At 43.4% G+C, this 144179-nt stretch overlaps 1 protein-coding gene across 1 annotated transcript; it reads left to right on the top strand.

The window, feature by feature from the left end:
• The first annotated feature begins 41547 nt into the window (after window positions 1–41547).
• On the top strand, window positions 41548–143264 carry ATP6V0D1 (ATPase H+ transporting V0 subunit d1). Its single transcript, XM_029608802.1, has 8 exons — window positions 41548–41959; window positions 85229–85400; window positions 110526–110704; window positions 113984–114063; window positions 116872–116949; window positions 126660–126836; window positions 129343–129420; window positions 139881–143264. The coding sequence occupies exons 1-8, from the start codon at window positions 41830–41832 to the stop codon at window positions 140040–140042; spliced, it is 1056 nt and encodes a 351-aa protein (XP_029464662.1). The 5' UTR covers window positions 41548–41829; the 3' UTR covers window positions 140043–143264.
• Window positions 143265–144179: the final 915 nt, after the last annotated feature.

Below are 144179 nucleotides of genomic sequence, written 5' to 3'. Positions count from 1 at the left end.
GTGTGTAAGCAAAGAGAGCAAAAGAGCAGCTCCCCAAGAAAAGAGCAGGAGAGAAAAAGAAATGAAAACCGAATTCTATACCCATTCCTCGGGATAAACCTATGAAAACGAATAGAATAACTCCTATAGCTGAACCACTTTACAGAGATCAATATATCAGAATACTAAGATATAAGAAAAGTAGAAAGAGAGGTGGAAGAGACAACTAAGAAGTGTAGAAGAGTCCACAGCAACCTTCGTTCATACATGCATATGCAACCCTCTCTTGGTTGGAGGACTGAATTCAGGGGCCACGCAGTCCCCAGGGCCAATCTCCATGTCCCAGACCTCTCACTCTTTCTCCTCTGAAGCACAGTTAGCTACTGGGGTGCAAGGCTTCCACCAGCAGGAAGGAGGACCAGCTTCTGGGGCACTAGGCTCTTGGGGGTGGGTACCTTATACAGTCACTCACAGTCATATTTCAGATCTTACTTCATCTCCTTCTTGGCAACTACAGTCTCCATTTTCACTGGATGCAGGGCAAATAGCACCCAATCCTGTTCCCTCCCAAGCTGGGAGCAGCTCAAAAAAACAAAACAAAACCCAGCTCTCCTAAAGTCAAATCTCTCCAACCAGGATTGTCCTTCTTCCAGGTCTGTGAAGGCACTGGCAAGCAAGGCAAACCCCTCTGCAGGGGCCTACATTTGAGGGAACCATTAAAACTTCTCCTTTCCCAAAAAGCAAGCTACATCCAATCATACCTTTCTCGTGCTTGACCCTGAGTATATAGGGTGAGCCTGACCAATCCCAGTACCCTGGGGAGGGAAAAAAAAATCTTAGGGCTGGCCAAAAGTGCAACAAAGATGAAAAAAGGGAAAAACCTATTTAGTAAGGGAATGAAGCAAGCCTTACGCATACATCCTTCCACTGGAAAGTGAACCGTGGGGAGATGAGTCAGGGAGCGGTCACATTGTCTCTCTGAACCTTTGCGGTTTTGGACTCTGGGCTGAGAGAGCCTGCGGCCCAGTGCCAGAATTATTCTCTGGTTGGAGTGCACACGGATAGATGTGTTTTGTTTCTTCTGTGGTGAGGTACTAATGATGGACTCTCTCTCTCAGCCATGAAATCATGGGAGACTGGGGGGATATGACTATAGCATATTCAAATTGTGAAAACCGGCTAATAGATTTTATATTCCAACAAACAAAGCGGTCCATGTAATGCTTCCTTCCACATGAAATGCATTTGAAAGGTTTCATATACAGAGACAAATACTGCTTATGCTGTAAAAACCTGTCCCGTCCTTCCTTACCCCTCTTCCCTCTAATCCCTGAATCCCCGTCACCCCATCCCCAAACTGAACCTTAGAGAATAGATTAAAGAAAAAAAAAAAAGGTAAAAATGCTTCCAATAACTGAGCAGGTACTTTTAAAGGAAGCTGTTATTAAGAATAAATGAGCAGAAAATCACAATTTTCAGGAAACCTATAGTCATTGGTATCCCAGGATATCTGTACTAATCCATGATACCAAGTTTTAGGAGGTGCGGGCTGCCAGCAGCTAGAATTGTCTGTAGTTTAGATGTTGTCCTTTTTTTTTTTTCGCAGGTACCTTAGCAAGGTCGGAGTTTGACAGAATGGACCCAGAGGTTTCCGACGAGGACCTTACCCGTGACGCCAGCCTTCTAGACCCCAGGGTAATTCATTTATTCCAGCTGTCTCTGTACGTGTGTGGTGCCACCACAGTGCTATATCACCATAGAGGCCATACAGTGCCTGAACTCTGCTCTGTGCTGTGTTTGTACCGCAAGGCAGGAGAGAGGGACACGCCATACACTTTCTGCAGAAGCAGAGGTATTATTTGCAGGAAACGTGAGGTAACGACGCCTCTGATCGCCGGTAAGACCCCCCCCCCCCCCCCCACTCTGAATACTGTACTCATGTGGGGAGGCGGTACCTCATAGGGACATGGAAAGGATGAGAGTAGTTCAGAAAACGGCTTCTAAAGTTTTGTTGGGCCTGAGACACAAACAGTACGAAGAAAGCTTGAAAAGCTTTGAGAGGGGCTAAATTCACAGCCGCCTGCATCAGAGCAAAATCTGTAGGTGCTTTTTTTTACCAGCAGAGCGTTTTAAATGGAACGTACGTACCCCTTTGAAAATTATCCCCAAAAAACAACCTGCACAAATTTGCATCTGCTGATTTGTGTGAGTCCGTTTTCAGAGAACACACAATACAGGTAAGTGCGAAGCCCCTTCACAGCCCTGCCCTCGGGAACATCTCCCCTGCTGCAGGTAAAGGGACAGGCATAGAGGCCCTGCACGCATACTTTTTAATTTATTTTATTTAAAAACTTTTCTATACCGTCGTTAAGTTAGATAACCATCACAACAGTTTACAGAAGGGCACGATAAAGAGAAATATGGGTGCTATAGATTACAAATTAATCATGTGCCATCATAGTACGGTAACAATTTAAAATAGTAAACTAAAGGGTAGATTTTATAATTTAGCGCAAACGCGTACTTTTGTTCGCGCACCAGGCGCGAACAAGAGTACGCGGGATTTCAATAGATACGTGCGTAGCCGTGCGTATCCATTAAAATCCGGGATCGGCGCGCGCAAGGCTGCCAATTTTGGGCAGCCTGCGTGCGCCGAGCCGCGCAGCCTGCCTCCGTTCCCTCCGAGGCCGCTCCGAAATTGGAGCGGCCTCGGAGGGAATTTTCTTTCGCCCTCCCCTCACCTTCCCCTCCCTTCCCCTACCTAACCCACCCCCCCAGCCCTATCTAAACCCCCCCCTACCTTTATCGCCGGATTTACGCCTGCCGGAGGCAGACGTAAATCTGCGCGCGCCAGCGGGCTGCTGGTGCGCCATCACCCGACCCGGGGGCTGTTTTGGAGGGTGCGGCCACGCCCCCGGGCCGAAACCACGCCCGCGGCGCCTCCCCCGAAACGTCACGTCACCCGCGCCACGCCACCGAAACGCCACGTCACAACTGCCACACCCCCCGCCACGCCCCCCGGCACACCTCTCCATGCAAGCCCCGGGACTTACACGCGTCCTGGGACTTGCACGCACTGCCGAGCCTATCCAAATAGGCTCGGCGCGCGCAGGGGGGGTTTGGGGTAGGTTTTCGGGGGGTACGCGTGTATCCTACGCGCGTACCCCTTTGAAAATCTACCTCTAAGTGTGTAAGTTAATCCTGATTGTTAGGAACAAATTAGGCGGTTTGATTTTAGCATTAATATGCTTTTTGTAGGTTACTAATAACTTCTAGCTTGGTGCATCCTTATCTATCAACTATTTTTCTCCTTCTCTTTATCTTTATAAAATGCTTGTTTAAAAAGCCAGGTTTTCAGATTAGTTTTGAATAATTTCAGATTTCTCTGTAGTCTTATTTCGAGTGGCATGGTGTTCCAGAGTCGGGACCAGCCAGTGAATGCATGTTGATGGCCCTATAAGTTATTCCCGCGTAATACAGAAAGTAAAATGTGCAGGCAAGCCACACATTTTACTTTCAGAAATTAACGCCTGCCCAAAGGCTGGCGTTAATTTCTGCCGGCGCTGGGGAAGTGCACAGAAAAGCAGTAAAAACTGCTTTTCTGTGCACCCTCTGACTTAATATGGCGATATTAAGTCGGAGGCCCCAAAAGTAAAAAAAAAAAAATATTAAAAAAAAAATAAATTAAAAATTGGCCCGCGGGTCGGAAGACGGATGCTCAATTATGCCGGCGTCCATTTTCCGAACCCGTGGCTGTCAGCGGGTTTGAGAACCGACGCCGGCAAAATTGAGCATCAGCTGTCAAACTCGCTGACAGCCGCCGCTCCTGTCAAAAAGGAGGCGCTAGGGACGCGCTAGTGTCCCTAGCGCCTCCTTTTACCGCGGGCCCTAATTTGCATAGGCCATGCTCCTGAATCGCGCGCCCAGGAGAGTGGCTTTTGCGCGCACCGGGAGAGTGGGCGCTCGCCAGCTCTCCCAAGCGTTTTTCTGAATCGGCCTGACAGAGAGAAATAGATATCTCATACCTGGACAGGTACAGACAACCCACACCCCACTCCCAGACCGACAAAGAGCGAAGCAGATACTCAGACAGAAATATAGACACAGAGAGACATAGACACCTCACAGAGCCAGAAACCCAACACCCTGACAGGTACAGAGACACAGATGTTTCACACTTTGACAGAAGACAGACACACACACAGATACAGAGAGAGGAATAGACAGAACACAACCAAACACAGGCAAACAGACCACACACCCTCTGACCAAAGCACATCAGTCAACACAGAGACAGACACTCCACACCACATCCAGACACACAGGCCGCACACCATGATGGTAAGGGCTGGAAATTTTTTCAGAAAACTTAGGTGCCAGTCAAAGTTTTTTAGGAGCTAAGAAAACCTCCATCACACCCTGCCAATGTTCCTTTTTTTTTTTTCTTTTACTGTTTTCACTAAATTTTCCTAATTTTCTCTCTATTTTTGTACAATATTTTTCTTAGTTTGCTCAAGGTTTTTTATTTTTCCATGTTTGTTTACGCTTGACCTTTTATTCTCCTTTCCTCAACTGCTCCTTCTCTCCCCTGAGCATCCTCATTCCCTCTGGCCTTTGCCCATTTCCCTTCCCAAATTCTTTTCTCCTGGTGGGCAATGGCTGTGATCTCTCTCCACAGCAGAGGCGGCTCCTCTCTCTGGCCCTCTCCCTTCCTCTTGAGCTTGCAAGGCCTCCAGGGCAGGAGACTCCACAGCGTAGCCATTTCTTTCTTCCCTGATTGGGCAGCCAAGTGTGACCCCATTCAGGATTGTTTGTACCCGCCCCCCCTTCCCCCTCCTACCCGTTTGATCACCCCTGGTTTAGGCAGTGGGAATTTGTGTGCTGGTGTACCCAAGTGGTAGAAAACCCAACAGAGAGAGTCAGTCTGGGCAGACTGGATGAGCCAATTGGCTTTTATCTGCCATATACTCTATACTTTCTGTGCCTAAAACAACCATTTATGGTTTGTACTGAGTAGTCTGACACCTTTCTGACCTGTAATCCATCGTAGTTTTTGATCCATTTTCTATGTTTATGATCCAGAATCAGTAGGAAAATTCCTAATGTACTATTGTTTTTTTTCAGTGAAAACATTTACAGAGTAAGCTTGTTCTAACACGTTCAAGAACGAGACATCGCAGAAGTAAACGGGACTTTATTTAGTAGATAGGGCTTTTTTTCTTGAAATAGGTTGAGACCAGGGAGTAAGTAGAATCTCCTCTGAAAAAGATTAGTGAGATGAGTAACTGAACGAAAACCACCCACAACTAACACACAACACAAGGCTGAGGCAACAAGAGAGAATAGCTTTCTCCTCTTTCTTAAATTCCTAAAATAGAACAGTGCCACCTTGTGGCTTTAGCAATAGTTGCATTCTTTTGACTATAGTAGGCTTTAACTCTTTCACTTGTGGCTGTTATATATTTCAATATCCTTTCTCAATAGCCAAAGGGCTAGATTCATTTTACTTAATAACTTATTAAATTGTTCTCCTGGTAAAGATTTTGTGAGAGCATCTGATATCATGTTCTCTGTAGAGAAATATTGCAGGTCTATTAATCCTTTTTCCTGTGAATCTCTCAGGAAATTATGAGGTCCATATTCAGCACCACTTGCATGGCTAAGTTCGGTGCTGACTGGCCCCAAGGTAGCAGGATAACTGTTTATCTGGCTAGCCTGTGAGCAGACTGGGGCGATCTGGGGCAAAGCCAGCTAGCTGTTAGCCAGATAAACACTGATTTTCAGTGTTTATCTGGCCTAGTGGTTAGAGCAGTGTACTATGAACCAGGAGACCAGGATTCGAGTCCCGCTGTCACTCCTTGTGACTTTGGGCAAGTCACTTTACCCTCCATTGCCTCAGGTACAAAAACTTAGATTGTAAGCCCTCTAGGGATAGAGAAATACCTACAGTACCTGAATGTAAACCGGTGTGATATCTCAATTGAGATTGAATGTTGGTATATAAAAATAATAAATAAATAAAATTAAATATTGCAAGAACTGAAATGCCTTAATACAAGATACTAGGGATGTGCATTCATCTAGGACGAATTAGGCAATTTCAACTTGCTAATGTAAAAATGTTAGTGTGCCCGTTTGTTATGACCATCGGCTGCGACCGCATCTACTTACATCTTGCACTCTCCTGTCTCCTTCTCCAGGCCTGCTCGCGGCGCAGGCCAGTCTCTGCCACCGTGTTCCATGTGGCTCCTCGTGGTGGGCAAGACGCCGCCATCCTCCACGCTGCTCCTGGGCCTTACTAGGTGCGTGCGCACTACCAGACCCTCTTTTAAAGCCCCTTTGGCGGGAACCTCGGTGGCGTCTTGAATTGATGATGTCACTACATCTGAGTACTTAAGCTCCACCTTCGCCCCCAGCTAGCCGACTTGGTAACGAGTTCCACTGCTACTCATCGAGCTCCTGTCTCTGCCGTTCCTGAGGTGACGCTACCGGGATCGCTTTGGACCCTGGACCTTGCCGGGTACCCGCTCCTCGGGGGCCAGTATGTGCACTCTACGGGGACCTAGTCTCCTGGCTTCCCCCTCTCCTCGGGCTAGCCCTGCGCATTCCAGTGAGTCCTATCCTGCTGGCTCCCTGCACCTCGGGGCCGCCCTTGGAAACACCTTCACCTCTTGGGAGCTCTACCTCCGTGCTTCCCCGCTTCTCAGGGAAGTGCCTACGTCTTTCAGTGACTGCCTGCGCTGCTCTCGGGGTAGTGCCTACGACTACTCTTGGACATCCCTTGCTTCCCCGCTCCTCGGAGTGGTAACCTTGTTTCTGCTACTAGAGTCTACTGGGGCTACCCACTTTTTGGGATGCCTTACGTCATCAGCTGGAGACCTCAGCGCCATAAAACAATTGCTCTCGCATATGAAACTTGTATTAAACATGGACAAAACAGAAATAATGCTATTGGAAAGGAAATGTAGAAGTGAGAAAATTCCTCCATTCTTGTTCAAGAATAACACCAAAATACAACCAACCTCGGTCGTAAAAGACCTTGGAATAATCCTAGATTCTGAACTTAGTCTTAAAAAACACTTATCGACCAAATTGAGAGACAGTTATTTTAAATTACTTACACTGCGAAAGCTAAAACCTTTACTGAATACTAATGACTTCAGAACAATTCTGCAATCTTTGATCTTTTCGAATATTGATTATTGCAACTCTCTACTTTTAGGACCCTCATTCTGCAACCCGCTCCCTTCAGGTGCTGCAGAATGCCGCCACAAGGGTGTTGACTGGCAAAAAAAAATGTGATCATATCACACCTGTTTCAAGAGAACGCGTAGAAACACCCAGGAGGTGCACCAGGTCTTTAAGAATAAAGTTCCCTCCTGCTCCAGAGTCAATCAAGGCCAGTACTGGAAAGGAGCGTGAGTCCCAAGTTAATGTATGTTGCGTGCCCGTCCTGCGGAGGTCCGAGGGCCGGTCCCCCACCTACCTTTGGGTATCTGGCGGCAGCGGCAGCGTGGCTGAGGCCTGGTCAGACCTGCAGCTTCCGGCGCGGCATCCCCTCTGCAGGAGAGACGCTGCTGACGTCTGTTCAACCCGCACCCTCTAGGTGCACGTGCGCACAAGGCCCAGACATTTAAAGGGCCCAGCGTGGGAAAGGATGACGTCAGACGCTGCAGGTATATAACCCTGCTGGACGCCCTTCTCCCTTGCCTTGCAACAAGGTTCACTCTCTGGTGAGAGCTACTAGTTGCTGTTTCATCTATTGGCTTCCGACCCTGGCTTCTGACCACTGGCTTCCGACCCCGGCTTCTGACTACTGGCTTCCGACTACTGGCTTCAGACTCCGGCTTATTTCCAGGAGGCCTCTCCTAAGTCCAAGCGGCTCGGGTCCTCATATGTTCCTCTCGGGGGGACCGCGGGCTTCCAGTGGTGAAGTTCCAGTTGGACTCCTGGCTTTGCTCTACTGTTCTGGACCCTCTGGAACTCATCTTCCGTCACCAGCCCACAGGAGACCGCACGTAAGTCCAAGCGGCTCGGGTCCTCACGGGCTCCTCCTGGGGGGACCTCGGGCTTCCAGTGGTGAAGATCCCTCTGGTCTCCTGTTCACTGCTGCCTCCCGGCTTCGACATCCACTGTGGGTCTTCCCACAGTGAGTCTTCATCTGTCCCTGCTGGCTCAAGGGTCCACGAACCCAATAGTTTGCAAGGCCATGGACCCGGCAGACACGACCAGCTTGAAAGCCATCCCTGGAATTGCCCAGCGTCTGCATGATGAAGACCATAGAGAGACTGGCCAATCGGATTGATCATACACCCGAACTGGTACCTCCTATGCCAGTTGCCATGGCCAATTCCGGACCGGCATCGCCTATCCAGCTCCCGGCACCGTCATGGTACTCAGGGGAAGTGAAGTACTGCCGTGGATTCTTCAGTTAGTGTTTCATCCTATTCAACCTCCTGCCTTCCCAGTTTTCGACGGACCAGATTAAGACCAGTTATATCATTTCTTTGTTAGACGGTAAGCCTCTGGCCTGGGCTTCTCCGCTATGGGAGTGTAAAGATCCCTTCCTAGGGAATCTGGATCACTTTATCTCCTCCTTTCGACATATCTTCGATGAGCCCTCTCGCAGGCCGACTGCCGCCTCTGAGTTACTTCAGCTATGCCAGGGCAACCGGCCCCTGGCCGAGTATGCGGTAGAATTCCGGACTCTAGCAGCCGAGCTGAACTGGGGGGATGGCAGTCTCCATGGAATATTCCTGGAGGGCCTCTCCTCAAAACTTCAAGATGAACTGGTGGTGAGGGACCTCCCGGATGACCTGAACAACCTCATCGATTTGGCTGGTCAGGTGGACTGCCGTATCCAACACCGGTTCAGGGAAGGGAGGTCCAGCTGTAAACCCAGTAATGCTGGAACTACATTTTCCCAACCGGTACCCTCCTCTTCTGCTTCTCCAGGGAATCAAGACGTAGAGCCTATGCAGTTGGGCAGGGGCACAATCTCACAGGAAGAGAGAAGAAGACGCCGTGCTCAAGGTCTGTGCCTATATTGCGGTGGCAAGGGGCACTTCCTAGCCTGATGTGGTGAGTGGCCGGGAAGTGCCAGGACCTAGGGATCAATGGGGAGCTGACCCTAGGTAATACATGTTCTGCCTCCTCATCTACTGTACCGGTTACCCTCGTCTACCCTGGGGATACGTTTGATACGCTGGCTTTGGTTGACTCCGGAGCCGGAGGGAATTTCATTCTAGCAGACCTCGTTCAGCAGTTGCACATTGAGTTCCAACCCCGAATTCCTCCAATCCGGGTATCCTCGATTCATAGTACTCTCCTGCTGGGGAGCATTACTACCTGCACCAAGCCCTTGGTCCTCCTTACTGGTCTCCTGCACGTGAAAGAGATCTCCTTCCTTATCCTGGAGAAGTCCATGCATCCTATTATCTTGGGTTTACCCTGGCTACAGAAACATTCCCCAGTCATACAATGGGATACCCTTCAGATCGCAGCTTGGGGTCCGTCTTGTTTAAGCTCCTGTCTGACGAGTATTCCTCGTCCCAGTGTACTGCTCTTGACCACGCCCATGGCTCTCCTGCCACAGTACCAAGACTTTGAAGATGTCTTCTCTAAGGAGAAGGCTGAACTTCTCCCGGAACACCGGACCTTTGACTGTGCCATTAACCTGATCCCAGGCACGATGCCTCCCAGGGGGCGGGTTTACCCCTTGTCGCTTCCGGAAACTCGGGCCATGTCTTCATATATTCAAGAGAATTTGGACATAGTTTTCATTCGGCCCTCTAACTCCCCTGCCGGGGCCAGATTCTTCTTTGTGGCCAAGAAGAATGGGTCACTGCGTCCTTGCATCGATTACTGCGACCTCAATGCCATCACGCGACGGGGCAAGTACCCTTTGCCTTTGATTCCAGAGCTACTAGACCGGCTGCAAGGAGCGAAGCTCTTTACCAAGTTGGACCTCCGGAGTGCCTACAATTTGGTACAAATACGACCCGGTGACAAATGGAAGACCGCCTTCAATTCAAGAGATGGGCATTATGAATATTTAGTCATGCTCTTTGGCTTGTGCAACGCCCCTGCGGTCTTTCAAAACCTCATGAATAAGGTTTTGAGGGATATGTTGCATACCTCGGTTATAGTGTACCTCGACAACGTGTTGATATACTCTGATTTGCCCACGCACTGAGTACAAGTGCGGCAAGTACTACAGAAACTTCGTGACAATCATCTCTTTGCTAAGCAAGAGAAGTGCCAGTTCGCGCAAGAGTCCTTGCCATTCCTCGGATATATAGTTTCATCCACAGGCTTCCATATGGACCCTGATAAAGTGGTGGCCATCCGAGATTGGCCACAGCTGGTAGGTGTCAAAGCCCTACAACGTTTCCTGGGCTTTGCCAATTTCTATCGCCAGTTCATACCCCATTACTCCCGGATGGTAGCACCACTTATGGCCCTTACCAGGAAGGGTGCCGATGCGAAGAATTGGTCCCAGACGGCAATAGATGCTTTCCAGAAACTGAAGGAAGCCTTTCTCCTCGATGTCTCCCTCCACCATCCGAATCCTCAGCGTCAGTTCATCGTGGAAGTAGACGCCTCTGATGTGGCAGTAGGGGCTGTTCTGAGCCAATTATCCACGAAAGGCAAATCCCTAGCACGTTCCTATTATTCCCGAAAATTCTCTCTGGTGGAGAGAAATTATAATATCGGCAATAAGAAGCTCCTGGCCATTAAACTCGCCCTGGAGGAGTGGTGACAAAGGCTGGAGGGGGCCCAATACCCCGTGATCGTCCATACGGATCACAAGAATCGGGAATCCTTGTGCCGAGCCCAACGTCTCAACTCTCGGCAAGCCCAATGGTCGCTCTTCTTTAGCCTGTTCAATTTCCTCCTCCGGTACAGGCCAGCCTCCAAGAACGCCCTCTCTCGCACAGCTGAAACAGAGGATAGCCCGGATCCACCGTGTTATATTCACGATCTAGCCAAGGTCCTTCTTGCAGCTTCAGAGGTGGTTCCTATGGGTAAAACAGTCATACCCGTGTGCCTGCGCAAGAAGGTGTTGTCTTGGGTTCATGACTTCTTGACCACAGGGCATTCAGGGGTCGCATGAACTTTAGATCTGCTGACCGAACATTACTGGTGGCCTCAGGTAAAGAGAGATGTTCGCCTCTACGTCAGCTCCTGCCCGACCTGTGCTCGACAAAAGACACCGACTGGTCGCCCATGGGGGCTCCTTCAACCGTTACCTATCCCCACCCAACCCTGGACCCATTTGTCCACCGATTTCATCATGGACTTACCTGCTTCAGAAGGAAAAATGGTAATATGGGTCACGATTGATAGATTCTCGAAGATGGCCCACTTTGTCCCTCTCGCCAAATTACCCACAGCACCTGAGCTCACGAACCTCTTCACGTACCACATCTTTCGCCTTCACGGACTCCCCCTTCATATTGCTTCTGATCGGGAATCACAATTCACGGCGAAGTATTGGAAGGCACTCTGCAGGAAATTCGGGGTTCAACTGGATTTCACAACCACCTTTCACCCTCAAAGTAACAGCCAAGTGGAAAGTACAATTTGAACCTTGAAGACCTTCCTCTGAGTCTTCGTGGGAGACCTACAGAATGATTGAGTGGCCTTACTTCCGTGGGCAGAATTCTCCTACAATCACCATAGACACTCTGCTACCGGCAGGTCTCCCTTCCATATAGTTTATGGGAAACGTCTATGACCACCCCTGCCATTGCCTTTGACAGTACTGTCCCCAGCCGTACAACTCACAGCACAACAGCTACACCGCCTCTGAGGTGCTACCCGTGAGCCCCTTCTCCGCGCGGCCGACACAGCGAAGAAGTATGCCGACCGCCTATGACATCCAGGCCCCTCGTTTCTCATAAGAACATAAGAAATTGCCATGCTGGGTCAGACCAAGGGTCCATCAAGCCCAGCATCCTGTTTACAACAGAGGCCAAAACCAGGCCACAAGAACCTGGCAATTACCCAAACACTAAGAAGATCCCATGCTACTGATGCAATTAATAGCAGTGGCTATTCCCTAAGTAAAATTGATTAATAGCCATTAATGGACTTCTCCTCCAAGAACTTATCCAACCCTTTTTTGAACCCAGCTACAGTAACTGCACTAACCAAATCCTCTGGCAACAAATTCCAGAGCTTTATTGTGCGCTGAGTGAAAAAGAATTTTCTCCGATTAGTCTTAAATGTGCTACTTGCTAACTTCATGGAATGCCCCCTAGTCCTTCTATTATTCGAAAGTGAAAATAACCGAGTCACATCTACTCGTTCAAGACCTCTCATGATCTTAAAGACCTCTATCATATCCCCCCTCAGCTGTCTCTTCTCCAAGCTGAACAGCCCTAACCTCTTCAGCCTTTCCTCATAGGGAAGCTGTTCCATCCCCTTTATCATTTTGGTTGCCCTTCTCTGTACCTTCTCCATCGCAACTATATCTTTTTTGAGATGCGGCGACCAGAATTGTACACAATATTCAAGGTGTGGTCTCACCATGGAGCAATATAGAGGCATTATGACATTTTCCGTTCTATTAACCATTCCCTTCCTAATAATTCCTAACATTCTATTTGCTTTTTTGACTGCTGCAGCACACTGAGCTGACTATTTTAAAGTATTATCCACTATGATGCCTAGATCTTTTTTCTGGTTGGTAGCTCCTAATATGGAACCTAACATCATGTAACTACAGCAACGGTTATTTTTCCCTATATGCAACACCTTGCACTTGTCCACATTAAATTTCATCTGCCATTTGGATGCCCAATCTTCAAGTCTTGCAAGGTCCTCCTGCAATGTAGCACAGTCTGCTTGTGATTTAACTACTCTGAGTAATTTTGTATCATCTGCAAATTTGATAACCTCACTCGTCGTATTCCTTTCCAGATCATTTATATATATATTGAAAAGCACCGGTCCAAGTACAGATCCCTGAGGCACTCCACTGTTTACCCTTTTCCACTGAGAAAATTGACCATTTAATCCTACTCTCTGTTTCCTGTCTTTTAACCAGCTTGTAATCTACAAAAGGACATCGCCTCCTATCCCATGACTTTTTAGTTTTCGTAGAAGCCTCTCATGAGGGACTTTGTCAAATGCCTTCTGAAAATCCAAATACACTACATCTACCGGTTCACCTTTATCCACATGTTTATTAACCCCTTCAAAAAAATGAAGCAGATTTGTTAGGCAAGACTTCCCTTGGGTAAATCCATGTTGACTATGTTCCATTAAATCATGTCTTTCTATATGCTTTACAATTTTGTTCTTGAGAATAGTTTCCACTATTTTTCCCGGCACTGAAATCAGGCTCACTGGTCTATAGTTACCCGGATCGCCCCTGGAGCCTTTTTTAAATATTGGGGTTACATTGGCCACCCTCCAGTCTTCAGGTACAATGGATGATTTTAATGGTAGGTTACACATTTTAACTAATAGATTAGAAATTTCATTTTTGAGTTCCTTCAGAACCCTAGGATGCATACCATCCGGTCCAGGTGATTTGCTACTCTTTAGTTTGTCAATCTGGCCTACTACATCTTCCAGGTTCACAGTGATTTCGTTCAGTTCGTCTGACTCATCACCCCTGAAAACCATCTTCGGAACTGGTATCTCCCCAACATCCTCATTAGTAAACACGGAGGCAAAGAATTCATTTAGTCTTTCTGCAATGGCCTTATCTTCCCTAAGAGCCCCTTTAACCTCTCTGTCATCTAATGGTCCAACCGACTCCCTCACAGGTTTCTTGCTTTGGATATATTTTTAAAAGTTTTTATTATGAGTTTTTGCCTCTATGGCCAATTTCATTTCAAATTCTCTCTTCGCCTGTCTTATCAATGTTTTACACTTAGCTTGACAATGCTTATGTTTTATTCTATTTTCTTCAGATGGATCCTTCTTCCAATTTTTGAAGGATGTTTTTTTGGCTAAAATAGCCTCTTTCACCTCACCTTTTAACCATGATGGTAATCGTTTTGCCTTCCTTCCACCTTTCTTAATGCGCGGAATACATATGGACTGCGCCTCTAGGATTATATTTTTAAACAATGTCCATGCCTGTTGAACACTTTTAACCTTTGCAGCTGCACCTTTCAGTTTTTTATAGACGTGTGTCCAAAACTTGTGCCAACCCCCCGCAAAGCTAATAGCACTGCTCAAGTTAACCAGTGTGCTTGGCTGAGCGCACTGTATTTCATCGGCCTGCTGGAGATTTAAGATGATGACTCTTCTAAAAACTAAGAGACTTTGGACCATCATTGAATCTGATCCAACTACAACTACCACACAGGAAGTAAAAACTGCCTGGAATTAAAATGATCAGGATGCCATAAACACAACTGTACAGACATTAAACGCTTCACAAACAAGTTTTGTGATTAACCAGACTACAACAAAAGGCAACTGGCAAAATTTGGAACAGGCATACAGAGGATGTATCCTTGAAAAAACCCTGTACCTTAAGCGTGAGATAAATAACGTCACGTAGAAGAAAGAAGAGTCTGCCACTACATACATGCAGCATATGGAATTATTAGCTGAACCCTAGAATATCCAAATGAGGATGCAGAAGTTGCATCACTAGCAATTCAAGGACTCCATTGAACATACTATGGAGTGGCCAAAAGTTTTAACGTGTGCAATATGTCTGGACTTCAAAACAATTCCATCACACACTTCTACAAGAATAACAATGCCAGAAAAAGGATTCTTCAGATACTGAATCAGCATCTAGTGCACACAGAGTTTGGTGAATCTTCAGAGAAAATGATAGACAGAAAATAAAATGCTATCACTGCAAGAAAGGTGGATATTTTACAAGGTACTGCTATTTTGCACCCAAGGGAAATAAAAATCCTCATAATGCAAAAGGGACCAAATATTTTTCAAGCAATGAAAGGGATCAAAGAAAATATAATCAGAGAGCAAAAATAGCCTGTCATCAAATAACGACACAACCATTGGATCCATTAAGAAGCAATATGCTTTCCGTGTCTACACATTCATATAGATCAAGAGACAATTGACATCAAAGAGCTATTTTCAGTAAATTCTAGTGCCTCAGTCATTTACTGTAAGTGGATAGCATGAATTATTTGATAAAGATCCCCGCGCCTAATTTGACCAATCTTTCTACTACGAAAGAACGTTCATTCATCATTGCTGGATCCACAATATGGAACTCCTTGCCCTCTGAATTATGCCAGGAACTTTGCCACAAAAAATTTAAACAAAACCTAAAAACCTGGTTATTCAAAAAAGCATACTATTAATGAACTCAATCCTCTACTATTCATCCTAGTTTAATTCCACAGACACTCATATATTGATTTTGTTATTCTATTAATACAAAGTTATACATGGTATTGTATTCTTTCAGTTATTATGTTATATTGTAAAGCGCTATGCTGAATTAATGTTTGAATGTAAACCGACGTGATGTTACCTACGTGCCCCGGTATATAAAAATCTATAAATAAATAAATAATAAATAAATAACTACACTGCAATACAGGACTGTTCTATAACAATAGTAGCTGGCACATCCAGGGAAGCAATGGGAGTAGGAAGTATTCAACTCAAGCCATATGGAGACAGTGAATATGAAAATCTGATAGCTTGAAAATGTACCTGTATACCTGAATTAGCTGCCAATCTCATATACATTTCAAAATTAACAGATGCTGGATTGAAAGTGATTTTCGACAAAGATAGTTGCAAAGTCAAAAATGGCATGTAGGGGGAGCGTGTGAAGGAGAAGGGAGGAGGTGTTTGCCCTCCCTGTGATCGCCAGCAGCCGGACAGCCCGAGATAAATATCGCAGCAGGAGAGGTCTGAGTCGCCATCGAGTGACGTCAGACAAGGACGCCCCCACTGACTTTAAAACCTGCAGAAGGGCGGCGTTGAATGGGGAGCGTGTGAAGGAAAAGGGAGGAGGTGTTCGCCTTCCCTGTGATCGCCAGCAGCCAGACAGCCCTAGATAAATATCGCGGCAGGAGAGGTCTGAGTCGCCATCGAGTGACGTCAGACAAGGACGTCTCCACTGACTTTAAAACCTGCAGAAGGGCAGCGTTGAACGGGGAGCGTGTGAAGGAAAAGGGAGGAGGTGTTCGCCCTCCCTGTGATCGCCAGCAGCCGGACAGCCCGAGATAAAGATCGCGGCAGGAGAGGTCTGAGTCGCCATTGAGTGACGTCAGACAAGGACGCCCCCACTGACTTTAAAACCTGCAGAAGGGCGGCACCCCACTGCTGCCGGCGCGCTGCCTAAGCCGCGCGCTCCAAAGAGGCATGCGGCTTGGTCTGGCTTAGGCCGGCGAAGGCCGGAAGCCGGCGAGAAAATCAGTTTTGAAAATTGTATTTCCTTATGGGTAAGAAACGGAAGGCGAAATTCACCACCTCCTCTCCAGTGCAGCAACATCACATCGGCCTGATGGACCAGCACGTCGTCAGAGTATTGGAGACGCCACAAGAGAACAGTTCAGGAGGTATGTCATTGACATCTCTTAGTCCTGACGAAAGACCAACTTCCCCACCACAGCCGACAGCAGTAACATCTATTGAAACATCTCGAGAACTGGTAGGAGCCGCTCAGAGGGATATAGGTTTGAATCAACAAACCATATCCCATGGGACAGATAATGTTATCGTATCTGGTACTAGTGAAGTACAATTAAGGCTCCCAGTTTCTTTAGAAGGTGGCATTAGCCTGATGGTTATTCCGGACAATGTCACACTAGCTGATCTAGGTAGAATGATTTTTAAGTTGGACAATAATATAATTAAGATGAATGAATCACTTGTGACAGCTATTAATACTAATAGCAGTATGATTGATGAACAAGTGAAGAAAGTAGAGAAACAGGAGAAAGATTTGTTGGCTTTAACAAATAAGATACAATTAATCCAATCCTCAGAGAATGTGTTTATAAGGGATAGTATAATGATGCATAAAGAAATTGAACAAATAGAGAATCTTTTAAGATCTAAGAATATGAGAATAATAAATTTCCCTATAACGCGGTTGCTATCTCCATGGGAGATGTTTAAAAAATTTCTAAAAGACTTTTTATTATATCTGGATGAGGATATCCCCAGAATTTCAAAGATTTATTATTTGACAAAAAAGCCAACCAGTGTTACTGGAGGGCAAAACGAGAATGGGGAGGCCCCATCCACTCTGGGAGTGTCGACTTTCCTTGAGGAGTCACTGGATGTAATAAATAAAAGAGCAACTCTTTTTATTTCCTATATAGCGGAACAAGATAAAGAGAAATTATTTAAAATGTTCTTTAGATCTAAAGATATGATGTTTTGTGGGCACAAACTACATATATTCCCAGATGTGGCGAGGGCCACTCAGGCAAGAAGAAAGTACTTTTTGTCCTTGAAAAATCAAGTTCTTGCAGTTGGAGCCACATTTTTCCTGAAATTTCCATGTCTATGTTGTATAAATTATAGAGGTAAAAGATTTTGCTTTACAGATCCAACTCATTTAGAAACATTTCTATCAGATAAAAGTCAAGCTGAGGCGTTAAAGGATGATGGTCAAAAAAAAAATCCTATACTCCTCTCTCATTTTATTTTTCCTTTCTTTTCTGTGATTAATGATAGTGTTTTCCTCATTCTCCCCCAATTATGGTATATGTAACAACAGAAAAGATTGAAAATTATTTCTTTATAGTTTATTATGTTGATTTACATATTTTCCTGTTTCATGATGTAAGTCATTGAAAAAATGTAATAAAGTTTAAATTAAAAAAAAAATGGCAAGTAAGTTTAGTTCACGGCATCAGTTAATGCCAAGTTGTGGTACAAATGCCTTGCATATTGAACTATGACATGCTAAAATTTATGAAAGTAGGAAACTCAAAAGTATTCACTTGAAGCCAGGAGTTCTAAATGCATATAAAAATTGTATCAAAGGCAAACATTCAAGAAACAAGTCCAGCAGGTGTTTTGCAAACAATAGGCAACCATGGTCCATAAAAGAAACACAAAAACTGGGTTTTACTTGTGTAAATGCACTTTACTCTTGTAAGTGGGCTTTTGAAAGTTGCTACAATATATGCCATTGGATTGTCAATACATTTCACTTATGTTAAGTGCACTCAACACAAGTAAATGAGCTTTGAAAATTGCTACACTGGTATGTTACATTTACATACATATCTCCTTTGAAAATTCACCTGATACTGAGCAGTGTGGAAGCCCTAGTAGCTCAAAACAGGTTAGTACTAGATAACTCAAGACAGTCCTGAATAGTGACATGAAATGTGTTTCTAACTGTCTTACTTGTGAAATTCTTGTTTGTGAGTATGTTGGCTAATGGCTATTTTTGTGTTCCACATTGTGGTGGCATGCTTGAGTTCATATATGTTCTTTTGTAGTTTGCATACATAAGGGTAGATTTTCTAAATTTGCGCAATCGTGTACTTTTGTTCGCGCATCAGGTGCGAACAAAAGTACGCTGGATTTTATAAGATATGCGCGTAGCCGCGCATATCTTATAAAATCCAGGGTCGGCGCGCGCAAGGGGGTGCACATTTGTGCAACCTGCGCACGCCTAGCCCAGTGCGTGCTGCCTGTTCCCTCCGAGGCTGCTCCGATTTCGGAGCGGCCTCGGAGGGAACTTTCCTTCGCCATCCCCCCACCTTCCCCTCCCTTCCCCTACCTAACCCACCCCCCTGGCCTTATCTAAACCTCCCCCTTACCTTTGTTTCATGATTTACGCCTGCTAAAAGCAGACATAAATCTATGCGCGCCAGCGGGCTGCTGGCGTGCCTTCACCCGACCCAGGGTCTGGTCCGGAGGCCTCGACCACGCCCCCGGGCCCGCTCCCGCAACGCCGCGTCACGCCCCCGAATCGCCGCGTCATTTTAGACACGCCCCCGACAAGCCCCTTTTAGAAAGCCCCAGGACTTATGCGCGTCCCGGGGCTCTGCGCGTGCCGGCGGCCTATGCAAAATAGGCGCGCCGGCGCGCGAGAGCCCTGCGCGCGTAAATCCGGCCGGATTTACGCACGCAGGGCATTTAAAATCCGCCCCATAGTCTGGTTTTTCTGTATCTTTAAATCCTGGTGGTATTTCATGTAGATTTCTTTATTTAGTTTGCCATGTAAGAATGCTGTTTTCACATCCAGATATTTAACTTCCATTCCATTTTCCCATTGCTACCCTAAGTAATATTCTGAATGTTGTATGCTTAACTACTGTAGCAAATGTTTTCTTATAGTCCTCTCCATGGTTTTGTAAGTATCCTTTTGCAATGAGTCCTACTGGACTTTGTCCTCTGCATTATACTTAGTTTTAAATGTTTATTTACATGCAGTGGTCTTTCTCTTCAATGGTAATTCTGAATGAGTATTTAGGTTTGAGTTTCATACATGATCTCCATTTCTTCTTCTTCCACATTTATCCATTCATTGGCCTCTCTTCAGACATGTGCACCATGTCTTCCTAGAATGGCGGGTCAGATAGCTTACTGATGCTGACTTTGTAGGACAAAGAGAATGTCAGTGGAACTGCGTATGACTGAGTGCACTAAATCTTTCAAGAAACCCCTTGAAGACACATTTATTTGCCTTGGCATTCTCAGAATAGGTTGCTGACAAGCTCCCTCCACCTGTGTGTCTGTTGCAAAGACTATGTCTGCTTTTTGTTTTTATATATATTTTTTTTAGTTCCTTGAGGATTGTGCACCATGGGGTAGATTTTCAAAGGGTTACGTGCGTATCCCCCGAAAACCGACCCCTGCGCGCGCCGAGCCTATTTTGCATAGACTCGGCGGCGTACACAAGTCCCGGGACGCGCGTATGTCCCGGGGCTTTCCAAAATAGGTGGTCCGGGGGCGGCCCCGAGTGCTCCGGCACAGCACGCTGGCAGCTGGCCGGCGCGCGCAAGTTACGCCTGCCAGGGGTAATTCCTGAAAAAAAGGTAGGGGGGATTTAGATAGGGCTGGGGGGTGGGTTAGACAGGGGAAGGGAAGGAAAGGTGGGGGGATCGAAAAAAAGTTCCCTCCAAGGCCGCTCCGATTTCGGAGCGGCCTTGGATGGAATGGATAAAGCCATTGGGGCTCCCCTTGGGCTCGGCGCGCTCAAGGGGGTGCACACTTGTGCACCTTGCGCGCGCCGACCCCGGATTTTATAACATGCACGCGGCAGCGCGTGCATGTTATAAATTCGGGTGTACATTTGTGCGCATCGGGTAGCACGCACAAATGTACCCCACGCGCGTAACATTTAAAATCTGCCCCTGTATGTTTAATTGTGAGCACATCTCCTTGAAAATACTAGTCCACTGATACCTCTGCCATTCGCCCAATCAATTTCCAGGTCTCCTGGACCATCTAACACTTCAACCTGAGCCCCCACCAGTTCATCCAGACCTCCCACTCAAAAACTGCAAACACCAGACAAGTGCGATTTCACTCATACGAGTCAACTAGCAGGTATAAAAGTGTATGAAGAAGCTTGACAATGCATTTGTATATCTCTTACAAAACAGCAACTCCCACACATACCTCTGGACCTCGTGCTGAGACACCGCAGCCCACTCCTCTTTTCAACCAGTAAAATGTACATGCAAAGTAGAAAATACATGCATACTTTCTATGTTTATAAAATAGCACATGTGCAAGTACATGCTACTTACCCATGTATATGCTATGTGTACATGCAAAACCTTTTTGAAAATATAGTTCACAGGAATTTTGTCAGAGTTTTGGCGTAAAATGTGTTCTGCAAGTATATGGCTGTGTTTATTGCTTTCCCCACTATTTTTGGGTTAAATCAGAGTCTGTCAGCACACATCTGATAATTTCAGTTAGGGTCCCATTCTTCCTCTGATTTGCTCAAGTGTGTAATAGCACTGTTTGCTGATGCTCAGTTCCAGGAAATCTCAGAAAGGTCTTCAACTTCCTTCCCTGCAAACTCACCACCACTGCCAGTTTGAAGTGCGAATGGTTGCAGGGAAATCTGTGGTTTGCCACAGTCACACTGTCCTGTAATTTGTCCAATACGTCATCATTATTATTCAAGCCATATGCAACTGTGTACCTTGAGTAATCATCTATAAAAGTCATTATGTACCTGTTCCCTCTGAGACATCTTTTGTCAGCTTCTGTCTTTCTAGTTCCTTCACATTCTCTGGGTACCTGAGGCCCAGATGTCAATGCCAGGGGTGAATGCAGTCATTCTGTTGCCTATTTGCCGTGAGTTTCACTGCTCCTTTACTGTTTCCAGAAGATATATGGTGCTTATTCGCAATGATGTTAGCTACGAGTCCTTTCCCCTTGTGAACTGTACATTCATCACTTTGGAATCGGAAGGTGATCTTCCTTGCTACCATGCATTTTAAGAAATAAGAGGAACATATAGCGCCTCTTGAATGGATATGCTCCCCGTACCTTTGTGCGCCTTGTTGAAATTTAGAAGTTCTTGTCCAATTCTGCTTCCATCTACAAAGGTAGATCTTTCCAATGTTTAGGTCCAGCTGTGTGAAGAAGCTTCTGTCACTAGTCATGTTACTTCTGTTTCTGGAGTCGATGCTACAACCTTGTGATAAATTGCTTTAAAGCATCTCCTATACTGTTCTGTGGCTGTCTCATTGGTTATAATTGTAGCCTTTTGCTTGGGTGCCTCTGGATTTTGCTGGGTCATTGTTCTGCTCGCCATATATCCATCCTTCTTGCACCACAGATATGTTCTTGTTTTCTTTTTGCACACTTTGAAGAGTTTTTAAATTGGAATTCTATTCCACTTACTCTGGAATTCATTATTTGAGCTGCAATTCTATTTTGTTATAGTTGCTGTTGTCCCTCTGTCTACAAAACTATTGATTTCATAAATGCAGCATAAACAGTTCTTATGAATGCTAAAATGAGATTAGACAAGAACCTATCTATTAACTAACTTCACACTCATTTCTGCCCTATCCAATCCTGCAAGGTTCCTTTCACACTATAGGCCTGATTTTCAAAAGCATTTACATGATTAATACTGGGCTTTACATGTGTAAATATGCTTTACCCGTGTGCTTTTGAAAATATAAGCCACTGGATTTTCGGTAGGTCTTGCCTGTGTTAAATGCATTTAACACAGATAAATGGCTTTTGAAGATTGCTATGATAATATGTTACATTTACATATGGGACTCCTTTGAAAATTCATCTATACATTGTTTAGTTCCACACAGTCACCTCTAAGAGTTCCCAGCAGTTCCTCAATGTAAAATGTTTATTGTTCCACAATTGCTAGCTCTTCCTATTTATTACAAATGGCCTTTATTTCTAAAACTGCCTCATCCTCCCGTTCACTATCACATACAAACACTGCCTGTACCCAGTACAGACAATGCATGCACATTCTTGCACTCGTACCCCTTAGTCATATTCACAAAGCTCAGAAGAAAAATCACAAGCAATAATATTTAAGCGACATGCAAAACATGTACTGAAAAACATAACAAACATAACAATACGTTTTATTTGCATGTGTGTAAGTGGGAGGGAGGATGGAAGGGCGCAAAAAGTAAAAAAGATGATCCCTCTTGGAGACATATTGGATCACTGGCTCTTTTTTTTTTATGTAAGGCTGGAGAGCAGGTCATGATGGGGCTGAAATGAATGGACATTGGACAATCAGAAAGGAAGTGCAGAGCAGAATAGTAAACAGCATTATCCCATTGAGCTGGGTTTTGTATGGACTTGTGGTGATATTTAAATAATTTAGTGAGTCAATCGAATTTATCACTCCTTAAGCATGCTTCATGTACATCCTCTGCCCAGTTCCAGATGCTGCTGACATTTCAGGGCTGACTTTGCTTGCCTGAAAAGAAAGAATGTATATTTTAATGAGGGGGATAATTCATTCCATGACCAGAGCGGCTAAGTCATCCAATTCCAGGAGAGAGATTTTAGGCCAGTCCTGGATTTCTGACAAACCCATCCCGATGCATTCTACAGCACTGATTTCAATGGGCGGAATCATGGACGACCGATACCATCATGCATTAGAATGCAAGTTCAAAACCTGGACTAGCCAAAAGGTCTCCCTCCTGGAACTGGGTAACTTGGCAGCTCTGCTTGACTCAGAAAAGGTTCTGGATGAAAAACCCATTGCTCTGTGCTCATTAATGACCTCTTTGCCACTATCTGGGTACCTGATTAACCACTTTTAGAACATAGACTGCCATATAAGATATTCACTCAGGCCTTCTGAGTAAGTATATATTACCACAGTCTCCTTTCTGACCTCTAAAAGGGCCTATAAAGTTCATCTGTAGTTTTGTACTTAGCTCTAGTTTACCCTTACATCATCGTTTTAAATGTTGCCCACTTCTTGCCTAAGGAACACTCTGGGCAAGTCTGGGATCTTTACAGCATTGAGCCTGATGCGGGGCATTCTCTTCTTTCTGCTTCTTCACAGGTGTTGTCCTATCCCCTGGATCTGCAGGTACGGGATGAACGCTCACCCAGGAGGTGTGTACAACTTCTGGAGTCTTGTGTCGGACACCTGCCCTGCTGCAACCCTTGCGCCACCTGCTACTGCCGCTTCTTCAACGCCTTTTGTTACTGCAGGAAAATCAACCACAAATGTCACCAGGGGAAAAACTAGTTCTCAGCACGCTGGCAGGAACGAGGGCCTTTCTCTCTCTCTCTCTCTCTCTGCCAGCAGATCTCTGTAATATAGTTGGATTTAAAGATTGTATATTGACTTGTTTTTTGTTTTGTGTGTTTAGCCTTTTATAGTGCAAAGGACTAGTTTTAAAAAAGAAACAACATGTAGCAGTGAAAGCCTTTTGCTGCTGCTGCTGCTTTTCACTCTGATACCAAAAAAATAGGATTGTATTGTTCTTTTAAATAAAGCAAGAAACTCATTCACTTGGAGCCGCATCTTGCATTATTAATAGGGAACTGGTTTATACTCATTGCATAATCTTTTTCAGAATTTGCTTTAAAATACGATGAAAGCCACTAAAGCCTTTGGCACTACAGGTAAATAGTGAGACGGGAGTATAAGGGTTTGGAATCCTGCACCCTTACCTGTTTATAAAATGTGCAGAGTGGAACCAGAAGAGCCCAAAGACTGAAAGACGGAAATGAGCGTGATATGCCTAGTACACTGAAGATGGTGGTAAAATGGTTCCCTCTAGAAGGAGTGTCATCTGCAAAAAGACAAACCTTTCCTTCTAATCCTTCTGCAATATTACTTCCAAAGATACTGCACAGAATGAATCCCAGAACTGATCCCTGAGGCATCAAGAAGGCACCAATCACCCACTATCTCTAGAAGGAGACATTTTGTCCAGTGGATTGAAAGCACCACATAAGTAACCCCTGAAGCAGGCAGTCATGCCAAAACACCGGTGTCGGGTATTTGGTGCCTTCTTGATACCATCTGGTTGACCAGCAGGTTATTGGTTGGACCTTGTGATGATAGTAGCTGGACTGTACCATGAATGAGTGATACTGTACTAAGGTTTCATACTCATTCTACCTAAAGTACGTTGCTGACATCAGGTGATTGACATTTTTTGAAATAAGTATTGAAAATATCAGTTTTTTCAACAGTGTTCTGCTTGGACTGATTATTTTAATTTTTATTTGCAAACAAAAAATTATAAATTTATTTATTTATTTATTTATTTATTGGGTTTTATATACCGCCGTTTATCAAGATATCACGTCGGTGTACAGAGAACATATTAACATACGCCTTGGCATTATAAAACGAACGCCGTAGCTTTATACATAAAACGCATTAACTTTCTACATAGAACAAGATAGTAAGAGTTAAAAAACTATACGCCAACGAATTATATATAGAACAAATATGTAAAAATAAAATAAAATAAATACAGAGAACAACTTAATAAGGCGGGGGAGGCAATCAAGGCTATGTAAAATACACGATCAATGATAGGCTTCTATGAACAATGCTTAGAAGTTGATTTCTTTGACTAATGGTAAATGATTACATAACTCATGGCAATAGCCAACATTATGCCCATGTGGTTTGAGCATATGATTGCTTGACTGTTCTGAATATTTTTTTATAGGATACCATTAGTCATTTCTTTTGTTAATGTAGATGCTATTATAACATAGTATTACAGTACATAAGAACATAAGAACATAAGAAATTGCCATGCTGGGTCAGACCAAGGGTCCATCAAGCCCAGCATCCTGTTTCCAACAGAGGCCAAAACCAGGTCACAAGAACCTGGCAATTACCCAAACACCTAGAAGATCCCATGCTACTGATGCAATTAATAGCAGTGGCTATTCCCTAAGTATATCTCACCTTCCTTTTTAATGTTGTTTTACTTTATTAATGATATTTTTGCTTCTTTTTTGGTTGTTAGCTCAATGAAATATCTGTCCTAAAGTTACCCAGATAAATGTATCTGGGTATATTCAGTGGAACATTTATCTATGCAGATTCTGCTGAAGTTATCCGAAGCGCACATGTTATAAAAACGATCCCCATGCGCACATGCGCACTGGATTTTAATATACACGCACGCATGTGCAGGTGGGTGACGTCTAAAGTGTGCAAGGGGGGGATTTTAAAAAAATACGCGTGGTGATGCAAGTAGGCCTTTCCCAGTTCCCTCTCCCCCTAACTACCCTTCCTACCTTTTCCCTTCTCCTCCCCGACCCCTAACCCCTACCTATCTAACCCCAATTTTTTGGTTTTATACTTTACTGCTCCTTTGGAGCAGAAGTAACTTCCGCACACCAGCAGCAGGCCAGTCCCTGCCCCGCCCGCCCCCCCCCCCCCCTCCCGGCCTGCCCCTTTTTGATCTGCTGCACTTCTGTGCGTACTGGCAGATACGTGTGTGGCCGGACCATTTCTAAAATGTGCTCGACGCATGCACAGTCCAGCAGCACGCTATCTCCTGGATTTTACATGCACCGGCGTTGGAAAATTTGGGGGTCTGTTATTATTGTCTGTTTTATGTTTTGTTTTAATTTATTTGCTTTAATCATATTTTATTGTTTTATGTTTTATATCCCAATGATTTTATGAATGTAATCTTGGAAACCGCTTAGCAATATTGATATGCGGTATACAAATATTTAATAAATAATTAAATACATTTGTTTTGGTGACTGTGGTACCAATGACATAGGAAGGTATAAGAGGGAGGTTCTAGGGGCTAAATTTAGGTTTTCGGATAGGAAATTGAAATCCAGAACTTCCAGGGTTGCATCATCAGAAATACTCCCCTTTCCATTCTCAGGATCCCATAGGCAGGCTAAGCTCCAAAGTCTCAATACTTGGATGATATGACAGTGCAGGGAAGAGAGATTTAGATTTGTTAGGAACTGGAGGACATTCTGGTGAAGGCGGAGCCTATGTTAATGGGATGGGCTTCACTTTAACCTGAGTGAAACCTGGCTATTAGTGCTAACATTTAAAAAGAAGACAGAATAGCTTTTACACTAAATTATAAGAGAAAGCCAGTAGCTGCTCAGAAGTATTTCATGGTTTGAAGAAAGGAATCTTCTAAGGATTTTTAAGAAACAGGGAAGCTAGTATACCCCAGTAGAGATGTGGAGGATAAGGCTGAAGTAGCCCAGATTTTTTTATTTAAAAGTTTTTATAGCCTGCAATTATCCAAAGGTTAAAGCAGGTAACAATGATACATTCATAAAAATAACATAACTATAGACAAACATAACAAATGAACTATCTCCAAGTTGATTGGCACAACCCATAAAATGCATCATTACAATCCTTAAGCTTTGTTTGCGAACAATTAATATGCAGTGTTCTATGCGAGACATAATACAATAACCATATCAACACAATCACGGATGTCTAGTCCAGTCTGCTGGCAGATAATTAGAATCTGTATCAACATGTAGAGTGATACAGATTCTAATCGATCATTTATTTATTTATTTGAAAACTTTTATATACCGGTATTAGTATGCAAACATCATACCGGTTCACATTGTAACTAAAGGCAGAAATTACAAACAACAGGGAGGGGAAAACAAGGAGGATTATACATAGAGCAGGGGGCATAGAAATTAAAGCATTAAAACTGTAACGAGCTATTTAGAGGAATATATACAAGTTTAGGCAGATTATTTACGTAATAAGGTTTTCAGATAGACAAAGGCATTGCAAGGTACCTAAACAATCTGGGGTATAGGCCCATAAACCCTCCTTTTCCCTACCCCCCAAGATTTTGATAATTAACTCAATCGCGATCAGCAGTGTCCCCTCCTCCCAAGAACAATCCTATAAAAACTCATAATTAGACAACTCATAAATGATCTCTGTTCTACGTTCGCATACAGCTGTCTCTAGACAAGAATCTTCTTAGTAACAAAGAAAGACCTGGCCAGTTTCAACCATCTAGTAAAACTGCCACTGAAATTATTCGAGAGCATCAATCAATATCATTTCATCTATATGGTAATAGCAAGCTGCAACTACTAAGCTGCTTAAAATCTTTACTGACTACCACAGATTTCAGAACTGTTATGCAAACACTGATATTCTCGAACCTTGACCACTGCACTTCCTTGCTCCTTGGTCTTCCTGCATGTCACATTAAACCACTACAACTTCTGCAAAATGCAGCAGCAAGACTATTAACAGGCACCAGAAAATACGATCACATCACTCCTACTTTGAGGGCAGGACCAATACAATTTAGAATAGAATATAAAGCATTAACAATCATATTCAATAACATTAACATAAATAATGATCTGCTTGGAATATCACTTTAACAACACAAACCTCAACGAACGCTGAGATCACAAAATAAAGGTCTCCTCTCTATACCAACATTACAAACCTTCCACTTGTCCCAAACAAGAGAGAGAGCGCTATCAATAGCGGGTCCTGAATTGGGAACTCTGTACCAGAAGAATTAAGAAATTCAACAGACAAAAAGAAATTCAAACAAGACCTGAAAACTTGGCTGTTCCAAAACACGTTAAACACTACATAATCTGTTAGACTACATAATTCAAAATAAACTATCTAGCTTCTCAAACCCTTATTATCTAAATAACAAACCTTAAAAACAAGAGTCATAAAACCATTGATATATAAAGACTTTACCATCCTCTACATTTATCACTCGAGTACCACACCTCAATGAGCATTCAATGTGTTTTTACCCTCTGTCTTGCACAAATAATTGTGAATATTATCACGGTTAACCGTGATTTCTAATTTGTGAATATTGATGCTGTAAACCATGGTGATCTAGTGATTTTCACTTGGAACTGTTACGACTGTCGCTGCTCGACGTCTCCACTCCGCCCTCCTTACCTCTCTGGCAACTCCTCCCGTGGTTGACGGAGATTTGGCTGCCGCGGCGTCTGCCTGCCATCCTCTCTGGCGTCCCCAGTCCGGCTTGGGCGCTGCCTCCCGCCATGCTGTCCAGCTGCTTTAGGGTGCACGTGCCGCGTGGCCCTGCTTCAAATACTTTCTTTGGCGCGAACCTCAGGGGCGTTCCCCTGTGATGACGTCACGCATCCCGGATATAAAAAGCCTACGTTACTGCTAGCTAATCGAGTTAGCAAGGTATAGATATTCGTACAGGAACTCATTACGGATGGGATTTGCTTTCCGTACCTAGCTATTCTGCCTCTCCATTATTGGACTTACTCTATTTGGGGTACCCACTCCTCAGGGGCCTCTCTCTTCTCTTTCAGGTCGCTGTCTGGAACCGGTACTCGCTCCTCAAGAGCCCATGTTCCCGGACTCACTTCCTGAACACTACTTCTGCCTGGAAGATACCGCTGCCTACACCATCAGTGAGTTACCATCTACTTCTCTCTCTGAGCTGTTCCCTGGAACCAGGTACTCGCTCCTCGAGGGCCTGCCTCAATTCCAGCTCCTGTGTTTCCTACCGAGAGAAACCGCGTTGTGAGTACTCAACCAACGAGGCTCTATTCCAGAACCCTGCATATACTTCATTGTACTCACTATCTCAGTTTCTCTTCACTACAGCACAGCCATTGTGGGATCGCTGTTCCAGAGCCTGAGGGACTACAAGCCCAGCAGGGCTTCATCTCTGCTCACTACTGCCACCTCTGGTGGCTCCTCAATACTGTTAATAAAAGATCTATCTGTGTTGTGTGTCCTAAGCTGAGCCTGACTTGTGGCCCCTCACGGGACTTCCCCCCATTGGCGTGGTCAACAGCCACAGTGTCCAAGGGTCCACCCAAAACCTTACAAACAATAACAGGAATGAAAGAATATAAAACCTCTAAATAAATAAATAAATAAATATGGGAGTGAAGTTTGGGGTCTATATAGGAAAGGAAAGAATCCCAATATAAAATCTGCACCTCCAATTCTACAGTACTCTGCATTCAAAGAAACTCCTCCAACAAAGGGTACAGAGCAGAACACAAACATTTCCTCATGTCCCTCACCATAGAAAAATCATATTCAAATTCTGGTATCACTTTAGTAACAGCAAAACAAACTCCCTCAGCTACCAGGAACTTTGTATAATAATACAAAATTTTGCAAGAACCTATAGGAAACCTGCCATACCATAACACCCTAACTGCCAGACTCAAACAGTAAGAGCCCTACCTATGAAAAGGCAATGCTGCAAATATTACACCAGGCCCTAAAACACCAATATACTTCCTATTAGGAAAACAGAACAAGTCATGCTGCTATAGAGCCCTAATCAGAACTACCAGCTAGCAGAATACTTCATCTCAGTCACACATGCAGAACACAGACAGACCCTTGCCAAATACAGAATAAAGAGACTATATAGAAATACAAACTCTGCAACAAAAACTGAACTGAAAAGTACAAGAAATCAGACTCTGGGCCAGATTTTAAAAGGGTTACGCGTGCGGGCCTAATTTGAAAAGACCCGGCGATGCGCATAAAGCCCCGGGACACGTGTAAGTCCCGGTGCTTGCAAAAAGGGGCAGGGAGGGGGCGGGGTCAGGCTCCCGGCACAGTGGCCATATTGGCCGTTGTGCCGGGGATTGCGCACTTGCAGTTGGCCGGCACGCGAAACTTACTTCAGCCTTAGGGCTGAAGTAAGTTTCAGATAAAAAAAAAAGTAAAAGGTAGGGGGGAAGGGAACGGGGGAAGGCAGTGTGGCTCAGCGCGCACAAAGTGCACAATTGTGCACCACCTTGCGCGCGCCGACCCCCAATTTTATAAAATGCTCGTGCCTATGCGCGCATGTTATAAAATCCGGCATACATGTGTGCGTGCCGGGTAGTGTGCGCACATGTAAGCTGTGCGAGCTCCTTTTAAAATCTACCCCTCTGTTTACAGTGCAACTATAGAAAAACAAAAATATTATCATTTTACATTTACAGATAAAATAAATACATATAAAACATCAAGCATAATAATAATAAAACATACTAATAAAAAGAATAAGTATTCCAAAACAGTTGATGAAAAGAATAAGTTCTAATAATTAAAAATAATAATAAATATAAATTTAAAATAATTTAAAAAATGTACCAAACACCACTAAAATATTTCAAAACAGCAGACACATCAAATAACACTCAATAATTAAAACTTCTAAGGATAAAAATCCCCTGCTGTCCATCCCTTGAAACTTTTGATTTCTAGTCATCCTGAGATGGCTTGGATTAATGGGGTGGAGCTACAAACTTTATTTTCTCTCTGTCATATGCACACATTCTGTAACATACATATTCATTCATTCATTCATTCACACACACACACATTCTCACACATACTCACTGTCTCTCTCACAAACACTGCCTCTCTCATGCACCTGCTCTCACACACACATTCACACCCACATCCTCTCAACTCCACAGGCTCCCTATCTCTCTCTCACACACACCCCTATGCTCTCATTCCCACAGGTTCTCAAACCAATTCAATATACTCTCTCTCACACATCCAGAATTCTCAAACATGTTGACATATACACACAGGCTCTCACTCTCACAAGCTCCCTCACACACACAGACACACTCTCTCCCATATGCTCTCTTTCACTCCACACACACTCATACAGGCTCTCACTCTGGGCTCCCTCTCTCTTCTGGATCTCTTCTTCAGCCACTACAGGATGTAGTCAATGGAAGCCTGTCAAGCCTCTTTTTCAGCGGCCATGGAATAGGGGTCCATAGTGGCATTTCTGGCTGCCATGAGATGGGTCCACGGCAGCTTGTCAAGCCTCTCCTTTTCTTCATGGCCTAAGAGTCACCAAAGGAGATTCAGGGTACCAAGGAAGAGACTTGGAGCATAGACCCCATGTGCCCAGGGCTAACGACACCTCTGCAGATAGATGTAGATACATAGATGTGAATGACTCTACACTATCTGTATCTTCTACTAATAAGCAGGTTGTGAATACAAATACAAATAAAAATGTAAATAAGAAACATATTTTAAAATATCTATGTGCAAATGCCTGAAGTCTGAATAGTAAAACTGGAATGTTAGAATGTATGGCATTATACAAAGATATAGAGATTATAGGCATTTCAGTGACACGGTAAATGAAGGATAACCAATGAGACACAGTGATACCAGGGTATAAATTATATCAATGTGGCAGAGCAGATCAAATTGGTAATGGGGTGACCCTATATTTAAAGAGTGGCTTAGAGGCAAGCATGATAAAAATCCTTCAGGAAACAAAATGCACAGTGGAATCCTTATGGATAGAAATACCGCGTGTGACAGGTAAAAGTATAGGAGTGGGTGGTGTATCTACATCTATCTGGACCAGATGAAAAAACAGACAGTGAAATGCTAGCTGAAAACTGAATGGCAAATAATATTTGGCAACGCAATACTAATGGAAGGTTTCAATTAGCCTAGTATTGATTACGCCAATGGCTCATCAAGACATGTTAGAAAGGTTAAGCCTCTACATTGCCATTAAGACTGTTTCATAGAGCAGCTGGTCCTAGAATCAATGGCAGGGGTAGGTACTTTAGATTTAGTTCTCAGTGGCAACATGACCTAGTGCAAAGAGTTGCTGTAGTGGGGCCACTAAGTAATAACAACAATCATAATGCAATAAAAATTGAAATAATCACAGAAAGGAAGACAACAAATAAAACTACTTCAGTAGAATATAACTTTAAAAAGTGAAGCTATGATAGACTGAGGAGATTAGTTAGAAAAAAACTATTAAAAGGAGCAGTTGCCAAGTTTAAAAGTTTGCATGAGGCATTGCTTAAAAATATCAGTTTGGAAGCCCAGATAAAATATATTGCATGCATTAAAGAAAAAAGATGAAGGAAGACCAAACGACTGCCAGCATGGTTTAATGGTGAGGTGAAAGAGGCAGTTAAAACCAAAAGGACATCGTTCAAAAAATGGAAAGGAAACCCAAATGAAAAATATAGAGACAAGCATAAGCAGTGGTGTGATAGATTGATAGATGTTTGTCAAGTCCCTGCACTTGAAAAAATGGGCAAAGCTTTAAATTTTCCTTGATAGGGATTGTATGGGGCCTATTTCAGACCGTAAGGGATTGTATGGGGCAAAACAACATGCATGAAGAACTACACTTCCCAGGAGGCCTAGCAGTCAGCTTTTAGGAGGATTTGATTAGGGATCAGCTGGAGTTAGGGTGGAGCTACCTACACATGCAGCAGTAGTCTGACAGGTCAAATAAATGAGGCAACCTGATGTCTGTCAGAAAGGGGGGAGAGTAAGAGAAGCAGAAGGAGGTGGAGAGAAATAACAACGGCTTCACTGAGTCTGAGGCTGATGAAGGAGCAGAAGCAGAGTCAGGGGGACATGACTGCATATTTAAGCTAAGTTTACTCCGCAGCCTGTTCTAAAGAAAGATTGCTACTGATTAGAGTGACTTTATTTCAGGAATGTGATACCTTTTGGTGCTATGAGAATTTACAAGAAACAGTGGAAAAGACTGTTTGCGCTGCATAAGCCAGGGAAAAGCCAGAGAGGTAAAGACCAAAGTAAAAAGCTTAAAATGAGTACCTCCAGACCTCACTGATCACGAGGTAGATTTTAAAAGCCTTGTGCATGCAAAAACGGCCACATATACGCCATCCAGAAAAAGTAGGTGGAAAAGGGGCAGGGCATGGGTATTCCAGAGGCAGGACCAACACTGATGTGTGTAACTCTTAATTTTCCTCAGCCAGCACGTGTATGTTATGCATATAGGGCTAGATTTTAAAAACCTTACGCGCACCAGGCCTATTTTCAAAGGCCCGGCCACGCACGTAAAGCCCCTGGACCTGTGTAACTTCCGGGGCCTCGGGAAAGGGGCAGAGAGGGGGTGGTCTGAGGGTGAGGAGGGCATGGGGCGGGGCTAGAAGCCCCCGGCACAGCAGCCATTTACTGCTGTACCAGGGGATTGCGGTGCCGGCAGGGTGCCGGCGCGCGCAACCTGCGTCTGCCCTGAGGCAGGCGCAAAAGGTAAAATTAAAATTGGGGGGGGGGGGGGGGGGGGGCTAGGTTACAGGGAAGGGAAGTTAGTGTAGGGGGTTGGGAAGTTCCCTCCCAGTCCGCTCCAAAATTGGAGCGATCTGAGGAAGGCCGCGGCCATCGGCGCGCACAGGATGCACAAGAATGCATCCTGACCCCATGCGCTCACCGGTTATAAAATTGGGCGTCCATATCTTTGAAAATCTACCCCATAATTTTGCTACAGCTCCTCAGTAGGTGTCTGGAGAGAGAGAGAGAGAGAGAGAGAGAGGGAGAGAGTCCCTTTATAAGGCTCATTCTGAAACTCAATATATGGCCCATTGTAAGGGGGCACCTTGATTCGGGTGAGTTTTTGGGAAGTGGGTTGGGTTAGGGTGGATGGTGTTACAGAAACATTCAGAAGTATTCATTGTAAAACTGACATTATTAAGGATACACTGACGAGAGTTTTCACTGCTTAACTTTAGAGATGCCTGAGTGTCCACTAGCTGGACATCCAGAGAAGTGGCCTCTCCCCTTTGGTAAATGTTTGTCAGCTTCTCAAAGTGTGTCAGGGGTGCATACTTTGTTACAAATGAACATTCCTCCTAAGCTCCACGGTCTGCTTCGGTCTGGTCTAATGGAGGTGGGGGTCAGCTGTGGCAGATCTCCAGTCGGTCAGCACATAGAACAATGTTACAAAGGGCATCTTTTGTCCGGAGGAAGACATCATTATTTTCCATTATCTTTATTGAGGCATGTAATGAATTTAGACCATACAAAACCGAATGATCAGTCCAACATTTACACACCAACATATTTCTACAGTTTACATTCCCATGCCCCCCCTCCCCACCACCCCCTTACAGAGAACCTCAGAAATATGTAGCTATCAAGTGGTTAAACAATGCCGTATGTTATCACAAGTTATTCCGGACAAGGGATTCACATCCCAATTCAGCGGAGACCCAATTTGCATGGGCTTACTTTTCTCCCTTCCGAGCCACCCCCATCTAGTGGGGCCAAAACTTGAATGGGTGAGGGAAGAGAGGCGATAGTAACACTTCCAAATCTCCTGAAAAAGGTGCTTTTTACGAGGAGAAAAACGCTTATACATGGAGCCATATTCTAACTGATATAGTTCCGTCATAAACGTGAACCAGAATTCTCCGGTGGGAGGGTCTTCGACTATCCATCGAAGTAGTATACACTTTTTGGCAATTAAGCAAGCCTTAGACATTAATCCCACATTATCTACATTAATACTGGAGTCCCCCACATCATTATTCAGAATACAGAAGGAGCAAGACCACTGAATATCAATGTGAAGGAGATCTGATAGTTTATGATGAATAGTGTTCCAAAAAAGCTGTATGGCCGGGCACTCCCAAAGACAGTGGATTAGAGAGGCTGACGTCTGGGCACATTTGAGGCAAGAGTCAAATGAGATAAGTCCCATCTTAAATGCCCTGGCAGGGGAGTAGACGATGTAATGAAATATCCTTTGCTGCAGTTTGCGTAGACCCACATTGTTAGTGATCTGATTAATGGAGAGGTAGCAGAATTTAAGCATGTTCACTCCCATCTCCTCCACGCAGTCCCTGGACCACTTCGGGATCAGATCCAAAAAAACACAAAATGTTTGTGCAGAGTTGTAAAAAGCATATAAACAAGACAATGATCCTTTCTTCGCCATAAAACATTCCATTAACTCAGCTTGAATTGAGTTATCTATCTTCCCTTCAACCCCTTTCAACACAGTATTGACAGAAGCCCTTAAGTGACCATATAGTAAAAAATGGTGCTTCTGCAGACCCAATTTCTCTTTGCATTGGCCAAAAATATGTATCTTCCCAGTGTTAGGGTCAAGAAGCGTTTTAAGGGGCCAATTTGGGGCGATATGGAACTGGTGCTGTTCCGGCAGTAGTGATAATGAACCCAGAGAGGAGCCTCTCAAGGAATATTGTGAAGATATATGGGAGGGCAGGCCCACAAGACATCGTTATTATTCCTTCCTTTCCCAACTTCCCCATTGCGGAGCACTATCAGAGTGGGGTCTGCTAACCTCTGGCAACGGAACCTTTAGATGGCCTCTTCCTGCTCTGCTGGGCAGGTACCCCCTTTGGCAACCCTTTCATATGGGAGGGTGCTAGACCTGAGTCCACCTGACTTCATTTAGGTAAGTCAAGGATTGGTAACAGACTCCCAAGTAGTTCACTCCCAATCAGGAATTTCTCTCTGGTATTCTTTGGGACTAGAAACAAGTGCTTCACTTCCATTTCTTCTAACCGAATAGAAAGCCAGGCTTTACCTCTTATTTCCACGGGCATTTCCAGAAAGCATTTTACAAAGTCCCTCATGAGAGACTTCTTAGGAAATTAAAACATCATGGGATAGGGGGCAGTGACCTATTGTGGATGGCCAGTTGGCTAAAAGAAAGAAAATAGAGTAGGGCTAAATGGTAAATTTTCCCAATGAAGGAGGGTGAATAGTGGAGTGCCCCAGGGATCAGTTCTGGGACCACTGCTTTTTAATATATTTATAAATGATCTGCAATTGGGAACAAAAAGTGAGGTGATCAAATTTGCCAATGACAGAAGATTATTAAAAGTTGTTAAGTTGCAAGAGGATTGTGAGAAATTGCAACTTGACATTGCAAAACTGGGAGATTGAGCATGCAAATGCAAATAAATTTAATGTGGACAAGTGCAAAGTGATGCACTTAGGGAAGAGTAACCCAAATTATACACAATGGACCGGATTTTAATACCTACGCGCAGGCGTAGATTTGTGCGCGCAACCCTGTGCGCACAAATCTACGCCTGATTTTATAACAGGAGAAGGATCACATCACTCCAATCCTAAAAGAACTACACTGGGTGCCAATTCACTTCAGAATCCTCTACAAATCTCTTTCCATTATATACAAAACCATCCATCAACATACCCCACTCGACCTACAAGTCCCTTTCCGAATATATAATTCCTCAAGACCAACAAGAGACGTACTCAGAGGATCTCTCCAGGTACCACCTGCCAAAACCACCAGACATATTACCTTAAGAGACCGGGCCTTCTCAACAGCCGGCCCCCCTTTATGGAACTCCAACCCCCCTGATCTCAGACAAGAACCCAGCCTCCCAACATTCAGGAAAAGACTTAAGACCTGGCTGTTTAAACAAGCATTCCCGGACGCCAATTAATTTCTCACACCATCAAACAGACGTTACCCAGTCAGATCAACCCCTTCTCCATGTAAATATCTATAGCTAATGTTATCCTCTCCTTTATTTCTCTTCTCCCAGTTCTATCATCCTTGTTATTTGTAACTGCCTCCTTCTACACTTCCAGGTTACTTAGTTGTTTTTTGTACACCCCTGTTTATCTGTAAACCGGCATGATGTGATTGTATCATGAATGCCGGTATATAAAAAATCTTAAATAAATAAATAACATGCGCACGCTACCACGCGCATGTTATAAAATCTGGGGTCGGCGTGTGCAAGGGGGTGCATACTTGTGCACGCGCCGAGCCCTAGGGGAGCCCCGATGGCTTTCCCTGTTCCCTCCGAGGCCACTCCGAAATCGGAGCGGCCTCGGGGTAAACTTTCCTTCCGCCCCCCCCCCCCCACCTTCCCCTCCCTTCCCCTACCTAACTCGCCCCCAGTCCTACCTAAACCCCCCAACCTTTATTTTTCAAGTTGCACCTGCCTCCGGGCAGGTGTGGGTTGTGCACGCCGGCCAAGTGCCGGCACACGATTCCCCGGCCTAGAGGCCCTACAGAGGCCTCTAGCCACGCCCCGCCCTTTTATCAAGCCCCGGGACATATGCATGTCCCGGGGCTTGCGAGCGTCGCCGGGCCTATGCAAAATAGGTTCAGCGTGCGTAACCCCCCTGCGCGCGTAAATTCAGCTGGATTTACGCGCGTAGGGCTTTTAAAATCTGCCCCAATGCAAGGTTCCACATTAGAGATCACCACTCAGGATAAGGATCTAGGTGTCATCGTTGAAAATACATTAAAATCTTCTGCTCAGTGTGCAGCAGTAGCCAAGAAAGCAAATATAATGCTAGGGATTATTAGGAAAGGAATGGAGAATAAAACAGAGAATATCATAATGCCTCTGTATCGCTCCATGGTGCAACCTCATCTTGAGTATTGTGTGCAGTTCTGGTCACCACATTTCAAGAAAGATATAGCAGACTTAGAAAAGGTACCGAGAAGAATGACCAAGATGATAAAGAGGATGAAACAATTACATTATGAGGAAAAGCTAAAAAGTTAGGATTCTTCAGCTTGAAGAAGAGACAACTGAGGGGAGAAATGATAGCGGTCTATAAAATAATGAGTGGAGTAGAATGAGTAAACGTTAATCAGTTGTTTACTCTTTCAAAGAGTACAGAGACCAAGGGACACACAATGAGATGAATTTTAAAAGCCCAACATGTGCATCAATTGGGGGATGAGTGAATAAGTCGGTTTCGTGTGCGTCGACCATATTTTAAAAAGCACACAGATACGATTATAAATGCTGCAACACGCACATCTCAAAAGTTTTCAAAAAGGAGTAGGGCGTGGGCATTGTCTGAGTGAGGCATGGACGTTTCAGGACATGATCCTGAGATGTGCGCGTAAATACTTACACAACCTGACTCACGCTGAGGTCCCCTGCCTCATAACTTTACTTCTGCTATGGATGACGGTAAGTTAAAAATAAAAGAAAATTAGGCAAATCTGTGGGATTTTAAGGGTCAGCGCTAACTGGGAGGAGTGAAGGACCTATCTCTTAACTGGGTGAACTGGTAAAACTGGGAATGGTGTTGGCGCATGCCCTTCAAAATACTCCAATTTACGCGGTAGAAATGGGATTTGCACGTTACAATTTGGAGCAAATGTGCACATTGCCAGGCAGTTTTATAAACTGTGCGCATATGTTATAAAAGAACATGTACCTGGGTGCGGGCTGACATATACGTGGAAATGTGCGTACGTGCACTGGTCTGAAAGTTACTGTCAATGAAGTTACAAGGTGATACAATTAAAACTAATAAGAGAAAATACTTTTGTACTCAACGCATAATTAAGCTCTGGAATTCGTTGCCAGAGGATGAGGTGAAAGCTATTAGTGTAGCTGCATTTAAAAAAAGGTTTACACAAGTCCCTGGAGGAAAAGTCCATAAACCATTATTAAACTGGAGTTAAGGAAATCCATCTCCTATCCCTGGGATAAGTAGCTTGGAATCTGTCTACCATTTGAGATTCTGTCAAGTACTTGTGACCTGGATTGACCACTGTTGGAAACAGGATATTGGGTTTCATAAATCTTTGGTCTGACCCAGTATGGCAAATCTTATGTACTTATGTACTCATGACCCCTACATTGGATTGTAAAGCTAAACATATTATTGAATGGAACAAGGATATTGATGATGCATTAGATGAGTCTACTTAGGATACATGTTTTTTGTTGGCTAAGGAAAGCTTTATTTCTACCCTCATAACAGAAAAGTTATAAAATGCTGTATCAATAGTATTTGACACCTGTCAGTTTATACAAAATTCATTTGACAGTTTCGAGTACATGGCAAAAATATTGTACGCGGCCGGGCAAATTTTCCAAGAGACCCGGCCATGCGCATAAAAGCCGGTATACACGGGAGCTGAAGTAAGTTTCTGAAGAAAGGTAAAAAAACCCCCCAAACTTGGATTTAGGGGAAGGTGAGGTAGGGGGGGGTAGGGAAGTTCCCTCCCAGTCCATTCCTTAATTGTAGAGGACTGGGAGGGAACTGGGGAAGGCCGAGATGCATCGCCACACGGGAATTGCCTAAATCCTTCCCTTTTTTCTTGGTTTGAGATATGTTGGTGAATATATAAGACTTTTGTTCTTTTTGTCTGTAGAAAGTTAAAATAAGTTCAAAACAATAACATTACTTTTAGCTTTAAGTCTTCATTAATAAGTTAGTTATTAAATTAGTAATTACATAAATTTGAATGATCACTGTGTTCAGTCTTTATCAGCACTGCCTGAGAAGTTCATCAAAGTGAGTTTTAGAATGACCTGAGAGGAATTTGATTCCTTACAAGCTGCAGTCTAAGAATAATAGATTACCAGTATAATAAAGGCTATAAAAGAGTGGGATAGGAAAATCAAGTAGTTTGCATGCAGTCAAGCTGTCTGAAGATAACTGTTCAAGCCTTGTGCAGAACTGTATGAGGATTTCGACGCAGTATGTTTTTGGGTGAAGAACTTGACAGATTTTATCAGTCTTTATCACTACTTTATATGCCTCCCACAACATAACACAATCTTCTGAAAATAGGCCTCAAACTTTGTCACACAGATATCAAATACAGAGGGGCCAATGCAATACAAGCGCGTAGAAAACGGGCGCTCATCCACCTTTCCTGGGTGCACGATTCAGTATGTAAATGAGGTGCCATGCTAAAAAGGACGCGCTAGGGATCAATTGTGCGTCCCTAGCATGTCCTTGTAATTGGGCGCCCAGAAAAGGTGGTTGTGCACAGGTTAGAAAAAGACACTCAATTTACAAGCGTCCGTTTTCCTAACCTGCGCACAGACACGGGTTAGGAAAACGAACGCTCATAAATTGAGCATCCATGTTCCTTGCCTGACCACTGTCAAGGCATTTTTTTTCCTGATGCTGCTTTCTGTGGTTCCTTAGTATAGCAGCAATACTAAGTAGGAGGAACCACAGAAAAGCAGTATTTTCTGCTTTTTTGTGGCGGCTTGGGGCACTTATCACCAGCTCCGGGGCTGGCATTCATTTTTACGGCTTAAAACGTTCGCATTGGATGCATGGTCATTTTTTGCATGGGGGTAATAACTAATAGTCTCATGTACATGGCCTTTATATGTGATGAGCGCTATTAGCATCATGCTGGTTTGGACGAATTAATCTCATTATTGCATCGGGAGTTATTCTAGTGCGTCAAGCTATGCGGTACGCTAAGCGCACTATAGGCCGAATTTTAAATCGGCCAGGCGCGTAAAAAATGGGGGTTACGTCCGTGGCTGAGTGCAATTTCAAAGGGACCTGGCCACGCACGTAACCCGTTACGCGCAAATGTGCCAGGCCCAGAGAAAGGGGCGGTCTGGGGGTGGCCGGTACAGTGGCAATTTGCTGCTGTGCCAGGGAAGCGTGTGCCGGCAGTGTGCCGGCGTATGCAAGTTGCTACTGCACCTGAAGAGAGTAAAAGAAAAAATTGGGGGTTAGCTAGGACAGGGATAGGGGGTGGGGAGGAGGTAGAGGGAGGAAGGTCAGTTAGGTGGGCTGGAAAGTTCTCTCCCAGTCCGCTCCTTAATTGGAGCGGACTGGGAGAGGCCCAATCTCGTCACTGCACATACTTTTATAAAATTAGGCCCTCCTATGCACGCCGCCTGCACATGTGCGTGCAGATGATAAAATCTGGCGCACGTTATAAAATTGGCACGTCCATGGGCACGCGCAGGGAAGCGTGTGCATTTGGATGTGCGCGCACCTTTTAAAATCTACCCCTATATTACATCGGTCCCAGAAGGCCTTCTGTATTTCTGGCTTTCCCCTCAATTTTCTTTCGACCTTCTCATACACTATCTCGCTTCTGCGCGTCAGAATGTTTTTCTTCGAACAGTCATCATTTAGCGAGAGAAGCCTTTCTCCGTCTATCTCTATCGTCCAGCTTTCACGCAAAGTGCCTCCACAGTTCTGACTGTGACAAACATTTTCACACTTTTTGTATCTGGATCAAAGAAGCATGTTCCAATTCTTAATTACCAACTCAGGATACACTTAAACTAACGTGTCACACCAGAAGCATTTTTATTTTTTTTACTAACGGCAGGAAGCCATGCAATGTCAGTACTATCCAAGATGCCAAGTAAGCTAGCACTGTGATCCCGTATTTTATCGCGTCATTTTATTTGTCTGAACCTCCTTTGTAATTGAGGTCCTAAAGGCCTCCCTGTTACGTACGCCTGATTCCACAGTTCGACACTGGAAAGTGTTATTTTAAGCCTTACTGGCTTAGAAACGTGCAGTGTGGGCAAGGAGATTTCAGGCGTGCCTTCGCACTTATTTCCTCCCCTATTAAAGATGGCCGATTGGGACGTCGGACCTAGTCACGTGGTAACTTCTCGCGCCTCCGTGATCACCTGAGTGGCGCCAGATGGCTCACGTGACTCCACGTCGCTGTCCGCCGGTTCCGCCGCCAGCTGAGGAGGAGGAGGAGGAGGAGGCCGGTTTCTAGTGCACGGCAGGAAAGGGCAGGCCGAGCTGGGAGTGGCAGGACCCCGGATTCTCCTCTTGCCCTAGCGTCGTGTTCCCCCCGCTGCCTTCAAACAGGGTCTGTCAGCGCCTCACTGGCTAGCAGGGTTCGTTGCCACAGGTTCACGGAGAGCTCTGACGCCTCGCCCGCCATCACCATGTCGTCTTTCCCGGAGCTTTACTTCAATGTGGACAGCGGCTACCTGGAGGGGCTGGTCCGGGGCTTCAAGGCCGGGATTCTGAGCCAGGCGGATTACCTAAATTTGGTGCAGTGCGAGACCCTGGAGGGTGAGCCATGGTTATATTCTTTCTGCACTGTATCTATCACCAGGGCTTCGACCCCTGGCGCCCAGCGAGCGCTCAAGAATGTGTATGATACTTGTCAGTCGGCTATGCAGTTATGCCTTGAGTATATTCATAATACCAAGACCTAGGTTCTGGAGGGGATTTGTGTGATGATTTTATTACCTGTGTATCCCGTTGGTGCGCATATATTCTTATGCTGTCTCCGTAACCAGAGAAATGGATAGGAATACGTCTGTTCCTGTTTAGTTAGCATGTAGGCATAAATATGTGAAGATGTGTAATTCATAAAGATTGATTTAGTATATCGTTGAAAACAAGCCATGTTTTTTATTTCTTTTTGTCCTTCTCTAATAGTTAAGCTTGAATAAAGGTCCTGCAGAAGGATACATCCTATTGCTGTTTAAGGGTTGTGACTGTTGCTCTGTGCACATTATCCCATTACTTATTTACCATCCTGGGTAGATGAGCATACACGATCCAGTATTTAATCCAACTTGCAACCTAACCTCCCTCTCCTGCACTATGCGCTATCATCCAGTTTTCCAATAATCCAAATAGCTACTAAAGTTAGTGAGTGTGTTGTCTAAATATACTGTGCCCTTCTTCTCTTCCCCCCCCCCCCCCCTTACTCCTCAGGATCCACTGGACCTACTGGTAGCTCGCCACCATTAACATGCTAATACTAACTTTCTGGAGAGTTGTAGCCAGCTGGTATCAACCCAACTACTCCATGGCCTGCAGTATTGTTAGTCTGTGCTTTTTTTTCTTTGGATTAATTCCAATTAGGTTTTAAAATTTTGGCAGATGACATGATGTACAAGGTAAATTAGTGATAGTACAGTATTCTAAATAGTTAAATGGGGATACAGTAACTTGCAGTAGCTGTTTGAGGTAATTTAAAGGTAAGGAGGTATTGAGAATCAGCACATAAGTATGTAGAAATGGCTCAGTGAGCTGTCTGGAGTAAATTAAAGGCAGGGATGTACATTTAGGAACAGTAACAAATATATACAACAGTGATGTGCATGCAATAAATACTTAATCAATTAGCTGAGTGAGCCATTTGGAGTCAGTTGTGGAGGTATATGCCCAGTTGAAAGGGGGGGAGGGGCATAATTAGGATTAGTACAGTGAGTGTCAATATGACAATAGGTCATATGGTCTTTTTCTGTCTAGTCTGTCCATCCACACCAGCTACTCAAGCTTTATAATCCCTACTACTTACTTCCTTAGAGATCCTTTATGCTTGCTTGAAGTCAGATAGTGCCCTGCTCCTCACCACCTCCACTAGGAGGTTGTACCATGCAATTCCTACCCTCTCTGCAACTAAACATTTACTTAGATTACTCTTGAGTTGCCCCTTTTCACATGACCCCTCATTCTAGAGCCAGCTTTTCACTGATAGAGGCCTGCTTTCTGTGTATGGAAACCTTGGGAGGTATTTAAATGCTTCCATTATGTCTATGCTATCCTCTGTTTTCTCTTGGGCAGGGAGAGGCCACTTCTGGTCCTCAAGAACCACAAACCGGTTTGGTTTTTAGAATATCCACAATGAATAAGCATGAGATTTTATTGCCTCCAAATATCTCATGCATAATCATTATGGGTGTCTTGAAAACCAGGTTTGTTTGTTTGCTCTTGAGGGGCCCACAGTTGCCCTCCCCTGCTCTGGGGCAGGGGTACTCAAACCAGTCCTTGGGGGCCTCTCCAGCCAGTTGGGTTTTCAGGATATATCTAATGAATATGCATAAAGATTTATTTGAATTCACTACCTCCTATGTATGAAAATATTTATCTGGCATCAGTAGCATGGGATCTTCTTAGTGTTTGGGTACTTGCCAGGTACTTGTAGCCTGGATTGGCCTCTGTTGGAAACAGGATGCTGGGCTTGATGGACCCTTGGTCTGACCCAGCATGGCATGTTCTTATGTTCATATTCATTAGGGATATCCTGAAAACCCAACTGGCTGGCCGAGGACTAGTTTGAGCATCCCTGCTCTAGGCTATATATGTTGTTGTTTGTCTATCCAGTATAGAAACATGCTAGCAAAAAAAGACCATATGGCCCATCAAGTCTGCCCATCCGTTCAATTAATTTAGCATTATAATTCTCAGCACTTCCTTAGAGATCCTCTTTATTTATCCCATGCTTTCTTGAATTTAGATACTGTTTTTGTTTCCAAAACTTCCACGGGGAGGCTGTTCCATGCATCCACCCCCCCTCCTGTAAAGAAATATTTCCTAAGGTTACTCTTGAATCTTACCCCCCTTTCACCTTCCTCTCAAGACCCCTCATTCTAGAGTCTCCTTTCCATTGAAAAAGGCTCACCTTCTGGGCATGGAAATCTTTGAGATACTTGAATGTTTCTATCATCTCCCTATCTCGCCTTGCCTCTGTATGTGTTTTAGATCTTTAAGTCTATCCCCCATAATCTTTAGAACGAAAACCACAGACCATTTTAGTAGCTATCCTCTGGATCAATGCCATACACTTTATATCCTTTCGAAGATGCAGTCCCCAGAATTCTACACAGTATGCCAAATGAAGTCTCACCAAGAACTTATACATAGTCAATATCAACTCCTTTTTTTCTGTTGACCATTCCTCTCCCTGTGCACCCAAGCATCTTTCTGGCTTTTGCTGCCTTCTTATCCACCTGTTGGGCCATATCAAGATAATCAGATATAAACACTTCCAGATCTCACTCTTTTAAGCTGAGAAGAATTTCACCACTATTCTCTACTGCTCCTAGGGTTTTGCAGCCCAAGTGCATGACTCTGTATTTTTTTAGCCTTAAATCTGAGCCACCAGACTTAAGATCCCTTCTCATGTATTCCACACCTTCTTGGCTGTCTACTTTGTTGCAGATTTTGACATATTCTGCAAAAAGATGAACCTTTTTTGACAATCCTTTTATACTGTCATTTCTGAAAATATTGAAAAGAACCTGTCTATAGTTACATGATGTTAAGGTTCCATATTAGGAGTTACCGCTCAGGAAAAGGATCTGGGCATCATAGTGGACAATACTTTTAAATCCTCAGTTCAGTGTCCGGTGGTGGTCAAAAAAGCAAACAGAATGGTTCAATTAGGTTCTTACTTGCTAATTGGATTTCCTGTAGTCCAGATAGACCAAATGGGATTATCCTCCAACCAGCAGATAGAGGCAGAGACCAAAAGCTCATCATTGAGCCCCTTCTCTATATAAGCGTCCAGTGCTGCCTTGGTACCCTATGTCAAAGCTAAAAACATCCAAGATAATTGTTAGTTTTGGTTTCTAAATCCCCATTATAACGAAAACCTGATACCATCACCAACGTTCACTCCCTGGCTACTAGCACAGGAGCAAGAATTCCTACTTCACGCTTCCAATTAGCTTTGCTGTTTTCTGTATGGCCAACGACTTACTCGCCGTTCGTTTTGCTCATTTCTCTGTTTGTCAACCTATATATCTCTTGATTTACGAGAAGCCAATATTTAAACAAAGGGCTCACGTTGGGCACCCTGATTCCTTTTCATTTAAAATTTCTAAGGCACCATGGAGGCAAATTTCCACCACTGTTTCCCAGAAGCTACCCTACAACATCTGAAAAAGAGGGTGATCACTGATCCCCTCCTAAGCAAATTCACCTCCGAGTTGAGGAGGCCTGACCTCCAGAAGAATGGTAATCTTGGGGGCAGTGAGGAAGCATTTGTTTCTATGTCTTTTTCAGCAAACCAGATTGAGCCTGCCCTTGTAATTTGTGCATCATGCCTTTCTTCCAATCTCCTTTAGTGGAAGGCCTCCATCGAGAGCCTGGACTCAACAGGAAATATACCTGTCACAGCCTGACCTCACAGAGGCTCTGAGCTCTCAGCTTTGCTGTGTAGTCTGCCTTCGTACCACCAGCGGCTATGACACCTGTCATTGACTATGCACCATGCTGACCTTTGGGGATGGCTATCTGTAATGGTATAATCTGCTTCTCTTAACCGAGAAGTCATGGATCTTCTGGGGAAGAATAATTTGGCTATGTAGAAAAAATGCATCCATTCATGTACCTCCTGGACTAAGTCCAGGGACTATGCAAGCTTCTGGCTGCTCCATTCTCCGAAGGCTAGATGCCAGTTATGGTCTTCCCAGGACATTTGAACCCCCTGGTTCCCGTTTTCTCGTTTTTCCTTTTTTTTTTTTTTTTTTAGAATTGAAAACTTTTATTGGATGACATAAAAAAACCCCTCCAAAACCATATACATCAAGAAGCTTAACAGTGATACATCCATTTTCCCCCAGAACCCCCCTCCCACAGTCCCACCCCCCAAACATTGAAAAAGCAAATCAACACATGTTAAAGAACATAAGAAGAGAAAAGGGCAGAAAAACCAATTATGTTAAAGAGAACGGCATCCCATCCCTGATAAAGAAAATGAACTGTACAATTGGTACTAGTGTATAATAATCTCAACCATACCATTACAGATAACACCTCCCCAAAGGTCAGCATTGTGCATACCGTGTTAAAGATGAAAACTAGGGAAGGACAAAGCTTATTAAGCAGCTAAACTCTGGGTCTTATACCAGGTTATAAATGGACCCCAGGTCACTTCAAAAGAAGATAATCGATCATATTTTAAAGCAGTTAAATAAGCTAAGCTATAATGACTATACAGGCATTGGATAACCATCTGAACTGAAGGGACATGCACTTGTTTCCAAAATCTAGCCAATTCACAACGTGCTGCAATAAACACTCGGAGGCAAAGACGTTGAGAGTGCTTAAGACCAGAAACTGGTAAATTAAGCAAAATGAAACAAGGATTAAAAACCTCTGCCTCTCCCAAGAGTTGGGATGTCCAATCTTTTTCACTCAACGCACAATAAAGCTCTGGAATTTGTTGCCAGAGGATGTGGTTAGTGCAGTTAGTGTAGCTGGGTTCAAAAAAGGTTTGGATAAGTTCTTGGAGGAGAAGTCCATTAATGGCTATTAATCAATTATTCTTAGGGAATAGCCACTGCTATTAATTGCATCAGTAGCATGGGATCTTCTTGGTGTTTGGGTAATTGCCATGTTCTTATGGCCTGGATTGGCCTCTGTTGGAAACAGGATGCTGGGCTTGATGGACCCTTGGTCTGACCCAGCGTGGCAATTTCTTTTGTTCTTATGTACTTAATCCGATATTTGCCTTCAAAATAAGGTAACCACCTCACATTGCCACCGTATCTATATAAATAAAAATGTTAAATAGTTTGGACAAAATCGCTAATCTCAGAAACCACTGAACCGATTGCTTTAAAATTTGGACACAACCTTCATTTCGCATACAGGAAGGTTCTTCTGTACTTACATTACAGATATGTCACACCTGTGACAGGTAAAATAGGCTTAAAGATTTTTTCGAGAAAACAGCGACATCTGCTGGATGTAAGCGCCATCTGTTACACCTTACACAAACACACGCTACACTAATCATTTCGCCAGTCCAGGTCCACTTTTCACTTCCATTTTAACACATTCGTGCACTTTTTTCGCCGGAAGATAGCTATTTCCTTTACAGATAAAATACACCCACCACCCTCCTCACACCCCCCACACACATGCCAAATTGATTTACTTCCCACAGCCTCCCAACACACACAAAACCACCCTCCTCACACCCCCCACACACATGCCAAATTTATTTACTTCCCAGGCCCTCACAACACACATAAAACTTGACAGAAGTCCGGGAGGTTCCAGCGGGGGGCCAGGACCGGTCCGGGACACACATCCTGCACTACAGCCGTCGGCTGCCAGCAATCAATATGTCGCCGATGGCCCTTTCCCTTCCTATGCCACTCGGGGACACCAATGGCGGCAGTAGCCCATGTGACATAGTAAGGGCGAGGGCCCCTCGGCGTGATTTTCAGGACTGGCAGCCGGCGGCCCTTTGCCCTTACTATGTCAGAGGACCTACCCCTGCCATTGCTCCACCCCACTGACATAGTAAGGGCAAAGGGCCGTCTGAACCTGTTTCAGTGCTCGCGGCCGACGGACCAACGCCAATACATCACTCCCAGACCGCTCCTGAACGCCCGCTCCACTGACTGACATTTTTATCAGGTCTTGGGGGGGGGGGGGGGTCTGGAGGGTGGGGGGTGGTAATGAATTTATTGTGAACTTCTTGGGGAGGGGTCACGAGGGGGGGGCAGGTTTCATTTGGCAACTCTTGGGGGGGGGGGCAGGGGGTGGGCTACTGTTTTTCGCAGGGCTGGGGGAGGGGGGCAGGAGAGTGTGGGATGGTTAGTTTGAGAACGTTTTTCATAGGGTTGTTTTTTGGGGGAAGGGGGAGGTTCACACACAAATACATACACTAAACTTGCACGATCTTGGGAACGCACCAAAAAAGCCCTCCCCAGATCACAAAACAAATTTGGGAGTGCAAATTTGGTTAGGCACTCCCCTGTTTGACTACATAACGCACACAGATGCCCAGGGACAGACCACATGTAGCACCAACAATTTTAATTTCCCAGGTCTTGGGGGGGGGGGGGGGCGGGCAGGAGGGTGGGGGGGGTTATTATTTGATTTAAAGGGTTGGGATTGGGGTTTGTTTTTTTTTTGGGGGGTTTGGGGTTCCCACAGAAATAGACAAAAGTTTTCTGATCTGAAGGGTAGGCAGTAGGCAGGGGGAGGTGACAGTGAGGGGAGGGAGAATGAGGGGGGAGGTGAGTGTCAGGGGAGAGGTGAGTATGAGGGGAGAGAGTTGGAGTGGGGACAGGGGAGGGAAGGGGGGGGGTGAGTGACCAAGGGGGAGGAAGATGAGTGACTGAGGTAAATGAGGAAGGGGGGGGGGGAGGGAGGGAAAAGAACCTGACTCTGCCACTGCAACACGTGGCCGGGTACCGCTAGTGTGAAAATAAGTGCCACAATCACCACAATTTCTCCAGCACTTATCTGACACAATTGGAAAATACAATGTAGTTTAATGGGTGATAAATACCAGTGATACAACATCTTGTAAGAATGCTCCTGCAAACTAGCAGATATAGAACATTTAGCAGTATGCAAGAAGATTGGACTCTCGTATTTCACACTTAAAGGGTTCCCCATATCTGTATCCCAGGCTTGTATATACCGGAAAGTCTTATGAGGTTGCACATTAAGAAGACTGTAAATCTTGGAAATTAGGTCTTGTAAGCGATCTGTTGCATCATGCAATTCATAGCGCTTGTGGAGGGTGGGTGGCGCTAGATCATTAAAGATGGTTAAGGCGTGCCCCTCTTAGAGCCACTCATGTTTCTTTTTCGCCACTTCATAGATGAGCGATTTTTGCACAAAACTATGCAGGGGGGCGCTTATTGAGCCGAGGGCCAAGATCCCGGTGAGCCCGTTCAATTTTAATAGTCTGCACAGGGTTGTCTTGTGCCATATCGACGGCTTGACCTTCAGTAAGAATAAAGGTGCAAATCTTTGAAGCGATGTAACCAGTGTCGGCATACTCATTTCAAGGACTCCCCGGATCCTCATTACACCTCCTCGAACGGTTCTCCAAGTCCTCAATTTTATTAGTAAGAGTCTTGATCTCAACATTGAACAGCTTCTGTTGTTTTGTTACAGCATTAAGTGCATCACCATGATTATCGACTCTGGCATCTAGCTCGTTAACCCAAGTTCCAAGCACAGCAAGATCTTTCCGTACCTTGGCTATGGAAGCCAGCAATTCAGACTTGTGTTGGCGCATATCCAAACGCAGTTCAAGAAACCATTCTCAAAGCTCATCTTGTGTCCTGTAAATATGCGGAGCCACCAGTCGCAGGAAGCAAAGGTGGGCTGCTCTTACGGTTCTTCCTTCTGAGGCCTTCGCGGCCTGCTCGCTGTCCTCCCCGAGAAGCTCCGTGGCATGCTTACTAAAGGGAAAACTGTTTCACGTCCGCTTGTTTCCTTTTAGCCACCATCCCAAAAAACACACTTAGAACAGAGTAAGGCGATTGTTTCAATAGTCGGGGCTAGAGAGCTCAGCACTCAAGTGTCCATGATGGTTGGCAGCAGTATGGCTCCCTCCCGTTTTCCCTTTTTACCTAAGAACTTGCTTGTCCTAGACTTAATGAGGTTAACCCCAAACCCTTATGACGGCACATTACCTGAGCAAATACCAAGGGTGCATTTTGCAGGAGGGACAGCTGTGAGAACTGCTCCTTGCTGAAGCTCAGGAAAACTAGTTAGTATTTGAGATCATGAGCATAGGACTTCACCTTGGCCCTATACTAATGTCTGCTTAAAAGGAGAAACTAGTTTCCCTCCCAGTCTTACTAAGCTTTATCCCTCCTTGCCTCTCAGGTATCTGGAGTTCCAACTAAACCTTCTTGCTATCCTTGAGGGCTCCAGAAGGCATTTGAGCACCAATTTGTTCATAGGCCTACCCTGGGGGACAGGGAATTCCCCTTATTGGTGTTCTGCCACCCAGAAAAGAGACTCCCTGCAATCTGTGACTTAAGTACATCAGTACCAGGGAGTCCATAATGACAATGGCGACTAATGCCTGATGAAACTCATGACATGGCTTACTTCCAAGGAAGAGAGAGAGAAATTCCTAAGCTGATTGCTTTTAGCCTTTAAACAGCCCCCACCCCCTCAAACAGGACCGGGGTGGGGGGCTTCTGATACTCACTCCCCTACTAGGATCAGTCCATAAAAGGTTATTTTACTATGGGAAAATACTGTGCAGCAAGTTTGGATTTATGACATAATTGAAAACATTCTGTGTTTTAAAGCCCTAACACATTCTAGTAAATGCCCCCCCCCCCCCCAAATAAGTTTATACCCAAGGCAGTGAAGGGCAAAGTGACCTGCCGGATCTGAACCTTGGCCTTGCCAGTCCACAGCCTGCTTCTTCAACCACCAGGCAACTGCCTCTGTGAAGGGACTCCGCAGAGCGCCTCTGGTCACTCTTGAATTTGCCCCAACCAGGCTAGATGGGGGCATCTGAGGAAGGGCAGCCCTCAGCACTTACCTCGCCTCTGCGAGAGACCAACCGTTACTCTGTCTGGGACCTTGTGTAAGAAGGTTCACGACCTCACCCTCTCTATTGATGATTACCTGTGGGGAAAAAAGTCACCTTGGCTTTCCTGAGGGCTGTTGGACCTAGCCCAGGAGAATTTGAGATCCAGAGCCATCGTACCTATTAGCCTGGGGAGAAAATGAAAAGCAAAGACAGGTTTAGTGGAGCTTTTCCCCCTGGGAAATCCTTAAACCTTTTTCCTTCCTCTGCTAGCTAGCTATGGACTTCATAGGTGAAGGCAACGCTCACTCACTGACTCTGTTTCCCAGTTTCTCAGAGTCTTGGAGTGTTAAGAGTTTGTCTTTGAAGTCTAGGCTAGGCTTTCATGTGCTTCCTGAATCCTATATCTGAAGAAGATGCTTCAGGAGAGAATTCCAGAGGGTGGGGCCTATCCTGAGAAGGTCTAATGTTGGGTGTTGTATCTTGATGTCTTTCATCGAAGGCTTGATTTTTTTTTGTTTTGTTTGTCCTGAACGTTGGTGAATGAAAAATTGTTTGTTTGCAATACCATACCTTCTAACTCTGTTTCTTCCAAAATCACAGAGAAGGACAATACATAAGAACTATTTAAGCCCATGTAGTCTGTCTTGGTGTAATGCTATAGGTTTCTTTCTCATATTTGATCCTGGTAGTTGTTATTTCAGTTAGTGGAATACCTCCTTAGATTTGGGTTCTTTAATTTTATAGTATGCTATAGAACTCAGCCATCTCAGACATTTTCCTCACCTCCTTGCCTCTATGAATTAAAAAAAAAAAGATTGTCAGTTTTGTCTCCATTACCTATAGCAAGAGTTCATGCCATACATCCACCACCCTTTCCATGAAAAAATATTTTCAGATGTTTCTGAGTCTGCCTGCCTGGAGCCTCATGTTGACTATGTTCTACTGCATTCTTTCCTCTGAAAAATGTTTGCTTCTAGTGCCTGATTTATATCTTTGAGGTATTTGAATGTCCACCTATATTTTGGTAGACTTTCTGTAGATTGCCTCTACTTTTACAGCAATGGTTCCAGAATGGAACTCAGTATTCTGTAGTCGTGAGGTTCTGAGGATGTTATCCTTTCCATCAGACCAGTATTTGTTTTCTTTTAACATTAGGGAGAGGTGGCTTGGTGAAAGTCAGGTGTGGATAGATAAAGGCATTCCAGAACTACTCCTTCCAGTTCTGGGTAGTGTGCGCATCTGCAAAACTTTCAATAGCAGCCTTAGTAAAACATTGGCAAACGTTAATGAGAATGCTAAAGATATCAATAGGCATATAAAAGAATCTGCTGCTCATGACACGCCACCCTAGCACTTATCTTCCGAACCCAGCAATAAAATGCTCTCAAACAGGCTTTGTTTTTCTGTTGCTTTGTGAGCATTGATACTATATTGCCTTGTAAATCTGGTGTTGTGGTGATGCTACACAGCTTAACTATGGAGTCCAGTATCATTTAACGTTTGCAAGTTTAATTAATACAAACCATATTTTGCCTGGCAGTGTGAAATGCTACATGGGCTCTAGAAATTTAGTAAAGCAATATGAAATGTGAGCCTTCTGTTCCAGTGGTTCCCAAATTCAGTCCTTGAGAATTCCAGCAGTTGTTTGTCTGGCCATCCAGAATGACATTTATAAAAACAGAAAATGTGACTGCAGAAAGATCATACAGCCAATATAGTTTGCCCTTCCACCCTAACTGCTTAGCTTTACAATCCCTGTCAATCTCTCAGAGATCCCCTATGCTTATCTCATACTTTCTTGAATTCATATATTGTCCTTGTCTCTACCTCTGTCACTGGAAGGCTGTTCCATGTATCCACCACCCTTCCTGCAAAGAACTATTTTCTTAGATTACTCCTGAGTCACCCCCATAGTAACATAGTAAAGACGACAGAAAAAGACCAAATGGTCCATCCAGTCTGCCCAGCAAGCTTCCCACGGCAGTAAATACCACTCCGTGCAGGTTCTCCATGTTTATGCTTAAGGGTAGCAACTGCTGCTCCATGCCGGTTACCCCCCAGGCCCACTACCCCCATGCTTTTTTTTTCATTCTTTCCCATCCTCTAGCCTTTAGTGATCCACAGTGTTTATCCCATGCCCTTTGAAATCCTCTAGCCTTTAATGATCCTCAACCCATGATCCCTTGTTTCAGAGCCTCCTTTCGGTTGAAAGAAGCCTGCCTGTTTCTACATTGGTGTCTTGGAGGTAATTAAATGTCTGTCTCATCTTGCCTTTCCTCTAGGATAAACATGTTTAGATCTTTCCTCTAGGATAAACATGTTTAGATCTTTAAGTTTTTTATAAAAGTATATAAAAGCTACAAATAAAAAATAAATAAGTCTTTCCCTATATGCTTTTTTTTTTATTGCACTTTTATGCAAATACTTATTAGCCAGGAGTTTTACAACAACCCATACAGCATATCATAATCATAAGAAATATATAATCAATATCAACATTAATTCCGTGGTCATTGAGACAAGTCCACAATATGAAGGCTCTAATAATAGAAAAATTTAAAGTAATATAGCTAAATCACTTTAGAGAACTTTTAACAACTTTACTGAGGAGTTGCAGTTTCCGGCCTATCTTCAGTGGTAACTAAAGAAATTCTATCTGATATAAACTTCGAAAGCTGTGACGGACAAAAAAAATATATATTTATCCTCTTTATATCTAATACAACATTTGCAAGGGAATTTTAATCTAAACATAGCACCCATGTTGATAAAGACCCATTATCTCACAACTGCGAGGCCTTCTTAAATTCAATGTCAGCACTAGGATTTCAGCAAATAGTGAATCAATCAACTCGCAAAGCAGGACACACTTTAAACTTGATATTCATCAATTCTTATATTGACCCCACTCTCAACCTTACTATTAATTCAATCCCGTGGCCTGATCATAAACTAATTACCGGTAATATTAATGTCCAAAACTCTACAGTAGTTCCCCCAGCCACCAAGGCCAAAATAGAATACAGGAAACCTTGTCAGTTAGATACCCTAACGGATCATTTCACTAAAGCTTTAAAGGTCTTAGATCTATCAAACAGTGATAACGCAATTAACTCATGGTTCTCTCTGACAAAAAAAAGTAGCTGATAATTGCTGCCTGCTTAATAGAAATATCTTTTGTGTTAATAAGAAACACCACACTCCATGGTACACCAATGAACTAAGAACACTAAAAACAACACTAAGAAAAGCAGAGAGACAATGGAGAGCGTCTCCTTCTTCAGACAGATTAACCAACTTCAAATCTATATTACATAAATACAATGAATCCACCAGTAAAGCTAAGAGAGAATTTTATTCTGACAAAATAAATACATTTCAATATAATCCAAGAGTACTGTTTTCATATGTAAAAGATCTGACCAATCCCATTGAAACTCCCACATCAAACAATTCTTTTAATTGTAATAAAATTGCACAATATTTCAAGGAAAAGACTTTGATTATACTAAAAAAATTTCTCCACATAATTTGAACCAGCTTGTACTGCCAAGCAACCCTAAAAACCATATAACCTCCTTTGATACAATTTCATCTCTTGAAATTGAAGGTATAATTAAAAAAAAATGAATCCAGCTGCTCACCAGTTGACCATATCTCAATAAAATTATTAAAAACTGTCACCAATATAGTCTTCAGACCTATTACCGATATAATCAACCTATCTATAACTGAAGCAAATATCCCACACATATTAAAAGCTGCAATAGTTAAACCAATCACAAAGAACCACAACCCAATACATATGATCTATCAAACTTAAGACCTACCTTGTATCTCAAAAATCCTTGAGAAAGTTATTAACAATCAGCTAACAGATTATCTTGAAAAGCATAATACCCTATATCCGGCACAACATGGATTTAGAAAATATTTCAGTACTGAGACCCTATTAATCTCATTACATGATATTATCTTCAGAGGAGCTGATAACAGCCAAACCTACTTCCTGATCATGCTAGATATTTCAGCGGCATTTGATACAGTTAACCATAATATCCTCCTAGACAGACTAAACGAAATAGGCATCAAAAACTCCTCACTCAAATGTTTTGACTCCTACCTAAAAAAATAGAACCTTCAAGTAAAATTTCTCGAAAATGTATCTCAACCAATTGATCTCCAATATGGAGTACCTCAGGGATCCTCTCTGTCTGCAACCCTTTTTAATATTTATATGCTTCCATTGTGCAGAATTCTATCCGGCTTTGGTCTAACACATTTTGTCTATGCTGTCAATGTTCAGATTTTAATTCCTATCGAAAATTCTATCTACCAAACTCTTAAGCTCTGGGATATATATCAATCTGCCATTAAAGAATTAACCCAAATGAATCTTTCCCTAAATACAATAAAACTGAAATTCTATACATCTCTCCTAAATTAAGTAAGGCAAACGAACTTGAAATTCAAGAAGCCGCTAAAAATTACCCCATCTCCCTGGAAGGATTTTCTTACTGTGAATTCACAATGAAAACCTGCGTTAAAAAAACCATTAATGATGGTTATTTTAAATTAAATGTCCTTAAGAGATTAAAACCTCTTCTAAAAGATTTTAGAACAGTATTACAGGCACTTGTCTTGTCGAAATTAGACTACTGCAATTCATTATTTTTAGGACTACCAGCAAATGTTACAAGACCATTGCAACTTCTGCAGAACTCAGCAGCTAGACTTTTGACAGGAACTGGAAGGTCTGATTATATTTCCCCAGTATTAAAGGATCTTCACTGGCTGCCTGTTAAATACAGGGCTCAGCATAAAATCCTGTCCCTAATTCATAAAACGCTCTACAATGATAAAATTGAATAGTTAACTTCATCACTTTATTTCCATATCCCCCCCCTGTACATAGGTTTCTGAGCAGTTTTATCACAGTTAAATTGGACATGCCTATTACATGTCATTCTATGTAACCTCTCCTAACCCCCGTTATGCCCCTCTTTTTTACCTGTTATTTGTTTCAAGGTTATTTGTTTCAATGTAATTCGTCCTGCGAGGCGTTAGTTTTATTTCCTTGTAAACCGGGGTGATATGTATATTATACAGGAACCTCGGTATATAAAAACTAAAAAATAAAATAAATAAATAAATATCCCCTCAAGCACTACCAGATCAACAGGTACAGGGATGTTACCAATTCCTTCCCCTAAGATTGCACATCTGAATAATGTTAGAACTATTTCTATTGCTGGACCCCAACTATGGAATTCTATACCACAGGATTTAAGATTAGAAACAGACATTAAATTATTTAAAAAGGCATTAAAGCATGGCTGTTCAAACAAGCCTTCCAGGAGCTACTAACTTAATGATTTCATCTATTGACTATATATCAAGGTAATGTATATTTTTTAATTTATTATCTCTACTCTTACTATACTGCCTTTCTATCACTTTATATGTTATGATTATTTAGTTTACTATTTTATTTAGTTTAGTTTAATATTTTATTTTATTAATATTATGAAACTATGTATTTACTTCCTTTTCTCTTTTGGAAATGCAAATATTTTAAAATATTTGTTAGCTACTGGAAACCGGTTTGATATGTTCACATGAAAAATTCGGGGTATAAAATTATTAAATACATTTGTAATAACTGGGGTCTCATGATCAAAAATTGCCATTGTCTTCTTTGGGTGTCTCTTGCAACGTCCGCAAATATTTGTACCTTCATCTGTAGGAACAGTTCTTTGCTGCGAAAATATCTTTTCATTACCAAATCTTTATCAGTGTCTAACAAGAATGATATAATTAAAGTAGAAGGTCGAGCTATTTCAGTATCTGACGATTCTAGGAATTCCAATACATTTAGAGGTGTAAAAGATTGAAAATCCTGTTTCTCGATATTTTTTAATCTCATAGGTGGTATGTAATAAGCTCTAGTTAATGGTGGAAGTGTGTTTGGAGTGATCATCAATATCTCTGTCACATACCTGCCCCACATGTCTCTAGCCGAGACCAGTGGCACTTTAGGAAAATTTATCAGTCTTAAATTTTTTCCTCGCAATTGATTTTCCAGATTCTCCATCTTTTTTTTTCCCAGATTTTGATTTTCCTTAATTACTGATAAGTATTGGGCATTCATGTTCCCAACTGTTCTTTGTATTTCTTGTATTACATGATCTTTCCTTATGTTTTCCACTTGCATTCTCTTTATATTTGACTTATTTTCAGCTACTTTTTTTTTACCAGCGGTGTCTATTGTAAAGAGATATTTTCATTAAGCAAAACAAGAGTTTCCCATATAGTTTCAAGAGAAAAGGTTGCCGGTCTCAACATCAGAGTTATCTTTACTTGTAAAAATTATTTGGTGCTTCCCATAGTTGATTCAGCCTTCAACTGCTGCTCTCCTCCCGCTGCAAGCACACTGGGCTCGCCGACCGCTTCGGACTCCAATGCGGTCTCATCTGTTTCCTCTCCGATACTTCCGGGTATGATGAGATAATTATCTCACGCCAGAGAACTCCCCCGCATGCCCCCTCTCGACACTGCGGGGTTTTCCGGTGGCGCTCTCATAACCGGGGATAGAGATGTTATCGAATCTTGGAGGATATCGCTGCCTTCCTGGATCTCCTCCCGCAAGTGCTTTCCCGGTTGGGTAAGTCCAATTACCACATGGGCGCCCATTGGGCCGACCACCGGTATCACGGTTGGGGTTTCTATTAAACTCCTCTCTCATGCCCTTCTTTTTTGGCCCGAATGCGGCATTATGTAGAAAAAAATCTCAATTTTAAAGAGCAATGTATAGTTGGACACTCAACGGATCACAGCTATGTCGCCATCTTGGATCTTCCACCCTCCTCCCTATATGCTTTTAATAGCCAATCTATGGATTTGACTGCATTTTGTTTTATAGCCTTTTGGTGTGGTTTCCAGAATTATATAAACATAAAAATTGCAATACTGGGTCAGACTGATGGTCCATCAAGCCAATTATCCTGTTTCCAACAGTGGCCAAACCAGATCGCAAAAATTCCAAACAATAAATGGACCATTTGCTGCTATCGTGCAGTGATAAGTAGTGCCTATTCCCTGGGTATACTTGGTTAATAATTTATGGACTTCTAGTATTCCAAATGAAATCTGTACAGGAGCCAACTTGCCCAAGGTAATTGGTCAGAGGAGGAAGACTTATGACCAATAAACACTTTGGAATTAAGGGAACCAGCTATTTCCTTGTAATGAAAAGGAAGGCAATCTGAGTCCCATCAGACAATGGTATTGTAGTTTGTGAATAAGCAAGGGGATACACGCAGTCCTAGGTTTGTAGAGGAAGTGAGAATACTCACTTGGGCAGAAAAGAATCTGTCTCTGCTATCAGCATCTCATATTGCAAAAAAAGAAAATGTTCAGACTTTTTCAGCAGGAACAGGCTCGCCCCATGGGAATGAGAGCTCAGCCAGGAAGCCACCTAGATTCTGGTGGTGACATCCAATCATGGATTTAATGACAACCTAGGGGAACGCCAAAGCAGGAAAGTTCTTCAGCAGGTTGACAGAGCCAGGATTCAGTGGGATAGATGCCCTGATTCAACCTTGGCCAAAGGGCATGCTCCTGTATGTATTTCTGCCTTGGCCCTTGATCAGCAAGGTGATAGAGGATCACCCCTCAGAAGAGCTACTGGTGGTCCCAGATTGGCCAAGAAAACCTTGGTATGCAGATCTAATAAGGTTCCTACTGGGGACCCCTCTGCAATTCCCTAGAAAACAGGGATTACTGTGGCAAGGTCCACTACCAATGGAAGACCCATCTCTGTTTTGTCTTACTGGGTCACAAGCATGGCTGCGAGGCAGGAGTTATTCCCAGACAGTCATGACGACCATGCTGAAAGCATGCAAGAGTTCAACGTCATTAGCCTATATTTGCGTTTGGAGGTTATTTGAAGCTTCCTGCCAGGGACATAAGAGTTCCTTATATGCTGACATCCTATGAATCCTAGACTTCTTGCAGGAGGTTTGGACAAAGGCTAGCACTCAGTTTGCTGAAGGTGCAAGTGGCTACCATATCCTGCTATAGGAGCCAAATCAAAGGTAGCCACACATTCTAATGTGGTGCGCTTTTTAAAAGGGGTGAAGCAGATGAGACTATCCTTCAGACCAATTGTTTCTCAGTGGGACCTTAACCTGGTCTTTGGACCTCTAATAGGAGCAACTTTTGAACCCTTGAAGCAAGCATCCATAGAGGATCTAGCATTTATGTTTAAATTTGATTAATGTTATGATTATGCAGAGTGCACATTACAAAACAAGAATCCAACTTATGCAGAGATCCATACTTAATAATTTTTCCTCATGCACGTCAAATTCTGACTGGTGCCTTTATTTCTTAAGAAGCTGGTATCTCCCTTCTACCTGAATCAGATAGTGTTGCTACTAGCCTGTAGAAGAACGGAATATAGGGGTAAGGACAAAAGTCTGCACCTCCTGGATGTGTGCTGTGTTCTATTAAGATACCTAAAGGTAACAAACCCCTTCAGGAAATCTGACTGATTGTTCGGTGGACCACAAAAGGGAGAGCAGTCACCAAAGCCACGCTAGCTAGATGGATCAAGGAAGCAATTGCCTCAGCCTAAATACCTAACAGTAGGCAAGCACCGGTGGTACTTCCCACACAGTTTACAAGGGCACAGGGGTCACCCTGGCAGAAGAATTGTCAATCTCTAGGCAAAATCTGTGGTGCTGCTACCAGGTCGTCCTGGCACTTGTTTTCCAAGCATTATTTGCTGGATGTTCAGGTTGGTTTGGGGGGTCCTTAAAGCGGCTCTGTCTTCTCCGCCACTCAGTCTAGGGGTAGCTTTTGTAACTCTCAAGTATAAGGACTGGTCTAGCAGGAGAAAAAGGGAGGTAAAATTTGTTCTTGCCTGGTAATTTTCTTTTCTTGAGTTTTGTTAGACCAGTTCAAGCTCCACTTGGAATTTAGAGGCCACAAGCAGAGATGCCGGAGGTAATCCCCCAAAGAGGGGATATAACCTTGAAGGTTTCAGGGTTATTTCCCCTCTTAGGGGATTACCTCTTTGAAACCTTCAAGGTTATATCCCCTCTTAGGGGATACTGCAGCGAGAAAGATGGATTACCTCAGGCATCTCTGCATGTGGCCCCTGTGTTCCCAGGTGGGGCCCACACTAGTCTAGTCTAGCACAGGGCTTCCCAAACCTATTTTGGGAGATCCATAGCCAGTTGGGTTTTTAGAATATCCACAGTGAATAGATGTACATGAGATAAATCTGCATATACTGAGTGTCCGTGATATGCAAATTTATCTCATACATATTTACTGTGGATATCCTGACTGGCTGTGTGGTCCTCCGGACAGGTTTGGGAAGCTCTGGTCTAGCAGGACTCAAGGACAGAACATTATCTGGTAAGAAGAAATTTTACCTTTGGTGCCACTAGCATCTTCGCCTCCAGTGAAGATCAACTCAGACCCTGAACAGCCAGTTCCTTAACCTAATGATGCCACATGAAAACTATATCAGACCTCCTCCAGGGATTTCCTTTAGCTTTACCCTGGCCTAGAAATTTCTACCAATTTGATAGGTGCCCTTTGCCCCTCATTTGGAGCCTTGGGTTGTTCTTTGCACCTCTCTTGATGCTTTGCTTCATGCTACTTTTTGTTACTTTGATCCTCTGTCACTGCCTTGGGTTTTCTCCCTCTTTTTTTGGTACTTTTGTTCCCCCTTCGTGGTGCCTTGAGCTGTTCATGCCACTTTTGGTGCCACATTGACATAATCTTGATGCGTTGGCTGGCCTTCCCCTTTCTGATAATGTTACCAGTAGTTTCATTAGAAATGATTAGAAAATCTCAATTTGGGAGCCCAAAATAGGCTGAATTGCTTCCCCCATTGACTATAATGGAAAATGAATGAACAAATAAAGATTTTGTTTGAAATGAACCAAATGATTGACTGCGACCTACGAAATTAATAAATGAAGTTTGATTCTGCACACGACTACTATGCAGCCCTGTTAAGTTTGCTATGCCTGCAGGTGCAAACTGACCACTTTTATTTTATTTTTTTTGTGTATTGTCATCTCTTCACTACAGAATCCTATGGAATGTGTAACTAGAATACGTGCTTGCTACTGCTGAGTTATATAATCTTAGGTTAGTGGTTCTCAACAGGTGTGTCTGTCGGGATACACTGGTGTGTCGCAAGGTTCTGGGAGGTGTGTTGCAGGGCCAGCAGATGGCTGCTTCCATAACAGCCCAGGCTTGATATGTTGGTTGACTTCTTACATTGGGCCTGCTGAGCAGAAAGGAATGGGAAGCAGAGGGTTGGGGTAGCTGGAGTGGGAGGGGGTAGAGAGGGAGCACAGGGAAGAGGATGTGAGGGGTCAGGAATGCTGGGCAGGGATGTGAGCAGATGCCTGAAAGGTAGTAATTGGGGAAAAGTGAAGGATGATGGAGACATGAAGGAGAGTGACAAGGGGGAATGTGCATTTCTTCTCTCTTTGTACTTTGCTTAGTGTAGGAGGATATTATTTCTGTTTCTAGCTCTCCAGTTTTGCACTGCAAGCAGAGTGGCTTTTTGAGGTTTCCATTTCAGTTTTTGTCTCCACATTTTTAACTTGTGGTCTTTTATTCTGTGTTTGGGAAGGTCTGATCTGTATATGTGAGTGAGGTGAGGTATTTTACTTGTAGGTAAGGATTTGTATTAATTTATTTGTTGCATTTTGTCATTCTCAATAGGACATGCATTGGTGCGGCACTGCTGCCTTTTCATAGGTAGGGATATTGCTGGCTGAGTTATGGAATTAGTGTTACAGTGGTGTGGAAGGTTTCCTACACATGTGCTGAGTGGTTTGTTTTCAGGTTTTGTATTTTACAATGCGCCTGGTAGTAAAGGAGTTTGTGTTTCAGTTACTGAGATAGCAGCAGAATCATAATATCTTTTTCCCTGTACGTACTAGGATCAGTCCAGACGGTGGGTTATGTCCCCCGTCCAGCAGATGGAGTCAGAGCAAACTTCGGAGGGTGCTGGCATATAAGCTGGTGCACCCCTCCTGTATCCTCAGTATCTCTCTGACTCCAGCAGATGTGAGAAGGGGAACTCATAGTTCCCTCTACTGAGTGACTTGTCACTTGTTTGTTTTTCTTATTATTCTCTCTTACGGTGGATCAAGTTATTATATCTTATTAGTTGGGGGGAAAAAAAAAAAAAAAAAAAAGTTTTTGTTCTAGTGGTGAGCCGGTTCGGCTGGCGCCACGTTTTGTTTTCTGTTCAGGCTTGCCATTTGGACTGCCTCTTCCTTCCTTCCCCCCCCTGTTTCACTTCCTATCCCGGAGGGGCACAGGGTAAGTGTTTTGGGGGGGAGTTTTTGTATTTTTTCTTCCTTCTAGCTCGCTTTGGCGTTCCCTGACGGTGGATGCTGGTGGGGCCAGCCTCTCCCCTCACTCCAGTCGCGGTCTTTCGCCCTCTCCCCGCGGTCCCGCGACGTCACATTCCCCGGGACCGCAGGCGGCAAGGACGTTTCATTCCCCTGCCGCCCCGGGGCTGTTGGGGCGGTTTTGAGTTGAGCTCGGGCGCGGCGCCCCGCTCCTCCCGCGGCAGCGATGCAGCGCGTCCGTTGTTCAGCCTGTGGCGGCCCGGGTCAAGCCGCATCGAGGGACGGTCTCTGCGGAAGGTGCCTTCCTGGAGGGGAGACTAGCACCGCTCTCCTGCCCACTTCTCCACCGCGAGCCGAGCGCCGCGGGTCTCGGGGGCTGGGCCCGCCCCCGTCGTTGGCGGGAGCGGCGGCCATCTTGGAGCTGGAAAGCAGCATGGGCTCTGACGCAGAAGAAACCTCGGGGGATTTTTTACCTCTGGCGCCCACCAGCCTGGATCCGGGGCCTCTTCCCTCCTCCTCAGGGCTTTCCAAGGACCCCCTTCCCACCCCTTCAGCGGGCCCATCGGGTTTCTCGGCGGATTTTGTGGTGCGCATGCACCAAGCGTACCTACAGAGCCTGAATCCACAGGGGGGCTCGGTTCCCGCTCCCCCTCCCGCTAAAGCCCCAAGACTGGCAGGTGTGTCGGTGGCTGGATCAGGGGCCGGGGGAGGCAGCCCCCGGGCCCCCCTGATTACGCCCGCGCCCCTATCGGGGCTGGGGGGCGACCCGGCGTCGCAGGCGGACGACGAGACACTCTCAGCACACCTGGAATGCGACGACCCGCGGGTCCTGCGGATCTTCCGCAAGGAGGAATTGACGGATCTCATTCCGCACGTGCTTCAGGAATTGGACCTTGACCCCCCAGTCGAGCCCCCGGGGCCTCCAGCGCCTTCTGTGGCCTCCGCTACGTCCAAGGGTGATCCTGTCTTAGCGGGTCTCCGCCCCATGGCACGGACGTTTCCGATCCATGATTCCTTCCTACACCTCCTCGTGAGGGAGTGGAATAACCCGGAGGCGTCCCTTCGGGTTAGCAGGGCCATGGATAAGCTCTATCCTCTCCCGAGCGATTTTCTGGATCTTCTGAAGGTCCCCAAGGTTGACTCAGCGGTTTCCGCCGTCACGAAAAGCACCACGATTCCGGTCACGGGAGGCACTGCCCTACGGGATATCCAGGACAGGAAGCTGGAGGTCGCCCTCAAGAAGATCTACGAGGTCTCGGCGCTGGGAGTCCGCGCGGCCATATGCGGTTCCCTTACCCAGAGAGCCGGTTTGCGGTGGGTCCAACAGCTCCTCACTTCCCAGCAGTTGCCACCGGACGAGGCGGCTCACGCTGACCGGCTGGAGGCGGTGATCGCCTACGGAGCGGACACGTTACATGACCTGCTGCGGGTCCTGGCGAGGACCATGGCGTCGGCGGTGTCCGCCAGGCGCCTCCTGTGGCTACGGAACTGGGCTGCGGACGCTTCCTCCAAGTCTAGCCTGGGTGCCCTGCCTTTTAAGGGCAGGTTCCTCTTTGGAGAGGACTTAGATCAGATTATCAAGACCCTGGGAGAGAACTCGGTCCACAAGCTTCCGGAGGATCGTCGTCGGCCCTTTCGTCCGTCCACGGGGTCTCCTAGGAACAGGTACCGCGCTCAGAGGCGCTACAGGGGTTCCAGACAGCAAGGCCCGAGGACCCCGTCAAACCGGTCGCAGTCGTGGACTCGGCCCTTTCGTGGCCGCAGACCCTCCAGGGAATCCTCGGCTCAGGGAGCCCCCGGCAAGTCAACACAATGATGCCAGGCTGGCCCTCTCCTCGCTACCCCGGATTGGGGGGCGCATCGCTCTGTTTTACGAGGAGTGGGCCAACATCACCACGGACCGCTGGGTCCTCGACATCCTAAGGCACGGTTACGCGTTGGAATTTGTCCGGTCTCCCAGGGACAGGTTCCTCTTTTCTCCCTGCGGGTCCAGCCACAAGCGGCTGGGGATACAGCAGACGCTGGACCGCCTCCTGGACCTGGGAGCCATTGCGCCCGTCCCCTCAGGAGAGGTGGGCTCAGGCCATTATTCAATTTACTTCGTGGTTCCCAAAAAGGACGGATCCTTTCGCCCTATTCTGGATCTCAAGGAGGTCAACAAGACGCTTCGGATCTCCAGGTTTCGTATGGAGACGCTCCGCTCCGTCATCGCGGCGGTTCATCAGGGGGAGTTCCTAGCCTCCCTCGATCTCACGGAAGCTTATCTGCACATCCCGATCCGTCCGGACCATTGGAGGTACCTTCGTTTCAAGATCTTGGGTCAGCACTTTCAGTTCCAGGCGCTGCCCTTCGGTCTGGCGACCGCGCCCAGGACTTTTACCAAGGTTATGGTAGTGGTGGCAGCAGCGCTGAGGAGGGAAGGCGTTCTCGTACACCCTTACTTGGACGACTGGCTCATCAGAGCGAAGTCCTTGCCGCAAGGGCGGGCGGCTGTCGACAGAGTTGTGTCCTTCCTACAGTCCCTTGGCTGGGTGGTGAACTTCAACAAGAGCAGTCTCCTTCCGTCCCAACGGCTGGATTTCCTGGGGGCGCGCTTCGACACGGTACAGGGCAAGGTCTTCCTGCGGCCGGACAAGGCGCAAGCCCTGCGGGAGCTGATCATCCGGTTTTCTGCTCTCCAGGTTCACACGGCGCGGGACTACCTGCAGGTTCTCGGCTCTATGGCGTTCGCAATCAGCCTAGTCCCCTAGGCGTTTGCACACTTGAGGCCCCTGCAAAGGTCCCTTCTCTCGAGATGGAAGCCGGTCTCCCAGGACTATCAGGCGATCCTTCCTCTCCCTCCGACAGCCAGGGCCAGCTTGCGATGGTGGTTGGATCCCAGGAATCTATCCCAAGGATGCCCCCTGGAGACGCCGGACTGGATTGTGGTTACCACCGATGCCAGCTTGTCCGGCTGGGGGGCAGTGTGTCTCCGGAGCTCGGCGCAGGGTCTGTGGACGAAAGAACAGACGACCTGGCCAATCAACCGCCTGGAGACCCGGGCGGTCCGGTTGGCTCTCGAGCAGTTCCTACCCATGATCAGGGGACGGGCGGTCCGGGTCCTCTCGGACAATGCAACGACGGTGGCCTACATCAACCGGCAAGGGGGCACCTGGAGCAGACAAGTGGCGCTGGAAGCGGCGCGTCTGATGGATTGGGCGGAACGTTTCCTGGACCGTCTGGAAGCCTCCCACATCGCCGGGGTGGACAACATCCAGGCGGATTATCTGAGTCGTCAGGTGTTGGATCCGGGAGAGTGGTCCCTCTCCGACGAGGCGATGGCTCTCATTGTCAGACGCTGGGGGACGCCCGCGTTGGATCTCATGGCGTCAGCGGTCAACGCGAAAGCCTTTCGGTTCTTCAGCCGTCGGCGGGAGCGCGGCGCGGAGGGCGTCGATGCCCTAGCCCTTCCCTGGCCCCCTCGACTGTTGCTCTACGTTTTTCCCCCCTGGCCCCTCGTGGGCAAGGTGCTAAGGAGAATAGAAAAACACGTCGGGCGGGTCATTCTAGTGGCTCCGGAGTGGCCGCGGCGCCCGTGGTTCGCGGATCTCCTTCGTCTGGCGGTGGGCGAGCCTCTTCGTCTCTCGCACCTGCCACGACTGCTCCGCCAGGGCCCGGTATTTTCGGAGCAGGCGGAACACTTCTGTCTTGCGGCGTGGCTTACGAGAGGAGGGGCCTCTTGCGCAAAGGCTACGCCGGTCCCGTGGTAGATACGCTCCTCCAGGCGCGGAAGACCTCCACATCGGTCGCTTATGTGCGGGTATGGAAGGTTTTTGAGGTCTGGTGCTCGGCGCGGGGGGCTCTCGCCACTGCGGTATCCCGTCATCTAGTGCTGGCGTTCCTGCAGGAGGGGCTGGAGAAGGGCCTCTCCTATAATTCCCTGCGGGTGCAGGTCTCCGCTCTCGCGTCACTGGCTCGTGCCGCGGGACGGCCTGGCCTGTCGGCTCATCCGGACATCTCGCGATTCCTCCGGGGAGTTAAGCGTCTACGTCCGCCGGTGCGTCCTCTCTGTCCTTCGTGGAATCTCAACCTGGTCTTGCAGGCTCTCGGGGGCCCTCCCTTTGAGCCCCAGCGGCAGGCCACTCTCAAGGACATCACTCTGAAGGCGGTCTTCCTGGTCGCCATCGCTTCGGCGCGGCGTATTTCCGAGCTGCAGGCTCTTTCGTGTCGGGAACCCTTCCTCCGGTTCACGGACTCGGGGGTTCACATCCGGACTGTCCCTTCTTTCCTGCCAAAGGTGGTTTCCTCCTTCCACGTGAACCAGGTTGTGGAGCTGCCTGCCTTCCCGGCTGATGCTCCCCTGTCGCTTTGCCGCCTGGACGTGAAGCGCACCCTTCTCCGTTACTTGGAGGTGACTAACGAGTTCCGGGTCTCCGATCACCTTTTCGTGCTATGGTCGGGGCCTAGGAAGGGTGGTCAAGCTTCCAAGACTACGATTGCGCGCTGGCTCAAGGAGGCGGTGACTTCGGCGTACATCGGTTCCGGAAAGGATCCCCCGCCTGGTCTCAAGGCTCACTCCCTCCGAGCCCAGGCTGCCTCCTGTGCGGAGTCTCAGCTCGTCTCGGCGCAGGAGATTTGTCGTGCGGCGACATGGAAGTCTCTCCACACGTTCTCCAGACATTACCGGCTCCATGTACAGGTATCTGAGTCTGGTTCCTTTGGGGACAGGGTCCTTCGAGCAGGCTTCCCGGGGACCCACCCGGTTTAGGGAAGCTTTGGTACATCCCACCGTCTGGACTGATCCTAGTACGTACAGGGAAAAGAAAATTACTTCTTACCTGCTAATTTTCGTTCCTGTAGTACTATGGATCAGTCCAGACGCCCTCCCTGGACGTCTCTTGAGATCTAGGAGGGAACCTGCTCGTTCGTCTCTCCTGTCTTCCTATTCTCCTGGTTATTTTCCCTTCGGGGATCTGACCCTGTGTGTCTGTGTTTGTCCCTGTTTGGACAGTTCTTATTGCACGTTGCATAGTTTTTTCTTTTTCACGGTTTACGTTGATTGTTCAGGGTTTTTGCTTGCTCCACCTGCCTTGGTCTGTCCAGTACTCTTCCTTGGCTTTGATATTCTCGATACTGAGGATACAGGAGGGGTGCACCAGCTTATATGCCAGCACCCTCCGAAGTTTGCTCTGACTCCATCTGCTGGACGGGGGACATAACCCACCGTCTGGACTGATCCATAGTACTACAGGAACGAAAATTAGCAGGTAAGAAGTAATTTTCTTTTTTATATAGTGAGTTTTATTTGAAATAAACTAGTTCTGCTCGGCATCCATTGTGTTAGGGGTGGGGGAGCAGGTTCCTCTGGATGCAGAGTATATGTTTTCGTTTAGCCCCGTGATGGTCAAGCGTTCAGTGTGTCACGCCTATAAATTTTATCTGTCGGGTGTGTCCCAATAAAAAAAGAAAAGGTTGAGAAGCACTGATCTAGGTATACAACACTGGACAAATAAATCATGATTACAAAGTCCTTGGATTGAGGAGTTAGCAGTCTAAGCAAGGACACAGGAAACGCAATTTACTTAAAGTCGCACAGTTGAGTGACTAAGATAATTTCATCTTAGTCCCAATTTTCAGTGGAAAGCTCTGATCTTTAACTACCCCGCAATATATTGCCAGGAACTCCTCCCTCTTGTATTAAATGAAGGAAGTATACATTGATGGAGAGGGGTGGTTGAGAATAGTGATATATGCTAAGGAACTGATTTTGTTTCTTGCCAGTAGATGGCACTATTCTGTCTCCACTATGTGTTTCCTATGCACAGCTTCAACAGCTTAACTCAGTCCTTATTCTCAGACAGGAGCCTGCCTGCTTCTTCAACTCCAGCTTTATTAACATTATAAAACAATTAACAGAGTCTTATCCTGCATAAACTGAAGACCAGAGCTGCCAATGGAGTCTGGGCCACTGAAATAAGGGCAGGTAAAATGAAAAGAATTATGCAGGGATGATCAGGTTAGCTGCTGATTCATATAGGCCTGATGAGAAGAGAGTAAGAAAACTCTCAGGCACCCCCGCTTTTTAGTCACAGGTAACCCTTTAGAGCCAGCTGCTCTGAATGTACAGGCTGACCACCAGTTGGCAATATAATAGTGTAAACAGAAACTGCAGGCAGCATCAGTAACAGAAAGACACAAGCTGCTGAGAAGCAAGACACAGTGTGAAAGCAGGACTGGACAGGAACATTCTGCATTTTTTTTTATTAGTGTGAAATTCATTTCTCTCTAGAGATGTCTTCTGCATGGTAAGCCAACCAGATTTGATAGTCATAGGACATTCCAAAAGATTGTTTCTGTGCCCCCACTGCTGCTGGATTCTGCATTGAGGGGACATCAACAGATATTTTGTTGTATCTTGTTTAGATCCTTGAGCCTATATTTTCAGAGTTGACCATTCTTTAATGCATTTTAGATGCCTGACTGGATATTTGCCAAATAGTTACTGCTTGTGCTGGGACATGAAATTCTGGAAATTTTCCAGCCCTGCTGACTAGCATAGATTACAGACTTATCAAAACTGCCTTGTACTATGCTCTAACACAACCATACACTTGGAGAATTTTCTTGGATTTTAAATGCACTATTATGCAATAATTTTTATTAACATCCACAAAAAATGTAAACAGACACAATTAAAATTCATGAATAAGCAATCATACCAAACAGTCACACACTAAAATCTGTAAACCTAATGACACATTGTAATACTTCTTACAATACATCTGATTAAATTGCAAAAACAGTAAGATATTTCAAATGTTTATAATGCAAAAATGCTCTGCTTCATAAAATTTCCAATATTGTCCAACTCGTATTTTTCATATACGTTTCATCTCCCTTTCCCGGGACTCAAATTGTTTTAATATATGTATGTGCTGAATCTCTGTAAATTGCACCGGTACCACTGTTTGCACCAATCCACAGCTTGTCAAATCAGCTTATATCTGGGGCAAGCTGCCCTCCAACCTCCATCCACATATATGTTGTCCAACAAAGGATCCTTGTTTCACCCGCAAATGGGCTTCATCAGGGACTCACTCTTAACAACTACGATGTATCACCTATATCCAAAAAAATAGAGATTAAATATAGGTATGCTTCCAAAGAACAACTACAACCCCACTATAGATAGCAAAAAAACTCTTATATTTATCAACTTTACCTGTTTTATTTTCCAATCAAATACCAAATGCTGTTCAATGGATTTTAGACAGCTTTTAAATACAGCCTCTAAAAAATAATTTAAAGATATATAAGGGGCAAATCATCATATACCAAAAAACAAGCTACTACCCAAATCAAATACTTTAAAAACGCCGCTAGATCCTACCTTCCAAAGTTTTCAACGCCTCACATGGAACAACGGTACTATGTACTATTCTCTAGCATTCATGAAATTGTTTGGCATTACAGCGAGAGTCTCAATGAAAGCCAAACTACCTCTTTCACCACATCAGGTATTCCATGCTTAATTTTTGTGACTGTAGGGAGAACTGGGATTCACCTCACAAAAATTTGAAGTCTTTTTCATATGAAGCCGGAGGCTCCCGATTTGCGGCCTTGCGAGAATATCCGGAATCGGGTGAAGATGAGATGGAGAATGCAGGCGCGCAGAAATCTAAAGAGGATGGTAATATGACAGAAGCTGGTGTGTCAGGGACAATCGGGGAACCTACCAAAGAGGACTTCCGGTTATGGTTTCAGGAAATCCAAAGAGACATAAATTCGATCAAGACGGATATGCAGGCAGCGTTAGCGGAGTTCCGGTCAGAGCTGGGGGACTATGGCCGCCGAGTTGAGGACATGGAGAATATTGTGGAAAGTCAGGTCATGGAAACATCTCGCCTAAAAACAGAACTCTTGGTGCTCCAAAATGAAAATGAAGAGATTATGCTGAAGATAGAAGATAGAAGATATTGAAAAACAGGTCACGGCGTTGTAATGTTAGAATAAGGGGCGTGCTGGAATCGGAAGCCTACGTGGATGCAGATCTGGTGGTTAAATTATGCCGAGCTGTGCTTAATGCATGGTCTGACTCTGCAGTTGATCTTTAATAACGATCTAGCTGCTGCTACCCTTCAGAAACGAAGGGACCTCCAAGCTGTGACCTCCCTTCTCCGTAAAGAGAATATCTGTTACAGATGGCTGTACCCAAGCAGATCAGCTTTCACGGTGGAAGGTACAACTCATCGGATCAAGAGGTTAACTGAGGCAGGATCGATATTGGCAGAAGCGGGGCTAGCTCTGCCAGAGGGAGAAAACAATGTTCAGCAGACAGTGGGGACTGAACGTCCAAGATGGCAGCGAGTAGGAAAATCGGGCTCTTGACTCCGTCGTAAATCTATGGACCAAAGTATACCGAAAGAGGGTGTAGAGTGAAACCTGAAGATAAACTCATGATTGGTTCAGAATTCCTATTATTGGTGGAAGTATGGATATTTCCTGGATAACTGTTAGTAATCTTTACAAGTTACAGTTTGGTTGATGCCATTTGTTTATGGTGGATTACAGATAAAATGTTCTTAGTGGATGTGTTTATAGATGTGGGGAAGGTGTGAGGTGAAGGGGGAGGTTGTCGGCTTCTCGGAGGGGCACTACTGATGTATCAGTGGAACGTCAGGGGAGTGGGGGGAGGGGGGGGCGCCGGAGGGGGAAGCGAACAAAGGGGAAACTCAGGTTCGGGGTGCTACGAGGGATTCCTTCACAACAGCCACAAGGCAATGAGGTTCAAGGGAGGGGAGGGCTAAAGTCTACAAGAAGCAGAGCTTCACGGGGTGGATATTTTTCTGCTGATGTCACTTAGTGGTAACCCTTAATGTTAAGGGTTTAAATACATCTCTTAAACGTAAGCTCATGTTTAAGGAAGACAGTCCCCACTGTCTGCTGAACATATTGTACCTACTGTAAATAATAGTCATATATTGTTATTCTTATACAATTGTAAATTTTGGTTGCCATTGCTTTCTGGGTACTTGACTCTGCTATACTAGCCTTCTCTCCTAGTTCAGTTCCCTTACGTTTTATGTAACTGCGCATTCCTTTAGTTAATGGTTTCCCCGGTTCTTTGTAAACCGATGTGATATTTACTTGAATGTCGGTATAGAAAAGTTTTAAATACATTTTTATACAGGAAACTCATCTAAGAAAGAAATTTGAGAGATTAAATCACTTCAATTTCCGCATATGTTGTTCACGGCCAGCACGCCTAAACATAAATATACGGGGGTGGGGATTTTGCTCTCTAGGGACCTAATGGTGCAAGTTGAATCAATCCATAGGGATGAAGGGGGGAGATTTTTGGTAGTATCTGTATCCATTAATAAGGTTCTATATACTCTGGTTAATATCTATAATCCAAATATGCTCCAGAGAGAGAGATTCCACAGTCTGGATGCGTTATTATTACAATGTAAGAGTGGTATTTTGATAATCGGGTGAGATTTTAACATGGTCAGCGATCCCACGCTAGATTGCTTTAAGGGTGGTAGACATTACTCTAAAGTAGATCGGAGAGCTCCAAAGAGCTTCATCATGAAATGGAATGTGGTGGACATCTGGCAGGAAAGCAACCCAGATAGTCTAGATTACTCGTTCTACTCTCCAGCTCACGACACCTATACTAGAATTGACTTTCTTTTAATAGACAAAGACATTGGTGAGCAGTACATCCAATGCAGGTATAGGTAGTATAGTATGGTCTGATCCACGTGCCAGTTTGGTGGGAATTTAATAGCTTGAGTTTTGATTGTGGGCATAGGTTTTGGAAACTTAATGATTCTCTAATTAAAGATAGGAAGGTAGAACTACAAATACGTATGGCCATCAGGGACTATTTAACAACTAATGACACTAGCGACATGACCTCAATAATATTATGGGACTGTTTGAAGGCAGTTATTCGGAGAAAAGTAATTGCGATAGCTGCTTATAAAAAGAAAGAGCCCAAAAACATAAGATGCTATGGGAACAGTTGGCAAAGGTGCAGAAGGCTCATAAACAGGCACCAATGAGGCACCTGTTAAAGGAATTGGGAGATATTCGCTATCAAATTCGTATGCTGGAAGCGAAGGAGCTGGCTTATAATTTAGGTTTAGCTAAACAAATCTATTATGAACATGGCAACAGGGCAGGGAAGTTGTTGGCGCACAAGTTAAAGGCTAGAACATCTCAGGCGCAGATCACCAAAATCAAGACAAATGATAGGTCTCTGCTCTTGGACGGAGAAGGGATTAGGGCTCAGTTTAATCAGTTTTTTGCTGCACTATATGCTCGGGAAGAGGGAGTCTCTGAGGAAGATATAATTAAATATTTGGATGAAGTTCAGCTGCCCTGTTTAGATCTGTCTATAACGGAAGGGTTAGGTCAACCTATTACTTCTGAGGAGGTTTTAGCAGCTATTACTGAGTTAGCCAGGAAAGGCCCCGGGAATCGATGGATATACCCCTTTTTTTTATACAAGAAATTCAAAGACATACTAGTAGTCCCTTTAGTCAACATGTTTAATACTCTTGGGTCTGGTGGACACTTATTGCACGCAGCAAATGTAGCAGGCATTACTATTTTACCCAAACCTGGAAAGGATCTCACTCAATGTAGGTCCTATCGCCCGATATCACTTACTAACATTGACCTGACACTCGGGCCGATACAGTAAAGTCAGCGGGAGAGCGGATGAACGCCTGCTTTCCCGGCGCGCGCACCGGCAAGGGGCCGGTGCGCGCGATGCAGTATGCAAATTAGGTTGCGCGGTAGAAACGGGGAAAAGGAGGCACTAGGGACACTAGCGCATCCCTAGCGCCTCCTTTTTGACAGGAGTGGCGGCTGTCAGTGGGTTTGATAGCAAACGCTCAATTTTGCCGGCGTCTGTTCTCGAGCCCACTGACAGCTACGGGCTCGGAAACCGGACGCCAGCAAAATTGAGTGTCTGGTTTTCGGCCAGACAGCCGCGGGCCGAATTCAAATTTTTTTTTTTTTTTTTACTCTTCGGGACCTCCGACTTAATATCGCTATGATATTAAGTCAGAGGATGCACAGTAAAGCAGTTTTTACTGCTTTTCTGTGCACTTTCCCGGTGCCGGAAGAAATTTCTGAAAGTAAACTGTGCGGCTTGGCTGCACATTTTACTTGGTGAATCGCGCGTGCATACCTAATAGGGTCATCAACATGCATTTGCATGTTGAGGGCGCTATTAGGTGCCGCGGGTTGGACGCGCGTTTTCCTCCCCTTACTGAATAAGGGGTAAGGGGAAACGCGCGTCCAATTGCAGGCTAACAGTGCGCTCCGTTGGAGCGCACTGTTAGCCTGCCACGTACTATGGGGCATCTGAAAGCTTGGGAGACTGACCTGGGAAACCTCTTGATGGAGGGCGAATGGGATGCCTGCTTTCGGGAGGTGAGCCGAAGTTCTTTAGCTGCTCAATTAGTGGAGCAAAGCTATAAGATGCTGTTTAGATGGTACTTAACACCATATAAGCTACATAAAATGGGGCTTAAAAAGGACAATTTATGCTGGAGAAAATGTGGGATGGTAGGTGATTTCTACCATATGTGGTGGACATGCCCGGTTATTAAACAGTTGTGGGAGAAAGCAGAGTCTTGGCTTTGTGTTCTGCTATGTACTAACCTACACTGGACTGCATGGGGGTCTTATTACATGACCCAGTGGATGGAGTGTCCTCCCTACAACAACCTCTCATCAGAGCGGTAGCCCTTGCAGTGAGGGGGGAGATTGCGAAACATTGGAAAGAGGTTTGGGCGCCCTCTATGACGTTGGTGCTTCAGAGACTGAAATGGACTCACTATATGGAATACCTCGCTGCGTTACGGAGAGATAACATGTGACGATTTAATAGCATATGACATATCTTTCAACTTTGGATTGCCTCTAATGATAGTTCAATAGATAAACCAGAGTTGGGGGGGGGGAGGGGACTAAAAGTTAATTTGCTATTCTACATGTATAAAGGGCCAAAATGTTATGTTGATTGGTTGTAGATGAGAGGCGCTCAAGCGGGTAGCGATTAAGTGTTCAAGCGCTTTTCCTCGATCTTACCTAATCTGTTTACATGGTGTATGACATCTGTTGTATTTCAAATTCAGTTCATGAACAGATACTGTGAACGTATTAGTTATTCTATGTTTGCTCTTTTGTTATCGCTCATTAAACAGATAATTACAAACAAAAAAAAATAGAATGTGATAAGACGGTTAATAATGTCCTTCAGTTATGCTCCTCAGGTTGCTGTGATGTACGAGCCTGAAAGTCAGTCACTCCAATGGCTTAAAAAATGTACACCTTCCAGAAAGCCTTGGAAGCAGAGATGCCTATAAATTTCATTTAGAACTGAATTGTTTATACAACCAGTCTATTTGCAAAAAAACAAAAAACCAGCAAGACACTTAAGGGCCAAAGCCATATCAAAACCCACAAATTTCACACATACACCTACACATACAAATATAATGCCAATAAAAATAGTTTTTACCATACCTACTCCATACCAACTGAATAATAGTATTAAAATATTTCAAAAAAAGACCTGTAAGACAATTCAAAATTAATCCTCCATGACAAACTCACAATCTTTAGAGCCTTCCCCTCTTAAACCCCCCCCCCCCAAAAAAAATGCCAGAACCTAGGTCCCACCAAATCAGTCCCATTCCAGTTATGATTGTTCATAATCTTCTCTTCAGTTCCATGATTGTCCATATGATTGTTCAGCAGAAGAGAGTGGATGACAGTGCTCAAACACATTCCAATCCAATCCAAGGTATAGCACCATAGATAGTTCCAGCAGGATACTTGATCCAAAGATGGATGTTTGAGTTGGGAACTTAAGTCCTGCTGGTTTAAATAGTAAGATGGAATGGGGAGTGGTTCTTTAAGGGAGGTATAGTGTTTGAATGTGAACTAATATGCTGGTGTGTGATGCTGATAAAGGGGCCGATGCAATAAATTTGCGTAGAAAGCGGGCACTGAAAAGTCAGCGCCCGCTTTCTTAATGTGCCCCAGGTGCCCCCTAGGGGGGGTGCCATGCAATATTTAAATTAGGGGGTCGCGTTAGTAAGGAGGCGCTAGGGTTGCTTATGCAACCCGATCGGCGTTGGCGGTCCGCCGGTTAGGAAAACAGATGCTGAGTTTATCTGCATCTGTTTCCCTAAACACCGCACAGCCAGGGGGTTCAGGAAACAGACACTTGTCATTTGAGCGTCTGTTCCTGCACCCGACTGCCAGTGTTTTTTTTTTCTCCTTTTTAATTTTATTTAGTTTCAATTTTCCTCCTACTTAATATTGCAATGATATTGAGTAGGAGGCGGTACAGAAAAGCAGTTTTTTCTGCTTTTCTGTACTGGTTTAAGGAGTGCTCAGCAATTAATGCCTGCTCCAGGCAGGCGTTAATTACTGAATGCTAGATGTGCATCCTAGACACACTTTTTTTTTTTTTTTTTTTTGCAACTGGAGTGAATGCTAATAGCCTCAATCACATGCATTTGCATGCGATTAGCACTATTAGACTCAATCCGTGTAGGACGCGCATTGAATAGGCGTTAATCCCCATATTGCATTAGGGGATTCATTAGCGCCTATTCAACCCGCGTCCGACTGCAGGTTATTAAGTGCGCTCGGCTGAGCACATTGTATTGCATCGGCCCCAAAGTATTTGGCATTTTTATGCTTGTAAGGGGTTTTCTTTGTAGTTTTGTTATTAAATTGTGGGGTTTATATGTGTGTGTTTCATTATCTGGGTTTTTTTTTTTTTTTTTAATTGTCTTCTCTCAAACTAAAACATAAAAACAATGCTGATGGGATGGGGGTCTTAGCTATAATTGTCCTTGTAGAAGCCATTTGGTGAAACATGTTGGGAGTTATAATATTTGGCTCCTGGTTGTGAGATGGCAGAGTTCCTTGGACTTGAAGCATTGAGCATCATGCTAGAATTATCTTTGCTGTTGCAGCTGGGATTGGAATGTGAGGATTGTCATTCACCCTCCTTTGTTGAATGTTTGGTACTGTGGTCTTCCATATGAGTAATCACAGAATCGAAGGAAAGAGGGGGCTGTGATTTCCTTTGGTCTCTAAAGATAATGAAAGTTTGACACGAAGGATTTATTTTGAATTGCCTTACCGAAAAAAAAAACCCAAAACCCATTATATTTTTCCCGTCGCTAGCAAGGCTGAATTAGTCTTGCTGTCTGGGAGCATGTACGCGACCGGGAGTAGGCGGAGTTTTCCTCAGTGAGTCACAGAGCTTTGACGCTGTGCGGCTGCGCAGTCATCTTCCCGTATGAACCTCCGTCTCTCTCTTTGTTTTTTTTTCCCGCAAGCCGTTTCGCATGCAGGGTTTTTTCCTCTCACTTTTTTCGAGTTTTCGCTTCCGCAATGGCTCTGAAGCCATCAGAATTTAAATACTGCCAATGTGGCAAAGTTACGTCCATCACTGATGGGCATACCTATTGCTACATTTGCCTTGGGCCGGACCACGACCAAGCCTCTTGCTGAGACTGTGGTTGAATGTCCCCCCGGGCCCAGCGTCAGCTGCCGAAAAAAATGGCGCAGCTATGATTGGGCTCCTATGCCCCAACGCCATCGACGCACTCCTCACCGGGACCGGTGAAGAAGAAACAGAAGGCGTCAACAACTATGTCCTTCAGCGCCTGATAAAAGAGCCCAGGCACAGACTCCATTGCTTCCACGAGACAAAAGACCCCAGATGCATTGATAGGGACTCAAGGACCTGTTCACGATAGTCTGTGCTCTTCGGTGCCGAAGGCGTCGAAGCACTCAATGCAACCGGAGCATCTGAAGACTGCAGCGCACTCCGCATTACGCAACCGACACACTCGGACCGCACAGCACACAAGAAGCGTCCGACGCACTCCACTCGCCTGATGCACACCTCGACGCATGCCACGACGCAGCCCGGCCATAAGGACCATTTACCGCGTCCTAAGCAGTCGGACCATACCAAGCATACTCACAAAGCCCCATCCACTCATTCTGAGCACTCTGGTCACTCCATACCACTTAAGTGGCCACGAGAAAGCCCTGACGTGGAGGTAGAACTCTCGTCGGACCCGGATTCCACATCCTCAAGAGATCCATTGGGAGGTGGAGACTCCTTCTTCTCCGACTTATCCTCAGTATCCCAAAGCAAAAGGTTGTCTTCTCAGATGCAGGTACCGCTCCATCAGAGACATAGTCTCCGATCATTCCACCAGGTCCTCAATTAAAACGCGCTGATGCGCAGGATATTCTTCTGACAGCACTGCTTGCAAGATCTCCATCAACTGTCTGTCAGATGCCTCCACAACCAAGTAACCTAGCATCCATAGCCATGCTGCAGATATCGCAGGCACTAAGCTCTTTCTTTGAGGATCTGGAATCCTATCAAGCAGGATCCAAACCACCAGTGACGTCTTCTGTGCCTTCACCACCAGCGACGACGACTCCTAGACCAGCTGACCTGGCCAACTTTCCATCTCCAACTTCATTTGCCCCACGTAGTCCTGATTCTTAAATCTCATCCACATCATCTCAGAGTTCTTCTACAGGCATGCCCTCGGATCCACCAGAAGGGTTGCCAGAACCATATTCACCACCAGAGGATCTCTTCTATGGAAAATTCACTGAAAAGGTGGGAAATTTACTTAATGTGGAGACCGGTAAAATTCCAGATTCCCGGGCCGAGGTGTTAGGTATCTTAAAAATTTTTGAGATGCCACCAGAGCCAACAGCTTTATCCACCCCATCCGGTTCTGGACGGAGTCCTCCACAAGATGTGGGAAACCCCTTTTTTGGTCATGGCCGTGTCACGAAAAATGGATCTAAAATATCGAATGAGGAACTCTACCATTTACGACTCCACCCAGCTACCCCACAATTCCATTATGGTAGACTCTGCGTTGGCAAAGGCAAAACAATCAAAACTTCACGCAATGGATGACTTTGGACGTAGGGTGTATCACGCTTCCTCTCCTGCAACCCAACGATTGGATGTGTTCCATCGACCTGAAGGAAGCATACTCCCATATACCCATGTACCCTCTTCCTGGCGCTACCTCTCTTTTCGAGTTCAGAACAGACACTATCAGTACAAGGTCCTACTTTTTGGCCTATCCTCAGCCCCGAGAGTATTTACAAAATGCTTAGCAGTGTTGGTGACTCATGTCAGACAACTATCAATCCAGATCTTTCCCTATCTGGACGAATGGCTATTAGTGGCATCAGACCAGACTACTTTACAGGCGCACACAGTTCGCACAATCAATTGCCTACAAACCCTGGGGTTCCTAATAAATTATGAATAGTCGCATCTACAACCTACCCAGTCATTGCATTTCATCGGGGCTCTCATCAGTACAGTGGAAGAGAGAGCCTACCTTCCACAGGACAGAATTCTAACTCTCTCCTGCCTGGCGCAGATGTTATGCAGCCAATCTCATGCCTCGGCATGCCAAATACTTCAACTGCACCATTTGGCGGCAGCTATTCATGTGGTTCCCCCCACACGAGACTACACATGCGCCGCTTACAATGGGGCCTAATATATCAATGGTCTCAGTTCCTACAACCGCTAACAACTAAGATACACCTAACCAGACCAATGATCACGGACATTCAATGGTGGCTCTCTCCCACCAACCTATCCTCAGGAGCACCCTTCCGAGTGCCTCCTCATCAGCTGACACTCATGACAGATGCTTCCAGAAAAGGTTGGGGAGCCCATCTCGCCGATCTCGAAACTCAGGGGTAGTGTTCTCCCCAGGAATCCAAATACCAGATCAACATCCTAGAATTATGCGCAATTTGGAAAGCGCTACAAACCACCTCCTCTCAAATCCAGGGAAAATGCCTCATGGTGTACACATAAACAAAGGAGGAGGGTCCGGTTCATGGACACTTTGTCGAGAAGCACTTCAGATTCTCCATTGGGTGAATGCATCCCCAAGGTATCACTCCAGGCCACCTACCGGGTCTGGACAATGTCACGGCGGATCACCTGAGCAGGGTTTTTCTCCTGCACGAATGGACTTTAAATCGAGAGGTAGTCCTCACCGTATTCCAACAGTGGGGCTTCCCAGCAATCGACCTCTTTGCCACGGAAGACAGCTGGTAAGCACAAGTCTTTTGCTCCATTTACCCCAGCAACATTCGGTACGCCCCGGACGCCTTCCTCATTCCTTGGACAGAGGGCCTGCTGTATGCCTACACTCCCATACCGCTAATATCAAGGACAATTCAAAAATGTTTTCAAGATGTAGCAGACATGATTCTCATAGCTCCAGCTTGGCCACAGCAAGCATGGTATGCGTATCTCATTCGACTTTCCATAGGCCTACCGATCCCACTGGGGGCCCAACAACAGCTACTAACACAAGAAAGGAGGCTCCCTCCTCCATCCAATGCATCAATCCCTCCATCTGACAGCGTGGAGATTTGAAAGGCAAATATTAAACCACCTCGGCCTACCTTCCCAGGTGGAAGATATTCTTATAGAATCCAGGATACATTCAGCCAGATGCAACTATGCAGGGAAATGGCATCGCTACGCTGCATGGTGCAGACCACGAAAGCTAGATCCGTTCTTCTCTACCGCCATACATCTCCTGGTGTACCTCCATACTCTTTACCAAGCTGGTCTGGCTACCATATCAGTTCAAGTGCATATTAGTGCTATTGCGGCTTTTCATCACCCTCACAATGGCCTTCCCCTTTCCAATCATCCTTTTGGTCTCCAGATTCATGCGGGACATGCTTCACCTCTGACTGCCAGTAATGAAGCCACCTGTACCCTGGGATCTGAACAGTATCCTAGAACAGCTCATGATGTCTCCCTTCGAGCCTTTAGACATGTGCCACGTAAAATACCTTACCTGGAAAACTGTATTCCTGGTGGTCATCATATCAGCTAGGAGAGTGAGTGAATTGCAAGCCTTGGCTCACTACCCTCCTTACTTGGAATTTTACCACAACAGGGTTACCCTTTGACATCATCCCACCTTCCTTCCCAAGGTGGTATCTGCTTTTCATCTTAATCAGACCATCACTCTACCAATCTTCATGCTGAAGCCTCACCATAATGAGCGAGACTGACTCCTGTACTCGCTAGACTGTAAACGAGCTCTAGCTTACTATAAACAAAGAACTCAATCTCCTTCCAGACCTTATCAGCTCTTCCTTTCCTTTAACCCAAATGACCCTGGTCAAACCAGTCTCTAAGAGAACCATTGCCAGTTGGTTATTGCAATGCATTCAGTTCTGATTTGAAAAGCGTTCAATCAAATTCGACAAGAAGCCTCAGGTGCACAAGATATGTGCCACAGCAGCATCAGTTTCCCACTTGAGAAAGGTTCCATTACTGGACATCTGCAAAGCAGCTACTTGGTTCTCTATTCATACCTTCACATCACACTGTTGTCTTCAATAACAAGCGGCCTCTGATGCGACACTAGGCTCAGCAGTCTTGTCAACCCTTCAAAACCGATGAGACTGTTTACTCTTCCTAAGGGTTGGTGTCCTGACCTTCTAAAATGGACATAACCCGGAAACTTGGGACTCCCAAACAGCTTGGCTAATTCAGCCCTGCTATCGATGGGGGGAAAAAGCAAGTTTGCTTAGCGTAAACGGTGTTTCCGTAGATAGGATGAATTAGCCATGCGATCCCGTCCACCTCCCTAGACAGTGACACAAAGGACAGTTCAATTGTTAATTCTTGCTTGGCTTCAAAGAGACTGAGGGAAAACGGAGGTTTGCACGGGAAGACGAACACGCAGCTGCAGAGAGTCAAAGCTCTGTGACTCACTGAGGAAAACTCAGCCTACTCCCGGTCGGGTACACGCTCCCAGACAGCATGGCTAATTCATCTTGCTATCTACGGAAACACCGTTTACGGTAAGCAGACTTGCTTATATGGCACAGGATGTTTGGTTGGTGTGGAGTAGAATGGTAAAAACTATTTTTATTGGGATTGCATGTGTATGTGGGGAAATGTATGTGTTGTGTGTGTTAGGTATTGTTTTAGGCCCTTAACACTATCTTTTTGTGTTTGTGTGTTGCATCTTTTTTTTTGCAAATAGTGGCTGTATAAACATTTTTATATTAATATTTATTTTATTTACTTATTTTTTAAGTTTTATATACCGAAGTTTCTGTATGCGATACAGATCACCCCGGTTTACAATAAACTACAATTTCGCTCGAAGGCGGTACATGAAATGAGTGAATATAAGAACTGATACAGCTAGCATGTAAAAACCAGTGAATACAAGAACTGGTACAAGGGACTTAAAACTGAACAGTCTATGATAAGATACAGTCCAGGGGACTGGGAACTTAATGGGAGAGTTTATACACTTGAAAGATGAGGGTATCATGTGCTGGTAAGGTTGCATAAATTGGGTTAAAGTATGCACAATTACAATGGGTGAGTGTACATGAGGAACTGAATAAGACTTTTGTTAAACCAGGGTCCAAAGATAAGTGTGAGTAAAATGCGGACAAGGCAAGACTGAATATTGAGCCCGGGCCACAAGACTAATATTAAACCCAGGCCAAGGTTAGGTTTTTGAATGTAATGTTTCAGAGTAAAAGTTCTTTTTTACTCAACGCACAATTAAACTCTGGAATTTGTTGCCAGCGAATGTGGTTAGTGCAGTTAGTATAGCTGTGTTTAAAAAAGGATTGGATAAGTTCTTGGAGGAGAAGTCCATTACCTGCTATTAAGTTCACTTAGAGAATAGCCACTGCCATTAGCAGTGGTTACATGGAATAGACTTAGTTTTTGGGTACTTGCCAGGTTCTTATGGCCTGGATTGGCCACTTTTGGAAACAGGATGCTGGGCTTGATGGACCCTTGGTCTGACCCAGTATGGCATTTTCTTATGTTCTTATGTTCTTAGAGTATAAGTAATATCAATGAAAATCCTGTGTCGGGGATTGTTGTATGTTTGGCTCAACTTTCAAGATAAAACGTTGATAACTATCTACACGTATTTGCAATGTACAATTTCAAGAAAAAATGTATTGCTGATAGAAACTGTTGATTTATACATAGAGCTGCAAGCAAACATATGAATATGCCATGTGTTTTTTTTGAGTGTTGCCCACAATTATGAAGGTGCCTTTAGATTCAGTAGTGTAGTTTCCAGCGGAGTAAGTGACATTGTGAGGAGGCTTTTTTTGTGGTGTTTGAATGTTTTCTGAGTATATCATTAAAGAATAATTCTCAATTATAATAAGTGAGATTTATATACATCTTGCCCTTGGCTTTTATTATATAATTACCAAAAATGTGTTTTGTGCCATAGTAGGTCTGTTTTGACAGGATTCTTTTTCAAAATGGGAGTGGTGAGGTTTAAGACATAGTAATTTTAATGTTTCAGTGGTGTGTTTAAATAACTAGGCTGTCAGCCAGTCAAATCGTTCTTTAAAAATTCCACGTGGTAATCCTTTCTTTTCATGCAAAGACACGAATAGCTCAAGGGTATAAATCTTGTCAGTTTATGCTGCATTTTATGTCCTCCCCCCACCCCCTCCCAAACACACACGTGCTCCCTACGCACGCCAGGGTTGCTCAAACCAGTCCTACGGGCCCCTCCAGCGAGTCGGGTTTTCAGGATCTCCCAAATGAATATGCATGAGATTTGCATGCACTACCTCCTGGGTATGCAAATATTTCTCATGCATTTTCATTAGGGATATCCTGAAAACCCGACTGGCTTGGGGGGGGGGGGGGCCTTAGGGACCGGATTGAGCAGCCCTGCTCTCCATTATAACCACCGCACTCTTGCACTGTTATCTTGCATCCTCTCTGCTTCCCTGTGCTCTCCCCCACTCCATGCCGCCATGTTCTTTCTCCCACTCTGCTTGCCTCGGAATTCCTGCAGGCTTCATGGCTCCAGCCCCACTGGGTGAAAGATATTGTGCCTTCTCCGGTCCCACTTCTGCTTCCTTTTCTTTGGCTGGTAGAACCCTGCCAGCTCGCTTACTTATTCTAGTTTGTCTGCCAGCCAGTCCCTTGCCTTTGACAAGGACAACCTGAAAACATAAGCACGTTTCATAGCATAAACCGCTAAAAATTGAATTCTATTCAATATGAGAGCCAGACGTTTCAGCATTCATTTCCAAGGGTTTTGGAGCACACACAATCTTTTCACATCTGGTTGAACTAAAGGAAAAGCCTTGTAATCCTCAGAGATGTCACTTGCCCAGGGATCAGAAAACTGCTCAGCTTGAACATTTTGTACTGGGCATCCGTGCAAAACTATTTGTGAGAACAAAGCTTGATGGAAATAAAATCATTTTTGAAACTGTGATAGGTTGGGGGTTTGGGAAACAGTTAAAGGGGAATACAACTTTGGTGCACTCCCTTTAATTATTTGACAAAGCTGGCCCTACCTACAAGGATCTTTTGGAGCAGTACCTACTGGTTGCCTTGGCCATGAAAAACAAAGTAAGGTTCCAGAAACTATGTGCCTCCTACCATTTAGTTCCTTTGCAGCAAGAAGGAGGCACTGTTGCTTTATTGAAAAAAAAAGGTTTCTTCCCTCGTGTCCGTAGGAAACTGCTTCTATAACTACACCAGCTTTGGGGAAAAAAAAAAAGATCCTTCATCGTTTGAATGCTCTCTATCATTAACCCATAGGAACTAGGTCTTTCTTCCCATTATGCAGGGCAAAACGAGGGGTAAATTCACAGATATTCCCATTCTTTATTTAAACACACAATCCCACCAGTTTTTAAATCCTGTCTTCCACTGTTTTCTTCCTGTTTCCAGAAGGATGCTTGCATTGCTTCAGGTATTTTTTATTGTATCGGTTTTATTTTTCTTTTGATACTTACAAAAATATAATTTTAAAGATAAAAACAGCCATTGCTTTGCACTAAGGGGATATTATATTAAGTAACTTGCTACATTAAGAATTAAGAAAAAGATCAGTATCTTTCCATGAACAAAATTTACTTACGGATTTGTTAATCCTATCTGGAAATGTGCCTTTGGAGTGCATTCTTTATCAATTTTGTAAATATACTTTTATGCCAGGGAGGGGAATACAAGATGGTGGTGGCCCAGGATGTTTTGATAGTCCACTATCTACTGGGGAGCCTAGTGAAAGCCTTGGTTTTCATTAATGATTGAGCCAGCAAAAACAAAGAACATTTTGCTAGATGTAAGTGGAGAGCTTGATTTGGCATGGCAGGGACCGGTACTTCGATGGATGGACTCTTTTGAGCAGCTGCAGAAGGGAGCTTAGTGTCATCATCTGGTTTTGTTGTGGGGTCTAGTAGTATTGCTGCTGCTTTCGCTATTTTGGGAGAGCAACAGTCGGCACTGTTTGAGTACAATAGACCTTCTCTGGAGCTTCCCTGAAGTTCAGTGATTAGGTCTGGTCTTGCCTGTTCCTTTCATGGAGCCTCCTCTTCTCCATCAACTCCTTTCTTTCCCCTGCTTCTGAGCATTGCTGGTTGATCAGCCCCCAGCTCCGGTAGGGATCTTTTTGCAGCTTCTCAGGATATCGAGATTGTGGTTATATGTTCACCATAAAACAAGGATTTTCATAAGTTGCAGCTGCAAGAGCTCTGTGAGTTTGCTTCCTCCCAGCTTAGAGCATCTGGAATATCTTCCTTTATCCCCTGTGACAGTCTTTAGCTAGACATACTGGCAGGAATGCCCATTCATTCCCCTCTCGCATGGAATTATCACTGCACTGAAAGCTTCCAGCAGTAATGTGTTAGCATGGCATTGTGATGTCCACAGATGCAGTCATTCCAGTCCTGATGTACAAGCTATATGAGTTAACTTAGCATTTTGAGGTACTACAGATTTGCTGCACATAACAAAACTCATGTATTTTGCAGATTTAAAGTTGCACCTGCAGAGCACAGACTATGGTAGCTTCTTGGCAAATGAAGCCTCTCCACTTGCGGTCTCTGTCATTGATGATAAACTGAAGGAAAAGATGGTGGTGGAGTTTCGGCACATGAGAAATCAGTCCTATGAACCATTAGCAAGCTTTCTGGACTTCATCACGTAAGTAATAACAATCCTGTTCTTTTTACGATGCGTGACCCTTGCTGAGCAGACAAAGCAATGAAAGATATCTATAATATAAAGAAAGCAGAGTGCATGGCTCCCATGCCATGTGACGACTGCATGTTCATGCATTCCAAATCAACACTTTACATATTAGTTATGCAAACGTCATTTGTCAGTGCTGGGCTCCAGTTAAATCAATGCCAATCCAATTGGTATCGTCTTGCCATTTGTTCATGAGATTTATGGACAGAATGGTAAAATTTCATTGAATTAAAATGACATCAAAGATTTTTTTTTTCCTTTTCACGAATAGCCCTCTTTTCCTGAATCCACTTTCTCTTGTTCTCTGCTCCTAATCTTCTTGCTTTCAAAACATTTTCCTTCCTGCTTAGTTTTTTCAAGGGTAAGTGTCCATTACTAGTCTCTCTCGTGTAGCATATTTTTTTCTCTTTGTTCATCATTCTTCACTGATTTCCTTTGCTGGCTTTCTTTATATTTTTGTCTCATGTAGCACGTTAGTTGAAAGCTCTCAAGCAATTACCTTTACAGTGAAAACTGATGCTCATGTTGTGCTGTGGAAAAATGTTTCTATTTTATTTTTATTCGTGGACAGCATTATTGCTACTGCAGCAGCATTTTTGATTTTAGCTTTTCTCCCTTTTCCCCTCTTTAATCGTCCCTAGTTCAGATGGGCATACCTGAGAACACTTGGCAGCTCCAAGAACTAAAGGGATGTCTTCTCCATGATCTTTCTCTGTTTTGTCTGCTCAGCAAGGATTACCCACAGTAGTGGCAGCTACGTTACCTTCTCTCTGGGACTGTGTATGGTGCACCAGAGCCCACCCAGCCTTGGCGGACAGAAGACTTGTTAGTCTGCCATACTTCAGCATAACATATTGAGCCCTTTGTTTATTTATATTTAGCTTAATTTCTTCCAGAGATAGTGCTGATATCGAATGTATCATGTCTGTCTCCCCCTCCTGTAAGTGTGTCACCCACTAATAACTTTTGAATTATTCAGCCAATGTAACTAGAATTTCTGCAGCAGATAGTAAAGTACCCAGTCACCCTTGGCACACCCTTTTAATGTGCTCCTGATGTCCCCAATATATAGAATTGCTGTTCGATTGCTTATCTTTGTTTTCTTTTGGGAAAGGTCAGTTGAGTTCAGTTGCTATCTCAGGGAGGTCCGAGCACATTGTGATGTCAGACAGCAATTTTTAAAATTGCCCCTACCGTTGGTTGATATCAAACGTTTTTTAAAGTTGCCCTGTCATTGGTTAGTGGTCAAAACAATATGTACACTTCTGTACAAAAGCAGGAACATAGGCATCATGAAGTATTCACCCATCTCCTGGTTCTGATTTTGAATGCATTGGACTGTACACGAGACTGCTTATTTAAGTTTGAAGGATGTGCTCATACACAAAATGACTCCACACACATATGAGAGAGAAAAATGAGAAGCAATTGTATTCGTAATGCAGTGTTTCCCAACCTTTTCAAGCCCAAGGCACCAGGCAGTGCAACAATGGAGAGGACCTCTGTGGCCCAAAAAGAGCTAAGGGAAGTACTTGAAAGCCCCACCTGTCTGTCTTCCAAATTTTAAAACAAAGGGTGAGAGGGGGCAAAGGCACTCAGACTCATCAGCAATGGACAGCTCTTTCTAATACAAGTACAGGAGAAGGAAGAAGTAGATGTGATGCTAACGGCCGGCTTTGTTAGTTACCTTGGCTGCTGCATGTGCATGTGACTGCCAGAGCTCCTCCGTTGCTGCTCAGAGTGAGTCACGTCCAGTGCTCAGTGAATGCTGTCCCTGTCTCACTCAGCCTGGGGATAAGACAGAGGCTGGAAGGACTCGAGGAAGGAGGAGGTGCTGTGTGCGTACTGGCACAGAGCGAATTCCTAGCTGTCCGTGCCCTGCATGCTGCCCATAAATTACTATCCTCTGGGGCTCAAGTTGTAGCTAGGAGAAGAGGCAGTGCCAAGAAGTGCAGAAAGCCAAAGGAGCTGGAAGTGGTATTGGGGTGGTAGGTGGGGGAGGGGATGGGGGAGCAAGAGAAAAAGGAGATGAAGATGATACTGTGCAGGTCCTTGGTGAGGCCTTGCCTGGAGTCCTGTGTTCAGTTCTCAAAAAGGATATGAGAGGATAGAAGCAGTCCACAGAGAGACAACCAGAATCGTTGTGTGCTTAATCGTGAATGTTTTGAACTGTAATCTGCTTTGAACACATACTTGAAGATGCGGAATATACGTTTGGTATAAATAAAATAAATCAATCATGTGTGGGAGTCCTGTACCAAAAGACATAAGATGAGACTTGAGGAACTAAATATGTATACCGTAGAGGAGAAGAGAGACAGGGCTACACAATATAAACTTTAAATACTTGTGAAAGGGATTAATACTGCATGGAAATCAAACCTTTTCCAATGGCATGGAAGCTGTTGGACTAGGGAGTCATGATATGAAGTTCTTAGACTTAAGGAGTGGTCAAGCGATCCTCATGCCCACCAGTCACCCAGCTATCTACATTCCTAAGGATCAATCACTACCAACATATTCACAGTGACACAAAGATCTTTTACCTGGGTGGTGATTCCTAATATGGAACCCAGCTCTGTGTACCTATAGTTAGGATTATTTTTCTTAACTATCACTTTGCACCTCTCCATGTTTAATTTAATTTGCCATTTAGATTCCCAGTTCCTCGGTATGCTGGTGTTTTAACTACTCTGGAAAATTTGTCATCTGCAAATTTGATCACTCATCGCTCTTTTTTTTTTTTTCCAGATTGTTAATGAATACGTTAAACACAAAAACCCACTGAGCCCAGTACAGATCCATGGGGCACTGTACTGTTTATCTTCCTCCACCCTACCCCAACTGTGGCTATTATGTAACTATGAATTCACTTGAAAACTAGTAATCCTTAATGGAACAGATCACTTTCAAAGCCTTCCTCTCCTGTGGTGTATGTAAAGTACATTCAGTTCCCCACAGTTTGGCTGACCATATCCTGACAAAACCTCATGCTGTTAGTTTACAAGAGTTTATCATAGCAAGAGGAACCTGTGTGCTGTGAATATCAAATGCTTATGCAGTGTAGTCTGTGTCCTGCTGTACAAGATTCCAATGTAATGTCCTTGGGATGTATTTACATTGTTTCTTAAGGGCAATAGGGAACAACACTTTAGCACTTGAAAAATTAGATTTATGCTGTTTTGGCTTCTGGTTTGTTGGATTCAGTTTTGGGCCTTTTTTTTTTTTTTCATAATCAAATCCCAGTGTTAACTTTCTGTCCTCTTTGCTTACTAGTTTCTGTGCTCTCTTTCAGTATTATTTGGATGAAACTTGTCCCTTCTTTCTACCCTTCAAAACCTGGGATAAATAATGTCCTTAAGATGTGGATTCTGTCTGAAAAAGATTAGAAACTACTGAGAGGAGGATAAATGCAGAGGGAATAAGTAATACTTAATCTAAAAAATTTACACAGGAATATATTTGTAGACATCTGATATTTCTGCCTGTTACCAAGAATAGACTCAAGATGGATTACAATAATTGAAAACAAAACAAAAAAAAAACAAACTGGATAAAATGCAATTGAGAGAATTTGCAATGGTGGTCAGGGTTTGGAGAATGCGGTTAGTAAATGAATATGAGAAGGTAAAAATGTTCTCATACAAATAAGGATGGAAGCATTCATTGCAATTATATAACGCAGATAGGGAGCTGGAGTTAGTTGTATAATTAGATTGACGGAAATATTTAACATCAGTGTTCCTACTCACAGAGTGGGAAACTTTTCTTCATGGTTAAAAGTTTTGGAAAAAATAACCAATAGACAAAAGATTTTAAAAACACATGAAACTTGGTCATGCTGTATGATAACTTAAGATGTGATATGCTATGCTTAATTTTGCTTTTCTCTAACCCAGCGGTTCTCAACCGGTGTATCGCTACACTTCCCGTCCCCTGCTGACCCAGCTGCTCCCCCTGCCCCAGCGAAATAAGAATTCATCCACCGCCCGGGCTGAAAATGCCGATAGCCTGGGTGGCACGCTGCAAAAGAGTTGGAGTCAATGGCACCAGCGTGGTCTCTTCTTTTCCCCTCATCTCCACGGCCCGGAAGAGGAAGTGATGTGTAGCGGTCGCTCGCGCGGGTAGAAGAGAACCGTGCTAGTGTGTGCAGCATCGACTTGAAGAAGAGCAGCACGAAGCAAAAGAGGAGCAACGTCAGCCCTCACAGCCGATGGGGCTCCTTTCTCGAGGCCGTGAGGGCTGGAAGTGGAGGAAGCTGCTGCTAAGGTGGAAGTGGAGGAGGCTGCTGCTGCTGCTAGTTCAGTTTGGGGGAGAAAGAGAATGAATAAGAAAGCATATGGGTTTCAGATCATGTGTGTGTGACAGCATGTATGTAAGTGAGTGATTGAGAACATGTATGTGTGAGAGATCATTTGTATGTATGATTAAGAGCCTGTGTGTGAGAGAAAGTGACGGCATGTATAAGTGTGTGATTGAAAGCCTGTGTGTATGTAAGTGTGAAAAGACAGACAGCATGTGTATAAATGTGTGATTGAGAGCCTATATAAGTGAGAGAGAAAAAGCATGCGTATATGTGCGTGATTGAGAGCCTATATAAGTGAGAGAAAAAGCATGCGTAAATGTGCGTGATTGAGAGCCTATATAAGTGAGAGAAAAAAAACGTGTATGTGTGTGATTGAGAGCCAGTGAGAGAGCTTTGTGTGACAGAGGAGAAAGTTGCAAGCAAACCATTCCCCCTCCTGCTAATTCAAAACAATCTCAGGGCACCTGGATATCAAACATTCCCAGGTATGCAGAGCAAAGCATTTTTTTATCCTTATTATTTTTCATTATTGGGTTTTTGTTCCTTCTATTTTGAAATATTTTATAGGTATCTAGAAATGTTTTATGAGTTTTTAATTATTGGATATTCCATTCATCAGCTGTTTTGAAATCTGCTCTTTTTGTTAGTATGGTTTTACTGCTTTTGATTTTATATTTCTTGATTTGTTTTATGAGGACTGGTGATGTTTCTCTTTTTCCTTTGTTGCACTGCATACAGTCTCTCTGGCTTGTTGCGGTTTCCAGTTCAGTTTTGGTCTGATGTTTCTATTTATGCTTTGTTAGGTGAGGGTCTGCACATGTGACTGAGGTGAGGTATTCTGCTGGCGTGTAGTTTCTGTGTAGGGCTCTATAGCAGCCTGGCTTGTTCTGTTTTCCTAATCGGAGGAGTACTGGAGTTTTAAGGCCTGGTGTAATATTTTCAGTTTTGCCTTCAAAGGTGGTTACTGGAAATTGGTGCTGTTTTGGTATGGGATGTTTACTATTTATGCAATTTCTGTTCAGAGTACTTATCTTTCCCTTGTGTCATTCTTAATAAAAATACTGGACCTATATTTTTTTATTTCTGCTGTGAATTGTAATGAGCAGTGTGTCACACATGTGAGTGTGGTCTGTCAGGTGTGTCACGATGGGAAAAAGGTTGAGAGCGCCAGCTGAGCGATAAATGTGCGTCTGAGACTTTTTTTTTGCATTTGGAGTGCATGAGTAATAGCCTCATTCACATGCATGTGATGAGCGCCATCTCATTCACTCTGCGTCGGACACGCGTTAAATAGGTGTTAATCCCCCTATTTCATTAGGGGGTGGATTTGTGCCTATTTAACCCGCGTCCGACTGCAGGTTATATAGTGCGCTCGGCCCCTAAGTTTGCACCTGAGGCAATGGAGAGGTAAAGTGGCTTACCCAATATCACAAGGAGACGCAGTGGGATTTGAACTCTGGTCTCCTGGTTTGTAGCCCACTGCTTTAACCACTAGGCTACTTTAATGCACGTTCGGGCCCTAATGCAAAATAAAATGACCAAGCAAAGTCGTCTCTGAGGCAATGGAAATTTGGCCAGGAGTGGAAGTGGGATTTGAACCCTGGCTTCCCTGGTTTATAGTCCACTGCTTTAACCTCTAGGCTACTCCTCCACTCATTCCTTCTCTCTCACGTTCCCCCCTACAGGGTACTTTCTCTCTCTGTCCACAGTTCTTCCTGACAACTGCCCCCCATTCTTAGTCCTTTCTCTCTAGGTCACTGGTTCTCGCTCTCTCTCATGAGACTGGTCCCTCACAGCACAGGAAGTTGACACACTTAAGCACCACTCCATGGGAGACAATACGAAGTTGCACACAGTCAGCAAGAATGCAAGCTTTTATACACACTAAGGGGCCAATGTAATACAGTGGGCTCAGCTGAGCACACTGTTTAACCCGCAGTTGGACGCAGGTTGTGTAGGCGTGTGCACAGCCCCATATGCCATATGGGGATTAGCGCCTCCACAACGCGCGTCCAACGCACCGGGAAGCTAATAGCACTCATCACATATAAATGCATGTCGATGAGTCTATTAGCTATTCTCTCCACAAGCAGTAAAAAAAAAAAAAAAAAAAAGTGCATTCAGTACACATTTCTGAGCACCCCAAAAAGTTGTACAGAAAAGCAGAAAATACTGCTTTTCTGTACATCCTCTGACTTAACATCATGGCGATATTAAGTCAGAGGAACGAAAGATTAAAAGTTTTTTTTAAAAAAAGTGCTGGCGGTCAGGTCCAGGAAACGGATGCTCAGTTAACCAGTATCCATTTTCCAAACCTGTGGCTGTGCACAGATTAGGAAAACAGACGCTGATTAACTCAGCGTCCATTTCAGCTGTCGAGGCACTAAGGGCACGCAATCAACCCTTCTTGACAGCGCGACCCATAATAAAAATATTGCATGGCGCCCCCAGGAGAGGTGCCTGGGGATGCGTTAGGAAAGTGGGCGCTGAACACTCAGCGCCTGCTTTCAATGCATTTTTTTTTTTTTGCTTCGGCCCCTAAGTACTCTCCCATAGACATACTAAAAGTAGGAGTATAAGCTTTTTATAGTAGCTGTTCTAATGTTGTTTGTAAATGAATTAGAAGATAATTAATTTTTTTAAGTTAAATACATAAACATAACATACTGTAGATATTTCTCATGCTTTTTAAATCTAGTTTCCTATAGGGAAACTAGTCTTATAAAATCGTCTGTCCTTTTATTCCCTCCAACCCTACTAATAACTTTTGAACTGTTCATGCATTGGGACTGCCAAGTCTTGCCAATTTCATTCAGATTTGTGGTACAGATGATGGTGCCTCTTGACTTCTGGCTCATGATTTTCATGTGCTCTCGATGCCCTCTAACACTTAAAATCCTCTCTTTTTTTTAAATTTCCTGTAAGGAAAAAGATCAACACAACCAAAATCTCAGCGCGGTCGGAGCACATTGTAATGTCATTGAGCATTTTTAAAGTTGCTCTACCATTGGTTGACCTCGCACATATTTTCAAAACTGCCTTGCTTTTGGTTCTGTGGTCACCAGCTGGCTCTCTTTCTGGCTTAGTTTTCTATAGGGAAAAACCATCTCTAATGTTTAATGATGTACTTACTACATAGAGCTTCACAGAGTGAACATTGACATAACCATGTGCACATTTCTGTACTGAATAAGGAAACCACGGTATGGTAAAGTGTAAACATTAAAAATTTATAGCAGCGAAATGTATAAAAAACATAAAAGGGTTAACATTTGACTAATAGCACTACAGACATACATAGTAATAGTGACATAGTAAATACAGTATATGGAAGCAAGATCTCTTTCTCTAGCTCCTTCTTTTGCGTGCTAGTACTGAAATACTATGACTGCAAAGATCAATGGGATTCTGTTTGAATGCCATTAAAACAGATTATTACTACACTAGTAATAAAACTTGTGTAAGATTGAATATGTTAGGTCCACATCAGGGAGCAAAAAATATTTCCTAAATGATTCCTGATGGTGTAGTTCTGAAACTATACCGAATGCTGTCAGAAGCATACTTTGTGACTGTAAACTATTCACTTTTCACTGACCTTTCCTGGAAGGCAGCCATGGATCTGTAAGAACATGCGGAGAATATTCAGTCAGCTCGTTTACAAGGGTAGACTTGCTTCTTTGCTTCTGTATAAAACTATGGCTCTCTGTACCGATGTTATATGTATCACTTTATATGTTCTATGCATTAGTAAAATTGTGTCTTCCAGCACCAGCAGTGTCCACAACTTTATACAATTGTTGGCACTGCAAGAGATTGTGCCTATGAATTCTTACCACAGTTGTTCATTTATATGCCACATTATAAACAAGGCAAAAGTGGCTCACAGAAAAAATACATAGTAATAAAATTATAGCAAACAGACAAAAACTCTGTACATTACAAATAGATCAAAACCCAGTAAAAATGCACTAGGAACCTGCTGAAATGAACTATGGCCTATCTAAACAAGAGTGTTTTTAACAGTGACTTAAATATTTTAATATACAGTGTGATCCAGAGTCCTTGTGGCAAAGAGTTCCAAAACACTAGAGCAGCAATAGAAATATTCTCTCTTGACTCTCTGCCAGGCGTATTTGGCATGCAGAAGGAACATCTAACAAACCTCATTGAGATGAATGGAGCAATCTTGTAGGACTGTAAACATGAAGCATGTTGTTTACCCATGCAAAAGAATCCAAAGACAATAGTTTGTGAACTAAGATGACAGCCTTGTAATTGACCCTCCACTCAACTGGTAACCTGTGAAAATTAAACAATACGAGAGAGATGTGATCCCATCTACTAACTGCGGTAATCAGTCCAGCCGTAGAATTCTGATGGCACTGTAAGGACTTCAGTGCTGTTCCTAGTAAACCCCGGTACAATGCGTTGCCAGAGTCTAGCAGCAGAGGTATCCATGCTTGGACAACAGAATGCACCAGGCATCTTTTTTGGCTCTTATTGCATCTTCTATCACAAAGTGGTACTTTCTTGCTTTTAAGCACAGGGAAAGAGGCTTGGGCATTGAATCTTGCCCTGAGCGCCAACCAGGCAGCATCTACCCTTTTCTGGTTCTGCCGGTGCCCAGGGTGAAAGAAGAGGCGCCTCCCATCATCGACATTCATTTGTGCTAGTAGGCACACATCGCTCTCGCTGAAGTTCAGCAGCTGGCTTTGAGGCATGCTGTCAACTGTTCCACACAAAATGGATGTCTGGGCATGGCCGTGGGAGATTAGTGTCATAACACATGCACACAAGGAACCGCGCGTGAGGAAGATAAAGGACATCAAAGTCCAAGGTGTCTCTTAAAGATGCCAGATTTGGGCATCCGAATAACTTGAGACCAGCGGACCAAATCCGGCGCCTTTAAGACTTCCCGGATTTAAGTTTCCGTCAACGCAGCTCCTCATGGACGTTGTAGTTCAGGACGTTTCTTAAAGGTGCCAGATTTGGGCATCCCAACAATCTGTGACGGGCGACCCAAATCTGGCGCCTTTAAGAGACGCCCTGGACTTAAGCGTTTCTCGATGCGGCTCCTCATGGATGCAGAAGTTCAGGACGTGCAAGAACAGGGCGTCTCTGAAAGGGACACTGGTCAATAAGGATGTAAAGGAACTACATTAAACCACAGATGCACTCAGCTGTAGAAACGCAATTCATTAACTAAAAAGAAATCAGAAAACTTAATGCGCATATCCAAGGGAAGTCTTGCCTAACAAATCTGCTTCATTTTTTTGAAGGGGTTAATAAACTTGTGGATAAAGGTGAACCGGTAGATGTAGTGTATTTGGATTTTCAGAAGGCGTTTGACAAAGTCCCTCATGAGAGGCTTCTACGAAAACTAAAAAGTCATGGGATAGGAGGCGATGTCCTTTCGTGGATTACAAACTGGTTAAAAGACAGGAAACAGAGAGTAGGATTAAATGGTCAATATTCTCAGTGCAAAAAGGGTAAACAGTGGAGTACCTCAGGGATCTGTATTGGGACCGGTGCTTTTCAATATATATATAAATGATCTGGAAAGGAATAAGACGAGTGAGGTTATCAAATTTGCGGATGATACAAAATTATTCAGAGTAGTTAAATCACAGGCAGACTGTGATACATTACAGGAGGACCTTGCAAGACTGGAAGATTGGGCATCCAAATGGCAGATGAAATTTAATGTGGACAAGTGCAAGGTGATGCACATAGGGAAACATAACCCTTGCTGTAGTTACACGATGTTAGGTTCCATGTTAGGAGCTACCACCCAGGAAAAAGATCTAGGCATCATAGTGGATAATACTTTAAAATCGTTGGCTCAGTGTGCTGCAGCAGTCAAAAAAGCAAATAGAATGTTAGGAATTATTAGGAAGGGAATGGTTAATAGAACGGAAAATGTCATAATGCCTCTGTATCGCTCCATGGTGAGACCGCACCTTGAATACTGTGTACAATTCTGGTCGCCGCATCTCAAAAAAGATATAGTTGCGATGGAGAAGGTACAGAGAAGGGCAACCAAAATGATAAAGGGGATGGAACAGCTCCCCTATGAGGAAAGGCTGAAGAGGTTAGGGCTGTTCAGCTTGGAGAAGAGACGGCTGAGGGGGGATATGATAGAGGTCTTTAAGATCATGAGAGGTCTTGAACGAGTAGATGTGACTCGGTTATTTACACTTTCGAATAATAGAAGGACTAGGGGGCATTCCACGAAGTTAGCAAGTAACACATTTAAGACTAATCGGAGAAAATTCTTTTTCACTCAACGCACAATAAAGCTCTGGAATTTGTTGCCAGAGAAGGTAGTTAGTGCAGTTAGTGTAGCTGGGTTCAAAAAAGGTTTGGAGAAGTCCATTAATGGCTATTAATCAATTATACTTAGGGAATAGCCACTGCTATTAATTGCATCAGTAGCATGGGTTCTTCTTAGTGTTTGGGTAATTGCCAGGTTCTTGTGGCCTGGTTTTTGGCCTCTGTTGGAAACAGGATGCTAGCTTGATGGACCCTTGGTCTGACCCAGCATGGCAATTTCTTATGTTCTTAACATCTTGGAACATCATTCAGTGCCTCTCTTGGACTCCAGTTACAACTCCTGAAATAGAAAACACAAAAGAATGGATTTAGATTATTTGAAATATCTTCAACGGATGAGAGAAGTTATTTGTAAGACCTCTAGGCTCTTTTTAAAGATTGATGTTACATTGGCCTTCTTCCAGTCTTCATGTGCAATAGGCAATTCTAAAGCTAGATTATAAATTACCTAACAACAGGTGCTTATTTTTGGGGACATTAAAAAAAAAATGACACACCTGAGCATAGGCTAGCAAATCCAGAGCTCCAGTTCCATACTGTTGTGAGAGGGAGTCATAGGACTTTATGGATCCTCCCGAAAGTAAATGTTCGAAATATATTATTTCCCTGTCTTTCCACTTGGCAAAAGCTTTATTCTGATAACCCATGGGGAAGGCAGAATTTTGGTATAGGTAAGAAGAGTAAAAATAGTCCTGCTCCCCTACCAGTTTGTTTTTTCACTTTTCCCAAATCCTAAGCATTGTTTGTAAAGTCATAGGTGTATTACTAAAGATAGGCCATGTATACTTAGGTTGCCATGGCAATGCAAAGAGTGGCATATTACCCATTAATAATTGTTCAAACTGGGCATGAGTGATTATGGATATCTATAATAGCTCTCAGTTGAGAGGCGACATAATACCATGTTAAATTGGGTATGTCTAGACCCCCCCGTTTCTAGGTTGGTGCAGCAAAAAGCTTGATATCCTAGGCAGGTGCCTCCTCCAAATGACGTCAAATACTCTTTTCCCACCTGCGAAGTAACACAGGGGAGAGAAGAATCGGGAGTGTTATAAAAAGGTACAGAAAGCGTGGCAATATATTCATTTTAATTACTGAGATCCGCCCCATCCATGAAAAGTGCAGTCTCTCCCATTTTGTAAGATCTGATTCTATATTTTTCAATAAAGGGATATAATTAAGAGAGAAGAGATCAGTGACTTCTGAGTTTAGGTGAATTCCTAAGTATTTTATCCCCTTTTTTGCCCATTTAAACTGGAAGGTTTAAATGGGCAATAAGGTTTAAATAAGGTTGACTTAATATCATTGACCTCTTCCCCAGAAAGTGTTAAATTTAAGATTTCTGATTTTTCAAGGTTGACCTTGAAGCCGGAGATCTTAACTCATCAGCTGCTAGTCTAAGTGTAAATAGGATATCCTCTAGCTTGAGATTCATGTTCCAGATGGTATTTTTAAACAAAGTCCACTTCTTATGTAAACTCTTAACCTTTGTAGCTGCACCCTCTAAATTCTTTCCTATTTTTTCATTTTATCATAGGTTCTCTTTTGAAAGTTAAATGCTAGAACAGTAGTTTTCTTTAATATCCTCCTCCCAGTTATATCAAATTTGATTGCATTATGTTCACTATTTCCAAGTGATCCATCATTCCACCAAGGAATTAGGTGTGAAATAGCTCCCTCTCTCATTGGTTCCTGGACCAGCTGCTCTAGAAAACTTACCTCCATAGCATCTCAAATACATTCAAGCACCTACCAGGTGGGAGCAGTTTCAGTGCACAGGCTACTTCAGGTACTTCAGACCGAATGTGGCAGACATCTTTGTCTCCCTTTCCTATATCATGGAAATTAGCTCTTAACTACAGAGTCCAGCCATCTCTGGGACATCACAAGGTCCAGCCCCTGCACCAATCAGTAGTTGTAGAGTTGACTTTGAGGAAAACATAGTGCTATAAAACATGTTAAAGCACCCTCCCAGTAAAGATTCCAAGATGTTGACTAAGCGGTTTTCCAAGCAGCCATGCTTAACTCCAAAATAGCCATTCATCAGTTACACATGATTCAGTATAGCCTAAGCACTTCCAGGACCACTTTATTCATGTAATTCCAGATGCTGAAAAATGTTGTAAACATCTTTATAACACTAGCCTCAGGTGCTTGTGATATATCTTCCAGAATCTCCATGGTAGCTATTCAGGCCAGAAGGCTGGCTTGGCTGTGTGCTTCCAACTCTGAAGATGTGCATGAAAAGATGCTCTTTGCCAGGTGGTGATCTCTTTGAGAGAAAGTAAAAGAAGCCATAGTTGATGATAAAGATCATTGTGCTACCCTCCTTACCATTTTAGCGGCTATGGCCAAACAGTCCTTTACTTCCAGAAGGAGTTAGCAGTCAACTGTGTAGAAGGCATTACTTCTGTTTGAGGAGAAGATACCCACAGTATTCTTAACATTGCCCTCGCATTGAGCAGCAGTATTAAAATAGACCACATGCCAGAGAGTGAACATAATCTAAGTCTTTTCAGCAGATGCAGGCCAAGGCCAATCCTAACATTTGACTATAGTCTTAAATAATCTTATTTACTAGTTTTAGACAACCTTCTGTTAGGCAGAAGGCAACTTCACTGGTTACCTGTTAGTTTTCAGATTAAATTTAAATTTATTCTGCTTGCATTCAAGGCCATCCATGGCTTAGTTCCTGTCTGCTTTAATCCTGCTTTCAAGATTTATCAGCCTGTTCAGACACTGAGGTCAGCGCCTTCTGACTGTTCCTTCTGTTTGGCGACTGCATCTGGCAGATTTCCAGGAGACCATCTGTTTTATGTGGCTGGGCCTTGATTTTGGAACAAAGTACCTGAGGAGGTTTAATCTATAATCAGATTTCGTAAGATGCTTAAGGCCTATTTGTTTCCACAAGAGTAGCTGTCATTTTAGTAATTGTGTGATGGTAGGCTCTTATGGAATATAGTTCTGTTGTGAGCTACAATCTGATACAGAGGAGCTATGGGGGGGGGGGTGTCAAGGATTGAATGAGTCATGGCCTTTTATAGAGTTATGGTGACTGTTTTTTATAACTGAGCCTCATGTTCCTTGCCAGTGTTGAGAAGTAAGATTGGGGCTTTATGTCACATTGATGGATTGTGGAGTGTGTGTGGTACTGTAATTTTGTTTATTTATTGTCTGTACTTGTTTGTGGTGTTTTATTATTTCATATAAACAAATATATCATTATAGATGTTACATTGTAACTCCCCTAGTATTGTGGATAGGTGGGTTATAAATTTTTTACATTTTAAAAAATCCATCAAGCCATTTTGTATAATAGTGTTCATAGGAGCTCATGTAGCCATAGCAGAGAGAGAAGTGTTTCTGCCTCAACAGAAAGTACATAACATATCAAAATTAGTCCTAAGCATCATGAGCCAGAGACTGATCTGTTTTTCATTAAGATGTTAGGTCGCAGTGGTCCATATCACCCTTCTTTGCATGTCTTCATATGAATCATGATCAGTGGCTATTGAAGTTTCAGTGGAAATATTATCAAAGTAAAATTATTCAATGCTTTCATCAAATCTCTGAAACGGTGATTAGATCGTGCACATTTTTAAAAAAGGTTAATTCTTTCACCAAACTTAATTTACATAAAAATTAAGACACTAGATGCTTCCAATCAAGTTTGGGGGACTTATTTGAGGAACCTCTATTCTCAAGGAACCAGTTTGCTAGAAGAGAAGGTGTTTCATATAAACCACTAGAATTGGGAGCAATCTTCAGTGCTCTGTAGATGTTTTAGCCATGGTTAAAGGGCTCCAGGGGCGATCCGGGAAACTACAGACCGGTTAGCCTGACTTCAGTGCCAGGAAAAATAGTGGAAAGTGTTCTAAACATCAAAATCAAGGAACATATAGAAAGACATGGTTTAATGGAGCAAAGTCAGCATGGCTTTACCCAGGGCAAGTCTTGCCTCAAAAATCTGCTTCATTTTTTTGAAGGAGTTAATAAACACGTGGATAAAGGTGAACCGGTAGATGTAGTACACTTGGATTTTCAGAAGGTGTTTGACAAAGTTCCTCATGAGAGGCTTCTAGGAAAAGTTAAAAGTCATGGGATAGGTGGCGATGTCCTTTCGTGGATTGCAAACTGGCTAAAAGACAGGAAACAGAGAGTAGGATTAAATGGACAATTTTCTCAGTGGAAGAGAGTGGACAGTGGAGTGCCTCAGGGATCTGTATTGGGACCCTTACTTTTCAATATATTCATAAATGATCTGGAAAGAAATACGACAAGTGAGATAATCAAATTTGCAGATGACACAAAATTGTTCAGAGTAGTTAAATCACAAGCAGATTGTGATAAATTGCAGGAAGACCTTGTGAGACTGGAAAATTGGGCATCCAAATGGCAGATGAAATTTAATGTGGATAAGTGCAAGGTGATGCATATAGGGAAAAATAACCCATGCTATAATTATACAATGTTGGGTTCCACATTAGGTGCTACAACCCAAGAAAGAGATCTAGGCATCATAGTGGATAACACATTGAAATCGTTGGTTCAGTGTGCTGCGGCAGTCAAAAAAGCAAACAATGTTGAGAATTATTAGAAAGGGAATGGTGAATAAAACAGAAAATGTCATAATGCCTCTGTATCGCTCCATGGTGAGACCACACCTTGAATACTGTGTACAATTCTGGTCACCGCATCTAAAAAAAGATATAATTGCGATCGAGAAGGTACAGAGAAGGGCTACCAAAATAAGGGGAATGGACCAGCTCCCCTATGAGGAAAGATTAAAGAGGTTAGGACTTTTCAGCTTGGAGAAGAGATGGCTGAGGGGGGATTTGATAGAGATGTTTAAAATTATGAGAGGTCTAGAACGGGTAGATGTGAATTGGTTATTTACTCTTTCGGATAGTAGACAGACTAGGGGGCACTCCATGAAGTTAGCATGTGGCACATTTAAAACTAATCGGAGAAAGTTCTTTTTTACTCAACGCACAATTAAACTCTGGAATTTGTTGCCAGAGGATGTGGTTAGTGCAGTTAGTGTAGCTGTGTTTAAAAAAGGATTGGATAAGTTCTTGGAGGAGAAGTCCATTACCTGCTATTAAGTTCACTTAGAGAATAGCCACTGCCATTAGCAATGGTAACATGGAATAGACTTAGTTTTTGGGTACTTGCTAGGTTCTTATGGCCTGGGTTGGCCACTGTTGGAAACAGGATGCTGGGCTTGATGGACCCTTGGTCTGACCCAGTATGACATTTTCTTATGTTCTTAAAATACAAAAACTTAGTCTGCAAAATTTAATGTATAATTACATAGAAACATAGAAATGACGGCAGAAGAAGACCAAACGACCCATCCAGTCTTCCCAGCAAGCTACGCACTTTATCCATTTTTTTTCCTTTTGTTTTTATTTATTTTTTTTATTTTACAGATTTAAAATAAAACCGTGAATATGGTATTGATTACAAGTTTGTGCACCCTTTTGGTACTTTGTGACACCTCCTTTGGCAAAAATAATAATTTCCAAACATTTCCTGTAGCCCAGCTAAGAGTCTTTCTAATCATGCCTTTGGACTGTTTTCCCCCTCTACCTTGCAGAACTCTTCTAGCTCAGAAATATTAGGTCTCAGTTTTAGTTTCATCAGTCCAGAGCACTTTGTTGCAAAGAGATTCAGGCTTATCAATGTTTTGTTTTGCATATTTTTAGATGATGACTGCATACTTTAGACTAGTGGTTCTCAATCTTTTTCCCATCGTGACACACCTGACAGACCACGCTCACATGTGTGACACACTGCTCATTACAACTCACGGCAGAAATAAAAAAAAAAATAAAGGTCCAGTTAAGAATGACACAAGGAAAAGATACATATTCTGTCTGAACAGAAATTGCATAAATAGTAAACATCCCATACCAAAACAGCAACAATTTCTAGTACTCAAACAGTAAACACCTTACCTAAGAAAAGGCAACACTGAAAATATTACATCAGGCCTTAAGACACCAATACACCTCCTATTAGGAAAACGGACTAAGTCAGGCTACTGTAGAGCCCTACACAAAAACTACATGCCAGCAGAAAACCTCACCTGAATCACATGTGCTGACCCTCACCTAACAATGTATAAAGAGACCAAAACGCATAACTAGAAGCATGCAGACAAAAACTGAATTGGAAACTGTAACAAGCTAGGGTCTCTGTATGCAGTGTAACAAAGGAAAAAGAGAAACATCACCAGTCCTTATAAAACAAATCAAGAAATATAAAATCAATAGCAGCAAAACTATACTAACAAAAAGAACAGATTATTTCAAAACAGCTGATGAATGGAATATCCAATAATTAAAGACTCATATCAAAAATTTCTAGATACCAATAAAATATTTCAAAATAGTAGACACAAAGACCCAGTAGGGAGGACTTTGGCTGGAGAAACTTCTCTGAGGAGAGGCAAGGTGAAAAGGAGCATCTTTGAGGCTCTAACTTCCACCTGGGAGCTGTTACCATCCGAAAGCGCCCCGAGCCATGCCCCCTTGTGACATCATCACTAGGGGACGGATCGCAAAATAAATTTGAGGCAAGTGCGGCGTGCAGCCACCAGCGTGCAGCCGAAGCCGCGCACCAAAGGGGCACGCCCCTTCTTAAGAATTTTCTACTTAAATTCTTTTTCTAACCCGTATGGGTAGAAAAAGAAAAACTAAGGTTTGGGCATCTTCACCTGCAGTTCCTGTGGCTAGAGGACCCATGGACTCCCACGTTATGAGGAGGGTAAATCAAACTGCCCAAAAATCAACTCCCAATATATCTTTTTCATCTTGATCCTCTGAGAGTCCCTGCCAAATGCAGCAGAACCTCAACAATTGAGTGAAGTGCCTGACCCCCTCTTCCCAAAGTAGGATACGAGTGGTGGAAGCATCAAATATTGACTGTTATACCCACCACTATTGAGGATACAGAGGTAATGGGGACACAGGAGGATCCTAGACTACAGGTAGTAGTCTCAGATCCCATTGATCCCCAGAACGTCACATTGGGAGATGTGTGGTGGGCAATTAATGAATTACAGAAAATTTTGTCTGTTCAATAACTCAGAATAATAAGACCTGTACTGAGATTAAAAATGTTGTAGAAACGCATAATATAGATTTAAATCATTTAGAGGAAATTAGTAAAACTACATCGCTACAATTAAATGCGTTATAAATGGTTAATAATTCTTTCATTAAAGATAGTTTAACAACTCAAAGGCTGAAAATCTGGAAAATGTATTTAGAATGAAGAATTTAAGATTTTTAAATTTTCCTGTCTCCAGATTAATATCTGCATATGAATTACTTAGAAAATACCTAGTAGAAATTCTGTCAATTTCAAGTGTGGATGATAAGAATATTTCCAAGTTATATTACCGTATTTTTCACTCCATAAGACGTACTTTTTTCCCCAAAAGTGGGGGGAAAATGTCTGTGCGTCTTAAGGAGAGAATATAAAAAAAACAAACAAACCTAACTACAGCCCCCCACCCTCCTGACCCCTTCAAGACTTGCCAAAAGTCCCTGGTGGTCCAGCGGGGGTCCGGGAGCGACCTCCTGCACTTGGGCCATTGGCTGCCAGTATTCAAAATGGCGCCGCTAGCCTTTACTATGTCACAGGGGCTACCGGTGCCATTGGAAGGCCCCTGTCACATGGTAGGAGCAATGGTCAGCCAGTGCCATCTTGTGCTCCTACCATGTGACAGGGGTCGACCAATGGCATCGGTAGCCCCTGTGACATAGTAAGGGCAAAGGCTATCGGCGCCATTTTGAATACTGGCAGACGACGGCCCAAGTGCAGGAGATCGCTCTCTGACCCCCGCTGGACCACCAGGGACTTTTGGCACATCTTGGGGGGGGGGGGGTCAGGAGGGTGGGGGGTTGTAGTTAATTAAATTTAAAGGGTTGGGATGGGGAATGGGGACAAAAAAAACATTTTATGCCCTACCCTAATTTGCTCCGTAAGACGCACAGATGCCCGGGAACAGAGCAGGTTTAGCACACCATTTGTTTTTTTTTTTAATTTTCTCGCTCTGAATCCTAGGTGCGTCTTATGGAGCGAAAAATACGATATATTCCTAACACCAGATTGAGAATTCAAGAGGGCAAGGAAGGTATGGATCAGGTCCAACAAGAATCACCAAATGTATCTGCTTTTTTAGAATCCTCTATCGATGATATTCCTAAAAGAGCAACTTTACTGGTCACTTTTTGTAGAGAAAGTGATAAAACTGTAATCGTACAGAAATATTTTAAGAAGAAAGATTTTTTTGTTTTGTGGACAAAGGATCCAAGTTTTCCCTGATGTCTCAGGTAGTACACAGTTAAGAAGGAAACAGTTCCTAGTGCTAAAGCCAAGAGCTTTATCTTTAGGGGCAACGTTTTTTCCTAAAGCTCCCCTGCAGATTCTCAGTAGTATTACAGAAGAACAAATTCATATTTCAGGATCCTGCCCACTTGGAATCCTTTCTGGTGGATAAAGGATAAATAACGGTTGAGGTATAAAAGCTGCATATTAAAGAATATATCTCCTGTATTTTGTAAGTTATATTTACATTTTTCCTTAATTGGTCTTGAATGATTCCTCCTATTATGGGGATTAGGAATTTTGATGTATTAATTTAGTTATACATAATGCCTTATGATTGATTGCCTGACATGTAAAATTCTTTTTTTGATTTTTTTTTTAATTGTAAATTTGTTTAAAATCTCAAAGTATAAAACAAAAAAACAAAGACCCAGTAATGAAAAACAATAAGGATACAAAAAAATGTTTTGCTCTGCATACCTGGGAACGTTTGATATGCAGGTGCCCTGAGATTGTTTTGAATTAGCAGGAGGAGGGGATGGCTTGCTTGCAACTTTCTTCTCTCTCTCTCTCTCTCTCTCTCTCTCTCTCTCTCTCTCTATCGCTCACATATACACATGCTTTTTCTCTCACTTATATAGGCTCTTAATTACACATTTACACACATGCTGCCTATCTTTTCACGCTTACACACACAGGCTTTCAATCACACACATACATGCTGTCCTTTTCTCTCACACACAGACTCTCATTCACATGCTTACACACATGCTCTCTCTCTCTCATTTACACACAGGCTCTCAATCACATACTCACATACTCCCTCACCTAAACCAGCTCTCAATCTCACACAGACACACATGCTCTCTCTCTTACTTATACACACAGGCTCTTAATCATACATACACATGATCTCTCACACACAAAGGTGCTCAATCTCACACACAGACACACACAAACACAAAAACCGGTTTTCAATCACAAACTTACACATACAGATTCTCAATCATACACTTACATTCATGCAGGCCCTCAATCACACACAAATACACTCTTTCACATACATGCTGTCTCACTCGCGCACACACATACACACACAGGATCTCAAACATATCCTTGCTCATTCACTCACTCCTCCCCTCCCCCGTACTAAGGGCAGCAACAGCCTCCTCCACTTCCAACCCTAAAGGCAGCAACAACCTACTTCATTTTTAGCCTTCACGGAGAAAGGAGTCCCATCGGCTGCGGGGGTTGACGTTGTTCCTCATTTTACTCTGAGCTGCACTGCTCATCCTTCAGGCCACACCTCTCTTCTTTTCTTCGAGCCGATGCTGAGAGCACTAGCATGGTCTCTTCTTCCTACACACGCACCTGCGGCTCACCACTTCCTCTTCCAGGGGGTGGGCAGGAAGAAGAGACCATGCTGGTGTTGCTGACTCTACCTGTTCTGCCCAGGCTATCAGCATTTTAAGCCTGGGCGGAGGACCTAATTCGCTTGGGTAGGGGGACGGGGTAGTGTGGCGACCCACCTGCGTGTTCTTGGCGACACACTGGTTGAGAACCGCTGCTTTAGACAATGAGGTTGTAGAAAAGGTTTCTTTCTGACCACTCTCCCATGCAGATCATTGCTTAAGCAACGCTGTACTATGCTCCTCTGGATAACTACTCTAGTGGCAGCTAAACTTTTCAGCAGGTCATTTGCAATGATCAGTGGGTTCTGTTTTACAGATGTGACCAGTTTTTAGTTCTATCAGATTTTTCTTGATCTTCCAGATCTTACCTTGACTTCAACAGTTCCATGAAACCTCCCATTTCTTAGCATTGTTTCTGAAGAACAAGGTTCCCAGAAACCTGCAAGGGGGGACAGAGTAGCTCAGAAACTAAGGGGGTGACTAAATGGTTATGATAGTCCTGTACTGGCCTCAGTATGGGTTCCATGCCTAGCTGCAACACCCAATAAAATTGATGATGATCTCATCCCTCGTGTAGTGCAATGAGAATCTACTACCTTCTCCCAGCCCAGCTATCTTTAAAGCTGATGTGGCTACAGCTGTATATATGCTGATGGATTTAAAAAAAAAAAAAAAAAAAGTTAGGGCTGGCGGCCTAAGAGGTGTTCATATTATGGTTGGTGCGCTAGAAAGAAAGAAAAGGTGAGCAAGAAGGCCTGAGGAAATATCCCAGCCCCCCTCCCTTGGCAATTCCAGTTTTGCTGATTTATGCACGTGCTCCCCCCACCTCCTAGCAAACGCCAATCCTCCTGCCTCTGGCAGCAGCCCCTAAATAATCCCTGCTGCTGGGGCCTTGCTACATGCAAACCCCCACTCCTTACAGCGTCACGGTGGCCAGAGCTAGCAGCATGGCTGTAGAAGAAGTAGCACTCTTACAGCTATCAGCAGTGTTACCAAGGCAACGCATGAGGCCGCCAGGAGCCGTACACTTTTACTGTGGCGCCAGTGGGCCTCCTCTCTGGGTCTTTTGACCCACCAAATTTTTTTTTTTAAAGATTTGTGTGTGTGTGTGTGGGGTGGGCAGGCAGCCTAGGCCTACCGACCTCTGTCAACACCTCTCGGGGACTGGGGGAGGAGGGCATGGGTTGCTTGCCCAACCTTCCCCCCCCCCCCCCCCATTAACGCTATAGTCTTTTAGTATAGCCTCATAAGCTTAAAGTTATCCAGGTACATGTACCCGGACAACTTTAAACCTATCCAGGGATGTTCAGAGATAGCAGGTTAGCTTTAAAATTATCTGGCTAAAGGTAGCCGGCTAACTTTATTCGGGACTATTCAGTGGGCTGTGTATCTGGTTGAATATCCCTGATGACTTATCTGGCTATGTGATGAAACGGGAGTTTTAACTGTTGGTTGTCAGGTAAAACTCATTTTTACTTTGAGAACATTTTTTTTTTCTAATGATCTTGAGCTAGGACAGCAGGTTGCATTATTATAATAATGCAGCGTTCAATAGGCACCAGCAGCTGATGAATCCCAGAACGAGCTGAGGGCGTCGCTGTGTTGCTGAGTCTCAGAGAAGGACAGTTGGACCTGGCTGCAGAGAAAGAGAGACCCTTTTCAACCGGGAAGTACAGCCGTGTGCTGATAGCAAAACGATACTCGGGATCATTGGGTCTGACCGAGAAATATTCAGCTTTTCATTCTAAAACTCCTTTTTAGATCTGTTGTACGATTCGTTTTCCCTGGTTGCAGTTTTTTTCACGTCATCTGCATTCACTGAAATTCCTTTTTATTAATAAACTTAATAGTTTATTAGTGTTTTGTGATTGATTAGAGACCCAAGTGAGTCCTATAGAATCCTAGTATTTTTAGTAAATGGTCTGTAAATGCATTTCTGAGAGCACTGTGACCCAGAAACCCTCTGACTAGCTTGTCGCCAGGCACTTGCCCAGAGGCAAGCAGAAACCCAGTTGGCAAGTGGACAGTTGCCAGGAGAAGAGCACATGTGCAGGTGAGGCCTGAGCAGTATTTGCTGGGCCACTCAGGTGACCAAGGGTTTCTCTTGGTGGCTGGTAGGGATAGCACAAGGGCATTATATGACAGGCTAACTTTAACGGGATAAGTTTTCCGTTTTTAAATATTGGCCTCTAATTTTATTTTGTGGTTTGATTCTTCATTTTTAGTTGGGTTTCTAGTGTTCTGATTTTATTGTGCAGTTGTGAATCATAGCTGATTATAGAGGGTTTTTGTACTGTACATGCCCCCACCATGGGTAGATAGGTCTTGAAAATCGGCGTAGAAATTATTACTCAGTTCAATTCTCCGAATCACACAAAAAGCTTCCACCATAGCCTGACTCCATGCCTCCAGATCTATGTTTAGACAGATGGGTTCTTCACAGACCGCAGGGCCTTTGGCGCTGTCCTGCCCACACCGTAGCTGGTGAGGAATGCCACTGCTAGCAGGCACGTCACCATACGTGCTGGGAGTGCCTCCAAGCATCATTTGGTGGTGTCCTTGTGCTGGCACTGGTTCCTCAGCACCTGGCCTGCCTGTGAAGACGCCACCCCTTCATACTACCAAGTACCTACTTCTGGAGGGGCGGGGGAGGCTTCTGGGAAGAGGGAAATGCCCAGAGCAGGATGCTGTGATTATTTTGTGGGGGGGAGGGGTTGGGACAAGGCATCTTTTGGCTGGCATTTTTGAAGTAGAAAAATCCACCATGTTAAATAGTTTTTTTTTTCATTTTGGGCTGGTTAGCATGAGGGGTTTCAGGCTGTCTCATAGGTGGTAAAAAAATATAATGTTTGGTCCGAGGCACATGTTTACATTGTCGCCTTCTTACTAAGCCCATGAAGAGCCACACTATTTTCCTTGGTTGGTAAAGCCTGGTTTGCATATGCTCCCTCATTTACATAAAATTAAGCAAGAAATGTCTTGCCTTATACATTAATGCACTGGAGGAATATCTTCATTTTTACATGATTGCATAGCGTACTGTTTTTAGTGTGCACAAAAGGCCACTTACTTGCATGTTAAAGTATATTGTATCAGGCCCCTCCAAGCTTGATTTTATGCTTTGTACATTGAAACACAGCTTCCAAACCCTTGCATTCTTTTACAGTTTTTCCAACTCATCTTTTCTGTCACACCTACCCTGTGCATTACAGGTTTGTGTACCATTTACTGACAGTCATGTTTTTCTTTCAAATTCTTCCAGTGTTAATAATAAAATTATTTAAAAAAAAAAATATCAAGCCCACAAGCATACTACTAGTCACTTTATCTTCATCACAGTGGACTCCATTGATTACTGCTTTCCAGGTTCTTTTGCTTAACCATTTTATTACCTATTTTAACAATTTTCTGTCCTACTCCCATGCTTGCTATGAAGCAGTAATGAAATCCAGATAGGTAACATTCACTGCATCTTCCTGATCTAATACTTTGTTCTCATCAAAGAACTAATCAACTTTGAGAAGCTCTTCCCTGTGAAAACATACTAGTAATCTACAAGTCTAAATGAAGGCAAACCGGGCCAGTCCCGCGTTCGCCGAAGATAACACGGGATCGGGTGGGAGGCAGGGCAGGCGGAAGTTGGGGGGAGGAGGATACGTGGAAAAAGGGGGGGGAAGAAGCGAGGAACGTAGGGAGCCAATGACAGTGCAGCATTTTAAAGGCTGCACTGTCATTGGGGCAAAACGGAAAGAAGTGGGTAGTGCGGGCTGGGAGCAGCCAGTGCGGGATCCGGCATCGAAGCAGGCAGAGGAGTTTTTGCTTCCCTCCCTCCCGCCCTTAATGTCTGAGCTTTTCCGGTTGGTGCTGGTGTGTCGCAGTAGGCGGAAACCCGAGCCATATTTGGGTGTTTATTTGTTACAAGGGTGAAGGGCATGTTGAAACGGGGGGTAATGCTCGTGCAGTTTGGGGCGGCTGCACGAGAAGGCCTAATGAGCAAGGGGGGGGGCCGATGCTCAGGCCGCAAGCCTACCCTCGCTGACGACGTGGCGGGGTAGGTGAAGGGGGAGGAGCTCCAAGCTGCTTACCATTGGGCCGCGATGGTAAGTGAAGAATGGCATGCGGCAGGTGGTGGAGGTAGAAGGAGTTCGTTTTGAATATTGTTAAAAGTGGCTCGGGTTAGGTTAATAAACTGCGGCCTTATTTTGTATTCCATACAGTTGTTGTGTCTAATTTGTGGGGGGTAAGGGGAGCAAAGGTGAGTGCCTGCCCGGACGACTGATCACGGGTACCTGTGTTAAAGGTACTGCAAGATCTGCAGTGTTTCCATAAATTTGCACAGTATCCCTGACTCCTCCTCATTAAGAACATAAGAACATGCCATACTGGGTCAGACCAAGGGTCCATCAAGCCCAGCATCCTGTTTCCAACAGTGGCCAATCCAGGCCATAAGAACCTGGCAAGTACCCAGATGCCTGTAATCTTACCTCTTCTGAAGGCAAGTTGTACAGAGTTGAGTGGGGACTGCAGTCAGCACTTGAGTTCTCCCCAGTAAACTGGGCCATACACCATCATGTTTCAGTGCCGTGTGAGCTTTCATCTGTGTAACAGTTGCATCTAAATCAATTCTGGTTATTAATGTACGCCACTTAATCAGTTGTGTCTCTCTCTCTCTCTCTCTCTCAGTTATAGTTACATGATTGATAATGTAATTCTCCTGATCACCGGGACTCTGCATCAGCGCTCCATTTCTGAGCTGGTTCCCAAGTGTCACCCGTTGGGAAGCTTTGAACAGATGGAGGCGGTGAACATTGCCCAGACGCCAGCAGAGCTCTACAATGCAATCTTAGTGGACACCCCACTTGGTAATGGTGGTTTTTAATGCATATCTCCGTCTCGGCTCTGTGCGTATTTTGTGGGGAGCGTGTTATGTCTACTTCCCTTGCACTTAACTTTTCTTGCAGAAATCTCACCATTTAACCATCCGGTTAATGAAGTGAAGTTTTGAGCAACAGCAGCTGCTCCAAAAGAAGCAAAAGGGGAAATATGATACAAATATTTAAATATATAGCAGGCCTCATTCAATACCAGAAAGTAGGATTTTCCATGGAATGAAAAGCTCAGTGACAAGGGGGTCACCAGGGAGGGGAGACTCATAAAAATGCAAGAAAATAATTTTTTTTGCTGAGAAGGGTGATGGACATTTGAACCAGAATTTTGAAGGAGGGATTAGGAGCCAAACAATGTCAGAATTCAAGCATGGGACAGATACAAAGGACAGGGAGGAGGTAAGTCCTAGATTAATAAAGATCTGTGTCAGTACAATAGGCAGGCACAAAGGATCTATTGCAAAAGATAGGTGTTTCTCTTAAAATAATAGGAAACCAGCAAAATGATTTTCTCCCTTTTTTTTTTTTTTTTTTTTAATATTCTTCTGATAACCAACTTCAAAAGCATTCCTTTGTTTGTCAGGGTTATGAGATGTATAAAAACAGAGGAAGTGGGAGTCAGCGCTCAGCCACCACACTTCTTTAAATTGAGAGTAGAAACTATTTTTTTTAAATATGGAATTACTTTATTAAAAATACTTTTTCAACTTCTTTACTGTAATATCCATTTAGGCAGCAAATTTGAGTTTTGCCATCACTACATTAGGAGGCACTGCTTCGTTAAAGAGAATTAAAATAAAATATGAAACTTATGCAGTTCAGACAAATATAAACTCATGCAAAGAATGAGAAAAACAAAAATAACTTTAACTGGATCAGTATTATGAAAGGGCATCCACTTTATTATAATTGAATCATCATGATGATTTATCTGTGGCATCAGGCTATCACCAGAATATCTATATAATGCTCTGTTTCATTTACAAAAAGAAAACCACCAAATTGCTTGAAGGTATAGTACAAGTTGACTGGGCACAGGTTCTCCCCATGCCACTATCCTGCATTGTCCCCATTCCCCTTGTCTCCCCGCTGAAATCACTCCCGGATATTCTTCAGTCTCAGCTGCAAGCAGTCTCTGGGTTTTGTTTAGCACACTTATCACTTTTTATCTAGGGCACCTAATAAAAAAAAACAAAAAACCCAGAACAATTCTCAAAGAAAAATTAAATAATTGTTACAAAACAAGGCAAAGAGCTGATTTGAGATGATTCTGAAAGTAGGGAAAGATAAGGCAGATGGAATATTTGGAGGGAAATTATTCAAGAAATAGAATGGATGTGGGATGTAGTCTTATGTGAAAGGGATGGTAGGAGAATGCTAGAAGTGTAGAGAACATGTAGTGGTATACCTTGAGACATGAAGTAGGTAGGAACAGACGCACAAGTTGACCTTTTAGAGTGCAATTTTCTAAAGCCCTTTTCCTGTACAAATCCTGCATAAATATAATTTATGCAGGATTTGTACAGGAAAGGAAAAGAATCCTGCATAAATCATGACTATTTAGTCATGAGTATACGATATTATTACAGTCCTGAGTATATGATCTTATTTAGATTTGTGTTAGTATTCAGCCCAGAGGCTGGATTATGGTTAATCCTGAGTAGATTACCAGATATTATTTTCTCTGAGTTACCCATACCTTTTGGCTCTTCCTCCTCCCAGTTCGAGTGCCCCTGTTTTATTGTAACTTCTATCACTTTTCGCCTATCGTTCAGGTTGATGTTAATGTTATTGCATGCACCATTGTTCCTTGTAAACCAATATGATATGATTGGGATCATGAATGTCGGTATAAAAAAGCTCTAAATAAATAAAGATAAGTCTGCATTCCTAGGGCAGGGTTACGCCAGGGGGAGGCAACACCACCCAGAGTTTTGCCTAGAATAAGTACCTGCAAAAACAATCTAGCGCAAATCTCCGTGGATGCTTTTGTCCTTGGTCAGTTTCCCCTTCAAGAACTGATGCGATCGCTATTATGTGCAGAGAAAATCTTTGGGGAAATGTCTGTGCATACGTTTAAGAAGTGCAAACGTGTGCACTTTAAATTTGAACTCCTCCCCTGGGGACTGCTCCAGTCGATCAGGCCATTCACGCACAAACTTACTCACTTATTGGGTGGACAGTTTTGTAAAATACTATTTCTGTGGGCAAAGCATTTGTTTTACCTGTGGAAATGCCTTTGAAAATTGCCCTCACTGGCCCAATGGAGACTAAAATATATGCACTGGCCCCTCTTTTCTGTAGGATAATAGTTCTGCTATTATCTAAAGAATCAAAAACCCAACAGTGTTTTTTGATTGATTTTTTATATCATTCTTACAATCTCACTTGACCAAATAAAGATGTTGTGAAAAAAATGTCACTTCTGATTAGAAAGAATGACCATCGTAAAGGGCTCAAAGGCTGCCCGTTCTGGTGCACAAGTTTTAATCATCAGTCATTCTAAAACTTCAGGGAACAAATTAAGATCCAACCAGTGTACAGTCCAGCAATCCCTTTTTTTTTTTTTAAGAATAAATTATATATGCAAAATGAAATAAATTTCTTATATGCCGGGTACAATAAATCCAAAAATATTTAAGACTAATGTTTGCAAAGACAAAGGGATGCTGTATGGTGTCAGTTCCACATACCCTAGGGTATCTAATTTAAAATCTGTGCCCCAGAACGGGCAGCCTTTGAGCCCTTTCTGATGATGTGCTTTTACATTGTGCTATATGATGAGGGTCATTCTTTCTAATCAGAAGTCACATTTTCTCACACATCTTGATTTGGTCGAGTGAGACTGTTTGTTTGTTTTTTGGTTGGTATGCTTATGCTGCAGATATCCGTAAGCACTTGTGAAGCAGAATTCCTTAATGTTCCTCTGCCCATTTACAGAACGTAAGTGTTTAAGCTGTACTGGCTTACATGCAGGCTATCTCTTAAATCACTGCAATCCAAAATTCTTATTTTCGCGTACTTTATATTCATTAATAGGAGTCGGGGATTTTTTTTTTTAGCTCCTAGAAATCCCCATTCCATTTCATTTTTCACATGTGTCTGTTGTACATGTGTTACAGAGATATAGACAGTCTGCAGAAAAGATCCCCTTGGTCCCCCTGTCACTCAGGGTCCATTCTCAGCTTCTGTAGGTATATCTGGATGTGATGTCGTCTACTGGCCATTCATCTCTTTCTTCTTCCTGGGTTTTAGCTGCCTTTTTCCAGGATTGCATCTCTGAGCAAGATCTCGACGAAATGAACATTGAAATAATCCGGAATACGCTATATAAGGTATGCAAAGTATTGCCCATATACAAAGTGATCTGGGAAGAAGCATGGAGAATTAATTAAAATTAGTTGTTTTTTTGGGTCAAACTCTTCTCTTTACCACTGTAGCCATCATACCTTCTACCCCTCTTCTGTTTCTTCACAATTATCTGTTAGCCCAATCTGCTATTAGCAAAACTCTAGGCTCTCTGTTAAGACATATCCTATTGCCCTAAACACATGGTTGAAATGGCTTATGAAATTATAAATCACTTAGTTTTGCCAACAAAAAATATTTTTGAAATAGTTTGTTCTTATGTTCCTAACTGATATGTGGCCGGTTTGTATCCCATGTGTATGATTTTACGTTTTTCAGCATTGAAGCTCATTTATCAAACCTTGACCATTCTTCCAGATTTTTCAAATCCTCTTTTCAGTTTTCACCACTTTTGGTATGTCTGCTCTGTTGATTTTGTTTTCTTTTTATTTTAACGTCTGCAAATAGCATATTGTTCCCTCAAGTTCCTCAGCAGTTTCTCTAATAAAGTTACTGACAAGAACCAGTCTGAGGCGTGGGTTACCTCACTGGACACTGTACCTTCACCAGTGTGGACTCTATTTACCTCTACCCTCCGCATCTTGCTGCTCAACCTTCTCCTCATCCAGTTTACAACGTTTGACGCACTCTAATACTATTCAGCTTGCCTCCTAGTCATCTTTGCAGGACAGTGTCAGAAACCTTACTGAAGTCCAAACATGCAATACCTACTTACTCCGGTTTGATCTACAATGTTTGTTCACCTCACTAAAGAGCTCAATCAAATTTGGCTGACCGGAGCTTCCCTTTATAAAGCCATGAGGTCTGGCGTCATGTAATGTACCGTATTTTTCGCACTATAAGATGCACCTGACCATAAGATGCACCAGGATTTAGAGGAGGAAAATAAGGAAAAAAAAAAAATCTGTCCCCATGAGGGACTCTGTACAGAGCTCCCCCCGGTGGCTGTCCATGGGATATTTTTTTAGTTTTGTTTTTTTTATAGTAAGGCAGAGAACATCCACACAGGTACTCACACTCGCTGGTTTTCTCTCCCTCACATACATGCATAGGCTCTTTCACACTCACTAGCTCTCCCTCACATATACACATACCCACAGACAATCACATACTCAGACTCTCTCCCTCATACACACAGTTCTCACACCAGTTATTTAAACTTTCATGACTGCTCCAAAGTTCAATAATAAATAGTCAGGTCTATATTACATTGATAGGAGAGCAATTTGCTCCTAATATTTCAACAGGTAGCCACTTAATCAGCACAGGCAGTAATTCTATTTGCTTTTCATTAATTTCAGCTGTCAAACAGCTAATCAGTAATGAAAAGCCACATTGCTTCATATGCAAGAAACATTTTATCAGAAATCACTGAACCACACAAAAAAAACCAAAAAAGCAAAGGTCTGTGTCATGTATTCTCCAACCCAGGCAGTATACCCACCCCCATGACCCTCCAATGCATCCAAACAAATGAGAAGGAAATGGCCTGCACCATCCACACACCCCGATGCCATGTATCGTCCTCCGCCGACAGAGCCCGAGCTCCCCGCTGGTCCGCTGTTCCCAGGGTGCATCTCACTACAAAGATCGGTGTGGACAGGTCAGACATCAGCTCTTAGAACCGCATGCGCTACGGAGGCCCCTCCAGTTCAAACAGCTCCCTGCCGCTCTGCTGTTCTCGGAGTGCATCTTGCTGTGAAGGCTGGCGCAGCGCAGGTCAAATGTCAGCCGTCTGAACTGGAGGGGCCTCCGTAGCCCGCATGGTCCGGGCGGCTGATGTGTGGCCTGTGCTGCGCAGGCCCTTGCGGCAGGGTGCGCCCCAGGAGCAGCAGACCGGCAGGGAGCTCGAGCTCCGCCGGCGGAGGACGAGACACAGCATCGGGGCCCATGGTCGGCGTGGGCCATCTCCCTCGCATCTGTCCAGACACACCAGAGGGCCGTAGGGGCGGTGTGCATTTGACCTGCGCCGCCATGCTGATTGAGCTGAGTTGGGGGGAGGAGGAGGGGGGTGGAGCGTGAGAGGGAGAGACGCTACATTCGCTCCATAAGACGCACAGACATTTTCCCCTCACTTTTTGGGGGAAAAAAAGTGCGTCTTATGGAGCGAAAAATACGGTACTTATTCAAGGTGCTGCACTGTCTGTCTTTAGTGGTGCTTCCATAATTTTGCCCACTACATACACTAAAGTTAAACCACTAAATCTGTACTTGCCCGCCTCCTCCTTATCTCCACTTATGTGTACCAGGCCTATGACCACACCCCTTGAACCCTCTTAAAGAATAATTAGACAAAGCTGTCAGGGGCGTGAACTCTTACTATCCTGGCAGTACATGCTTTCGGGCCCCATGGCTTTATTCTGCTCATCTGCAGAAGCGCTTCACGCACATCCTCTGTAATTTGGTTTATACTCGCCTCACGTTTATCAGTGCTCTTTCCAGCCTTAGGTCCATTGCCTTCCTTTTCTTCTGTAAATAATATTGCTGCTTCTTGTGAGTCCCTTTTAGTTTTTCACCTCTTCATAAACCTACTCTTACTGACTGAGCAGTTTTTCCTCCATTTGGACCCCTTCCTTTGAATTTCCTTATAGTTCTGTCGTCCTGCCTGAAATTTGTTTCTTGTACTTTTTGAATGTTTACCTTTTTGCTGAACTTGAAATTCAATAAGCCTGTAAAAACAAAAAAACCCCAAACTCCAAACCCCAAACCTGTGGCAGAGTGAGCTCTGTGCACATGAGCCTAAGTCTTTTTTCTTTTATGCCTTTCCTTCTCAGGCATACCTGGAATCATTCTACAAGTTCTGCAAGGCGCTCGGAGGCACCACTGCTGATGCCATGTGTCCAATTCTTGAGGTAGCCATGACCGCATGCCTTTACACATACATCTTGGTTTAACAAGGAAATGGTTATTGCTATTTTGTCTCCTTAATGTCTTTGTTTACTTTTGCATCTCCCAACAAATAGAATAAATTATCTCTTGACTAGTCTGTTCTGTCCATTATGTGACTCTCTTGCGTTAACAAGATTTACTCTATATTTGCTCAGTTGTTAGGATAGGTAGCTGGCCAGTATAAGCAAAGTACTACATCGACCAGATCTGAAATGGTTGATACCTGGCTCGTATCAAAGACCACTTTCTTCACATCAGCACCAGCAGGGGCTGCTGCTTCCCATTTTCAGTGAGAGCCTGTTGTCTGAGCACTTGGATGGATGACCTGTCTGTTCCTGAGAACAGCATATCGGCACCAGGAGGATGGCATTATAAAAATGTACATGCAAGGAAACTTTTCTCATCCTCCAAGATTTTTCTCTAAATATGGCTGGTGGTGATGGATAACAGGCAGCTGTCTGTCACTTGTTGCTTGTAGCATGCAGTTAGATGGCTAGTGAGCCAGTCCAAAAGCCCCTCCCCCCCCCCCCCCACCCATGTCCCCTTTAGCAACTTGGTTCAGAGCAAAACTCAAGCAGTATCCCAATTTTATCACAAAACATTTTGGTATAAATTCAAACTTTAAAAAGCAAGGAAGAAAGAGTTGCATATATAGAAAGGTGGATACCTACATACGTGAAGGGTGATAATGCTCAGACACGTCTGGGTGGGGGAGGTGTCTCTTTGTGGCAGTGAGTGTAGAGGTGTGAAGGGTATATGTCTGTATTGTTAGGGGTGTATGGGTATGTGTGCATGAGAGGGATTGTTTAGCGGGGATTTACCTTGGAGTTATATGAAGAGATGTGAAAAGGGCATGGAGCTGTGTGTTGGGGATAGGGTGAAACAGCGGACTTTTTATGGTAAGTAGGTGTTTTTGTGGACAAGCAGGGCAGTAATCAGCTGAGAGAGAAAAGCTCTCTTCCTCTTCAGCTAGCCATACCAGTCCAGATGCATGGGTTATGCTCATCAACCGTAGATGGAAACAAACAGGCTTGCTGATGTCGTCCTTTATGGGCTCCCTCACTGACCTCAGTTTGCCAATATTCTCTGTCTCTGGCAGATGGTATGCGAGCCTCCTGTGCAGTGAGCTGAGGCCTAATTAGGCTGGGTGAAGAAAAAAAATGTTTAGGCTCAGATGGGCAGTTCTTGAGGTGAAAGTTTCATGCTCCCTTCCTGAGTTGAGCAGTGCCCTAGACTCTAGGGGCTTCCAGTTCCTGGAACAGGGATTAACTGGGGTTTGTTAGTCCTCCGCCTAGTATATTAGTAGTTCTTCCCCTCTTAAAAAAAAAACCCAAAAAAACAAAAACAGTGGTGACCTTTCTTTGAAAATTCTTTGTGCCATAGCATAAAAAAAAACCCAACAAAGTTTCAGAAGGAGCACTTTTTTGGGTGAATGACAGATATTTATTTTATTCAAAACGAGGGCCGTTTTTAGCAGTGAGGTATTATGACTGCTCCTTTAGAGCATGGAAAAAGACTGCCCTATGCTGTCTGCAGCTCACATCTGTAATTGGTGGGGGGAGATTGAGAAGGAGACAGGACAGCAGCAGTATATTCAGCTGTTCCGGGAGGGTGTGTGTGTGTGTGTGGGTGTGGAAGGCCACATCAGCAGAGCAGATGGTCCAGCCTGTTTCCGCCAGTGTGCTTGCTGCTGCAGCAGGAAGAGTGGCCATGTTGGATCTGTGGCTGGAGAATGCAGACCCAGGGAGGCTGAAATAATTTCCTCCAGAGCCATGTGTGCGGCTAATTTTAAAGGTCCAGGTGCCACCACATCAGAATCTATTTCCTCTTCAGCCTGGACTTCAGTATGGGCTGAATTTTTGCTTACATCTGGCATTTTGTTTGGGGCAGACCTCTGCTCCAGGACCCTGTGTAGTGAATTCTGATCTCCATGGTGCTGCGTCTAGGGCAATAGGATGAAAGAGGGCTCTTTGAAGGTCATTTATAGAAGAGGTGGTGCTTCCCTGCTGAGGAAGAAGGTTCGTCTATGACTAGTCTGTTTCACATGGACAAACTGGCTGGCCTGATCTCTCATTCCTTGTAAATTCTTAATATTGCTAAGGGAAAGATAGATGAGGGTCCTGAGGCTTCACAGGATGCTATTATGACTAGTTTAAAGAAGTTCTCTTAAGTCCTTCCCTTTGCACAGGGCAGTAAAGGATTTGATTAATCTGAAGTGGGATTTGCCAGAGGTCAGTTTTAAAGGCAGATGAGTTACTGGCAAAAGATGTTCACTCTTGGCTCCCAGGAAAGTGCACTGGTATGTGCTTTCACTGAAAGGACTACCATTTCCGTGGAATGAGGCACTGGTCTCAAGGTTCTCCAGGAAAAAGAAAATTGAAGCAGAACTTAAGCAAACCTTAGAGGCTTCTTCAGGTGGGTAGTGTGTAACTATTAAGGCAAGGGTCGGTTTCAAGAAAGTACAATGGAGGACTCTGGTTCAGTCCTTCAGCTTAGATGGACCCAGGGGCAGCCTTATTGGTGGATGCCACTTTTGATTTGGTACGCTCTCTATTGATGCAGCAATGTGTTTGCTGTGGCTTCAAAACTGGTCATCTGATTCAATTTCTAACTAAGCTACTCTTTAAGGGGAAGCTGTTCTTTGGTAAAGATCTTGAGAAGATGGCTAAGGCTTGGGGTGAATTCAGGATGCTCAGGCTTGATAAGCCAAGGATCTTTGCATCAGTCTGTATTCAGGAATATAGAGAGGTAAGTCAAATCAGTATATAGGAAATCAAAGATCCAGACCCTTTAGTATGTTCCAGTCCTTTTGTTCCTCTGAGGGTAGGAAAGGATGCAGGTTCAGGGGTGCGCACACCTTTCGGAACTCCTTAAGAAGGTTTTCAGACCCAAACTCTGGAAGTGAACATAGATAGTCACTTAACAGACTTCTTCCAGAGGTGAGGCCTGATCATTTCAGATCATTTGAGACAGCTATACTTTAGAGTTCGGTTCTCAAGGGAATGACAATTGCAGACGCCTTTATGGTTTCCCCTTGCATGAAAGGAAGACATGGTAAGAGTAACGTTCTGTCATCTCAAAATAGGGGCAGTAGTGCTGGTTCCGCATGTTAGTGAGGTCAGGGTCTGTATTTAATTTTACTTTGTGGTTCCCAAAAAAGAGGGATCCTTTCAGACTATTCTGAATCTAATCTAGGGTCAACAATACCCTAAAGGGACTTCATCTGAGGATGGAAACTTTGTGGTCAGCAATTCTGGCTGTGATACAGAGGGAATTCCTAATGTCCTTGGACCTGACAGAAGCGTATCTCAGTCTTCCCATCAGAAACCAGCATCCGAAGTATCTTCGTTTGTAATGTTGGACAGTCATTTTTGTTTTCAGGTGCTGTGTTTTGGCTTAGCCAAGTCTCCAAGGTTATGGTGTATGGTGTGCTTGCATAAGAAGGACATTTTGGTTTATCCTTATCTTGATAAGTGGTCAGTTCGGGCAGAGTCATTGCAGAAGAGTAAAACAACAATGTCCAGAGTGATTGTTACTGCAGGAACTGGGCAGGGTAATACATTTTATGAAGAATGAGTTGCAGCCTTCAGTCCCTAGAGCAGGGGTGGGCAATTCCTGTCCTCGAGGGCTGCAAACCAGTCGGGTTTTCAGGATATCCTTACTGAATATGCATGAGAGAGACCTGCATACACACTGCCTCAGTTGTATGCAAATCTATTTCATGCATATTCATTAGGGGTATCCTGAAAACCTGACTGGTTTGCAGCCCTCGAGGACCGGACTTGCCCACCCCTACCCTAGAGTATGGGAGCACTTTTTGACATGAAGATCCAGAAGCTTCAGTCAGCTGTGGGCCTTGCTAAGCAATATAAGACCTATAGTGTGGAGTTACCTTCAACTGCTGGGCTCCATGGCGCGGCAGCCTTAGATTTAGTTCCTTGGATGAGAGCTTACATGTAACTCTTACAGAAGACATTGTTATCCAGTGGGATCCTCGATTGCAGGGGTTCTGAAGCAGAGAAAACTCAGGCTAATCAGTGGCTGATGACCGAGAATTTAGAAGAGGAAGTGGATTTGGAGTCTCCCTACAGCAACGATGGATGCCAATTTGCTAGATTGAGGGGCTTATAGTCCAGGGCTAGTGGCTCAAGGAACTTGGTTGTTGGAAGAAGCTCATTAGTTCATCAGCCAATTGGAACCCAGGGTGATATGTAAATTTTCTACATGAATGTCGGTATATAAAAGTCCAAAATAAATAAAATAAATAAATAACTGGCCCTCCTTCATTTGCATCTCTCCTTTGGAGTTGAGCAGTCAGAGGTTGTTTTTTTGTTTGTTTTTATTATAATCAGTGTCACAACAGTCCATCAAGGGAAGACCAAGATTTCTTGGGTTTCAGCTGAAGTTCCTCTCTTGGATTGGGCAGATAAACATGTGAAAGCTGTTTTGGCATTACACATAGGAGGAATATTTATTTATTTATTTATTTATTTATTTAAACCTTTTATATACTGTCATTCTAAATAAAAATCACAATGGTTTACAATTAAAACACACAAAATCAACATAAAAATAATAAGCATTCATAAAATGATAAAATTAAACATCAAATTAAATAAAAAAACACATTACATATGCTTAACTTTAACCTCTCACACACATAATGTTCTCAATTCAATTATCTATTCTGCAATCTCTTTTACCTAAGCTTATAAGCATTCTTAAACAACCAGGTTTTCAGTTCACGTCTAAATCTCTTATCAGTTAATGTACATAATATTTTGGGCATGGTATTCTGCAACTTAAGACTTGCTATAGAAAATGCAGTCTCTAACTTCAGTATTCCAGCGGATTTCCTAAACTGCAGTTCCCTGGATCCTTGGTAATGTGTTCAAAGGGTCTTCTCTCAGATAGCCAGATGGGGGGAGCCAGTGATGGAATAGACGGCATCTGTCAAAAATGCAAAGCTAAAAAGCTGCTTTAGTAGATGAAAAGAAATGGGGCTGTAGGGATTGGATGCCCTAGTTGAGACATTTTTAAGGATGCTTTTATATTAAGATTTATTTTTATTGTTCTGTTTTATTTGTGTGTTAAGTTTGTATTGAACTGATTATATGGATGTATTTTTCTTGTAATCCACATCAAACATTTGCATTGGACAATGCAGAATATAAGTGCTTTCAAATAAATAAATAAACAAGACATGGCTTCATGTGGGTCTGCTTTGTATTTTTTCTATGGCTTCTGGTGAGTAGGTCATTCCAGACTATTTTCAGGCATTAGGATCTGGTGATCTTGGTGGCTCCCGACTGGCCATGGTATCCTTGGTATGTTTATCTAGTTAGGATGGTAGAAGGGAATTGGTTGATTGAACCAAACCTCTGTTCTAAGGTAATGAGTCCAATGGTGCCTGAAGACCCAGATCGATTTTGTCTTATAGCTTGGCAATTGAGAGGGCTCAATTGATTAAGAAGATCTGTTCTTAAAACATGATAAAAACTCTGTTGCGTTCTACGAAGAGCTCTACTTTCTTGATGCTTGTGAAAGTTTTGTGCATCTTCGAGGACTGGTGCACTGAAAGTGCAGGCAAAGAAGGACTTGTTGCCGTGTGTCCTACAGTTCTTGCAGGATGGTTTAGATAAAGGTTTGGCTCTGAACTCCTTGAAGTTTCAACTAGCTGCAATTGCATGTTTTAAGAGTAAAGTTTTCTGTACCCGCTGTCATCCTTGCCTGATGTATCTCATTTCCTTAAGGGTCTCTGTTTCATCTTAGGTCAAAACTGTACAAATTCTATCTGACATGTGCACCCTTTCAAGGAGATTTTGGTCAAGTTATTCACTCTTAAGATTGTATTCTTAGTAGCCATGAGGCCGATATTCAGTAGGCTGTTCAGTGGACAAGTTATCTGGATAAAGTTAGCTAGATAACTTGTCCTGTGTATTCAGCAAGATAAACGTCTCGCTGAATATACTTACTTAAAGTTATCCAGCTACATAGCCGGATAACTTGAAAACCTAATTGGCAATGTTTGAATATAGCAAGTTAGGTTTTCAAGTTATCCTGCCTTGTGTGGCTGGATAACTTTCTACTTAACCAGATATCTTCAAAGATATCCAGTTAAATAGCTGTTAATGTCACCCCAAAAAGAAAAACCTCTGAGGGGCCCCACAACCTGATTGTGAGCCTTCCTCCCTCTTAAACATAAATGGCCCTGTTGGGTCCAGCAGCCCCAAAACAAGTATGATCCCCTGCCACTGCCACCACCTTTCCCAGTTTCATTGAAAAGGTTGACGTTGGTACTCCTGGCCTTCACCTTCCCTCCCTCCCAGTCACATCAGAAGCTCTCAACTCTCCCCCACCCTGGACTCCCCTGCCAGGAGCAAGAGTCTTACTCATCTGCACCCGGCAGCTCCAGCAAGCTTCTCATAATTTAGCCCTATAAAAAAGAGGCGTTTCAGGGGAATTCTAGGGAGAGTCCGAGAAATCCAGCTAACCTAGCCAAATATCGGGTATATCCTGCTAAGTTAGCCAGATAACTTTCTACTTCACGGGATAGCTGCAAAGATATCCAGTTAAGTAGTGTTGCCCAAAAAAAATTCTAAGGGCCTGTGGCCCGATTGTGAGCCTTTCTTACCCTCTTTTAAACATAAAATGGAGCTTTCGGGCCCAGCAGCCCCAAAACGAGCACGATCCCTTCCCCCCCACCACCACCACCTTTTACCAGTTACAGTAAAAAGGTTGCCATCTGTACCCCCCGGCCTTCACCAACTCTCCCCAGTCACACCAGAAACTCACCCCTCCCCCGCCCTGGACTCTTCTGCCGGGAGCAAGGGTCTTACACGCTGCTTCTGATAGCACAACGTTCATTGTGAGTGCTGTGGTGTTCTCTGATCGTTTTGCCTCTTTTGCATTGCCTGCTTTTGGTGCCATAGAGTAAACCGGAAGTGTTGCTCAAGCGCTTCCAAAATCTGCACATATATCTTCACTGAGTTCTAGTCTGCGCAGAATGTGAATACATCATATATTTAGTGCAAAGTATTTTATTTACGGTGCCTGGTGTCATGGTCCCTTTGATTTATTCCACAAAAAGTTCTAGAACACAAAAAGACCAGAGGGAATGAGAGAGCGTAGCCTTGTCGGATCTATGACCTACTAGGTTTGATTTGCAGCCACTTACATTGTGGCACTAAAAACAATCTACTTTGACAGCTCTACAGAACAGATCATCCATCCTGATGGTTAAAGGCTTCCTCCTGGTCATGGCTCACAAATGCTGCTCGGATACGACAGCCTTTTGTAATATAGATCATGTCCCCGATCAGAGCTATGCTATTCCTGTAGTCTATTAGACAAAACCTTTTCCAGTGTCACATTTCCTCTCCCTTCTGCTTATACAAGAGCATAAGCAACCCCGGCACAGCATCTGCCCAATGAGCTCCCATCTTCTAGCGAGAGAGTTCAGCTGTGAGGCAGTTGATACCTTGAGTCTTCCCATGCTTTTGAAGGATTTGGTGGCCTGGTGTAGCTCCTCCAGCATAAGGGCTTTGTCCATGACCATGCTTCCTGCGGGACTATGGTCTTGGTGACTCTCTCCAGGAACCTGAGAGCCTGGATTGACCTGGACTGCTTGTAAACTTTGAGGCACTGGCAAACTGTGGTCCAGCTATTGCGGAGCCTACGCTTCAGGGAGGTCGTAGAGAGTAAAATAATCAAATGCCAGTGCACTGTCAGGGTAGCTAGGATCCCCAGCTATGTCCTCTGATGCCACTCCTTTAAAAAGACTTTTACTGACACAAAAGGCAGATGGTTATAAACATGCTCATGTCAGTTTTCTGCAACCCTAGAGCTCTGTTCTCTTTTCATCTCTTCTCCTGGAGTCTAGTACTTCCCTCAGCACTAACAACTCGCCCATGCCAGGCTTCCTTGGGTACACTTTGGAAGTAAGCAGGAGGAGCCAAGAGGAAAAGAACTGAGTATGCTCAGTATTACATGGTCACACTATTTAACTTCCCATCTGTAAGTGACTTGGTCATGCTGTTTAGACAATGTGTTTTCAAGTTTCTGTGCTTGATAATAGTATGAGCATGCTGTTGGAGATCTGCTTTACTGCAGCCATGCCAAATCTTTACACAGTGCTTATTAATTGCACTGGAGAAGGTACAGAGAAGGACGGCCAAAATGATAAAAGGGTTGGAGCAGCTCCCCTATGAAAGGCTAAAGAGGTTAGGGCTGATCAGCATGGAGAAGAGACGGCTGAGGGGAGGGATATGTTACAGGTCTATAAAATCATGAAAGGACTTGAACAGGTTAACGTGAATCGGTTATTTACTCTTTCGGATAATAGACTAGAGGGCACTCCATGAATTTAGCAAGTAGCACATTTAAGACTAATTGGAGAAAATGCTTTTTCACTCAACGCACAATAAAGCTCTGGAATTTGTTGCCAGAGGATGTGGTTAGTGCAATTAGTGTAGCTGGGTTTAAAAAAGGTTTGGATAAGTTCTTGGAGGAGAAGTCTTTTAACTGCTATTAGTCAAGTTGACTTAGGGAATAGCCACTGCTATTACTGGCATTAGAAGCATGGGATCTACTTAATGCTTTGGGATCCTGCCAGGTTCTTATGGCCTGGATTGGCCACTGTTGGAAACAGAATACTGGGCTTGATGGACACTTTGTCTGATCCAGTATGGCAACTAAAAGTAAATAAATAAATAAATGGCATTTTAAGATGCACATTAAGACCCTGATTTTAAAAAGCATTTACACACTTAAAAGTGGGTTTTACATGTGTAAATGCACTTTACCTGTGTAAGTGGACTTTTGAAAAATGCTACAATATATGCCATTGAATTTTCAATAGGATATTCATCTGTAAGTGCACTTTACACGTGGAAATGATTTTTGAAAATTGCTACAATAATATGTTACATTTACATGTGTAACTCCTTTTAAATTATCTCCTAATTTTTTTTGCAGACACCCTAAACTGTTTTAATGCAAGTTTTACTGCTTAGGCCTCTTTATAATGTTATATTTCACCTATGGTTACAGCTTTTCGGCCAAGGAGACTCATTTGTCAACAATGTGTAGCACTAAAGAACAGCACTGCACAACCATGGGGACATATTTGGTTAGCTACAATGAAAATCTTTAATCCAACAGCTCTCAAACAATTTAAAAATAATTTTCAGTTTTGTTGCAATTTGCTTGTGTGGATGTAAGCTTGGCAGTTTATAGCCTTCCAGGAAGAACTTAATCACAAAAATGTAGTCTTATCTTCCTTGCTATGTCTCTAAACCACTGCAACCCTTGCTTTCCTCTCTTGGGGATGTTTTTGTTTTGTTCTGCAATTGGTCCTACAGGGTGTCAAGGTAGACGTAAGCAGGAAAGCAATAAATTATGGCTAATTCTTAAGTTATTTTACAGTTGGAGCTTGTTTTGGAATTTTGTTGGTTTTTTTTTTTTCCTGGCACGCACATGAATATTTATCAGTAAATGAAATATTTAAAACTGGGCAAAAGTTCTGGAAAGAAAACTATCATGTCATGAAACGGTACCCAGGTGATTTCCGGCCTATGTGTAGGTATTGTGCAACTGTATTGAGAGCTGTGAAGAACACTGTCTTTTATATATGCAGTCAGATTCCTGATCAACTCTGATTTGTCCTTCACAGTTTGAGGCAGACAGAAGAGCCTTCATTATCACCATTAACTCCTTTGGTACTGAACTATCGAAAGAAGACCGAGCCAAACTGTTTCCTCACTGTGGCAAACTCTACCCTGAGGGTCTGGCCCAGCTAGCTCGAGCAGACGATTACGAACAAGTTAAAACCGTGGCTGATTACTACCCGGTAAATTGCACAGCAGACAAACACGTTTTAACTCTCTCACTAAGATTTGCTACCTGTCCACATGCGCCTTGAACCATGTGCGATCAAATTCAAAAAGGAACTAAAAACATTTCTGTTCAACCAAGTCTACCCAGAATAGTTCCTCCCACCCCCACCATAGCTCTCACCCCCCAGGTGACCGCCCTTTCCTTATATTAAGGAAATAATTACTTTGTATATTGTTATTTTCTTGTTATGATTTCTTGTTGTTTAATCTATTCTTCCATACTGCCTCAGGTTAACCCCCCGCCCAGTTCTCCTTTCCCTGTTGAAATGTATTTTCCAAGCCTTCTGTTAATATGTGAACCAGTATGATGTCCCCACTAATACCGGTATATAAAAGTTTCTAAATAAATAAATGAGCAAGGAAAGCAGGTGCCCAGTGTTGTGTGCCTGCTTTCCTAACATGCGCCCCCAGGCATGTCTCCTGGGTGCACGATGCGGTATGTAAACGAGGGGTCGCACTGCCAAGGAGGCACTAGGGTCAGTTGTGTGCCCCTAGCACCTCCTTGGAGTGAGTGCCTAGGAGAGGTCAGCTGTCCGCTTTCCTAACCAGTGCACAGCCAAGGGTAAGGAAAATGGACGCCCGTTAACTGAGCGTCCGTTTCCCTAACCTGACCACTGGCAACTTAAAAAAATAATAATTTTTTAAACCTTTTAAAGTTTTGGTTCCTATGACTCGCCATGATAAATCAGAGGAGGTACATAAAAGCAGTATGTTCTGCTTTTCTGTACAACTTTTTGGGGTGCTCTGGGCAGGCATTAATTTCTGAGTGTAAATGTGCAGGTCGGGCGCACACCTTTTTTTCAATTTGGGGAGAATAACTAATAGCCTTATCAACATGCATTTGCAAGTGATGAGCGCTATTAGTTTCACCGGGGGGTTGGACACGTGTTTTGGATGCGCTAAACCCCTTATAGCATAAGGCGCATTGGACGTGCATCCAAATTGTGCATCCAACCGCGGGTTAAACAGTGGCACTAGGCCCCTTTGTGAGAGACACCTTGGGGAGATTAAAAAGTTATTTGAGAGGAAGCTTTCCTACTGAGTATTGGCAGTCTGTTAAGAAATAGGAAACAAACAGTAGGACTGAGTGGTCAATTTTCCAAATAGAGAGATGTGAAAAGCAGAGGGACCCAGGGATCTGTCCAAGACCATTTTTTAACATATTCATTGGCAATCTGGAAAAGGGACTATAGAGTAATGTGATCAGATTTGCAGATGACACAAAATTATTCAAAGTAGTAAAAACACGAGCAGCCTATGAGGAATTGCAGGAGGCCCTTCCAAAAATGAGGGAACTTGGCATCAAAACAGCAGATGAAATTGAATGTGGGCTAGTGCAAAGTGATACACACAGGGCTCAGTATTTGAAGTTGTTATACCGGGAACAATGGACCTTCGAGGCCTTGTGGACAATATATTGAAATCCTCAGTTCAGTGTGCAGCAGCAGTCAAAAACAAAATGTTAAGAATTATTTGGAAAGGAATAGCGAATACATTTTAGAATATTAATAATGCCTCTGTATAGATGTATGGTTAGAGTCTGAATTCTGTTCTAGTCGCTTCACTCAAAAAAGGTGTAGGAGAATTGTCTTTACTGAAAAAGCTGTTGAGGAGAAGCCAGGTGATTCAGAGGACGTGATACAATTCATTGAGGAACTGGAAGATATACTACGGCAGATTGATAGGCTACGTAGGACCTGATGTCAAATCATCCCAGAGTTCTGAAAACTCAAATATGCACTTCCAGACCTACTAATCTGTAATGTATCCTTAAAATCTTTCCACTATAACTGAGGATTGGAAAGTTGCATTTACCCATTCCACTCATTATTTTATAGACCACTATCATATCACCTCTCAACCGTCTCTTCTCCAAGCTGAAGAGCCTTAACCTTTGTAGCCTTTCCTCACAGAGGAGCTGTTCCATTCCCTTTATCACTTTGCTTGCTCTTCTCTGTATCTTTTCCAGTTCCACTATATCTTTTATGAAATGTGGTGACCAGGATTGCATGCAATACTCAAAAGTATGGGCATACCATGGCTCGATACAGAGGTATTCCAGTCCTTTCCTAATAATTCCTAGTATTCTGTTTGCTATTTTTGACTGCTGACGCACGCCGATATGAATAATAGACATTTAAAAATCATGAGCAGTGTAGAACAGATTACTAGAGAATGGAATTGTTCTCTGTTAAATAGCATTAGAACTTGGACACTCCATCAAAGTAACTAGTAGCAGTTTTTAAATCTAAGAACGTATTTTTATAGTCGGTGCACTGTTAGACCCTAGAACTGATACATCCTAAGGTATCAAACCCTGACGTGAAAGGTGTTCCAAAAGACACTGATTGCTTTGTCATCTTCGGAAGAACAGACCATGCCAAAGAGTTGTCACGTTTTGCACTTGGAAGTGCTCTAGTCTGAATTGCGTTTCTTTAAGGGCTTGGTTTTCCTTTACAGGAGTACAAGCTGCTGTTCGAAGGAGCTGGTAGCAATCCTGGAGATAAAACACTTGAAGACCGGTTCTTTGAACATGAGGTGAGAGACGGACATTGCCTTCTTTCAGGTGCCAAGCTCTAGTGTCAGTTAACTCAGTTCTTAATGTTACCCGTTGCCTGCACCGGAGTTATGTATAGGTCACAATAAGGTGGGCCCGAGGCTCCTCTCCCATTTGAGCTGGAGATTTTTCTAGAGCGCAGCTGTCCATGCTGATCACGACTTACTGCTCAGTTTTGCTTTCTTCTTCAGGGTGGTGAGACTGGAGTGTCTTGCTTTCTCAGAATTTCAAGTGCAAAAATATAGCTTGCGAAATTTAAGAAAGCCAGCAAGCCATGCCTAAAAAGAAACAGCTATTTAAAAAAGTGCCATAAGAAGTACCCTTTCAATATAAGTTGATTAAAAAAAAAATTATTTCATTTGTATGCTTTTTCCACTGTCCTGATGCTATAGTTTATTCTGAGGACGTGTGTCTACGATTCAGCCTGAGAGTCTTCATTTTGGACTTAAAAGCTAATGAAAGCTGCTGTTACTGTGGAAGTGGCATTTTAACAGTTTGTTGTCCCTTATATGTCAAATACATAATAGCAAATGAGGAAAAATCTGCGAGCTGCCAGTATTCCAGATATACTACTTGCCTGCCAGCTTCTGAAGCCGGGTCATAGCTTTTGTGGGAGGAAGTTGTGTCTACAAAATACACTTAAATTCTGAGGAATGTTCTGGTCAAGTAAGAATGGGAGGAACTGGCCCTTGTAGGGTTTTTCTTTTTGTTTGTTTGTTTTTTTAAGAAGGATGGTATTTGTTTTGGGCTTCACACATGGACGAGGGCCACCTTAGCATTGATAGGCATCGCTCAATATTGCCAACTGTTTTTTGTTTTGTTTTTCAGCAGCCCACTAACTTTTGAGCTCCATAAACCTAAATGACAATAATTGCTAAAAAAAAATAAATAAATGCAGTATTATGCCCCTTTTCCCATTCCCATGATTTAATTTAAACACACCTTAGAAAAGCAAATTGTATTTGGTGACTAAAGCAGTTGGTCCTCTCTCTCTCTCCCCCTCCTCCTCCTTTTATGCCTTTGTTAGGAGGAGTCAAATGGCCAGGCCAAAGAGGTTGTCTGAGAGCGATCGTTCCAAATCAAGCCTGGCTTCTGACTGACTCCGACTCTGATCGTGCTTGGGTTCTTTTTTGGGCAGCAGGAGCTGCCTCTACTTGTGAGTTGGCTGTAGACAAGCAGCTGATTTCTGCTTATGAGTCAGTGTCCAGCCTGGGTCTGGGACAGAGCAGAACAGTAACTGAGGCAGATGCTGGGCCTGATAGTAAGACAGATGCAGAATTGTTTCATTAGTCCTGCAGGCTGCCCTATATTGTAGACATTGTTTCCCGTTCTGTTGTTGGCACATAGTATACTGCCTCCACAATGCCTTTAAAAAGCTCTAGAAGTGGAGTTGCGACCCAGTGCCTTCTGTCTGAGAGAGCATTCCAAGGGCTTCAGAGAAGACTCTGTTTTTCCTTAAATTTTCTCAAAATTAGGTTTGTTCTAGTGGCCTGGAACCAGAAATCACAAAGTCCATAAATAATGAAAAGTCTCTTCATGAATCTAATACAGGGGTCCTCAAGGGTGGATGTGCATGAGAGAAGTTTGTGTACAGTGGAGGCAATGCATTTCAGATCTAACTGGCTCGGTGTTCCCCGATGACTGGGTTGAGAACCTCTGATCTAATATACCAGCAGTCGATCTCATCCCAGTCAGAGATCCTGCTAAATGGTTTTTAGAAATTGCTGAAGAAATACAAAATTTCTGCATCCGTAGAGAGTCAGACTATTGATGGAAAAGTTTTGAAGTTTCAGCGCAAGTATTTTCAGTGCATTGTCATCCTCTGCATTTTTATAAGATTTAGAAAAGGGAAAGAAACATTTCTTGGAAGCGGCTGTTAGATTCTGTATCAACAGGAAATGTTTTCTGTTTTTCCTGCAAACTTTCAGTCATTTAAAGTAATGAAAGTGGCCTTTTTGGAAGAAGTTTTCTCAAACTGGAAAAAAATGGGAAGAAAAAAATCAAGTTGCATGAAAACATCATTCAAGAAAACTGTATTTTCAGGAAGAACAAAATGTATACAAGTGGATGAGCATTTTTCCGGCCATACGTGCAAAGAGGTCAGAAATTGAATAGGCATTGTTTCCACTGTTAGGCTTCTTGCAAAAAGAGGATTTCCATTCTCTGGTGACAGACTTTGGGATCGCCCTATAATGGAACATACATTGGGTCACTGGAACTTTATGCCCACTTTGATTCTTTTCCTGAGCGTCGTTTGAGAAATTGTAGAAAAAGAAGGGAAGGGTAATTTTTCATACATTTCCTCACAGATGTCTGATGAACTGATTGAGCTAATAGGCCAAGAAGTTTGTATGAAACTAATTCAGAAAGTTGGAGGCGCAATGTACTTTTCTCTTATTGTTGACACTATAGCAGGCACTACTTATACAGCTCAGCTGTGCATTATTTTCTTTTTTATATATTTAAAGTTTTATTGAAAACACAACATAGCACATTGAGCATGTAACAGTAACAAGAAGTATTAACATACCAGCCTCTTAATGGGAACCTAACACACATGTAAATCCCATAGAAGAACAATGATAACAAAAGATACTGAACCCTATAACAGTAAGAGTATATAGTAGTGAAATAGGTTACAATAAAAGGCCCATGATAAAAACTGTCGTGTCATTATTCTTTTTGTTTTCCCACGAAACACCCCCCCCGTTCCCACTCTTGAATAGACCTGAGGTGGTAGAAACGATGCATTGCATCACATCCCCATAAGGTGGTTATCATCATTTGGAGGCTACGATTGTTGACCTCTATGACGTTCCCTCTCTATGTACCCTCTTTCCATATGCAGTAGTTCTGCCAAGTTCTCTGGAACCGCCCAATGGTTTTCTTGTTATGTGCTGTGATTTCCACTAGTATGTATATTTTCCCGAGTTTGTGTTGAACTTTTAACTAATGTGAGTGTTTGGGGCGATTTCAATTTCCTGGCAATTTCAATTCTGGTAGCTGTAAAAATATAGTTCACCAATCTATCTTCATACTCCATGTTCGGTAGAAGGGAAATAGCCAATAAAGCATGATCTGGATGAATCACCAAGGGGAGGCCTTGAATAGCTGACCCAGCCAAGCCTCGATATCATTCCAAAGAAGTCGGATCGGTGTGCAATCCCACCACATATGTAGATAACTACCCACTATGAGACAGCCTCTCCAACATTTGTCTGACATGGCGGATATCATTCTACAAAGTCTTAATGGACAGTGGTGCCATCTAAATAGCAATTTTAAGGAATTTTCAATTATGGAGGTCGCAATCAGGCCTTTACCCAACTGTTTGAAAATCCCCTCCCATTCCCGCTGGGAGAAGCTTTTATGAAGATCACTTTCCCAGGCTAACATATGTGTGGACTTTGTGAACAATTCCTGCCCCAACAATGCATAAACGATCGATAGCAATTTAGTGGCGTGGTCAGCTTTCCGACATAGAATTTCAAAATCAGACTTTCCTTGTTGTAAATGACCTCTGATAATGGAGGTATGTGCGAAATGTCATAGTTGGAGGTAAGGATAAATATCGTGATCTGACAGTTCGTATTTCAATTGCAGATCCTGAAAAGTGTGTGCTTTTCACTCCACCCTCCTTTTGTGCTTCGCCCTCAAATTATTTTAACATGCTGTACGAGGGTCTTAAAGATCAGTCCCTCCGCAAACTCCAGATAATACAAAAATACGCCGAAGAAGTGATAGAAGAATGTAAGCCACATAAACATATCACAGGTGTCCGATATAAACTGCACCCAATTCAAAGCCCTGACCCTGGTTTTCAAGGTTCTAAGAGGGAAGCACATTGACCTACTTGAGAGCGAGGCAATTTCTTCACATGTGTCAGCACTAAGATCCTCACGTGGAACCTCCATAGCAGCTCCATCAAGAAAAGAAAGATTTATCAGTGATCCTGAGGAACAGCAGCTGAGCTGTGGAATTTTGTCTCAGAAGAATGCTGCCAAATGCATGATTACTCATGTTTCAGGAACAAGTAAAAACTTGGCTTTTCCACCAGGCCTTTAATGCCAAACCCATAGTTTATTCTGCCTTGGAGCTCAGTTGAAGTCTGCTTTCTCATATACATTAGCATTAAAGACGTCTATAACTACTTGACACCATTATGAGTATTTTGAATGCGCTGCTATAACCTATTTTTGCTGAGATGTTTGACCCAAATTTATTCATTATTATTGTTTTATTTCAAGTTTAGTCTTACTGTCCACTTTCTTAAGACTAAAATTGTTAAACTGCTACTTGTATTCTGAATGTATACTGCCATTGTACCCCGCCTTAGATGAATTTCTTATTAGGGAAAGTGGGTAATAAGTATTCAGCCCCGGGCCTCTCAGAGTCTTGAAAAGGTCCTGGGGTGAATTACTAGGACCATCTCAGCAAATTGTCATTTGCCTCTTCTGCTTTTGACTCATTGAGTGGTTAACTAGTTGAGAGTCAAAGAATGACAGGGTTCCTGTTAGAGGAATAATTTCTGTTTCTGATCAAAGACAATTCAGAAAGGTTCCTCATCTCTAATGTGACATCATCTGGGTTTTTTGTTTTTTTAGTTAAATGGGATCACTTTGTAGAAATTGGAATTTCTGTTAGAAAGGTCTGCTGTGAAAGATTTCTAACAGAAATTCCAATTTCTGCAAAGTGATCCCATTTAACTAAAAAAAATAAATAAATAAAAAACCCCCCCGGATGATGTCACATTACAGATGAGGAACCTCTCTGAATTGTCTTACATATATTCATTCTGCTCTGATTAACTTGTTAATTTAGCTAGAATCAGTATATTGCAAATGCAGCCAATGATGTTGTCTCCTTATAAAGGGACTTTGGCAACCTTTGTTCCTCTTGATGTGTCAGCAGCTTTTGACACACTGTTATGCTTCGCTGATTAAACATTTAGAATCAGTTGGTATAGGGAATACAATGTTATGCTGGCTTCAGTCCTTTTTAACCACTCATTTTCAACAAATGATTTCATGTTGTGGGCTTTCCTCTGCTAGGGCAAATACAGCTTGGTATTAGTTGCCATACTGTTTAGTATTTTTTTGTGTACTTCTATTTAGCTCACTGAGAGTTACGTTCAAGTACAGTAAGTATTTTTCTGGCCCTAGAGGGCTTAGTCTAAGAAGGTAATTTTCAAAAATGAGTTGCGTGTGTAAATTTAGCATGCTATTGTAGCAGTTTTCAAAAGCCCATTTACATGCTTAACGTGCACTTATGGGTGTAAAACCTACTGACAATTCAATGGCATATATTGTAGCAATTTTCAAAAGCCCACATACACTCATAAAGTGTATTTACACGTGTATAACCCAGTTTTAAGCGCGTATATCCTTTTGAAAATTACCCCCTTAGCTTGTAGCTGAGTCAATGTAGAGTGAAGTGACTTGCCCAAGGTCACAAGGAGCATCAGGTAAGACTTGAACCTTAGCTTTCTTGGTTCTCAGCCTCTGCTGTTACCATTAGACTGCTGCTGTACTCTTTATTTATATCCCCTAAGGAAGCTTTTATCGGCCCATGGGATATAATGGAGAACCTATGCCGCTGATATCTAGAGTTTTATATCACTGGATCTTCTTTACAAGAATTTGTCATTGCTAACCAAATGTGTTGCAGTCGAAGTGGATGTATCACAATAGATTACCACTAAATCTTCAAAAGACCGAATTGTTAGGGGGACCCTGCCCCCTTCTGAGTTGCTTAACCTTTTCAAGTAAACCATCACTGCTTGCCTGCTCTTCTCCCGTGTACTGATCCCTGAGAGTGATGTGCTTGTGCGTGTGCACACCGGTCGGGAGCTCTGCACGCGAAGCAAAACATAGTGCACAAAAAAATAAAATCCCAATATTTACATTATACTGGCTCGTAGCACACAAATGTGAACTCTGCATATAAAAAGTTGCACAAAAGAAAATTTCTACATACTTTCAGAATAATTTTGAAAGGAAAATTTAAATGTAACAAACTGTCATAGCAATTTTCAAAAACCCATTTACCCGCATTAAGTACTGTAGCAATTTTCAAATGCCTAGAGTAATGTTTGTTGTTTGGGTGGAATATGAACTTTTTAAAATAAACTACCAATGTTGAAGTTCTCAGATCAAGCAGTGGTCAGCTAATTTTTCTTCTAAAATTCATTCCATTTAAGAGCAAACAGTAATTTGGAACTAAATTAGACTAGCTTGTCAGAGATATCGTGGAAGGTAAAAAAAAAAAAAAAAAAAAAGCCGAAATAGCAGATTGTCATCTAGAATTCAACAGCTTTCAAAGAAATATATTCAACACTATAGAAGATCAACAGATAAATATTTCTCTGCATTAAATTCTCAAAATATAGTTCGCTCAACAAAAAAACCCAAAAAACTGTATTTTCAACCAGTATTGACACACATGCCAAATTTCAGGGAAGTCTGTAGGAAAAATGTCACCATATCTGGGAAAGCTCAATTTCAGACAGGTGGACATTGGACGTTGAGGATAGTTTGAAAATCCAATTACACAAGTAAATAGCTATTTACACACACCAATGGATGAACTGAAAATTGCTTTCCTTTCGTAGACTAAAAATATGGATGTTCTCCAACACATGTATTTTTAGCCACATGGAGGAGGACCTTACCACTTTAGAGATGTAAGGTTTTGATGAAGTTGAGTGTCTAGGTTTCATACTGACCCTTTAACATGTAAGGGAATACCTGCTAGTGAAGGAAGCAATTTGTAGGTGATGTCTTTGCCAGCTGAGGTAGAGGAATTTGGATTTTGAGAGATTTAGTTTGTTTGTGTTTATTAAGCCATTGGGCTACCTCTGTCGAACATTTTGTTTGGATTAGTGATGGATGAAAATTGGTCAGATCACATTTTGATGCAAGTTGGATGTCACCCGCAAATAGGTGGCATTCAATGTTGAAGGATTGGGTAAGGTCACAGATTTGGGTGCATGTAAATGTTGACAGTTTCAGAAAGAGGTCCGAGCCCTGAGACACTCCACAGGTGAACTTTCTGGGTAGGATGATTTCTTGGCCCATGTAACTGATTGTGTTCTGTTGGAGAAGAATATTCAAACCACTTTAGGATCATCAGTGCTGATGTCCTTCAAGCATTGAATCAGAAGTTGGTGAGCAACTGTATCGAAGACAGTTGAGAGATCAAGTAGGACAAGGAGGTAGTTGCCACCTTGGTCTGCGTGAAAGTGGATGCCAACAGCACTGATTCTGTTCCATGGCCTTTTCTGAAGCCAGATTGGTAGTGGATTCAGAGTTGAAGCTAAACTTATTTATTTACTAAATTTTTATATACCGATTTTTTTTTTTTTTCATGCGAGCATATCAAATCGGGTTACAGTAGTTATCAAATATTCATTTAAAAATATTTTTTAGCTGCTTCTTGAATTTCAAGTTCTTTTGCCTTGTATAGAATTTCAGTTTTATTTGAATTTAGGGAAAGATTGATTTGGGTTAATACTCTTTCAATGGCAGATTGATATATATCCCAGAGCTTAAGAGTTAGGTCGATAGATTTTTCGATCGGAATTAGAATCTGAACATTGTCATTATAGACAAATTGTGTTAGAGCGAAGCCGGATAGAATTCTGCACAATGGAAGCATATAAATATTAAAAAGGGTTGCAGACAGAGAGGATCCCTGGGGTACTCCATACTGGAAATCAATTGGTTGAGATACATTATCAAGAAATTTTACTTTGAAGTTTCTATTTTTTAAGTAAGAGTCAAACCATTTCATTGCGGAGTCTTTGATGCCTATTTCGTTTAGTCTACCAGGAGGATTTTATGATTAACTGTTTCAAATGCTGCTGAAATATCTAGCATGATCAGGAAGTAAGTTTGGCTGTTATCGGCTCCTCTGAGGATAATATCTTGTAATGAAGTTAATAGGGTCTCAGTGCTAAAATATGTTCTAAATCCATGTTGCGCCGGATATAGGGTTCTATGCCTTTCAAGATAATCTGTACAAAACTTTGGACAAGAAAGGGAGGCTGGAGACTGAACAATAATTGTCTATTATCATGGGAATACTGTCAGGTTTCTTTTGGATATAGTCCCGTTACCTTAGAGTTTCAGACAAACTATTATTTCATCCAGTCATTCATTTCAAAGGATATGTGGTCAGTCCCCTTTAAGATTCAGTTTCACATCCTTGAAATATTCCCACGATAAGACTAGTCCTCTACAGGAAAGAATTCTAGGCAAATCTTCAGATTATTTCATTGTCCCAGTGAAGTCCACAGGTCTCTGAGCTTATTTTCAAAGGGAAACTCCCCATGGAATTTCACTTTCAAAATTTGGCAGGTGCACACAACATGGGTGCAAAAATATCCATACATTTTACAACTGCAAAGAAGTACTCACAGATTTCAAAACGAAATCTTCATTTATCTTCATCTTTGTTTGTTAGTCTTATTCTACAAGATCAGTAGCTACCTATTTAGAAATAGCAAAATAATCTGTGGAAGAAAGATGCAAAATTTCAGTTTGGAGTTCCATACAACTTTCACTAAACCTATTATAGTAAATTATGCCAGAAAAAGACCATTTGCCCAGTGCAGACTGCCCAGTTATTCTTGTTCACACTGCTAAGGACATGGCGCTGGGCTGGTGTGCAGACGCCGCCGTTAACCTGGTGCTGCGCCTGGAACTGAGAGGTGGTTGGGACCATGCGCTGCCCTGCCGGTGGGGCTATGAGCCCAGGCCTCTCCCGCTTCGCCGTGCTGTCGTGGTGATGGTGAGACTGCGTGTGACCGGGAGGCCCTGGATGTAGAAGGCGGGTCATGGATGGTGCTAGGGGGAGGAGCCAGGCCGGTCCAGGGAAGCACCTTGGAGCAATTCAGATTTGTGGCGGGGGCAGTCCCAGCCCTGCGGGGAGGCCGAGTCTGGGATGGTGATACTGCCTGTTCCTTTAGACGTTGGCTCCCTGGGCTGCAGCTGCTGCTTTTCCCCTCACTCCCACCCAGTTGTCTGACATACAGTTACTCATTTAATGTTAGCTAGTTCTGATGTTTTACATATTAATTACTTTTTTTCGCAGCTGGGGCAGGGCATATCCAAGCTGGAAGGGGAGGAGTCCGTTCCCATTGCAGGCAGTATGTAGTATGACTGGTATACGCTACCTTTTGCTCGGACTGTCTGCCGTCCGGGTCAGACAGCTCTGGTTTATAGCAGACCGGATGTTCCGCCCACTTGGGCAGTGACCTTGCTTGGCTGCGGCGGGTTGACCGGTACACCCATAAGGAGCGAGTGCCTTGCGCATGGACTGGGCTTTGCCTGACAGCGGCGAGGCCTGGAATCCAGAGTAAATGCACTGCCTGCCTGTTGAGAAGCAGCCAGAAGCCTCTAATATGGCTCGGGTTCCTAGGTTTTTATTGCAATAAAGCTGTGGCCCGTTTTCCACCGAGTCCGTCATTGTTGAAGTGTCCCAGTTGGGTAAAGTATCCCATGTGCCTGTGGCCTTAACTCTTACCTTGCGACAAATTGTCACGCTGCCCAGGTTAGGATATACCAGGCCGTCAGTCATAGAGTAAGATCACCTGCTGGAATTACTCCTTATTAAAGACAGTTTTTCTTGTCTTCCTCTTTGTTCTTCATCCTCCCGGTTAGAGGAGCATGCAAGATTCTCTGTTTAGTTTATACACGACACCCCTCACATGTCCAACCACAAAGTCCTGTAATAATCCAAATAGCCACCACCAGCTACTACCTGAACATCTGGCTGCTTAGTTCCCCCTGGCATCAACCTGTAATGCCCCACCCATCCAACCCAAGGACTGCATGACATGCCAGACAGGCCTAGCTTTATAAATCCCGGACTTTCCTCTAGGGCTTATAGGTGGATTAGTAATCATCTATGGATGCCAAGTTTATAAAAAGAGTTCTTCAAGCTGTGATCAATCCAATTCCTTAAGGTACTGCTTGTGTAAGTCCATTACTGAAGACTCTGTGAATCAAATTGAATAGGAATTTGGTGTAACCGTCAATAACCATTCCATTAATTCCCACACAGTCTGCACTATCTCTGCACCTGCCCCCTTGAATTTCAGTTGTGATGATTCAGTTGCTAGGTACTTTGATACAATTTACACAACTGAATATATATTATTGTGGTAATTGTTTTCAGTCTTTTTCATGCCACATTGCTAGGGAAACATTCACAACTGGGAAGAAAGTCACAGGCCATCCAGTGATTGATTTGGCAAAATCTTAAGCCCTGGTTGGGAGAAGCCTTAATCTTATATTACAGGGATCTGTATTTAAACTTTAATGCAGCTTGTGTGAGAGTTAATGGAACAGTTACTGACAGGAAGACAAAATTCCTGTTTTTATTAAGAGTGATCATGCTAGTGACCACTGTTTTGTTTTTGGGTTTTTTTTCCCTACAGGTGAAGTTGAATAAGCTGGCGTTCCTTAACCAGTTCCATTTTGGTGTATTTTATGCCTTTGTGAAACTCAAAGAGCAGGAATGCAGGAACATAGTGTGGATTGCAGAGTGCATCGCCCAGCGGCACCGGGCCAAGATCGATAACTACATTCCCATCTTTTAAGCCCTTCTTCATCCCTCCTGCCATATACAATGGTCCCTCATATATCCCAGTACTGTTCCTAGCACCTCTGAAGTGTCAGCCTGTTGCAGTGATTGCAAGGTGCACATGGCTAAATCAGTGTGAGAAGAATTTGCATGCTCTCTGGTAACACTGATCTAAAGCTCAGTGCATCTGGAGGTAGTTTGGTTTCATTGACTGATATCTTTACTGGTGACTTCTTTGATTCCTTGGGGATACCTACATGTGGTCCCTTCGAGCGATGAAGCAGGAGGGAGTTTGTTGTATTGTAATTGTACCTTTGTCACTGTACTGATCTGTGTATACACTGAAAGATAATGTCAGTCTCTGTAAAGTTAGCAGATGCTCAGTATCGTCAGGGAGAGATGAGTCCTGGGTATGCATTTTTTATCCATGCGTCTTAGTACAATACTGTCCTTCTATAGGGATAACAGTGGCACCTGGGCTTCCTTTTGCTCACACCATGCTCACATGTAGATTAAGGCAATAACATGATAATTTGACAATAAATTAGTTTCCCCATGTTTACATTTTATATTCAGCTGCATGTCATCTTTATGTAAATGATTTTCTCACCTTGCTATAAACCTATTGAAATTGCATTGGCCTGTAAATTAGCTTCGGACTTGCATCATTTTAAACATTATTGAACCTATTTTGGGCTTGCACCGAGCAATCACTAGTAAACAGAAGGTCTCTCCATTTCTGTTGGAATCTTAGTCTAGATTAGAATTGTGAAAAACTGAACATGTTTTTACTTTGATTGTATAGTTATGTTGCTAATGCCTTCAGTAGCATATATGATCACAGCCCATGTCAACTGCAGTTGCAACTCAAGGCAATTTGACTAATGAGATCAGCCCAATAATTTTGGTTAATAAAGTACAGGATATCTAGATTATAATCTGATTATAGTAAGGCCACTTGTATATAAAGACTGAATAATATATTAATAGGCTTCATTTTGTATCATCATAATATTGGCTACTGAAAGAAAACAGTTTCCCATCATTTCTTAGAGGCTGGCCATGTTTCTTAGCCCTTGTTCTCAGCTTTCACTATCAGCGCTGTGTATTACACTGCATTGAAGGAATATTTCCTGAAGCCACGCTTCCTCGGGTATTCCAGTGGTACAACAGACTATTGCAGAGATTGAGTCTCTTAGCAAAATGGGATTTTGTATGCCTGATATGAAGCCACAAGTATGCTCTCCACTGAGTTGAACTACAAGCTGCTTAGTATGGGGATGCACATGAATGTTAGGGTCTCCTTAGAAAGGTTATCCGGCTAAATATTAGGCAGAGAGGTCGTTATCTGGCTACGATTTAGCCAAATAAGTAGAGAGCTTCCTGGGGATGTTCTGGTGCAGAGTAAAGATACTTACTCTGATGTTTGGAATAAGTTATTCGGCTAACTCAAAACATGCCTGAGAACAGGTCTAAAGTTTTTGTTTTTTTTCTGGCATCATATGCCAGATAACTTTAGCCATAACCAGCTATATTCAAAAGAAAATAAGCATTTAAGTGGTGCTGCAGTACAAAAAAAAAAAAAATTGCCTAATACCCGAAATGACAGCTTCCCCCGCCCCCCCCCCCCTCCACCCAGACAATGGCAACTGGGCCAAGCATCCCCCTCCCCCAACCCCTCTAAAGTGATTTTAAAAAAAAAGGTCTGGTACTGGCCTGCGTACTCCCCAGTTTCACATCTTTGGGCTTTCCTTCTTCCCTCTCCCACCCTCCCAGCATCTTTAACTTTGCCCTTCTTCAGCCTGGATTGCTGAACACAAGGCCTGCGACCTGGGGCCAGAGCCTTTCTGTATTGATACGGTAGAAACACTGGAAGCGGGTACTTACACTTTGAGTGCTTCCATAGCAGCGCAGGAAGCGATGGGCCGGGGTGGTGCTCACTGCACGCAGTGATCCAGGCTGAAGTAGGGCAAAATTAAAGGTACCGGCAGGTTGGGAGTAGGAGAGAAGTCCGAGCAGGGATATTTTAACAGAAAAGATGTGCAACTGGGGCATGGGGGAGGGGGGACCACTTCTTTTTATTTATTTATTTAGAATGTTTATAATCCCTTTGGATGAGTTTGCGGGGGGGGGGGGGAGGAGATGCTCGGCCCGTTGCCATGGTTTGCAGAGGAGGGCGGTTGTCATTCAGGCCTCTAGGCCCACAAGGTAGTTAGGCTTTTTGTACTACAGTGCCATTCAGCTGATCATATTCTTTTGAGTATAGTCAGTTAAGGCTAAAGTTATTCAGCATCATGAAGCCAGATAACTTAAAATAAAACCTATCCCGTGATATTCAATAGATAGCCGGTTAAGCTTAAATGTTATCTGGCTAAAGGTAGCCCGATATCTTTAATTGGGGATATTCGGCAGGATGTTTTTCTGCTGAGTATCCAGAATAACTTCTCTGGCTGAATTTAGCTGGATAACATATCTATTATAGATTTTTTTTTAATATTGGCCTCTTCATGTTTTATATCTGAAATTTGCTTTATGTGATTAGAATGACTCAGTTCCTTATCTGGATGGTAATAACACTGAAGATTGTTTAAGCTTTTGGCGAGATTTGCGTGTCGTGTTTTGTTTTAAATATTTCAGAGTAAGAAGAGAACACAAACTACTTCCTTTAAATTGCATAAGAATGGCTTTATTTTTTTTTGGGGGGGGGGAGGTGGGTTTAGTGAATAATTTTATCTCCCTATAAGAGGAAAAGCAGAACTACAGGTCCAAGAATTTGGTTGGAAAGAGGCTATAAAAAAAAAAAAATAACTGGCTTGCCACGCCTAAAGGTCCAAGAACTCTCTAGTAGTGTTACTAAGACTGACTTGGGTGTCTAATTGTTTTAAACTTATGACTTTTTTTTTTGGTTTGTTTCCCCTTGTGAGGTACCAGTGAGACTGTGCTTTTTCAAAAAAAAAAAAAAAAATCCATTTATCAGTGTTAAGAGTAGATCCTTATACCATAAATATTGTGTATAAATTGTTTAATAATTTAAATGTATGTTTTTCTGTTTTACAGCTGTCATCACCACAGATTTTGTATAAAAGTAATTCCTTTGTAGATTCTTACTTGCTGAAGTCTTGAATATAAAAGAGATTAATGTTAGAATGAAAAATAATTTAGAGAAAAAAAACAAAGTTTACAGAAATATGGTTAATTATGACTGGTAGCCTGAAATAAATTATATGTTATCACTATACTGAAGGCAGATTTCTGGGTTTTTTTTGTTTTTATTTTCTGAGGGGGAGGGAAGGATTTGTTCTACAAAATATTCACTGTGATGGAAACTTTCAAAGCAGGCACACATGTGCGCACATTCATCAGCCCGCACCCAGGGCCGCGTCCGTTTTATACCATATGCGAATGTATGCGCACATATATTATACCAGGCATATGGTATAAAATAGCCTGATCGCACGCATGTGCGTGCTCAGTTTTAAGTGGGCACATGCCTGTACGTGCAAATACCGCTTCTACCCAGTGTGGGGGGATTTTAAAAGGCGCGCACACAGATGCCATTACCCATTTTCCCAGTTTGTTCCTAGTTCACCCATTTAAGGGTAAGACTCCCAAAGCCCTCCATACCTACCTCCCTGTTAGCCCTGACCTTTAAAACCCTGCTGGTCTGTGTAGATTCTTCTGTTTTATAAGTTACACGTCATCCACAGCAGAAGTAAACTTATGTGGGTGGAAGGGAAATGGTGTCGCGTATGTCATTTGTATTTTAAAGAGTAACAATTCTACATAAGAGTTGAGGGATTACTCAGTAGCCGATTCTTATGTAAAAGCCATTGAAGTTTTCATGCTTTAACAGTAATCAGAATAGAGTTGGAGCAAATCATTCCATATTCATAAGAATCTCTTTCAGCTGCAAATTGCATATCATTGGATACAGATAATAAGTCAGGGGAGGTTTGTGGATTATAATTTTGGACTTTTATCTCTAGTACAGAAGCTTTCTTTGACCAGATCTCTCATTGCACTATAACTACAGAGATTCACACTTTTACTCCTGCCTGTTCAATGATACAGCAACTCTATAAAACTGGACAGAAAATTGCAGTTTTTCTTTTTACAATGTGAAACTGTGTGATAATGGGAAATAGCACAGCCT

The sequence above is a fragment of the Rhinatrema bivittatum genome, chromosome 7 (genome assembly GCF_901001135.1).
Source record: "Rhinatrema bivittatum chromosome 7, aRhiBiv1.1, whole genome shotgun sequence".
In the NCBI taxonomy this organism is placed as follows: Eukaryota; Metazoa; Chordata; class Amphibia; order Gymnophiona; family Rhinatrematidae; genus Rhinatrema; species Rhinatrema bivittatum.
The sequence above is the reverse complement of the archived record's forward strand: the minus strand, read 5'-3'. Positions and strand labels throughout refer to the sequence as shown.

What these genes read in the sequence shown, in the direction of transcription:
- ATP6V0D1 (XM_029608802.1), top strand. Translation starts at nt 41,830, where the DNA reads ATGTCGTCTTTCCCGGAGCTTTACTTCAATGTGGACAGCGGCTACCTG. An exon ending in GCAGTGCGAGACCCTGGAGG is followed by an intron (nt 41,960 to 85,228) that starts GTGAGCCATGGT and finishes TGTATTTTGCAG; the next exon opens with ATTTAAAGTTGCACCTGCAG. An exon ending in CTTAGTGGACACCCCACTTG is followed by an intron (nt 110,705 to 113,983) that starts GTAATGGTGGTT and finishes CCTGGGTTTTAG; the next exon opens with CTGCCTTTTTCCAGGATTGC.